Source organism: Pleurodeles waltl, chromosome 1_1, assembly GCF_031143425.1.
Source record: "Pleurodeles waltl isolate 20211129_DDA chromosome 1_1, aPleWal1.hap1.20221129, whole genome shotgun sequence".
NCBI lineage: Eukaryota > Metazoa > Chordata > Amphibia > Caudata > Salamandridae > Pleurodeles > Pleurodeles waltl.
The window spans coordinates 547,641,636-547,785,814 of record NC_090436.1 but is presented as its reverse complement, the minus strand read 5'-3'; the positions used below and the strand labels follow the sequence as shown (position 1 = coordinate 547,785,814).

At 45.0% G+C, this 144,179-nt stretch overlaps 1 protein-coding gene across 1 annotated transcript; it reads right to left on the bottom strand.

Moving 5' to 3' along the window:
• Nucleotides 1–62,530: 62,530 nt before the first annotated feature.
• RGMB (repulsive guidance molecule BMP co-receptor b) lies at nt 62,531–121,870 on the bottom strand. The gene is made up of 3 exons (XM_069225963.1): nt 121,195–121,870; nt 107,983–108,488; nt 62,531–64,666 (listed from the first exon to the last, which is right to left on the bottom strand). Exons 1-3 carry the CDS (start codon nt 121,298–121,300, stop codon nt 63,998–64,000), a joined length of 1,281 nt encoding a protein of 426 aa, XP_069082064.1. The 5' UTR covers nt 121,301–121,870; the 3' UTR covers nt 62,531–63,997.
• Nucleotides 121,871–144,179: the final 22,309 nt, after the last annotated feature.

Genomic DNA, 144,179 nt, shown 5'->3' with positions numbered 1-144,179 from the left:
CATTCTGGCTTTCCTGCTGGGCCGGCGGGTGACCGCCAAAAGATCGCCCGCCGGCCCAGTGGGAAAGGCCCTGCAACAATGAAGCCGGCTCCGAATGGAGCCGGCAGAGTTGCAGGGGTGCGACGGGTGCAGTTGCACCCGTCGCGATTTTCACTGTCTGCAGTGCAGACAGTGAAAATCCTTGTGGGGCCCTGTTAGGGGGCCCCTGCACTGCCCATGCCAGTTGCCAGTGGCATGGGCAGTGCAGGGGCCCCCAGGGGCCCCACGACACCCATTCCTGCCATCCTGTTTCTGGCGGCGAAAACTGCCAGAAACAGGCTGGCGGGAAGGGGGGTCTGAATCCCCATGGTGGCGCTGCAAGCAGCGCCGCCATGGAGGATTCCCCCAGCCGGGGGAAATCCGGCGGAAAAACCGCCGGACCCGGCTGGGCGACCGCGGCTTCAAAGCCGCGGTCGGAATACTGAATGAAGCACCGCCAGCCTGTTGGCGGTGCTTCAGCCGGCCTCCACCCTGGCGGTCATAGACCGCCAGGGTCGGAATGAGGCCCTTTATCTGGTACACCTCTTGTAGTGCTTTGCTGTGCTGTTCAATATTTGATGGGTAGGCAGCGTTGCCATTTCATTAGTCACGGACATTATATCATCTGTACTGTAATTGGAATGCATGTGCAAATTGAGGGAGAGTGTTAGATTATCATATGTACATGCATCACACAATGATGACACTGATGGTTGCCAATATGGATGTAGCAGAGATCCGCGATTTCCAGAAGCGGGCAGTGAGGTACAGACACATACTGGATGTCGAGTCTGGGTACCGAAGGATAGCAAGACGCTATTAGAGAGAGAGAGAGAGCCACAGGAGAATGGCGGGCTTTCAGCCAACGGGGACCGGCATTGGCCACAACGGTTGGAGCCACTACCACAACTGCAGCAAGTAGCACAGCGGCCACCATCACATCACTCCCACCTGCTGCACTGTCAACCTTGAGACCACCAACCACCACACCTGCTACACCGTCAACGTCAGCACCACCGACCACCACACCTGCAGAAGCAACAACCTCCACAACACAGACCACCACATCTGCTGCATTGGACATGGCTGCCACTTCCGAGCTCCAGAGGGATATGAGAAAAGTTTTGAGAAAGATTGACAGTATACAGAGGGACGTGGACAAAAACACCCGGAGGCTCAAAGCTATGAAGAAGACACTGAGGAGGGCAAACCTCTGAACTCCTGGCTCCCCTCACCACTAATTCAGTCCCCTCCATCCTCATTCCGCATCCAGTTAGTTAGTGGGTTTACGGGGTTTAGTTATAGGTTAGAGTAGCGTAGTAGTTTAGATAGGATAATTAGGTTGGGGGTCATATTATTACATGTTTGTTTGTGGGTGGGTGGGGGTTGGTGTTGGGGCTTTTGTGTATTTTAATTTAAAAAAAAATATATATATATATATATATATATATATTTGTTTAGTATTAGTTAGTAAATGTTTAGGGTAGTATATGTTGTCCTACATGTGTCTCATCATATAAGGAGGGTGGGGGGCAAATGTTTAGAGTGTGTTGTTAAATGTGGTAAGTAAGCTTAGCACAGGGTAGTTAGGGCCAGTTGTGGGTAATGTCTAGTTAGGATAGATCAGGTTAGTATAGGTGTGTTACATAGTTTTAAGTTCTGTTTTGTACAGTTATTAAATATTTAGGTACTCCCTTACTGCATGTGTCATATGCTTGGGGTGCAGGGTATTTGCATGAGTGTACAGTGCAAATTATCAGTTGGCCTGTGTATTCCGTCGTGCATCTACATCCCTCTCGTGACATGTTAATTCCCACTTCCAACTGAGCTGTCACATTGGCAGCTACAACAAATCTAAATCTCAATGCTTCTGCCATCCATTGTGCGCACCACTCAACTTGACTATGGTTCCCATGTATTAGACAGGTAGGTGTGGTTTTAAAGCTGTCATTGTTTGGGTCCTATGACGGAATGTTGGGTACTGTGGGACGTCTGCTGCAGCCTGAAGTTCATGTCAGCACTGTTAAACTGAGTAGTGTCAATTTCAGATAAGGTCAAGTATACAAATTTCACACCTATGTGTTTTACTTGTACTCCCAGCTGAAGTTATTGGCCAACCACTCTTACACAGCCATTCCTGCTGTATGTTGTGGGTGAGGCATGTATGTTTTAAAGTAAATGTCACATACACAATGACTTTCTTGTAGGGGATGTGGCCAGCATTGACGTTCATCTTGTAGATACCTTGGCCCTGAATTATACTATTATTGCACTGCATTTGCCTCATTTTGTGACGCAAAAGCAGTGCAAACTTACAATATACAATGATATTTTGTCATTTTGCACTATTTGTGCTTCAAAAATGACACAAATGCAGCTCTGAAAAATTTAAAATCAGAGCCCTTGTGCGTAAATATTTACCCACATTATTTCTGCACTCTGGTATAGACACTCTGTTACCATAGACATGTTACATACATCAGAAATCTCTAGCAAAGTAAATGTGTCACATTTCACAGAGACAAATTGGGTGTGTAGGTGTTGTTTATTTTAATGTGCTGTAGTGCAATATTTACATAGTCCAGGTCTGTGACCCCATTAATTTAAAGCATTCTATTGTGACGTAACACAAGTGCAAGGTTGAGGGACATGTCATTGGACATGCCGATATGAAGTGTCATTCAGTGCAGAGGAACATGCATTGCCAATTGAGTAGTGAGAGACAATTGCAGTCCACAGTGTTAAGGTTAATAGTGTGTTGGTGAAGATTGCATGTCACCAACTGTAGCAACACTGGCATGTTGTCAGGCACAGGACAAAGGAAAATCAGTGCCCATGTGGCTTGGGTTGGTGCTAACGGGTACTCCTATGGGTGAAGATGATCTGTTCCACATCTTTTTCCTCTGATGTAGTGTCATCTCCTCTGCCCCTGATGGTGGTGCTGGTGGGTTTGAGGGGGCAACACACACTTCAGTGGTTGGAGAAGTGGACTCCAAATTCCGGGCAGCTGCCATCTGTGGAACTGCATATGGCATAACTGCAGCAGGAGGAGCTGCTGATTAATGAGTATGGCAGCAGCATCCCTGTGGTAGGCAACAAAGTCTGCCCTGAGGGAGACCAGTTCCTGGCGCATGGAGACCAGCTTGTTGTCATGCATGCAGCTGCAAGATTGGGAGGGCAGGTGTTGTGGCAACTCCCTCACAGCAGTGGTGAGGTCCCTCACACACTGTTGGACTCCTTGCAGTAGGGATTGTGTGACTTGTATGGCTGCTGACTGTTGTGCGGATGACATCATGCACATGCGCATCCCCTCAAGGCTGGCTGCCATAGTTTGCATCCCCACCGCACCTCCTTGGCCAGCTCCTACTGTACTCGTACTATGTCCTCTCAAAGGTGGTCCCTGTGTCACCGGAGTCCTCAGCTGTGTTTGAGCTATCAGGTCGTACTATTGGGGTAGTGGGTGGGTCCTATGGGATGGCTGCTACATGTATGCTCCTCCTTGCGACTGGAGGTGGTGTCTGGAGGGTTCCCAGGACATCTTGGAGGGTTTCCTGGCTGATGGTTGTCAGCTGGTCATCCAGGTCATCAGGGTAGTCCAGGACAGACAGATCCAAAGGAGAGCCATCGTCCTCTGCAATGAGATATTGTACAACTAGTGTGTGTGTGTGTGTTGTGCCAGTTGTAATGTCACTTCACTGACTTCCTATTGGTGGTACATTGTTATCTTGGTTCCTATGCATTGTTCCTGTCATTAATGTTTGCAGTCTCTCAGCACTATGCCCTACCTGCATGTCACATTGGGGAATTGTCTGCATCAAATCTTCTAGGTTGGGTTCTGTCCAAATTGTGGCTTGCCCCCTTCTTGTCCTCATCAACCCTCCCTCTGCTTCCATTAGCATGGTGAGGCCTTGCAATGATTGTTGGTGTGCTGATGCCACATGCACCACACATAACAATATGGCCCTGTCCCAGTCTATTATTTTTCACATACACCTATGCGGTGCTGAGACCTAGCACCATACCATGTGTTGCATTTCCATGAAACGATACAGGTGTCACCATTGGTAGTTTCTCATGTTGATGTTGATGTTTGCGTATGTGTGCTACATTGCATTGCACTGATGGGTCTGGCAGAGTTCTATTTCCTATTATGATTGTGCGGGTGTGTTTGCCTACCTACACACATATGTCCTCCCCCACAATGCTGTTGTCTTAGCAATATGACACCTGCGATGTTGCATGGTGGCATTGCAGCTATTGTGACACAGGCACAGGGGTAAACCCTGAAATGGGCAGCATAGGTGTGAGATTACTGCTGTGTATATCATAATGTATGTGACAGTGCCTGATGGTTATTCAGTCTATGGACATGAGCAGTTGACAGGAGTTGCACTTGGATAGGGATTGATGGGGATTGATCACGTAGTCATACTGAACCCTCATTTTGAGTGTGTTTGTGCCATGGGCACCAAACTGCCTTTTCCTAATTGATCAGCACACAAAGCACAGATAGTAGTGGCAAGTGTTGTCAATGATAAATGCTGCTTGAGCCAATGGCCTGAGACTGAGCATTGTCCTCTAGTTTACATTCTGGCAATACCAGCTGCCCCTTTGACAGCAGACCAGTTTTACGTTCTACCCTACCCTCCTGGTCTGCACTCAGCATTTCCAGCAGCGTTGACATGGTAAAGGTTGTTGGTGTTGTGTTGTGCTATGCCCCTAGATGCCCATGCACAGTCCATGCACCTGGCATGGGCAGTGCAGGGAGTCCCGTGCCCCTTTGCCCTTTCCCCTGCCTGATTTTCAGGGCTGACATGCATTGTGTAGTGGGTATATGACTCCCCTTTCTTGCACTTGACATTTAGGCATTTTTCTCCCCCATTCAATTTACCCTGCATATGTGTTGTTTCCTGGTAGTCTGTGCTGTCCTGCGATACCAGTGACGATTTCCTCCGGGATGACGGCTGCAACCATCTCCTTCATCTCGTCCAGGTCCTCTTGCAGTGCTTGACTCCCACCTCCAGTCTGCAGTGCTGCCTTGCCATTTTCTCTTTTGTTCTGCGCTTACAGTCATGCCAGCGTTTCTTGCACTCAGTGACAGTTCTCCTGACATCTACCACACTGTTAATCTGTTCACAATCCACAATCTGTTGCCAAATTGCCTCTCTCCTCCCAATTGCAATTTAGAGGTGATGAAAAGTTGATGCTGCTGCTCCGTCACCTCTCTCACCAGAATTTCATGCTCCTCTTGCGCTGAAGCAACACTTCCTCTTCTTGTCCCTCCTTTGGGTCTTGTCTGTGTCCTCCTGGCTGGTTCCTGGTTGTGTGTGGTCTCCCTGGGGTCTCTCCTGGCTTCTGGGATCCATTTTGGGGCTCCTTAGCACTGTTTGCTCCATTTGCTTCTCTTTTTGACGCTATTGTGTTGAAAAATGGTGCATATCAGTTTTGCAATGTTTTTCCATTTTGGAAACCGGATTAGTAATTTTTCCGGTGTTAATGTCATTTTGCCTTACAACAAGGCGAAATAGTTAACTTCAGGAAAAAGGACTCTAACCTGTTCTTAGCACCACCCAGCATCAAAGTATAAATTTGACGCACGGGTGGCGTTAATAAATTATGCTAGCCAGCGCTAACATTTTTGACGCAAAACCGCTTTAGCACAGTTTTGCGTCAAAAAGTATAAATCTGGCCCCTAGTCTGCAAGTTGAAAACCTGTTTATTTTGGGGGAAAATATATCAAGAAAAAATAAAGAACATATCAGTTGTTTGGTCTGTCTCAGAGGTTAACTCAGATCCCACCAACAGCTATTGTGCAATTTATGGACAGCCAAACCAAGCTAGATAGATTTGTTCTCAGTTTAGCTGATTACCCTTTGAAGTATATTTGCAGGTCCTTTCAGTGAAGCCTATCCCTCTCTTTAGAGGAATGTTGCATATTTTTCCCCTTCACCATCAGCTTCAAATCTTTAAAGGATAGGTCAGAAAAATAAGATGCAGGCCTGTTAAAAGGTGGACAAGGCATCACTGTATCAAAATGGTGTGCTAAATTGAGTAGGAGCTCAATCCTTGGGAGGCTACTGAAATTTGTTTGGTAGCCTGCTGATGTCACAGTTATTATTGCAACTGATGGACATTATGAAATGCAAAAAATATAACCTAAATAATACTGAATTATTGTGGATGGCTCGTGGGGGTATAGCAACGTTTGAGATGTTTTATTTCCATGTAACTTGCACTCTCCTCCTTTCAAAGATGGGCAGGACAATTGACAGGTGTGGGGATGCCTCATTCACACTAGGGGCCTCATATAGAAGGAAATGGCACAGTGTGGTGCCACAAGCAATACTGCTGCGCCGAGCTGCATCATTTCCAAAATGCAGGGATGCACCGTATGAATAAGAATATGGTGCATCCCTGTGTTTTCCCCTGCACTAAATCAGCTGCCTAGTGCCAACGCAGCCACCCTTGTGCCATGGCTCAAAGATGCTTGTGTTGCAGTTGTTTATGTGCATGAACAGGCACCATCCTGATCCTGCACATAAACAATCATTAATGGCGATGTGCTCCTTCTACGTGTGCTGCAGAATGCAGCACACATAGAAAAAGCCAAAAACGAGGAGAAATAAAATAATTTCTCCCCATTGTGCTATTCTAACACCACCTGGGTGGTGTTAGTTTTTGGTGCTGCCTCATGTTTATGATTTCTTGTAAATCTTGGACAGCATCAAAAAGCAATAGGTGTTGTGAGGGTACGCCCACAGCAATACCCATTGCATGCCCTTTGCGTCAGAAAACTGTCGGACGGCCCATATTTACATAGTGGCTTAACGTCACCTTGTAGCTATTGAGCAGGGCACAGTGCCAAGAAAGCTTTGATGAAAGTGACACAAGGGCCTCATCAATAAGGCCGTAGATTTCAAATTTCCCTGTTTCACACCAACAGGAGGCACTATCAAATTTCTGAACAACATCACACCACATCCACAACAGACAGCACAGAGCACCTTACAGTACCAAGTCTAACTTTGACCCTTTTTTAGAATCCAAAAAGTCAACTCAGCAGAACGTGGATGAAGGAGGGCAGTGAGGAATCTGGGATTAGATACAGAATCCACCAGAAAGTAAGTAACTTGTTCTTCTGTGAATACTTCAAACTGAAGATTCCTCACCATCTGATCAGCTATCAAAGCAGCACCTCCCCAAAGGCGGGGGTGGGTCTGAGGAGAAGACTTTACCTCAGAAGGCCAAGCAGAACTGAGTGGGTGACAGGACCCTCTCTGCCAATTTCAGAATTAACATTAGATGGGTTTGATCCTGTTCAAGCTCTTGGGGGAGAGATCAAGTACTAACATTAGAAAAGAAACAGTACACTCACTAGCTATCCAGAATGTTGCTGCAACATTCAGAAATGTTGTACTTGCAGCAAAATGTAGCCAAAAAAGGAACCATGAACATAACAGTACGTGGACCTCAACACTACGGGGCAGATCTACCAACATTTTGTGCTGGGTTTGCGTCAAGAAAGTGACGCAAACCAGTACAAAATGTGTTTTCCAATTATTAACTTTCCAATGCAAAACTTGTTTTGCGCTGGAAAATGATGAAAAGTAATGCAAAGTAGCACAAGCTACTGCGGGGGCGTGGCCAAGATGGCGACCGGAGCGGCAGCATAATTCATAGCTCAGCTCCCAGCCAATTAATCATCTTGCATCTAAGGGTCCTCCGGCTCCCCGGTGGATCTCCGCATGACCTGCTGCCAAAGGGGAGCCCCGGAGAGACCTGGCTCTCGCTACGGACAGGGGGTACTGAAGATTGCGGTGACGCCTCTGGCGAGGCGGACGGAGTGCAGAGGCCATCAAGTCTACGGCGGAGATGAGCGATGTCCCCGGTGAGTGTGTCTGGTACACTGCTGGGACGTGGGCGCCGTCCTGCTCAGGCGCGTTGAACATCGGCGATCGGTAGCTGTGGACCCCATCGCAGAAGGCAGCTGATGAGCAGCGGCGGCTCGTGTTTGCGTGAGCGGGAGCTCTGGGGCTGTGGTGAGGCGCCTCAGCGGCACCTCTCGAGTCGCGGCTGGGGAGACCTGCGTGGCCTGCGCAGCTCCTGCTGTATGTACAAATACTGTGGCGCAACGCACGACGAGGACCCGACCACCGATCTTATGCCTGTGGGTCCACTGCTGCCATCTGATGCCTAGCGGCACGCCCTGGTGGTCGGGCACCTAGTGCCGGTGCCCTGACACCGCATCTTGCTGGCCTTTTTGGGTGACCTGCTCAGGACTACCATACTGGCCCATTACAGTGCTGATGATGGGAGAATACCCTGACTGCATCCCGCAATTTATGGCGCATCAATTGTGAACTGATCGGAGACACCTCTCCAGCACTTACTTGGGGGTGAAGACATTCCCGCCAGGGTCATTTCATTGAATTTCTTGTCTGTGCCGAGTCTGCTGGGCGCGGGCCATCCCGGATCCTCAACATGCTGCCAGTCGTGGGTACTGCACAATCCAAAGCGGTAGTGCTTGCGCTGCATGCGGGTGGTGACTTCCAGGTGTTCCACGGTCACCCAACGTGACATCTGCCACCTCCTCCTGGCTACTTACCACTGGTGCCGGCCTAGTTGATGTGTGACTGGGCGGGTGACCCTCCCGGGGGCCTCTCCAAGGCTCAAGCGGCCGGATGGGCAAACCAAAGTCTACTAAGAAACCCGCGGTGACCATGAACGTGGCCGATACACCAGCCAGGGGACTGGATACCACCTCGAAGGCACTACGTCAAATGGAAGTCACCCTACCTAACCACACTTCACAATTCGAAAGGGTGCTGCAGGCCATATTGGGCACCAAAACCACTTTGGAGACAAAGATTGATGCCGTAACACTGGATGTTAATTTTCTATGGACCGACCACTGGGCGTTGGCTGAGAGAGTTACAGATACGGAGAGAGATGTAGCTGCGCTAACCCCCACTGTGAAGGCCCTCCAGGAGAAGATGCTACATTTGACTACAGAGGTGGACGAGCTGCGGCACAGGGCGAAAGACGCAGAGGGGAGATCACAACGGAATAACATACGACTGGTGGGATTTCCAGAGAGAGCTGAGGGCCCCAACGCTGAATTGTTTATTGAAAAATGGCTTACAGACACAGTTCGCCAGAATAGAGTGCTGAAATTCTTCTCAGTGGAACAAGCGCATAGGGTCCTGGGCAGACACCCCACCGCCGGGGGGACATCCTCGCCATTGATAGCCCGTCTACTCAACTACCGCAACAGACACCTAGTACTGCAGTTGTTTCGTAAAGAGGGCCCACAGAAGTTTGGGAACGCATCAGTAACAGCCTACCCGGACTTCACTGCCAAAGTTCAAAAGAAGCGTAGCTCCTTCTACTCAGCGAAACAACGCCTTTGTGAACATAGCATAAAACACAACCTTCTCTTCCCCGCGAAACTGCGTATCCAGGATGGCCCTTAAGCACACAACTTTGCCTCCCGGAGGACGCATGGACCTGGCTCCACGCTAAAGGTCTCGCCCAATCTGCACAGTTGGGGACACAGGGGAGAAATGGTCGTCTCCCAAGGGGAAACATAAGCGCCGGACTCGCGTGGGGGCTAAACCCACCCTGGCACAGACGGTGAAGGAGTGTTCTCGCCTGCTGTGTGAGACCACACAGTTTGTGTCTAACCCCTTCTCTGCATTGTGTGACCTTGCTGACACTGAAGCTGATCAAGAAGACCGTTGCGAGTCTGGAGAATCAACCCGGGGCCCGCTGCTCACTCCACGCTCTGCAGATGATCTATGACCCAAACTCTCCACATCGATAGGAACCCTGCTGTGGCGGTGTCTTATGCTTTTGATTCACGGCTGGACATTTACTGTTCATCTTACATGGGGCTTTCCCTTCATATCCCCATGGGTTCGAGTTGTTCTTGCCAATCATCATATCTAGTGGGTGAGGCCTGGGCCCGCTTGTGATTCTGGGTCAGAACCCTTGGGCTTCTCCAATGTCTTATATTACTGTACAGTAACGGTTATACAGACACAAACACATATTCTACGCTATAACGTGGTTACATGGAACATAAGGGGCATGGCTACTCCACGAAGGCAACAGTGCATACATGCATATCTGAGACGCCACCTGGTGCATATCGCTATGCTGCAGGAAACGCACTTGTCGGAAGCCACTCTAGAGAAAACATGTGGAAGGGTGAAATATTTGGCACTATCTCCAAATATCTCTTCATCCTTCGCCCGGGGCGTGGCAATTGGATCGCCCCTGGGGTACCCTACGTGGTCGCCCACACGCAAATAGACCCTGATGGTCAGTATGTGATACCCTGATGTTATGTTATGTTATGTTATACTTATTTGTATAGCACCTAACTGCCCGAAGGCCTCGTAGCGCTTGTATTACCATAGCGGAAGTGAGCTATTTTTGTTCGTAGAGGAGTTTAGATTTTAAATAGCCAGGTCTTCAAGTCCTTCCTAAAGGAAGTCTCTTGAGAGTTAGATCTTATATTGATAGGCAGGTTGTTCCAGAGCAAAGCACCTTGATATGCCAGTGATCTTCCTCCCCATCTTGCTTTCTTCACCGATGGTACTATGATCAAGTTGGCTGATGAGGATCTGAGTGGCCTAGCTGGAATATAGACCTGTGCCAGTGTTTTAAGCATTTCAGGAACACCATTGTCTCTTGTAGCGCTTTATACACCCAACTCCAATAAAAAAAGTTTTCTGAACGCAATGACAGCCTGGCTATTCCGGGATCCTACTGGGGAGAGCATCTGGGGGGCGATTTCAACTGTGTCCTAGATGTCAACTCCGATCGGTCCTTCCCCCCTCTGCCGCCTGCCCCGAGCAGACAGATCTCGCATGAGTTTGAGGCCTGGAAAGTGAAGAATGGCTTGTGCGATGTTTGGCGCTTGGGGCATCCGACGGATTGTGAATACTTCTTTTACTCCCCTGTTCATCACCTACACACCAGGATAGATTTGATCCTTGCTCCACCCACAGTGGTGCATAGGGTCCATGCCTCTGATTATCTGGCACGCACCACATCAGATCACTGCCCACTGCGTGTGGTTTTGGACTGAGGCCAACCGAGCACACGGATACCTACGTGGCGCTTACAGGTGGAGAGCATTGACTGATCCCCCCTTCCGGGAGGAGCTTGCTCAATGTTTATCTACTTACTTCTTGTATAATAACAACACAACATTACACCGGGCAACAGAGTGGGATGCACATAAAGTAGTAATACGGGCCATTGTATGGCTGCTTCCATAGGGGTCCGACGTGTCCTGGTTAGGGAGCTGACAGAACTGGAATCTAGGCTGCGTGCTGCGGAAATTGCAGTGGCTAGTGGCGAAATGCCAGCGGGTGAGGTTAGTCCCTTGCTCAGTCCCTTGTGGGCCAGCCATATAGAAGCTGATGCTAGACTAGACAAGCATGATTATGGGCATTACATTGCCCGACAGTATGCAGAGGGGGATAGGGCGACCTGCCTGGTGGTCTGGATAGGGGCGATCAGCTGGACTCAGAAGCGATAGTAAACACCCAAGTGGCGATTAACAAAGCTTTTTATACCTACTATCAGAAATTATACACGCCTCCCTCCTCCTTCGCTGGGGCATGTGGATGGCTTCTTGAGCTCTACCCCCCTGAGACGCTTGCAGCCTGAGCAGGCCGATGGACTAGACGGCCCCATTAGTCTGGAGGAGTTATGCCTTGCATTGTCCCAAATGGCCTGAAACAAGGCCCCTTGCCTCCCGGCGGAGTACTTCTCAGTACGACTCAACTTTTGCCACCCAGGCTCCAGGTGTTTCATGAAGCGCACAACCGGATGCAACTACTGGGATCGATGAGCGAGGCCTTCATAGTGGTGCTCCCGAAGTCTGGTCATGATCCTCTTGATGTTCGATCATACTGCCCTCTCTCACTGTTGAACACAGATTGTAAAGTGCTGGGGAAAATATTAGCCAATAGGCTCCTTCCGTATACAGTACTCCTCAACTGATTCATGAGGATCAGTCGGGTTTTATACCGGGCAGAAACACTTTCCTGAACATCAGGAGACTGCTCCGCATACTACACAACAATAACACAGGGCCCTACCATAGTGGTGTGGCCATGTCATTAGATATAGAGAAGGCGTTCGACATGCTGAGTTGGGACTTCTTTTTTAAATTGCTTGGCGCAATGGGCTTTGGCGAGGGATACATAGCATGGATTAGGACATTATATTCTGGGCCATCGGCCCGAGTCAAGATGGGGCAAGTTATCTCAGACTCCTTCACCATTTACAGAGGTACCAGGCAGGGGTGCCCGCTGTCTCCCTTACTGTTTGCCATAGCTATGGAACCATTGGCTGTTAGACTTCGGATGCATGCACGACAGTGGGGCATACCGGAGCTACACACACACCACATTATCTCCTTGTATGCAGATGATGCCTTAGTTTACTTGCGTGACCACGCGGTGTCTATGCGGAATGTGTTGGAAACACTAGGGCCCATATTTATACTTTTTGACGCTAAACTGCGCTAACGCAGTTTAGCGTCAAAAAATTTAGCGCCATCTAACGTCATTCCGAAGCGCCATGCGGGCACCGTATTTATGGAATGGCGTTAGCCGGCGCAAGCAGACCGGCGCTGCCTGGTGTGCGTGGAAAAAAAACACGTAGACCAGGCAGCGCCGGCGTAGGGGGAAAATGGCGCTAGGGCGTCTTCAAATGGCGCAAGTCGGGTTGACGCTAAAAAATCGTCTTAACCCGATTTGCGCCATTTTTTCGACGCCCAGACGCCATTTAAATGACTCCTGTCTTAGTAAAGACAGGAGTCATGCCCCCTTGCCCAATGGCCATGCCCAGGGGACTTATGTCCCCTGGGCATGGTCATTGGGCATAGTGGCATGTAGGGGGGCACAAATAAGGCCCCCCTATGCTACCCAAAAAAAATTGAAAAATATAAAAAATTATACTTACGTGAACTTACCTGAATGTCCCTGGGGTGGGTCCCTCCATCCTTGGGTGTCCTCCTGGGGTGGGCAGGGGTGGCAGGGGGGGTCCCTGGGGGCAGGGGAGGGCACCTGTGGGCTCATTTTGAGCCCACAGGCCCCTTAACGCCTACCCTGACCCAGGCGTTAAAAAGTGGCGCAAATGCGGGGTTTTTTGACCCGCCACCTCCCGGGCGTGATTTTTGCCCGGGAGTATAAATACGACGCATTTGCGTCGCCGTCATTTTTTTAGACGGGAACGCCTTCCTTGCATCTCATTAACGCAAGGAAGGCGTTCACGCTAAAAAATGACGCTCTTTGCCCATACTTTGGCGCTAGACGCGTCTAACGCCAAAGTATAAATATGGCGTTAGTTTTGCGCCGAATTTGCGTCGAAAAAAACGACGCTAATTCGGCGCAAACGGAGTATAAATACGGGCCTAGATACCTATGCAGACATCTCTGGCTTGCGTGTAAACTGGTCTAAATCCTGTATTTTTCTCCTGACTCTTGTCCCACCGGAGCTCCAATCGAAACTACCAGAATATCACTTGCTGTGGTGTCACACCACCTCTAAGTTCCTGGGCATACAGGTATATCACTCAATGGAAGACCTCAGAGAAGGTAATATAGACAGAGTACTTCACTCCATACGGGCTCTTTGCCATTCTGAGGGGCACTCCCTTTGTTGCCCATGGGCAGAGTGGCATTGCCAAAATGCTCATCCTACCTTGACTCCTATACTACTTCGCAGCGTTCCCAGTTGTCCTACCTCACTCATTATTTAAATCCCTACAGGGTATAATGACAGATTTTTTATGGGGAAAAGACAGACGCTGCATGGCCTTTCCCATGACACAATACCCACAGGTTGAGGGGGGCTTGGGTATGCCCAATTTCGAAATGAATTCTGCAGCCGCCCAGCTGCAATGGCTAGTTGCTTGGTTCGGCGAATGCCACACAGCAGAGAAAAGCGTTAATGGACACGCTTGCACTGTTGCCAATGCTGGCTTGGTTATCGGATAGGTCCTGCCCCACGCCATTTGGTAGCGTCATATTGGACGCTACCAAGACATGCTGGCTGCGATATGTTCACGGAAGGAGCTCCAACGCACCATACTCCCCTCTGTTTCCTCTGACACATCTACCCAAAGCCCAGACCCTGCTGATACACCACAACATGGCACACAACGTGGAGGGAAGTGGGCCTCGATAACGTTGGTGATTTTTACTCAGATACTACACTACTGACATTTGGCGAACTGATGGAGAACATGAGGATACATGCTGGCGCCTTTTTGTCATATTGCACAATACGCCACCTACTGCGTATCACATGGAGTGCGGGTGATGTTGAACCCCCGACGTCACAGATCATCACGCTGATCCTCTCTATGGGTGGCAGAAAGGGAGCGGTATCACGGTTATACTCCATATTATTGTTGGGGGCTTACCCGGGTATGGAGCACGTGAGATCAAACTGGGACGTGGCACTCCCTGCACCTCTATCGCAGACGGCCTGGACAGCGGTGCTCTCCTCTGTCAAGAACGTTTCTCAGAACCTTAGACTCCGCTATTTAATTATTTACACCACTCCTGCTTATCCTCCTCCCGCATAAAACGCATGTTTCCCGCATCGGACCCAGTGTGCCCCCGCTGAGTGAAGCCATCAGCGGATTTCTATCACATGGTGTGGGAGTGCCCACCGTTGTCCATAGCTTGGCAACACATTACTTATACAGTATCTGACATTACTGACCATGCCTTAAAGGTGGCATCGGAGTCCTGCTTGCTGGGACTGCATTGCCGCGCCAGAGGGGACAAACAACTACATAGATTCATAGATCTGACCTTCATAGTTTTTAAATGTTTAATAGCAACCCACTGGAAGGCACCACATACCCCCAGCTATACCAGTTGGTTGCACGATTTGCTGCAGTGGTCCCATTTGGAGGCCCAAACTCTACGCCACTTACAGTATAGAGGGTTAGCACAGGGAGACTTTGAAATCTGGGATGCCTTCATTGTACGCATAGAGGCTAAGGACGTCACATGCCCACCTTAAACACCCCGCAAACAGCGCTACACTAGTTGGGCACATGTTCCCCCTGCTTTTGGGACTTCGGAGCCCTGTTGACGTAATTCTCTAGACTCCATCAGGGCGACTCGCTCTGCAGCTACAGAGTACATCAGAGGGCAGTGTGTTGGTGCTGGGGGGCCCCCTCCCGCCCCAGCCACTCATGACATAGTTTATACTGCTCTTATAATATTATTGCTCAGCGCCTCTCAGCAAACATAATAGGCCGCTATCGCACGCTCAGGCACTCTGGGATGACCTCCCCCCTTGGGTTCAGTGACTAGCGCTCCACCCCTGCATAATGCATTGTATTGCTAATTCTCGTTATGTGGCACAGCTAGCTGTTGTTGTTTCAGTTGTATTTCTGTTTGATATAAATTATGTCTCTGTGACTGTGTATCTGATTGCTATCTCAGGCGGGCTTTGCCCTGAGTGTCTTTATCAAAGTAATAAAGAGATTTTTTTTTTTAAAGTAGCACAAGCTGCTGCTTTGCATTACTTTGCTCCACGGGGCGTTACATGGGTGTACCCATGCAACCACACACCCTTTTTGATGCAAACTTTAATCTACCAAAATGTGAGACAGGGTTTTGCGTAAAAAATTAATGCCTTTTAAAACCAGGTGTTAAAAGGAGAAATGTTGTAATTCCTCCTTTCTTTTCCTACTTTGCATGTGTGCTGCAATGTGCAGCACACATACAAAGCAGGAAAAAGTTTAGAAGTTGTCTAAACATAGTATTTTGTAATGGAAGGGTACTAAGGTGCAAAGGTTTGTATGTGGCTGAAATCAGCGCTGGCGCTAGGGAAAGGGGAAGAGAGAGCCATATCTCTGCAGATATGGCGCAATCATGCTCCCTCCTTATCGCGCAACATACTGTAGAGCAGAATTTTGTGTCTGCTGCGTTGCCAGGAAGGATGGTAAATCTGCCCCTGGGTGTCCTACGTGTCTTAAGATTCCAGGGAGTCACCATGACAGCACGCTCAGGCACCTTTTAAGTGATTGGCTCACATCTCTTTATTACAACAATATCAGGAAGCAAGGTTGCTGCAGGCACCAGGGAGAAAAAGAGCAATGTTAGCTGGCACTGCGGGCTGGTCAGAGTAAAAAAAAAGACTCAAACCAGGCAGCGCCGGTGTAGGGAAAAATAGGGGTTGTGCGTCGAAAAATGGTGCAAGTCAGGTTTGGGTAAAAAATCATGGCTCAAACCAGACTTGTGCCATTTTTTGACGCACAACCTCCATTGAAATGACTCCTGTCTTAGCAAAGACAGGAGTCATGCTCCCTTGCCCAATGGCCATGCCCAGGGGACTTCTGTCCCCTGGGCATGGCCAATGGGCACAGTTGCATGTAGGGGGGCCCAAGTTAGGCCCCCCATGCCACTTAAAAAAAATAAAAAAATTATACTTACCTCTACTTACCTGGGATGGGCCCCCCATCCATGGGTGTCCTCCAGGGATGGGCGAGGGTGGCAGGGGGTGTCCCTGGGGACAGAGAAGGGCACCTCCGGACTGCTTCCATGGTCAGAGACCATGGAAGTGAGCCCACAGGTCCCTTAAGGCCTGCCCTGACCCAGGCGTTAAAAAACGGCGCACATCAGGCTGTGTTGCCGTCTTTTAAGGCCCCCCCCCTCCTGTGTGTCATAATGATGCAGGAGTATAAATAAGGCGCACAGGCCTTAAAGGCATTTTTTGGACGGAAACGCCTACCTTGCATGTCATTAACGCAAGGCGGTTTACCGCATCCAAATAATGACGCACACAGAGGATTTTTGACGTCCGCGGGGTCGGGCATCATAGTATAAATATGGTGCATGGTTTGCGCTGAATGTGCATCAAAAATTTGTATGCACATTCGGCACAAACGGAGTATAAATATGCCCCTTAATGACTTATTCACGTTTGTGTGCATCACAAGATAAACAAGTAAAATACATTATTCTCCAAAGGTATGGAGATCTTGAAACTCTTTGCTAATGGCATATTTTTACATGACAACATAGGGGGTCATTCTAACCCTGGCGGTAAAAACCGCCAGGGCGAATGACCGCGGTAGCACCGCCAACAGGCTGGCGGTGCACCGCTGGGCATTCTGACCGCGGCGGTTCAGCCGCGGCCAGAAACAGAAAGTCGGCGGTGTACCGCTGACTTTCCGCTGCCCTTGAGAATCCTCCATGGCGGCGGAGCGCGCTCCGCCGCCATGGGGATTCTGACACCCCCTACCGCCATCCTGTTCCTGGCGGGTCTCCCGCCAGGAACAGGATGGCGGTAGGGGGTGCCGCGGGGCCCCTGGGGGCCCCTGCAGTGCCCATGCCAATGGCATGGGCACTGCAGGGGCCCCCGTAAGAGGGCCCCAAAAAGAATTTCAGTGTCTGCCTAGCAGACACTGAAATTCGCGACGGGTGCTACTGCACCCGTCGCACTCCAGCAACTCCGCCGGCTCCATTCGGAGCCGGCTTCATCGTTGCTGGGTCTTTCCCGCTGTGCTGGCGGGCAGCCTTTTGGCGGTCACCCGCCAGCACAGCGGGAAAGCCAGAATGGCCGCCGCAGTCTTGTGACCGCGGTGCGGTCATTTGGCGGTAACCGCATGGCGGGCGGCGACCACCGCCCGCCGCGGTTAGAATCACCGCCATAGTCTCTTTATTGACTTTCATCTCATCTCCAATATTACACCCTGATGATGACCTTGATGTAATTTGCATGTCCCAACTGAAGGAGCTTGAAACTCGTTAAGCTATTAAGTGAAACAAAGTTCCTATAAGAATTTAGCAGAAAGGCCACACAAGCTATTGACTCTGAGAATGTTCAGTAAAGCAGAACATACGCCCCTGGTACCCCATTCACTGCATTTATATAACCAACCAAAGTAAAGCACTTCATTATTCATATTTATGGGTGATTTACTTTTGCAGGACACTGAGGCCCGGATTTAAGTGGGCCTAGCGCCTCCTCTAGCCACATTAGCATAATGTGTTATGACGCTAATGTGGCCCAATGAGGCCAAATTCGCCATGCCATATTTATAAAGTAGTGCAATGCATGCATTGTGCCACTTTGTAACCCCTTGCACCACATTATGCCTGTGCCAGGCATAATGTGTGCAAGGGGGGCGTACCCTCATTAGAGGGACCACAAAATGGTGCAGTGGGATCTAGGCAATTCCACTGTGCCATTTTTAGCGGCTATTTTTCATGCCTGAACAGAGCAGGCTTTAAAAGGGGGCATACCATTGTTTTCAATGGGCACCTATGTACTCTGCAGGATTAGCACCACATTTTTGGTGCTAATCCAGCACAGTACTTCAATAGCATCAAAAATGCTGCCGCTATTACCCCTGCCCTGCGCCATTGTGAGCCATATATTAAATATGGCACAAACATGGTGGCCGTAGGGGGGGCTAGGGAGTGCAAGAAAAGTGGCAGTGCATTGGATGCAGAGCCACTTTTCTTAAATTGGGGCCTGAGTTTTCATGTTTCTACAGTCAGTTAAATAATAGCTTTTTGAGTTGTCATTTATATTTGTTGTTTATTATGCCTTTCAATGTGTTTTAATGCCTTCCATTGTGTTCACCTGATGACTTTCTTTGTTATGTCTTTTAAATATGTTTGTTGAATGGAGTTCTTATAATAATTAATTTGTAAACAACACTAAAAGAAATATTATGCACATTGACTGAATTCCTTGTGCATGGTAATTACTTATAGTTTAGTCTATGGCTAGTGGGGGTGCTGTTTCTTTTTAAAACTAAGGCAATAATGCATGGTGAAGTCATAGGTGGATGCCTATGTGGACAGCCGGCAGATGCCCAACACAGAAAAATCCCTAATCACTGGCATGATGGCAGCATTGGCTATGGTAGAGAGACCCTCAGGAGGCTCCTTCGTTGCCAAGGCCTAACATTATGTTAAGCACTGGACGATTCATGTGGTCAAGGTCTGCTTCTGGACTGCCCTTCCTTTCTTAACAGAGAAACTAATAAAATGTGGTCATTCACCTGGTGATTCTCAATGCTCTTGATGTAAAAGCTATGTGATGCTTTCAGGTCCATCTGGTGAAACCTTTCCTATTCTTTAGCGGGGTGTGGCAGAAAGATAAAAGCAGGGAGACTAACGTACTGTCTCATGTGAAAGAGTGACATCACTTTCAGCAGAAATGAAGCATTAGTCTGTAGCACCAACCTCTCAGGGAAAAGGGTGGTGTACAGTGGATGCACTAAAGAGCACCAGTAGGTCAATGATAGCATGCATAAGTAATTGCTATAAGGAATACCATTTTAATGGTCAGCACTCTAAATGAACAATTGTGCAAGGGCTCGAAGGGCATGCACATGAAGAATGTAAGAATCAAGTTAAGATCCCAATTACGAATAATGAAGGATCAAGAATAACGTGTGTAAGCACATTTAAGAAAAAACATCTCAACAGGTGACTTCAAAATGCAGAAAGGCTGAAGGTGATTGATAGACAACCTTTAACTGTGCTACAACAAAAACTTGCCAGGACAGTGACATAAATATTCAATAACTTTTGTGAAATGAATTATCTTGACAGTGTCCACATCAGGCAATAAACTTTGCCCAGTAACCTACATAAATGAATTTGGTAGATGGGCACCAAGCTACAAGGATCACATCCACTACTTCTGGAGGCAGACAAATGCTTAGGCAGTCTATGTACCACACACTCCTGTTGGGGTTGGCTTGTGAAGGCATACATGAGACCAGAGCCCCACTGCAGCTGAAATGCATCTTCCAGGGAGCCTTCAGGCAGAGATTCCAGCATACAGTAAGCGAGGTGCTGCACATTCATAGCAATAGGGGACAGATTTAATCAAGGCACACCCCACCTCCAAGGTACCATTTGGGGTCCACCAGGCAGAATCTGCTAAGTTCATCTGCCCTGACACAGACAGCCCACTAAATGGTTATCCCTGAATTAGAGTCCCTGAAAGGTTGAGCCATCGGCAGAATATCAGCACCTCCTGACCCGCACCTGACCCCATATTGGCCTGCTTGTTGTAGTACCACATGGGAGTTCTGTTGAAAGCGGGACTTGGACACCTTCCCCTTAATAGATGGGAGAAGGGTTTTTCTGGTGATTGATAATATACTTCTATTCCACACAGGACCAAAGGACCATGACTTCCACCTTACCCAGGTGACTATCCTGCAGCAAGTCCAGTTTCTTCTACAATTCACCACTGAAGGCCACAGGCTATACCTTTTAAAACACAGACGTAGTTCAAGAGCCAACCTGAGTTCAAGGCCCATTGCAGGTGGAGGTTTAACGCCAGCCTCAGAACTGTCTATCTTGGAACCTAACAGCAAGTGAAGCATCAGGATGATAACCTGAACGTCCCAGACTCAATATGGAGGTGGTAAGGCCATAAAAGCCACTGTTTATACAGGAGTGCCCTTTGAAGGGAACTTTCTGTGTCAGTTGTAATTTGAATTTCAGCCTACTGATGGAGAACCCTAAGGATGACAGCAAGGTGGTAACTGTCTAAGTGATCTAAGATCCGACATCAAAAGCCAGTTCTCGTGGTATGCAAATCCGTGTTCTCCTGACCTGTGAAGATGGGCTTCGATGACCACCATCACCTTTGTAAACATTTAAGGGACTGAGGAGATGCCAAAGGGCAGGATAGTACATTGAAAGAGGACCCACTGAAAAAAGCATCTGTGGGACTGCAGGATGGGCACATGAAAGTATGCATCCTGCAAATGCAAAGACACCGGCTAGTCCCCAGGATCCAGGGCAGCAACAACTTGGTCACGGACAACACCTTAAACTGGTTCTTCCAAAGGAAGGTGGTCAGAAATAGAAGATCTAATATCAGCCGGAGCCCTACTCTGCCTAGGGAATGCTCTTTATAGCCTCTCTTACAGGCAGTGGTTAAACTTTCTGGTCAATAATGGAGGTAAGACCTCCCAGCATCTGAACAAAGACAGGTGGAGGAGGAGGAGCAGATGAAAAGAGTAGACTGTAACCATACTGAACAATATGAAATATCCACTAGAGTGAGGTGACTGCACACCAGATAGGAAGGTAAAAACAAATTCTGTCCCCTACTGACTGTGCATGACCATGGGAAAGTGAATCAAAGAGTTAGGAAGAGAATTGCTGTTCTTGGTGGTGACCATGGCCTTTGACCATGGCCTTTGCCACAGCGTATCCTCTGGGGATACAAAAAGGTTGTGTAGGCTGGGAGGGAAGCCTTTGGTGATAGAAGAGACTCCAAGAATATCTTCTGAAATTCTGATATTGTGTGTTGAATTGACATGGTGTGGATAGCAAGGCTAAGGAGTGGGCCAAGGATGATTGTCTGATTTGCTCCAGCACATTGCAATCTCACATTGTGCCAATGGCATGTCCAAAAGGGAATCCTACATGTCTCCAGAAACACATATGGTGCAAATCCAGACAGAACACCTAATAGCCACATTGGAGCCCCTGGTGCAACCTATATAATTTGTGGTGTCTAGACCAGCTCTCATTATTGAATAGTTTGAGCAAAAGCATTTCCTTAGGAACAGCAGGCAAGATCTCACTGGCAATATCCTTGCTATAACACCCCAGCATTCAAGGACCCGGACCTGAAAGCTAGACTAGCAGACGAGAAGTACCTCTTCCAAAACAGATCAATACTCTTTGATTCATGCAGTGGGAATGCATTGGGGTTGACCTTGCTGGTGGAAGCCTGTATCACTAAGTTCTCAGGAGTCTTGTGCGGGGTCTCCATGGGCAGGCCTATGGCGCCTAGGCACCGGGAGACACACTGGAAGCAATTAGCACAGCTTGAAACAGGTCATCATCATTACCACTGTCAAAGCTTTGTTAAAGGGCAGGAAGAAAGTAGCAGGCCCAGGCTGCAAGAGCTGTTTCAATAGATTTGCCTTGGCCTCTACTGTCAGTAACTGAAGTTCCAACACTTATATACCACTGCAAAAGAGGCACTCTCCTCTGTAAGGGGCCAGGTGTGAAGTTGACCTCTGTCCCATGGGAAGTATCCAGGGGCCACTGTTCCATAAATCTAAATATAGGCCAACATCACTTTAATAAGGAAGAAGTAAATTATCTGCCTCATCCTGTTGAATATTCTGGAAGCCCTGGATGGCGTCTGTAATCAAACAGTCTCTAGCCATGAGTAGTACTAGTGTTGCCAGAGTGGAAGTGCCTGCGACTCCACCCAATTCACGGGCATCTCACAACAAGTCACCGGCCGAGCACAGGATACCATCTCTGGATTGGAATTAGGTCTTAAGGTCTGATAAGGAGAATGTGTCACTGGAACCAAGGCTAACTCGAATGGACAGGACTGATGTGGCCTTTGGGACAGGTGTAGAGGTAAAAGGCTGGTGCTGTCTGGAGGCCAAGCAGCAGACCACTGGAGTCAGTTGGCATCAGGGCAGGTCCCACTAGCAGAAATCCAAATACAGCCTATATGGTTCCATGAAAACAAACATGCTCTAGAGGGAGCCAGCATCATTCAGAGATGTTACAGCATGACCTCCTTTAAGGCCTCTACATGTAGTGGGTTAGACATACCAGGCAACTCTGGCTGTGCAGCACCACCTAGAAGGTATGCTCAGAGTCAGACGAGGAACACAATCTGGGTCTTTGTGTAATGACCGCTCGCAAAAGGGATGGGATTGAGAAAACTCCCAGTTGGACTTCTTGCACTCCTGGCAGGACCTGTCTTCTGACTTTGGTCTTGACTTATCCAACAGCACTTGGGAGCACAACCAGGACCTGGAATGGTAACAGGAGGGGCCTCGCAATCTTCTCATTTTTTGTGCTCAGCAGCATGGAGCTTCACCTCCTGCTCCCTGATGGCCTTAGGGTGCATCATGGAGCATTTGTGGCAGGAGTTTGTATTGTTCACACAGTTGTCACAGCAAGCAAATGTTGTGTGTATTAATGATCTATATCTTTTTCCAGTAGTCAGTGCATGATTTGAGTCCTGTTGTCTTTTGGGGGGATACATTTCCCTAGCACACTGTTGTGAAGAGAGTGATTTTGGAGTTGGTTAAACATTGAGCTCCCCAGATCCTTGTTGAAGGATGCCTAAGTCCTAGCCCCCACTTACCTGTGACCAGTCCTCCAAACAGTCCAAGAACCTTTTGGATCTGCTTGCTGCCTCGAGGTTCCCGCCTCATTCCTTCGTTTCTCTCTCTCACACACTTTCACATCCCTCTCTCTCTCTCTAATCACCATGTTAGCTTTCTTTTTTTGCACTTTTGCTCTATCACCATTCTTTCAACCCTCTTAAGCTCTTTCGGGTTCAGCCTGTTTTTCACTTTTAGCGCCAGATATGACCTTTTATTTTGCGACTTGCAATTTGCGATCCGTTTGGGAATTGCTAATTGCGAGTCGCAAAACAAAATGTACAAAAGAGTTAAGAACACTGTTTGCGATTGCCTAGGGGTCGCAAATGACCTACCTCATTAAATTTCATGAGGTGGGTCATAATTTGCACCCCCATTGGGAATGGCTGCACTCACAGGGATGGTGGACAGCAGACAACTATGTCTGTGACTACTTTTTAAATTAAAGCATTTGTTTTTAAAACGCAGCCTATTTTCCTTAAAGAAAAACGGGATGCATTTCAAACAAAAAAATGAAAAGTATTTTTTTCATTTTTTCAGATTAGGCAGTGGTCTGTGGGACCACTACCTGCTCTGAATTTTTTTTTACGCTTCCATTCACAAGGGGAAGGGGTCCCTTGGGGGCCCCTTCCTGTATGCGACTCAGTTAACACCAACTTGAAGTTGATGGTAACTGCAAATGTTTTGTGACTGCATTCAAGCTCGCAAAACATTCCTATATGCCAGTGTGATTCGGTATTAGGAATGGACGCCTTAAACACGTCTACTCCTAATACTGAATCGCAAAAGAAAAAAGGGATTTGGTACGCACGTTACTGAGTTACATTTTACTTTGGTACATAGAAAAAAGCATTTTTTCAGTTGCAGAATGGGCCATTGAAAAAATGCTTTGTACATCTGGGCCTTACTCTTTTACTTAAGCTCTTTCCACTTTCACCCCATTTGTGCTCTTTTGCTCTAGCTCTATTCAGCCCATTTTTCTCTTTTACTTAAGGTTTTCCGATTTTACCCTGTTTTTTCTCTTTTGTTTTAGCTCTTTTCAGCCTGTCTGCGCTTTTACTTAAGCTGTCTCCACCTTCACCCCTTCTTTAGGTCGAGCATAGCAGGGTGCATGCGCTGTTTTTCTGATGTGTTGGTATGTATCTAGTTTAGGTATCATGGCTAATTGCACTTTTACCGCTAAGTTTGACAAGTTTGACTGCAAGCGAACTTCTTTTTCCTTGTGTGTCTCTCCTTATCGATGATGCTCATAGCAGCAGTGGCACTGTGAATTGTCTCGCTTATGTGAAACTGTTTTACTTTTGATTTTCAAATTACGTGGCAAGAAAAGTCCGGTTAGGAGTTTATAACGCTAATACCTCTAACTCGAACAAATGCCAGACCCATAGCATTGTAAATGCTTGTTTCTCTTTTGCTCTAGCCCTTTTTGGACCATTTTGCTCTTTTACTTAAGCTCTTTCTGCTTTTACCACATTTTGCTTTTTCTTTTCAAGTGTTTATCTCTCCTCTGTGCGGTCTCCACTCTCCGTGCCTTTTACCCACCTCCCCCACTCCTTACCTGCATATTCTCTCATGTGTCTTCTTCCCTCTCTGCCACATAGCCCTGCCAGCCGCCTGTGCTCTTCCTCCTCCCAGGACCTACTTAGTGGTGACAGCTGCAAGTCTGCAAGCAGCAGGCATGCCGCCAATGTGAAAGGCAAGCTTCTATGTGCGCGTCCATGTCTGGATCGTCCCCGGTGCTACGAACCCTGGTCCAACCTCCTCCAGCGATATAGCGCAGCACTCCTCTGCTCGCTTGACCCAGAACACCTTTCCCCCCTCTGCTGCTGTGCCATGCCACACCCCACAGTAGGAGCTTTCACCTGCATTCACTGACGCTTCCCTTGCACCAACCTATCCACACCGCTCACACAAGCACCACGCACAACAACACTGCCATACAGCACCACTCTCAACAGCAAACCAGTATTAGCAGACTCACTTACATGCATGCTACTCAGCACCTGCTTGCTCAAACACACAACTAAAATCTGGCACCTGCTGAGAGGCAACTCATCGTATCTCCTCTTCTTCATGAAAACCTGGCTCACCCAACATCAACACCAGACATATCCATGGGTATCTCAGCAAAGTACAAGATTGCACAACAGGACCGCCTTCAGAAGCCAGGAGGGGGGCTTGCAATCATCCATAAAGACCCATAAAGTTTTCAACAACCACAGAGAATGCAACTCCGTTAATGGACCATCTGCACTTCAAGCTGCAAATCTTCAAAAATTGACCCTAAGCGGAACCCTCATCTCTCGACCACTGGAACCACCAGCTACCTTCACCAACCTCATCATGGGCTTCATCGCCCATCTCACCATTGATTACAAAGCCTTCATAGTGCTCGGGGATTACAACTTCCATCTGGAAGACAGAACCGACCTCTGTTCCACAGCACTCCTATTAAGTCTAAACAACATTGGACTACCCCAGCTCATCACAGCACCCACACACATCACCGGATGCACGGTGCACCCTATCTTCACTACTTGTGACAGCATCAAGTTCAACTCAACCTCACCCCTCACATGGACCGACCACACTGTCCACTTTCAAATCAACTCACCACAAGCCAGTGCACAAACCAACATCAGCCTACCCAGCCACAGCTGGGACAAAATATTGGAATCAGACTGGCTCTACAATCTTTGTATGAACCAATTATGCCTTACCGACAACAACAACAAGGATATTGACAAATTCAACAACTGGATCAATAACTGCACAGACTCCTTTCTAACTTAACAAACACAAAAAACAACAACAAACAAGCCATTTGTTATACAGAGGACCTTTGAGACACTAAGGGCCTGATTTATGAAAAGTTTGTGTCGCCTTTGCGTAATTTTTTGATGCAAAAGCAGAGCAAACTTACAAAATACAATTATATTTTGTAGGTTTGTGCCGCTTTTGCATCAAAAATTATGCAAAGGCAGCCCAAACTTTTCATAAATCAGGCCCCAAGTGTCAATGCAAACAGCTAGAGAGAACGTGGAGAGCCAGCTACAAAGTCACCAACAGAACCACTTTCAAAGATGCACTGAGAGGATACCACCAGAAATTAAGAGACACCAGGAAAAGAGTGCTAGCAGACCACATCGAAGAGAGCTCAGACAGAAGTAAAGAAATCTTCTTGATCATCAAATATTTCACCACACCTAAGACTTCCATGAATAAAATAACCCCCTCTCGGGAACTATGTGACAACCTATGCAACCTCTTCTGCAGTAAAATCACAAACATCTACAAATTCACACACCAACCAGACCCTAGTGAACTCATTGCCAACCTGCCCATCACTAATCTAGACAATCACCTGACCGAATGGAAGACCCATACCAGTGAAGAAACAGCCACAATCATGCAGATCATCCCCTCTGGGGCCTCAACGAACCCATGTTCCCACCACATCTATAAACTTGGCCCATCACCAGTCAGCACAACCCTCACCCACATCCTGAACTCCCAGGAGCCTAGAAGCATGTGGCAGTCAACGCCTCTTAAAGAAAGCCTCAGCCGACTCAAGTCAATTGGCCTATTACTGCCCTATATCCTTGTTTCCCTACCCAGCAAAAATGATTGAGAAGGCCATCAATAAACAACTCACAGGCCTCCTCAAGCTCCACCACCTACTGGACAACACAGAATTAGGCTGCAAAAAAAGAACCACAGCACAGAAACTGCACTCATCGCAGCCACTGGCGACATCAGGACCATCCTAAACTTAGAAGAAACAGCTGCCCTCATCCTAATAGGCGGAGTCCACCAGGGAACATCCGCCTGCCCTATCCAGTTTAACATATACACCCCCGCTCACCAAAATCATCAGATCTCAAGGCTTCATCACCATCGCCTACGCAGACAGCACCCAACTCATCCTTTCTCTGACAGATAAGACACCCACTACAACAACCAGCTTCACCAACTGCATGTTCTTGGTAGCAGAATGGAAAAGAGTCAACTGCTTACAACTGAACACCGACAAAACAGAAGTACTGGTCTTAAGAAGCAGAAACTCAACATGAGACATCACCTGGTGGCCGACAGAACTAGGACCAACACCCACACCCACTGACCATGTTAGGAATCTGAGATCATCCTGGATGGCAAGCTCAGCATGATGACACAAGTCAATGCAGTGAGTGCTGCCTGCTTTCACGCCCTACGGATGCTGAGAAAAATCTTCAAATGGCTTCCACAGAACACCAGATGAACTGTCACACAAGCACTTACCACAAACAGACCTGACTACGCAGCAATGCACTGTAAACCAGAATGTTCAAGCACTTCCTGAACAGACTTCAGACCATTCAGAACACCACTGCAAGACACACACTCAACCTTCCCTGCAGCACCCACATCTCACCTCAAGGACATTCACTGGCTCTCCATTCACAAACACAGCCAGTTCAAACTCCTCACACACACTTACAAAGCCCTACACAACACTTGGTCTGCATACCTCAGCAACCGTATAAACTTTCACAACCTCCAGAGACCAACACTCAGCCTCACTCTCACACACAGCCCTCGCTTTCACAAAAGTAGGGAAGGAGGTCACTCTTTCTTTTAAATTGCACAAAAAACATGCAACAAACTCTCACAACACACCAAAGCCTCCGTCTCGCTTTTCAAATAATGCTGTGGGGAACACCACACATTTCCACCTGCCCAAGCACCTAGATACCCACATGGGTGATTGGAGCTCTCTACAAATTGACATAACATAACATAACAAGGGCTCGTAATGAAAGGTACTAAGGCCCATATTTATACTTTTTTAGCGCTGCATTTGCGCCGCTTTCTGACACAAAATTGGAGCAAACTTACAAAATACAATTGTATTTTATAAGTTTGTGCCACTTTTGCGTCGAAAAATGACGCAAATGCGGCGCTAAAAAAGTATAAATATGGGCCTCGGTGCCTTATACAGCTTGTAGGAAGCTGGCTCACTATATTGCACTAAAATGAAGTACACTGTGCAAAGAGTCCAGTGGATCACCAATTGGTTTTGCAGAGGCAAAAGTAGATACGACTAATGCTCTATTTTGTGGTTGTGTGGGCATGCTGGTAGGCTTATCAGAGGGTAATGCTAAGCATTTGTTGCACTCAGAGATGAAATAAATGAGACACACACTCAAGAATAAGACCAAGACCAATTCAGAAAAATAACAATTCCTTTTATATATGTTTCAAACCCAAGAACTTCATAATCAGGTAAGTAGACTTTTAAGCATAAATACTTTGCAGTTTCAGAGTTTTCTCAATGTTATCCTATGGAGGAAAACAATGTTCAGCAAACACAGGGTTAACAATTTATGAGGCCAATCTCAGGGAGTTAAGGTTAGTACTGAGCACTGATCAGAACCACTCCAGCAGGTCACTCTGCGCAGCACTAGGGGCGGCTGGGTGCTGGGGTGTAGTGAAGTGTTGGGTGCCCAATGGTTTCCTATGGGACTTTGGTCGTCATGAAGACAGGCTGCAGGCTCTTGCTAGAATGACAGTCAAGGACAACAAACAGGTAGGTAGTAGACTTGGGGTGCTCAGGGACGTAGGTGGTCCTTTTCCCCAGGGCCGACAGATGCAGGGGTGTCCTTAGACGTCGGGAGCACTCTTGGTCAGGGGGTCCTGTGTGTTGAAGCTGCAGGTGTCATCGGGGAGTCCAGCAGGGGCAGAACCCAGGTTGAACTCAAGCTCTAGGGAGCCAGGGGACATTATTGGAACCAGTGACCCACTTCAGATGGGGTCAGGGGAGACAGATGCAGTAGTTGCTGTAGGTGTCGGGTTTTCTCTCATTGCAAGGCTGCAGGAGAGTGGGCCTGCTTGATACTTTGTTGTAGAGGATTTAGCTGCTCACGGGAGTCTGAGTCTTTGTAGAAGGCAGGCAGTCCTCCTGGGTTTCTTGGAGGCTCAGCTGTAGGACGAGTTGTGTTTTGGCACTGTCCGTCAAGATCAGTAGGCAGGGCGGAGGGGCTGGTTCCAAGTCAGCTGCTTCGTCTTTTTTCCTCTTTTGCAGGTGCATTTCTTCTTCTTCCTTTGCTTCGTAGATAGTCAGGATGTGAGTTCTAGGGTTCGGGTGCCACCTAAATCCTCACTTTAGGGGCATTACAGGGAGTGCCAGGTGGTAGCCAATGGGTTGTTCACCTTTAGGGTGACTACACCCTTTCTACAACCACTTCCGCTGGGAAGTGGGCATAACTCTAATCCTAGTGGCCTAATTCCTTCCAAACAAGATGGAGGGATTTAAAAAGTAGTGTCCATCTAGGCTTGTCCACCTTAGGGGTGGGACTGGCATGAAGTAGGCACCCCTCCTAATCTGCCTAATTTTCCCACCTGCACCAAAAGTGAGGTCAGGACAGGGGGGTCGGTCATCTCCACCACCCTGAGAGACCAGGGTTGCATTACAATGGTGACTAGGCCTTTGAAGCTACCCGCCCTGGAATGTCCATTCCACCTGGGTGAGGTGATAACACCCCGGCCAGTGCAGGCTTCTGCCTTCGGGCCTCGATAGAGCTGGCTCTCACCTTGGGGGACCAGAAACACGTCTATGGTGGGTGAACTGGTCAGGACCAGTCAGTCAATCCACTAATAGCTGGTAGGTTTTCAGAGGGCACCTCTAAGGTGCACTCTGGGTGCAATAATTAATCAATCCCTCACTGGCATCAGTGATGGTGTATTAATCTGAGATGTTTGATACCAAACATCCCTATATTCAGAGAAGTCATCATGTAGCTGGGAAACTCATAGTGACCAGTGTCCAGCACATGCATTTAAAATGGCTTCCCTGGTCACTTAATATGTCTGAGTCTGTAAGGCCTGCTAGGGGGTGACTTACATATATTGCATGCAATGTTTAGGGAACATGACACTGCGTTTTTAATTTTGGGAGCACCTTGTCATGCAGCGTGCAATGGCAGTCTGCATAAGGTTGGTGCTGGGTCCCTCAGAGTGTCACAAGTTGTGCTGCAGCTCTGAAGGGCCCTCTTCAGTACCCAGGCCCTAGGTACCAGGGATACCATTTACTAGGGACTTACAGTGGGCTGTAGAGCCAGGTGACTATGGGATCAAGTGGCCAGGTGTCTTGTTTTAGGGAAGGGACATTGGCACTGGGGACCTGGTTAGCAGGACCCAGTGCACTTCAGTCAAAGTTGCATTTAAAAACCAGACAAAAAGTGTATGGGGTTGGGGGGGGGGTGCTGCAACCAGGAACCAGCTCCCTACACAGCTCCACTCCGTCACTTCCCGAGGCAGTGTAATCCCATCAAAGATTCGGATTGTGCCACCTCTTGTGATGCAAGCAATTATAAGAAAAGTTCTGGAACCAGTCTGACTTCTTGGGAAAATTCAAATGTTGAGGAAGCAGAGATTAGAAGTATTCATCAGAACCACAGATCTTAGGGCCAAATCTAATAAAAGTGGCACTGAACCCAGTGCAGCGCCCCCCTAATGCCCTCATGTGTGTGCCATATCTAAGATACGGCGCATCATGGCAGTAGTTAGGGAACTAGCATAAAACTTGTTGATGCTAGTTTGGAGTTTTGGAGAATTAGCGTCAAAACTTTTGACACAAACCTGCAATGCCCATTGAGGCTCATTATGAATAAAGGTGTGCTTCCTTTTAACGCCTGCTCTGAGCAGGAGTTAAAAGTGCTGAATAAAGTGCTGCAAAGAAACCTCTTAGATTTTGTTGCTCCATTTTTTCACCCCCCCCCCCAAACAGGGGAATGCCCCCTTTGCATTCATTATGCATGGCGCATGCATGATGTAGCGCAAAGGGTTATAAAGTGGCACAATGCATGCATTGCTCCACTTTGTAAATCTGGCGCAGCATTTTTGGCCATCTAACACCACCTTAGCATCAAACAATTACGCTAGTGTGTTGTTAGATGGTGAAAGGGGCTCTTAAATCTCATCACAACATCTGATTTGAACAAGGATGGCTGGTCTAACAACGGCCGAAAGGGCTGAGGAATAAGCTTTGACAGTGCCCACTGCAAGGCTGTGCTGGGCTAAATAAATAAATAAAAGGATATCTGATAGCTTTGCCTGTGAGGGATCTATATTCCGGGCATTGCACCAGGTTACAAATTTGCCCTAGCATCGGGGTTAAATGGATATCATAAAATTACAGTTAAAAGTCAAGATGACATCCACCACCCCAAACAGCAAATTGAACGCAGTCAATTGCTGCAGCTCAATCTCCCAGCAAAGAAGTGTAAGTTGCATAGATTTCGGTGGAGGACCTGCCTTGTTGCTGAGACAGCAGGTCCTCCTTAAGTGGTGGTCTGAGCAGAGGACAGATACGTATGTTCAGGAGTTCCAGGTACAACACTCTCCTAGCTCAATCTAGAGCCAGTAAATGACTTCAGCCCGGCTCTCCTAGAGTTTCTTCAAAACCTGGGGCAGGAGAGAAAGTGGCAGGAAGGCATACAAGAGTCCCTTATTCCATTCCAACCAGAATATGTCTCCTGAAATGCTCTTGTGGAAACTTCAACAAGTAAAGTTTTTGACACTGCATTCAATAATAACTAAAAGATATAGCCAGGGTTCCCCCATCCCCACTGGCAGGAGACACCCTGTACGACCTTGGGATATAAGCATCACTAGTGATCTGCTAGACAGTGCCTATTCAGGTCATCACTCTGGGACCCTGCAAGTGGTTGCAACCAGAAATGTGCTCTAGAACGCCAGCCATCTCCAGAGGATCAAAGCATCCTAGCATAGGACCAAAGAACCCACTCTGCCCTGCATGTAGCGGTACCAGTAACTGCTAGATGGTGTGATCTATGAGAACATGCACCAGACTTCCCTTGATAAACAGCAGGAACGCCTTCAGGGATGACGAAGTAGAGCAACAACATCAGCCTTACTCTGAGTCCAAAAGCCTCTCCCTGGCACTTTCAAAGAGAAGCAGGAGTACCTCCTGTAGCAAGATGAACAAATGCTCTTCTGAAATACGTTCTGGCATGGGAGAGATATTGGGCAGGGAGGAAAGAAAAGGTAGGGAATAAACTTTTGAAATAATTTCTAGGAAGTAATGGATTGCCAATTAGAAATTGGGTCTCTAGTTGGCAGAGATATGCACTGAGTCCACATAGGAACCACAATCCTAGTCAGGGTCTTTCAGTTCCACAAAGTAAATAAACCTAGACTCACCCTCTCGCAGCTTGGCAGGGAGCAGACAGGCTTAACATTAGAAGGCAATGTGTGAAGTATTTGTGCAATACTTATTTACAGCAACACAGTAAAAGACACCACAAAAATACTCAACCCTGGCTTAAAAGAAAATAGGTAATCTTTATCTGAATAAAATCAGGCCAAAAAAACTAAAATCTAATTTGTTTCTCAAGTGTTTCGATGAATAGTTGATTCAACACAAAAAAGGTTAGTGCAGGCAAGTGGGCTCCCTTTTAGAGCCTTTACAGTAAAGTTTCTACGCCCATGGGCATGGAGAGGCAGATAATCAGCCTTGCAAGAATCGGAACGGAATCTGAGGTAGGTGTCCCACAGGCAGCCCTCGGGGTAAGCGGTTGTCAGGGGCTTGGCTACGAAGATGGCAGGACCAACTGGGGGCAAGCTGCGGCATGAGAGGGCATCCCTCGGCCTGATCCTCTCAGGTAAGGAACAGCGGGCCTCACACACGGGGCCCGTGTCTTCGGAGACAGTTGCACTGCTGTGCAGCTCCCTATGCTGTGGGCACAGCTAATGCTTGGTGTCTTTGGTGCTGGTGGGCCTCACACATTAGGCCTGCGCCACTGAATTGAATTACACTGGTGAAGGGCTTCCTCAGAAGTAGGCGGGCGGATGCTCGGTGTCTTTGGTGCTGGCGGGCGTCATACACAGGACATTCACCTCTGAATTGAGTTGTGCTGGTGAAAGGCTTCCTCATAAGTAGGTGGCTGGTGTTGTTAGTGCCTGCGGGTCCCCCACTCAGGCTCGCTCTCAGAGGCTGCAGATCTCTTCACAGTGAGCTCTCCATGAAGCAGGCACACGGGCGGGGTGGGAGCCAGCAGTCCTTGGCGCTCCCCTGGCAAAGGGTAACCCGGGCACATTCAGAGCCCCAGTAGGACACGGCAACATTCCTAATGCTGTAGATGGAGGGTAGACCTTGAATGAAGCCCTGCACTGGAGTTCTCCTGACAGTGTCCGGGCATGCTCCTGGACTTGAAGTGCATAGTAGAAATGGGTAGTAGAATCACAAGGTCCTTGATGTCCTGGGAACCTCTGAGAAAAAACGGGAGCAAGCCAACAAGCCCTTGAAGTTCTGGGAGTAGTAGGATGAAGAGCGTAGGATCCATTCTTCCTTACTACAGAGCCAACAGGCAGCAGGCCAGCACAATATAGTCCAGTGCAAAGTGGCAGTCCCTCCTGGCAACATAGCAATCAGCTTGTAGCAGGCCAACATAGCAAAGCAATCGCAAATTAGCAGTCCCTCCTGGCAGTGCAAGTCCTCTTAGATATAAAGTCTCCTCAGGACCCCCGACATCAACTGGTTTTTAGGGGGTTTGGGGCCTAGTATTCCTACTTTGGTACCCAGGTTCTGGAAGGTTGGAGAAACTTCTAGGCCTTCCTTTGTAGTCCCCAGGGTGCCTTTCCTGACCTCCCTGTCTCCAGACAATCCTCTTTGTGTGAGGGGAGGCACAGCCCTATTCAGAAGTGTCAGTTCTTCCTTCCCACCTAACCCAGGAAGACCCATCAGCCTGGTGATGGGCCATCAACATGCAAATGCCACACTGAAGCTCCATTTGGGGGTGACTATCTAGTGGGAATGCACAAAGCCCAGCTGTCAGCTACCCCAGACATGTATTCAGAGACAGCCAGAGGCACAGAATGGATCAAGTAAAAAAAAAATAGCAACTTTCAAAAAATGGCATTTTCAGATTTACAATTTAAAATCCGACTTCGTCATAAGTTGTGATTTTAAATTGTGAGTCCGGGGACACTAATCTCCCGGTACCTATGTTTTCCCAATTGGAAATTACACTTAAAAAGATGTTTAGGGTAATCCTAATGCTAAGCTATTGGAGAGATAGTCCTTGCAATAGTGAAAAACAAATGTATGAGTTTTTCACTATCTGGACATTTTAAGTTTAAAATTGCATGCCCAACTTTTTAAATACACTGCACCCTGACCTTGGGACTAACTAAGGCCTACCTTAGGGGTGACTTACATGTAATAAAAAGGAAGGGTTGGGCCTGGCGAGTGGGTACACTTGCCAGGTAGAAATGGCAGTTTAAAACTGCACACATGGGCTCTGCTGTGGCAGGCCTGATATATGTTTGAAAGGCTACTGTAGTGGATGGTCCTGTGGCGGGCCCACCCACCCACAGCAGCTTATTTTCAGGCCCTGGGCACATATAGTGCATTTTACTAGGGACTTACAAGTAAATGAAATATGCCAGTTGTGGATAAGTCAATATAACCATATTTTAGAGGACAAAGCACTTGCACTTTAGCACTGGTCAGCAGTGGTAAAGTGCACAGATTTGCCAGATCCTGCCTTGCACAGGGTAGGCATGTGCTACTAAGGGCAAACTAGAGCAGTTTGTTGTCTGTTGTAGCAGGAGTGGAGACGGAAGATAGGTACCCCTGCTGGCCTGCACGTTGCATGGTGAATAAGCATTCATGGCCCAAAAAGGAAGGACTGTCTCTGGCCTGCTCACTAGAGTACCTGCTACCTGAAATAAAAAGGACATGTGTACAACTGGTTAATCAGCAAATCTAAAGGCCAATTTGGAGCCAGTATAGGGCTTTAATTGATAAAGTCATTTAAGGCTTTATAGTGACAAAGGTTTATTATTTTATTATAAAAGTATTGTAAGGGTGTTAGCAGCTGAATTCTAGAGTAATTTCTTTTAATGGAAACATTAAAAAGGTTTGCACTACGTATACTCTAATTGCACCTGCATACAAATATATATTTTTAACAAACTTGTTTTTTCTTACATTCTAAGGGGTCAATGTACCAAATAGTCATGGGAAATAAGTGGTTGCAAATGGGGCACCTACTTTTTGCAAATAGAAAAACATCTTTCAAACCAATCTATGACCTGATATGTCGGCTCACAAAATTCCAAATCGTAGTTGGGTGCAATCCAGCCTACCTCATTAATATTCATGAGGCAAGAAGCAAACTGCCCTCCACTATGATTGGATGTCATTACACTGATGGATGGTTGCCTGCTGCAGTCAGCAGATCACAATGTCTGTGATCGCATTTAATTTAAGTAAACGTTTTTTTTTTTATGTAGCCTATTTTTTCTTAACCCCTTTGCAGCCAAGGACGCAACGGTTATGTCCTTGGCTGCGGCGCTGAGGTGCCAAGGACATAACCATTAGGTCCTGTGACTGGCTCTGCGCCCCCACTGCAGGGATGGAAGGTTAATGGCTTCCCCGTCCAACCCCACCCCGTCCTGCCCCCCGTGGCGTCTGATGACGTCAACCCCTGAGCTTCCAGCGCGGATCGGAGGAGAAAGGCCTTTCCTCTCCTTTCATGTCTATCACAGCATTTCTGCTGCCTGATCGGGCAGCAGAAATGCCCTCTAGACACCAGGGATTTTTTTGTTGTTTTTGTAATTGACATGAGGGGAGCAGGGCCGCTCCCCAGGGAGCCAAATTAATTTTTGGCCATTTCCGCCCCCGGGGGCATATCGGTCTAATATAATTAGGACAATCTGCTCCCGGGGGGGGGGGGGCAGAAACCCCCTAGACACCACGGATAATGTTTGGGGTTTATTTCTTTTTTTTATATTTGGGGATGGAACCCTTAGGCAAGGGTCGCTTCCCGGGAGGCAAAATTACTTTTAGGCCATTTCTGCCCCCCTTGGAGGCACAACAGTATATTTTTATTAGGCCAATTTGCCCCCAAGGGGGGCAGAAACCACTAGACTTCAGGGAAATATTTTTGAGGGGAGTGGCCCCTTGGGCAAGGGTCATTTCCCTGGGGAGCAAATTTATTTTAGGCCATTTTGCCCCCCCCCCCGGGGGGCAGAAACCACTGGGCACCAGGGTTTTTATTTTTTTGCACCAATTTCACGCAAGGGGAGCGACCCCTAAGGCAAGTGTCGCTCCCCTGGGGGGGGGGGCAAATTTATTTTAGGTGTAGGCACTGGGGATTGGTGTGTTTTGTATGTGTGTGGTTTGTTTGGGGGGCAGCCCCTTGAGCTAGGGTCGCGCCTCATGGGGGCACATTACTGTTGGCCATATCTGTCCTCCTGGGGGCAGATCGGCCTATTTTTGGAAGGGGGGGGGGCAGACATCCCCTAGACACCAGGGATAATTGTTTCGGTTTATTTATATTTTTTATATCTGGGGAGCGACCCCCTTAGGCAAGGGTCGCTTCCTGAGAAGCAAAATTACTTTTAGGCCATTTCTGCCCCCTTGGAGGCAGAAAACCCTATTTTTATTAGGCCAATTTGCCACCAAGGTGGGCAGAAACCAATAGACTTCAGGGAAATATTTTTGGGGGAGTGGCCCCTTGGGCAAGGGCCGCTCCCCAGCGGGGGGGGGTGGGGAGGGGAAATAGTTTTAGGCCTTTTCTGCTCCCCCTTGGGGCAGATCGGCCTATATATTAGGCCAATCTGCCCCCCAGGGGGGCAGAAACCCCTAGACACCAGGGATATATATTTTTGTATGTTTACTTTTGTTTTTTTATAAATGGGGAGCAACCCCATAGGCAAGGGCCGCTCCTATGGGGGGGAAATTGTATTTAGGCCATTCCTGCCCCCCTTGGGGTCAGATCAGCCTATTTTTGTTAGGCGAATCAGCCCCCAAGGGGGGCAGAAACCACTAGACACCAGGGATTTTTATTTTTTTGCGTCAATTTTATGCAAGGGGAGTCACCCCTTAGGCAAGGGTCATTCCCCTGAGGAGCAAATTTATTTTAGGCCATTTTGCTTCCCCCCCCCTTGGGGGCAGAAACCACTAGGCACCAGGGTTTTTTTTTGGCACCAATTTCACGCAAGGGGAGCGACCCCTTAAGCAAGTGTCGCTCCCCTGGGGGGGGGGGTGAATTTATTTTAGGTGTAGGCACCAGGGATTGGTGTGTTTTGTATGTGTGTGGTTTGTTTGGGGGGGCAGCCCCTTGGGCAAGGGTTGCTCCCCATGGGGGCACATTACTGTTGGCCATATCTGTCCTCCTGGGGCCAGATCAGCCTATTTTTGGAAGGCCCATCTGCTCCCAAGGGGGGCAGAAAGCCCACCAGGGAAGAGTTTGTTTCCAAAATAAGAGGGTGGGGGTAAATGGGGCCAAAGTTGTTCTGCCCACTAGTGGGCAGATGGGACAATTATCCCCACTCCACCACACCCTGGGGGGGGCAGAAAGTCTACTAGATGCCAGGAAAAAAAAAATGTGGGGTGGTGGCTACCAAGCAGTATGGGCCTGGTTATGCCCCCACCCCAACTGAAGGGGGGTAACAGTCCTTCAGCTCTCCTCCCGCACACTAAAACATCTTATCCCAATGGCAAGCAAGAGGACATTTGATTGTTTTGGGGTTTGGTTTTACATTTGGGCCATGAGAGCTTGGCTAACTCTCAAAATCATCCCACTTGAAATGGTGAGGGCTGCACTTTTTGGAGTTTGGGACGCTGCCATGTAGAAAAATCCACAAGACTTAGACACATCTGAAAACTAAACATCTGGGTGATTCTAGGGTGGTGTGCTTCACATACACCCTGCACCATTTTCTTACCCACAATGCCCTGCAAACCTCCACCTTTGCTGGAAATCACACATTTTCGCACATTTGTGTGATGGAACCTTCCGGAATGTGAAGGAATCCACAAAATTCCTACCACCCAGCATTGTCTCATCTATACCGATAAAAAGTCTGCTGTACTTGTAAGCCTAAAAAACTTTTTTTTCAAACTGCCATTTTGGACCCGCTTTGGTCCCCCCTCAATTTTGCCATGTTTTTGTCTCTTCCCTCTCAAAGGCACTTGGCCCACCTACACAAGTGAGGTATCATTTTTACCGGGAGACGGAGGGGAACGTTGGGTGGTAGAAAATGTGTCCCGGTGCGGTGATCCCACACAGAAATGTGGGAAAATTTTGATTTTTTAGCTAAATTTGAGGTCTGCTGAGAATTCTAGGTAAGAAAACATTGGGGGATCCACGCAAGTCACACCTCCATGGACTCCCTCGGGTGTCTAGTTTTCAGAAATGTCTGGGTTTGGTAGGTTTCCCTAGATGGCTGCTGAGTCCAGCACCAAATACGCAGGTGCCCCCTGCAAAAACAGGTAGTTTTGTATTTGATAATTTTGATGTGTCCAGATAGAGTTTTGGGACCTTTCCTTTCGTGGTCACTATGCCTACCTACACAAGTGAGGTACCATTTGTATCGGGAGACTTGGGGGAACACAGGGTGGAAGAAAATTTGTGGTTCCTCTCAGATTCCAGAACTTTCTGTCACCGAAATGTGAGGAAAAAGTGTTTTTTTGGCCAAATTTTGAGGTTTGCAGAGGATTCTGTGTAACAGAACCTGGTGAGAGCCCCACAAGTCACCTCATTTTGGATTCCCCTAGATGTCTAGTTTTACAAAATGCACAGGTTTGGTACGTTTCCCTAGGTGTGGGCTGAGCTAGAGGCTAAAATCCACAGCTAGGCACTTTGCAAAAAACAGGTCTGTTTTCTTTGGGAAAATGTGATGTGTCCACGTTGTGTTTTGGGGCATTTCCTGTTGCCGGCGCTAGGCCTACCCACACAAGTGAGGTAACATTTTTATCAGGAGACTTGGGGGAAGGTTGGGTGGAAGGAAATTTGTGGCTCCTCTCAGATTCCAGAACTGTCACCGAAATGTGAGGAAAAGGTGTTTTTTGGGCCAAATTTTGAGGTTTGCAAGGGATTCTGGGTAACAGAACCTGGTGAGAGTCCCACAAGTCACCCCATCGTGGATTCCCCTGAGTGTCTAGTTTTAAAAAATGCGCAAGTTTGGTAGGTTTCCATAGGTGCCGGCTGAGGTAGAGGCCAAAATCCACAGCTAGGCACTTTGCAAGAAACAGGTCTGTTTTCTTTGGGGAAAATGTGATGCGTCCACGTTGTGTTCTAGGGCATTTCCTGTTGCGGGCGCTAGGCCTACCCACACAAGTGAGGTAACATTTTTATCAGGAGACTTGGGGGAAGGTTGGGTGGAAGGAAATTTGTGGCTCCTCTCAGATTCCAGAACTGTCACCGAAATGTAAGGAAAAGGTGTTTTTTTTGGCCAAATTTTGAGGTTTGCAAAGGATTCTGAGTAACAGAACCTGGTGAGAGCCCCACAAGTCACCCCATCTTGGATTCCCCGAAGTGTCTAGTTTCCAAAAATGCACAGGTTCTGGTAGGTTTCCCTAGGTGCAGGCTGAGCTAGAGGCCAAAATCTACAGCTAGGCACTTTGCAAAAAACAGGTCTGTTTTCTTTGGGGAAAATGTGATGTGTCCATGTTGCGTTCCTGTCGCGAGCATTAGGCCTACCCACACAAGTGAGATGCCTTTTTTAATCGGGAGACTTGTGGGATCACAGAATAGCAAAACAAGTGTTATTGCCACTTGTCTTTCTCTACATTTTGTCCTTCCTAATGTAAGACAGTGTGTAAAAAAGACGTCTATTTGAGAAATGCCCTGTAATTCACCTGCTAGTATGGGCATCCCAGAATTCAGAGATGTGCAAATAACCACTGCTTCTCAACACCTTATCTTGTGCCCATTTGAGAAATACAAAGGTTTTCTTGATACCCATTTTTCACTCTCTATATTTCAGCAAATGAATTGCTGAATACCAGGTATAGAATGAAAACCCATTGCAAGGTGCAGCTCATTTATTGGCTCGGGGTACCTAGGGTTCTTGATGAACCTATATCCCCGCAACCATAAAAGCCCAGGAGACGTAACAGTATATTGCTTTCCAAAATCTGACATCGTAGGAAAAAGTTAGAGTAAAACGTGGAGAAAAATTGCTGTTTTTTTACCTCAATTTCAATATTTTTTTGTTTCAGCTGTTATTTTCTGTAGGAAACCCTTAGGATCTACACAAATTACCCATTGCTGAGTTCAGAATGTTGTCTATGTTTCAGACATGTTTAGCTTTTTGTGGTCCAGCACTAGTTTCACACCTATTTGTGTCACTAACTGGAAGGAGGCTGAAAGCACAAACAATAGTAAAAATGGGGATGCCCCAGTAAAATGCCAAAATTGTGTTGAAAAATTGTGTTTTCTGATTCAAGCCTGCCTGTTCCTGAAAGCTGGGAAGATGGTGATTTTAGCACTGCATACCCTTTGTTGATGCCATTTTCAGGGGAAAAACACAAGCCTTTTTCTGCAGCTCTTTTTTCCCATTTTTTTGAAAAAACTGAACTTTTTGCTGTATTTTGGCTAATTCCTTGGTCTCCTTCAGGGGAACCCAGAGAGTCTGGGTATCTCTAGAATCCCTAGGATATTGGAAAACTAAAAAAGGACGCAAATCTGGCATGGGTAGGTCATGTGGACAAAAAGTTATGAGGGCCTAAGCGCCTGAGGGGAAAAAGGCCTGGCAGCGAAGAGGTTAAAGAAATAGTGTTGCAGGTAAACAAAATACAACATTTTTAAGCTTATTTGAGAGTTGCAGGGGCTCTTTCAACCACTGTCTCCTCCCCCAGCAAACCGTTTTTTTACATTTACAAATGTGTTACCACTGCAACTCAGCAGTCTGTATCTTTCAACGGTTTGACTGATTTTTAGTTGCAAAACATTGACATATGGCATAATGAACCGTTATTTAGAAAGTACACCCTAAAGGCACCTCTTCTGAGATGGGAAAGGTCCTAGTTCTGTATCATAGTAATCCTCATTGAAGTCATTAACGCTGAATATTTCCCCGTTGCCAGCGTTGACCCCGAAACACCTTTTCACATAATGTTATTATTGAATAAACATTGTAGATTGTCATAAATTCATGTTAATTTCTTGAAGAACTTCAATTTTCTTTCTGAATGCTGAAAATGTAGAACAATTTACTTCTTGAGGTTATATCATCCATCATGAAACATTGAAGGCATGAAGGTAAAAATGCAGTCTGACATGCTCACATTGAAAAAAGTGAAAAATAGAGTCTATTCTTTTAAGGACCTGGTGCACAATACCTTGTATCAGCAAGGTATTTTATGAATAAAATGTAAAGTGCCTGCAGCTGAATATATTTAATAGCAGCCGGGGAGGAAGCTGGGTCGTTCATTACTTCAATGAAGATTCCTACAGTGCAGAAAACTAGGACCACAGTTATGGAACCTTTCCTTCTGCATCATAGGATCTTCATTGATAATGAGACACTGAATAGAGTAGCAAGCTAAAGAGAACTCCTCGTAGCTTTTACTTGTAAGAAATAGCAGCAATATGTTGCAGTGAAGGTTATACGTTTATAATAACTAAAGAATGAAAAGGTTTACTTAAAAAGGTTTTTAATTGTTTCTTGACCAACTCTTGCTTCTGATTGTGTATCTATGTCAAGACACTAGTACCTAATGAACATATGTACTGACTTCCTTGTAGCTGCCTTGCAGATTTCCGAAATTGGGACGTCTAAGCCAGGCTGCATTACCTCTTGTTGAATAAGCTCATTTGGCAAGTTGGTAGCGGTAGTATAAAGAAGTACATTCAACTATCAATCTTGTGATTGTTTGCTTTGAAGTAGCTAAACCTTGCCTTAATGACTGTACTTAACAAATAGGTGATGTATGTTTGTAATATCTCTTGATTTATCTAAATAAAAACAGAGAACCCTTTTTATACCTAGAGAATGGAAAGATCTTTCTGCTGAGGCGGATGGTTTAGGGAAGAAAGAAGGGAGCAAACCTGGTTGATTGATATGAAAATCAGAAACCACTTTTGGTATAAAAAAATAAAAATCCTTAAATCAAACCTATTAGTATGAAACACAGTAAGATGTTCTATTGCTGAACGAGCTTACAATTCACTAACCCTGCATGCTGATAGAATTGTTATTAAAAAAGCAGTTTTCCATAACTGTTGCTGTATAGAGGATTTGTGAGTTGTTTCTAAGGGTGGACCCATTAATTCTGAAGTAACTAGAGGGCTCATTTAAAAGCCTCTTGCGTCGCCGTAGTGACATTTTTTCTGAAGCTACGCCGTAGTGACATTTTTTCTGAAGCTACGGCGGTGCAGAACAGTCTCTCCCTCCCTTCGCTGTATTTACAAACTGGCGCAATGGGACAATTGCGCCAGTTTGCAAACCCCTGCACTACATTATACGTGCGCCAAGTATAATGTGTGCAAGGGAGGCGTTCCATCGAAAGGAGGCCCTTAGAAGTGGTGCAGTGAAATCTACAAGATTTCACTGTGTCATTCTACCGTCATTTTTTTTAATGCCTGATCAGGGCAGGGGTTAAAGTGAAGCTGTGCTTTGTTCTATGGGCCTCCCCGTGCTTTGCTTTACTAGCGTTGAATATTTTGATGCTAGTCCAGCAAAGCGCCACAACAGCATCAGAAATTCTGATGCAGCTATGCTAACAAGCACCATGCCAACTGCACAGGTGAGGGGCATCTGCAGGGCACAGTGTATTGCATGAGTGGGGGCCCCTTTCATTGTAAGCACTCACCCACATTCATAATGCCACAGACGGACAAGTTGCTTACCTTCAGTAATACCTTGTCTGGTTGAGACAATATCTAGTTGCAGATTCCTTACCTTGGAATTTACCCCAGGTGTCAGCCTGGATCTGCAGATTGTTCTTGATCAGTACCCCTGTGTGCCATTAGGATGCATTGATCAGCTCAGTGTCTGTCGACTGTGCCAGATACAATGTCACAGGTCCTATATTGGCACCACCATGGCGTGCTGACCTCTGTTTCTTGTCACAGCTTTCCAAACCAGAAGAGCAGAGCCATGAACACTGACCACTGGTATGTCAAAATTAGGCCCTCAAAGGTGAGGCCCTGACCCTAGAAATCAGTTTGCAGAGCAAGGAGGATGGGTGGGTCGGCAAGGAATCTGCAACTAGAATATGTCTATACCAGATATTTTGTTACCAAAGGTAAGTAACTTGCCCATCTGATAGAGACATCTAGTTGCAGATTCCTTACCTTAGAATAGATACCCAAGCAATACCATCCCCGGAGAAGGGTCTGCGAACTAAGATCATACTAGAAAGTCCTGCAGGACTGAAAGGGCAAAGTACCGGTCCCTGCAGACTACACTGTTTGGTCAGTGCGTAGCAAATCTTAATGTAGAGGATGACCCATCTGGGGATAGTCAACTTCTGCACTGCCCGACCTTTCTTCGCACCCACATAATCGATAAAATTGATCATCCACCTGAAACTCTTTTGTACGATCAAGGTAGAACGTCCTCACTCTTTTTGGGTCCAGGTGGTGGCGTCTCTCCTCTTCCTTAGAAGGATGTGGGGGTGCCTAAAAAGTAGGCAAGGTGATGGATTGGCCTACATGAAAGGGTGTGACCGCTTTTGGCAAAAAGGAATCCCTAGTTTTAAGCACCACTTTGTCAGGATAGATGGAAAGGTAGGGCACCTTAGATGACAATACCTGTAGCTGACTCACCCTGCGGGAGAGGGCAATTGTGGAGGGACTCGAAAGGAGCAAACATTAGAAATGTCAATGTTCAAATCCCCTTGGGACAAAATTAATGGGGAAGGTGGAAACCTGTATGAACTCTAACGAACCTATTTACAATAGGAGAGTTAAACAAAGAAGTTTGATAAGGCAATCTCAACAAAGAGGAAATTGCACACAAGTAACCTTTAAGAATACCCATAGCATAGTCCTGCTGGGCCAAAGAAAGTATAAACAACAGAACCACAGAGGGAGGGGGGGAGGGGTCAATGGACTTTTCTGTGCACCATGCCAAAAATGTCTTCTAATGACTGGCGTACACCATTTTTGTGGAGGGATGCCTGGCTACCAAGATAACGTTACAGACTTTGGGCAGAAGATCAAAAGCCGTCAACTGCCACCGCTCAATCTCCACGCAAGAAGGCAGAGAGTAAACAGGTTTGAGTGCAGAACCCTCTCATGCTGCTGCAAGCGGATCCCCCCAAAGGGACAGATTGATCGAAGGATCGATGGCCATGCTCAATAGCTTGGGATACCAAACTCAACATGCCCAGTATGGAGCAACAAGGATTACTGGGCACCGGTTGTTTTTGATCTTCTTGAGAACTCGAGGCAGCAGTGGTATGGTCAGGAAAGGACAGGAGGCCCGAGTTCCACTTGAGACGGAAAGCATCTCCGAGCGATTGCCGCTTTGGAAACTCCAACATGCAATACTGCTGACATTGTGAGGTCTCTGTGGAGGCCATACTCCACATCAACTTGTTGGAACTCTGGGTGATCCGGCTGGCATTGAAAGCATTTCTTCCCTCTCAAGGTAAAGATAGTGCAGGTGTTCACAGACAGCACCTCTGCCATGTGGTACTGCAACAAGCAGGGCAAGGTGGGTTCATGGACTCTGTCAGGAGGTCCTGGGCCTCTGGTGTGGCTAGAACAGCAGGGCACATCCCTGGTGTTTCAACATCTGTTGGGCTCTCTGAATGTCAGAGTGGACAAACTCAGTCAACAATGCTCAGTCAATCACAAATAGTGTCTCCATCCAGAGGTGGCAAAAGGTCTCTAAGCAGAGGGGAGAGCCTAGGTTAGATCTGTTCGCCTCCACAGAGAAGTGCAGATCAGTCACGGACATCGCCCGAAGACTGGATCCACAGGGCTTGAACCCGGTCTTCCTTGATGACATCCTTGTTGCACCAGGAGTTACACAACTCAAAAAAACTTTGCCAAAAAGTCAAGAAAAATAGCAGTAAACCAAAAAATAAAAATAAAAAATAAAAAATCGCAGAGGGGTAGATCTATTTGGATCAGCACTGGCTGGCGCAGAAAGAAGAAAACGGATATCAGCACGCCGGATGGCGCCTCTATAGGACCTGTTACGTCATATCTCGTGGACAATGCCAACGAAAGATGCAGAGTCTAAGGGAGTGCAGGGGTACTGCTCAAGAAAAATCTCTGGATCCCACTGACACCTGGGGGAAATTATAAGGTAAAGAATCTGCAACTTGATTCTCTATCAGGTATGATGTGCATGCCCTGTGCAGCACAACCTGCCAAGGATGAGTAGTGTGACTTCAACCCAAGGCCTATCAGAAGACAGCATAAAGCAGGGGTCAAGAAAAAGAACCCTGAGCTCTATCCTGCTTTCTGACAAGGTGAGTAGTATGACGACAGGAGGCTTTTGGTTTGTCGAGGAATACTCACGTACTTCAAAGGAGCTGTGCAGAATCACACTCAGCAGTTAAATTCACTAATCGATACGTGAGGAATTCTTTGCAGAGTACACCTGCACACTAATTGGGACAGGCCTCTGAGAAGTTTTTATGTTAGTCTCCACAGTGAAACACTCCCCCAGGCTGAAACCTGGCATAAATTGTTGATGATTTACTCCAAGCGCGTCGGACAATTTCAGTAGCAGATACCCAGCACTAACATTCTCCTACAGCCTTTCAGGAAAATGTTGAGGCAATATACTTATGTACAATATTCTAGTTGCAGATTTCTTACCTTTGAATTTGCCCAGGAATCAGACTGGATCTGTTTTTTTTTTCTTCGAGCAGTACTGCTGCACGTCGTTAGGTGTCGTTGGTCAACTCTGTGGGTGTTGTGGTCACCATGATAATAGTATATAGGCATTACCCCGGTGCGCTGATGTCCATTTCCTTTCACGACTTTCCACGCCAGTTGCGCGGAGCCATGAAGAACACAGAGTGGTGTGTCGAAACTAGGGCCCTTAGATGGAAGTACCTGTCCCTAGAAATCAGCTTGCAGTGCAGGGAGGATGGGCGGGTCTGTAAGGAATCTGCAACTAGAATACGTCTATATCAGATATATTGTTACCGAAGGTACGTAACTTGTACATCTGATAGACTCCTAGTTGCAAATTCCTTACTTTTGAATAGAAACCCGAGCAATCCCATCCGCGGTTGTGGGCTACGAACTAAGATCACACCAAAAAGTCCTGCAGGACCGAACGGCCAAAATAGCTGTCCCTGCAGACCTGACTGTCCAGGCAGTAACGATTGGTGAACATATGTAAGGATGCCCATGTTGCGACCTGACATATCCAGGACTGGAACTCCGCGTGCAAATGCGGTGGTAGCAGCAGTTGCTCTGGTTGAATGAGTGCGCAAACCTTCAGGGGGTTGCTTTTTCACCAAAGTATACCACATCTTGATGCAGAGGACTACCCATTGTGAGATGGTCCTCTTCTGCACCGTCTTCCCTTTCTTCGCCCCCCCATATCCCACAAAAAGTTGATTGCCCACCCGGAGTTCTTTGGTACGATATAGATAGAATGCCAATGCTCTTTTTGGATCCAGACGGTGGAGTCTCTTCTTCTCATGAGAGGGATGTGAGGGAGCGTAAAAAGTAGGCAAGGTGATAGATTTTCAAGTAGGCCAAGGGGTTACCACTTTGGGAAGAAAGGAAGCCCTGGTACGAAGCACCACTTTGTCAGGATGCACTGCTAGGAATGGTGGCTTCGAAGAAAGAGCCTGAAGCTCACACACTCTTTGGACAGAGGTCATGGCAATCAAGAAAGCTGTATTAGGGTTTAGAGCCATAAAGGACAGTTGTGGAGCAGCTCGAAAAGGGGCGCATGTGAGGTATGTGAGGACCAAGTTCAAATCCCACTGGAGCATGATGATAGGGATGGGAGAAAACATATGAGTGAGGCCTTTAAGAAACCTCCCAATAACGGGAGATTTGAAAAGAGAAGGTTGGTCTGGTAGCCGTAAGAAGGCAGAGATGGCAGACAAATATCCCTTGAGGGTGTCCAGAGTAAAGCCCTGCTGGGCAAGAGAGAGAATAAAGAGGAGAACCTCAGAGAAGTGCAGAGAGGGGATTAACAGATTTGTTGATACACCATGCCACAAATTTCTTCCAACGACAGGCGTATACCATTTTGGTGGAGGGACACCTGGCTGCCAAGATGACATTACAGACTTTGGGTGGAAGGTCAAAAGCCGTCAACTGTCGCTGCTCAATCTCCACGTAAGGAGGCAGAGACTGGACAGGTTTAGGTGGATAACTGTCCCCTGCTGCTGCGACAGAAGATCCTCCCAAGGGACAGTCTGATCGGAGGATAGATAGCAATGCGCAAGAGCCTGGGATACCAGACTCTTCGTGCCCAGTCCTGACCCACCAAGATTACTTGGGCCTGGTCTTGCCTGGTCTTCTTCAGAACTCTGGGCAGAAGTGAAATTGACAGGAAGGCGTACAGGAGGCCTGAGTTCCACTTGTGGTGAAAAACGTCGCCGAACGAGTGCTGCCTTCAAAACTCCAATGTGCAAAACAGCTGACATTGCGCGTTCTCGGCGGAGGCGAACAGATCTAACCAAGGCTCTCCCCACTGCTGAAAGACATCTTGCTCCACCTCTGGATGGAGATGCCATTCGTGATCGACTATGCATCGACGTCTGAGTTAGTCTGCTCTGACATTCAGAGAGCCCGCCAGATGTTGAACTACAAGGGAAATGCCCTGGCGTTCTAGCCATGTCCAGAAGCAAAGAGCCTCTTGACAAAGGGTCCACGACCCACGCCGCCCTGCTTGTTGCAATACTAAATGGCGGTGGTGTTGTCGGTGAACACCTGCATTACTTTCCTTTTGAGAAAGGGAAGAAATGCTTTCAATGCAAGCCGGATTGCCCACAGCTCCAAAAGGTTGATGTGGAGCCTGGACTCTGCCGGAGACCAGAGGCGTCTGAACTCTGCTTCTCCCATGTGGCCGCCCCATCCCAGGAGTGATGCATCTGTCACTACTGTGAGATCTGTTTGGGGAAGGGAGAGGGATCTGCCATTGAGCTAATCTGGATTTGACGACCACCAATGCAGGTCTTTCGCAGTTCCCGCCAAGATCTGAACCATGTCGGAGGGATTCCCCTGATCATGTTGAACCAGCCAGCAGGATGCAGGAGGCCATGAGGCCCAGCAGCCTTAGAGTCATTCTCACCAAAATCCTGGATAGAGGTTGAAACATCGATATCGTAGGCAAGCTATCCTGGTCTCGCTTTTCAGGAGGTTAAGCCCAAAACTGTACTGTGTCCAGAACAGCTCTGATGAAAGAAAGCGTCTGAGAGGGAGTCAGGTGTGACTTTGGCACTTTGATAGTGAGCCCCAGCGAATGCAGGAGGTTCACCGTAGTCTGGAGGTGGGGGACAACTTTCTGGGACGTGTCCTCCTTCAACAGCCAGTTGTCAAGGTAGGGGAAGACTGTGACCCCTAATCTGCGCAGATGAGCTGCAACCACTACCATCACTTTTGTGGACACCCGAAGGGGCACTGGTAAGGCCAAAGGGGAGCATGGTGAACTGAAAGTGCTTGTGACCTACTACGAATCGTAGGTAATGTCTGTGGGCCGGCAGGAGGGGAATATGGAAATAGGTGTCCTGCAAGTCCAACGCTCATCAAGTCTCCAGGGTCTAGGGCAGAAAGGACCTGAGCCAGGGTTAAAATCTTGAATGTCTTCTTCTTGAGGAAGAGATTGGGGGACCGGAGGTCTAGGATAGGGCGAAGACCTTCGTCCTTTTGGGCACCAGAAAAGTGGGAAAAGCAACCACGACCTACATCTGGCGCAGGGACCCGCTCTATGGCTCCCTTTGCCAAGAGAGCATTGACTTCCTTGCAGAGCAGTGCCAAATGATCCTCCGACAGGTGATCGAATGATGGTGGCGTGGCTGGAGGAGAAGTCTTGAAGGGCAGGGAGAAGCCTCTTCGGGCGATCTGTAAAACCCTTCTGTCCGTGTAATGGATTCCCAGTGGGGCAGATGATGCCGAATTCTGCCGCCAACTGGTCCTGGATGTCCTAATGGACTAGGAAGGTTTTGAGGCAGGCGAGGGGGTGGACTGGGTGGTCCACTGACTCCCTGATCCACGAGCTAGGTGGGTCCCAGGACCGTGCAGGGGCTGTACAGCATGCGCAGGTCAGTAGCACGTTGGAAGTGAACACCGTTAGGCGCCCCTTCCATTGCCACGAAAGGAGCGAGAGGCGGACTGAGGGGGGTGAGAAGCGGCTGCGAGGCCAAGGAACCGATCTGTATTCCGGGAATCCTTAAAGCGCTTGAGCGCTGAGTCCGCCTTGTCTCCAAAGAGACGAGTGCATCAAAAGCCATGTCCATCAAAGATTGATGGATATCCCCAGAAAAGCCAGAAGTCCTCAACCAGGCGTGGTGTCTCAGTGCCACCGTTGATGCAACCAATTTGCCTAGTGAGTCAGTCGTATCCAGTCCACAACAGATCATGAACTTGGCTGTACCTCTCCCATCTGTCATGGCTTGGGAGAGAACGTTCCTGGCTTCTTACGGAACTTGAGGCCGCACGTGTACGACCTTATCCCAGGGAGTATGGGAATAGTGGCCCAAAAGGCATGTCATGTTCACAGACCGCAGCACTAGACTGGCAGAAGAAAACTTCATCTTCCCTAAATTGTCCAGTCTTTTTGATTTCTTGTCCGGGGGAGCGGTAGGGAATGCGCCAGAGGATGAAGAAGCCTGGATGACAAGGCTCTCAGGCGTATGGTGTTGGGTAAGGAAATTTGGGTCATTTGGCGCAGGCCGATAGTGGCAAGCAATCGTCCTATTCACAGGAGCCCCTGTGCTGGGTTGAGTAGGACATCCGTAAGTGCTTTGTTGAAGGGAAGAAGGGGTTCAGAGTTGGAGGCCCCAGGCTGAAGCATTTCAGTCAGGAGGTTAGGCCTGACCACCACAGAAGGAAGCTTGAGGTTAAAAATCTCAGCTGCTCTTCTCACCACCATAGAATAAGACGCTCCCTCCTCCGTAGCCATGGTATGGGGAGAGAACATGCCAGTGTCAGGGGAGGTGTCCAACACACTGGCATCACCGAAATCCTGTACCCAGTTCAGGCTCAAGCTGGTCTTCTAAAGGGTCCAGCGACCCCTCTACACTATCCCCATATCCATACCCATATTAATAGAGTTAAGGATCAACCCTTGGCACAGCAGAGCCCATGGAAAACAAAATTGGCATCGAGAGACGTTGTTCTGGTCATCGGGAATGAGTATAGGGTCGACATTGATTGCAGGCCCAATCGGCGCCGGGAGCGTCGACGTCTGACCAGATGCCAGGGAAGGTTGCATTGGCATGAACTGCGTCAGAACGGATCTGGAAGCGGATCCTGAGGTGCCCTCTGGAGTTGGGAGCAAAGTCGCCGACTCTGAACCCGAGGAGGCCCTCACCAACTTCCCTGGGCCTGAATGCGCCAATGGTAGGTCGGCTGTCCAAATATGAGGTGCCTGGCCTCATAGAACTCCTTAAGTTGGGCAGGGGTAGCCCCGGCTCCCGGAATTTAAGGGAGGCGTGCAGCGAACCCAGACTGAGACTCTGAGGTCAGAGGCCTAGAGTGTTGATGCTCTTCCCGCATCGCGTGAGTGACGGGACGAAGTCGAGGAACATTTTGCCTTCTTTAACTTCTTCTTATCCAAATGTACAGATGACTTGGACGAAGAAGAATGGTGGTAACTTCGCGCCCAGTCTCCTGACCTTCCTCTCAAACGGGATCGGGACCAACTCAGAGTCGAGTGTCGGGCCGCCATGAGCTTCAGGGACCGCTCCCTCAAAGGTTTCGGGTTCATGGCCCGACATTCAGAGCACAACTTCAGGTCGTGGTCGCGCTCCAAACACCAGAGGCACACAAGGTGCGGACCAGTCACCGACATCATGCGTTGACAGGAGTCACAGGGCTTAAATCCGGTCTTACGGGACATCCCTCGATGCACCAAAAACGTGTCAAAAACGAGTTCGACAAAATGTTGCAGTTAGTAAAAAATGACTGGGGTAGCTCTTCTCCGGATCTGCGCAGAGGCTGGTGCGGAAAGAAAAGAACTGACGTCGACGCACCGGGGTGGAGCCTATATATGACAGTGACCTCATCACAACGCCAACAATGCCCACGGGGTCGACCGACTGCACCTAACAGTGCACAGGGGTACTGCTCAAAGAAAAAAAATCTCTGGATCCAGTCTGATGCCTGGGGAAATTCAAAGGTAAGGAATCTGCAACTAGAAGTCTCTATCAGCTAATGAAAGCTTCTTTTTTTTCCTTAAACATTCTGTTTTTGGTTTCATGCAAAAGCCAAAGCAAGGTGTTTCGAAATAAGTTCCTTCGGTAGAAATGTTTAAAATCGGTGCACTGTTTGTAACAGAATGAATGTCTTTTCATTGAAACATAAATGTCGGCTCACACTGGATTGTGTAAGCAAATACAATGAACATTGATGAGCTAGTGCACGTGAGAGCATTACCAAAGCTTAAGAAAAGTCCACAGTGATAAGCCATTGACAGAAAGGGTAAGAGGTCAGTGAACATAAAGAAGGGCAGCAGGAAGGGAGATTGTACAGCTGAAGGACGGCATGTGAGAGTACTGTAGACTGCAGCATTGTGTGCTACGAGGAGAGGGAAAGTAAAAGTTACATTTCAGATAGTCAGATTTTCAGAGAAGTGACAGAGAAAAAGCAGTTAGCAGAACAATGCAGAGAGAGAGAGAGACTGCATACGAATGGATAGTAGAGGAGTGACCGCAGCGAGTAATGGTAACAAGTGATAATAAGAGACATATTACAAAGGGTAAGGTTAGGAAAGCAGAGAATGACGCAAATAAGTGAGAGTGAAACCAAAAGCAGAGGGGGGGAGAGCAAAGCAGAGGACAGACAATAGCTAAAGATAACGATTTTACAAAAAAAGAATAACATAGTTAAAACTAAGAAACAGATAAAAGATGTAGCGGAGGAGAGACAACTACTCAGACATAGGCCAGAAAACGTATTGTAGAGACTGATTTTAGTAGAGGATGGATGGAGACAAACAGCATTAGGATGGTAGCAAAAATACAGACTACGGAGAGATGGAAGGTAGAAAAACAAAATTTAAGCTTTTTAGCCTCAGTGCTTAATTTGGTCACTAAAAACGTGCCGGTGCCCAAAGCTTTCCTCTGAAACACGACTGCTGCAATTAAATATGCGCGCACAGAATACTGAGGCAGGGTAATCCTTAAACCAAATCGGGCCTCAGATCCATTTACAGCCACTCCTTGCCCCTTAAGCTCACTCTTGCAGGTTACAGCTTTCTCCCTTTGACGCTTTTTCGTTTTTCTCTTCCTCCGTCTTTCCCATGTTTCTTTTGTTAGCAGTAAATGATTGAGGCAGAAAAATAAGTGCTGGTGCTCCCACCGGCTCAAATTAAGCACTGCTGAAGACTGAATCATGTCCAAAAAAAAAATTTACAAAAAGAGTTTCGAACATTGACATATCAAAAACAGAACAATACAGGAACAAAAAAAGATTTGCCCCGTGTTCACTGGGAGCATTTTGCAAAAGGGTACACACGTGCTTTGCAGGGGCATTAAATACCCTGGTTTGCACTTAACACAAACCACATTTTTTGCTTTAATCATCCTGCGCATTTTAGAATTCTAATACAGTTAATGCTTGTGTTAAAATGAATCCACCAAAGACGGAGGGCTTTGTACCAAGGCGATATCACTTCCATTTGTTTTTTTGCAAAGACGACAAATACCGGCCAATACACGTTGTCTACACAAAGCCTCATACGTCTCTACATTTGCCAGGTTGTGTGAAATAACTTGGGTATGTGTAGATTTTCTTACTGAGTTTTGCAGTGGGAGGGCAACTAATGTAGGCCACCCTTAACAATGTGCGCAGTTTTGTCACGACACTGGCCCCCTCCGACACACTTGGCCTCTCCATTAAATATTGTAGACATTTCTAGTGACGTTTCGACTATCAATAGCCAAGTCACATCCATCCATGACATGTCGCAAGTATTTTGCACATACTTTAGGCTATTGGAAGCATAATGGTGCTTCTGGTACAATGGTACCGATCCTTGGCCTGCTGTGGCCTTTCTTCACATACTTTTTGGCCACTCTCCCATAACGGTGGCGTAAATATGTGTCATGTAATGAATATTCCCGGTATTTGATGATGAAAAGGGAGGCTCAAAGGCAAAACTCATCCATGTAAGTACTTAATGAAAATGTTCTATTGGGGGAATTGAACCTATTTATGCAAAATGAAAATATGCATTTAAAACGCAATGTCTGCCTTCTCAGAAACTAGCAGCTGATGTTCCAGATGTTAAGACTTCGTTTGTGAAAGATATTTTGAAGCTGGCGTTTCCCGAATGACTTAGGGCGGCTCTGAAAGCTTAGTGCGGACTTTAATCACTTGGTACCAGGTTGAAACTATGCTTAGATGCTATTCAAATATTTCTGCAGATGTATCTTATCATCTGCATTGATATCGCTTTCTGCAATATCACGACTGCTCTGCGATGCAATCACAGTTGGTATAACCTGTCTGATCCTCTGATGCATGTGTAATGGACAAGATTACTGTAAAATGCATAGAATATGCCTACTGCAGGTGTCTTTTGCATGCAGTTGTAAGATTTGTATTATGTCTGATTTGTACACCTGTCCTTTCTAACAGAATTGCAGTAATAATATGACTGAGAAAACCAGGCAGGATAGAACCATTAAGTGAAGAAGGATGCTATGCACATTTTGAAAAAAAGATGGACCATGTGATATCGTAGAACCAGATTTAGTTAACAATAATACACGTTGCACTTTAGCAAATTGCATCTACATTGCTGAAGACCAATATTTGAAAACCATTTTTCAGCATTTTCTTGGAGAGGGTGAGCCTTAACACCCCTGTTGAGTGTAAGGCTAATCACAAAATATCGGTCAAATTAATTCTCTTATTTATGCCCCATCACTTTTAAAGTTCACAAGACAACTCTGGTGGTACCTCCACTGTCTTGACCCGTCATGTGGTACTAGAATCATTTTTAGGGTTGATTTTCATACCTTTTGAATCATTAATGGAAGTAATGGTATTGGTGGAAAGGTGTAAACAAATCCAATTGATTAAAAGAGCATTCCTTGTCCCCTAACTTTGGTTCTGGTGCCCTGGATGCAAAATCTTAGAATTATTTGGAACAAAGCAAAAAAAATACCAACGTTCGAGTATCCCATTCTACAAACATATTGTCTACTACCTCATCGTTGAACACCTATTTATGATTCTCTTCATGACGATGGAGAAAGGCCATCTCTACATTTTGTATTCCTGGGATACGAGATGCTATGAGTGACAATCTTCCTGCTAGTTCCCAATGCCACATTGTTTGAGCTTGCACCAACATTTGTCTTATTTGTTGATGTAATCATCAATGTGATATTGTGCATTTGAATCATTTCTTTGAAACAGAGTATGGTAGGATGGCTGAGTGCTATAAGTACTGGCTTCAGTTCTAAAAGATTTATAAGTAAACACACCATGGAAATCTGGGACACCATCACCATGCATGACTTGTCGCCTTCATCACTGAAACATGGCTAACACCCTCCTCAAACCCCGATATTGCCACGGCCACCCCTAATGGCTACAAGATGATACACTGAGACCGGTCCAACAAACATGGTGGGTGATTGCCATCATCCTCAAGGAAACCATCCAATGCACCATCACAGAGGACGACCCAATGCCCCTCATGGAGCACCACAACTTCCGACTCCAGACCGATGCTAACACCATGATGTGAGGCACCCTCACATACATGTGCACAGGACCACAACCAGTCTTCTGCAACACCATCGCCAACCTCATTGAGCCCCCTCACCTTCGGCTCACTCTACTACGCCCTACTCAGCAATAATAATTTCTACCTTAACGACAACCCCCTCTCCCCTCAACAACACCAACCCCACTTCCCTCAGAGAACGTCAGCAACATCGGCCTCACCCAGCTGGTCACCAAACCCATGCACAAAGCCAGACACACACTGGACACCATCTTCACGTCTAGAGACAGATTCAATTTCATCAATGCGATACAACTCACCTGGACCAACCACATCATTGTTCACTTTACCATCTCCAATTCCCAGCACAGCAAGAAGCACACTCCACCAAAACTGGGGCAAGGTGACTGAGACCCTATGGGCACAGGCCCTAGGCACCGCACAACCTAAGTTCACAGCAGACCTCAACCTCAACCTGGCCGTCCAAAACGTCCCCACCTGGATCACCAAATCCACTGACAGAGTTGTTCTGCTGAAACCAGCTAAAACCAACACCTCCAAGCCAGCAAGATGCTACACTCTGGAGCTCAGAAACTCCAAACACGACTGCCACTGAAACAATGGTGTGTGACCACTGACCCCTCCGACAGCTGCCTACATGGAAGCCCTCAACAACTACCACCAAAACATCAAGGCAGGAAAAGAGCAGCTATTGCTGCCTGCATCGACACCGGAGCCAAACACAGAAAAGAACTCTTCAGAATCAAGGAATTCCCTAAGCCGATAGCCACAGAGACTACCATTCACCCATCCTAGGAACTCTGCAACACCCTCAGACTACTTCCACAGCAAGAACAGGACCATATGCAACAATTTCAAATCCAACTCCAACCTAGACAACATCTCTGAAGCAGCTAACACCAGCCACACAATAACCTCCTGGTCCCCGATTACCACACAGACTGTGAGAAAGTAGCCTCTTTCTAGCCTTGTTACCCCCACTTTTGGCCTGTTTGTGAGTGTATGTCAGGATGTTTGTCACTGTTTTCACTGTCTCACTGGGATCCTGATGGCTAGGCCCCAGTGCTCATAGTGAAAACACTATGTTTTCAGTATGTTTGTTATGTGTCACTGGGACCCTGCTAGTCAGGACCCCAGTGCTCATAAGGTTGTGGCCTATATGTATGTGTCACTGGGACCCTGTCACACAGGGCCCCAGTGCTCATAGGTGTGCATGTATGTGTTCCCTGTGTGGTGCCTAACTGTCTCACTGAGGCTCTGCTAACCAGAACCTCAGTGGTTATGCTCTCTCATTACTTTTAAATTGTCACTAACAGGCTAGTGACCAATTTTACCAATTCACATTGACTTACTGGAACACCCTTATAATTCCCTAGTATATGGTACTGAGGTACCCAGGGTATTGGGGTTCCAGGAGATCCCTATGGGCTGCAGCATTTCTTTTGCCACCCATAGGGAGCTCTGACAATTCTTACACAGGCCTGCCACTGCAGCCTGAGTGAAATAACGTCCACGTTATTTCACAGCCATTTTACACTGCACTTAAGTAACTTATAAGTCACCTATATGTCTAACCTTTACCTGGTAAAGGTTAGGTGCAAAGTTACTTAGTGTGAGGGCACCCTGGCACTAGCCAAGGTGCCCCCACATTGTTCAGAGCCAATTCCCTGAACTTTGTGAGTGCGGGGACACCATTACACGCGTGCACTACATATAGGTCACTACCTATATGTAGCTTCACAATGGTAACTCCGAATATGGCCATGTAACATGTCTAAGATCATGGAATTGCCCCCTCTATGCCATCCTGGCATTGTTGGTACAATTCCATGATCCCAGTGGTCTGTAGCACAGACCCTGGTACTGCCAAACTGCCCTTCCTGGGGTTTCACTGCAGCTGCTGCCAAACCCTCAGACAGGCATCTGCCCTCCTGGGGTCCAGCCAGGCCTGGCCCAGGATGGCAGAACAAAGAACTTCCTCTGAGAGAGGGTGTGACACCCTCTCCCTTTGGAAAATGGTGTGAAGGCAGGGGAGGAGAAGCCTCCCCCAGCCTCTGGAAATGCTTTCTTGGGCACAGATGTGCCCAATTCTGCATAAGCCAGTCTACACCGGTTCAGGGACCCCTTAGCCCCTGCTCTGGCGCGAAACTGGACAAAGGAAAGGGGAGTGACCACTCCCCTGACCTGCACCTCCCCTGGGAGGTGTCCAGAGCTCCTCCAGTGTGCTCCAGACCTCTGCCATCTTGGAAACAGAGGTGCTGCTGGCACACTGGACTGCTCTGAGTGGCCAGTGCCACCAGGTGACGTCAGAGACTCCTGCTGATAGGCTCCTTCAGGTGTTAGTAGCCTATCCTCTCTCCTAAGTAGCCAAACCCTCTTTTCTGGCTATTTAGGGTCTCTGTCTCTGGGGAAACGGCAGATAACGAATGCAAGAGCTCATCCGGGTTCCTCTGCATCTCCCTCTTCACCTTCTGATAAGGAATCGACTGCTGACCGCGCTGGAAGCCTGCAAACCTGCAACATAGTAGCAAAGACGACTACTGCAACTCTGTAACGCTGATCCTGCCGCCTTCTCGACTGTTTTCCTGCTTGTGCATGCTGTGGGGGTAGCCTGCCTCCTCTCTGCACCAGAAGCTCCGAAGAAATCTCCCGTGGGTCGACGGAATCTTCCCCCTGCAACCGCAGGCACCAAAAAGCTGCATTACCGGTCCCTTGGGTCTCCTCTCAGCACGACGAGCGAGGTCCCTCGAATCCAGCAACTCTGTCCAAGTGACCCCCACAGTCCAGTGACTCTTCAGTCCAAGTTTGGTGGAGGTAAGTCCTTGGCTCACTTCGCTGGGCTGCATTGCTGGGAACCGCGACTTTGCAGCTACTCCGGCCCCTGTGCACTTCCGGCGGAAATCCTTTGTGCACAGCCGAGCCTGGGTCCACGGCACTCTAACCTGCATTGCACGACTTTCTAAGTTGGTCTCCGGCGACGTGGGACTCCTTTGTGCAACTTCGGCGAGCACCGTTTCACACATCCTCGTAGTGCCTGTTTCTGGCACTTCTCCGGGTGCTACCGGCTTCAGGGAGGGCTCCTTGTCTTGCTCGACGTCCCCTCTCTCTGCTGGTCCAATTTGCGACCTCCTGGTCCCTCCTGGGCCTCAGCAGTGTCCAAAAACGCTAACCGCACGATTTGCAGCTAGCAAGGCTTGTTGGCGTCCTTCCGGCGGGAAAACACTTCTGCACGACTCTCCAAGGCGAGAGGGATCCGTCCACCAAAGGGGAAGTCTCTAGCCCTTTTCGTTCCTGCAGAAACCTCGGCTTCTTCTGTCCAGTAGAAGCTTCTTTGCACCCGCAGCTGGCATTTCCTGGGCATCTGCCCATCTCCGACTTGCTTGTGACTTTTGGACTTGGTCCCCTTGTTCCACAGGTACCCTAGATTGGAAATCCACAGTTGTTGCATTGCTGGTTTGTGTCTTTCCTGCATTATTCCTCTAACACGACTACTTTGTCCTTAGGGGAACTTTAGTGCACTTTGCACTCACTTTTCAGGGTCTTGGGGAGGGTTATTTTTCTAACTCTCACTATTTTCTAATAGTCCCAGCGACCCTCTACAAGGTCACATAGGTTTGGGGTCCATTCGTGGTTCGCATTCCACTTTTGGAGTATATGGTTTGTGTTGCCCCTATCCCTATGTTTCCCCATTGCATCCTATTGTAACTATACATTGTTTGCACTGTTTTCTAAGACTATACTGCATATTTTTGCTATTGTGTATATATATCTTGTGTATATTTCCTATCCTCTCACTGAGGGTACACTCTAAGATACTTTGGCATATTGTCATAAAAATAAAGTGCCTTTATTTTTAGTATAACTGTGTATTGTGTTTTCTTATGATATTGTGCATATGACACTAGGTGGTACTGTAGTAGCTTCACACGTCTCCTAGTTCAGCCTAAGCTGCTCTGCTAAGCTACCATTATCTATCAGCCTAAGCTGCTAGACACCCTCTACACTAATAAGGGATAACTGGGCCTGGTGCAAGGTGCAAGTACCCCTTGGTACTCACTACAAGCCAGTCCAGCCTCCTACACAGACGACTACAGCCATCATGTCATCCATCCACTCCGAGGCACATACTGTCTCCTGCCCCATCAGCAGTTCGCCTCAGAGCCAACACTACTAGCACAGAACTAACCTGCACCCTCAACACCTCCATCTCCATCTCCATCTCCATCGCACCTTCCTGGATGAATGGAAGCATGCAGAGGAATCCTCTGCGGATTACAGAGACCTCAAAAACTACAGACCGATCTCCCTGCTTCCCTTCCAGCCCAAATTGCTCAAAAAAGCCATCAACCAACAGCTCACTAACTACCAACTACCTCGAATGAAACCACCTACCTGGCACCTCACAATCAGGATTCTGGGTCAACCACAGCATGGAGACTGCACTGATCCCTGCCATGGACAACATCAAGACCCTCCTCGACCCAGGAGAGTCGGCAGCTCTGATCCTTCTGGACCTCACCGCAACGTTCGATACAGTCTTACATCCCACTCTCCTAAACAAACTCCACAACATTTGCATTCAACAAAACACCCTTAAATGGGTCACCTCTTTCCTCTCAGGCTGCACACAAAGCATCCGCCTTCCTCTTTTCACTTCTACACCCAAGAACATCCCATGCAGCGCAACCCAGGGACCTTATCTCAGCCCAACCCTGTTCAACATCTACATGACCTCCCCCTTGCAGACATAGTCAGATCCTACGGATTCAATATAGCCTCCTACACCTATGGCACTCAACTAATACTCTCACTCATCGAAGAACCCACACAACGCCAAAGCCAACTTCCACAACACCATGACCAACGCAGCAACATGGATGAAAAACAGCGGACTTAAACTAAACACTGACAAAATGGACGGACGTCCTGGTCTTCGGGAAGAACACCTCCATATAGGACCACAGCTGGCAGCCAGCAGAACTCAGACCAAGGCCCTCTCCATCAGACCAAGCACAAAACCTCGACCTCATCCAAGACTGCCAACTATCCATGAATCGAAAAGTAAACTCAATCGCCTCTTCCTGCTTCTACATCCTCTGTGTTCGCAGCTGAACCTTCAAATTGATCCCTATCAACACTAGGAAGACAGTCATGCACACCCTGGTCACCAGACGCCTTGACTATGGCAACACTACACCAGTGTCCTCCTAGCTAATTAAGACTCCAGACTCTATATAACACCACAGCAAACTCATCCTCAACCTCCCCAAGCACTCAAGCATCACCCCACACCTCAGGAACCTTCAATGGCTCCCCATCCAGAAGAGAGGCCAATTTAAAATCCTCCCACCCACATACAAGGATCTCCACAACCTAGGGCCGTCCTACATCAACCATCAACTGAGCTTTTATGTTCCAGCAAGACAACTCTGCTCCGCTGTGCTATGCTAAACCTCACGCACACACACATCTACATCCATTGCAGCCGCAGTGGAGGCCAATCCTGCATCAGACCTTGTCATGTTTTGCCCTTTCAGTGTTCTGACTTCTGTTTTTTCTTTTCACAAATGTTACAGCCTTTAACCTGATGAGATGAAGGCAGGAATACCACAGACTCTGTGAGCATGAGATTCAGTCTTCGTTCGGCCACATGAAGAGCAGTTGGTAAGTAAAGATGGCATTCTGACAGAAAACTGTCCGTCAGTAAAAAACTGGTTTACACAACAGGAGATGTGATAAGATGTAGAGTAAAACTAGTTTAAAAACCTTCCTGACTAGAAAAAATGTTTTTTGGGAGTTGTGAAACCCTCAGAGGTGTTCTGGGATCTTACCTGAAGAAGCTGGAAAAAAGAATGGCTTTCACAGGCAACTGCCAGTACAAGGCATTGTGGGTAGGGGTTCCTCCCAGATCCTTGAAGGAACAGACTATTTTTCACCTTTCTCAATATAAACCTATTAGACTGCATTTTTACCTTAATGAATTCAATGTTGAAAGGTAGAGGTTTCATAACAGATGATGTAACCTCAAGGCAATACGTTAATCATGTTTCTACAACTTTTCCAGCATTCAGAAAGAAAATGTAATCTGACAGGTTAATACTGAAATTCTGTTAGATATTAACATAGATTTATGACAATCTACAAGGTCAATTTCATTAAGAATGTTGTGTGAAAAAGTTCTGGGGTCTGCACAGGCAGCAGGGAATTATTGTGTGTTTATGACTATCAATGAAGATCCTACGATGCAGAATGTTTTGTTATGTCCTTCTAAATCCATTTTGCAATTTGGTAACCTGCTAGGGGACTGCAAAATTGAGTTGGTACATTAAAAAGAAACCCATTTAGAGGTTGGAAATGCTGTGATTTTGCAAACTGAAGGCTTTGTGATTGCAAAAATGGCTTTGTACATCAGTTCCAAAATCTTTCTGCATATTTTGCGTCAGTCAATCTTACTCTCTAATACAACGTTATTATTGTTGAATTTGTTTCTAAAGCACACAATTACCTAGAAAACGCATCCTGTTGCTAAAACAAGGGTTCCACAACACTCCTTGCCAGCAGTTACAATAACTTGTATATTTACAGTGCTTTTGGTTGAAGGCTAGGATTTCATAGAACTATACATACACGTCAGTATTCCCCGGTGCACTAACCTGGATTTAGCTGTCTGACAGTTAACGAATTCCCTGTGGGGGCAGTAACCAAACTGAGCTTTCATTAGATAAAATAATGCATTTCCCACGGACTACTTTAACTCGAGTGTGCGTTATATTTATTTACACGAAGGTGAAACGACAACAAAGTAGCTGAGTCTAGTTTGCACTCAGGGTCACAGTTTCCATTCGCGTTTTAAGCACTTCAGCCATTAGAGGACCTGAGAAATAATTAGTATGAGGTGGTGTCTTTGGGGCTCCATGTTCACAGCAGCCCAGCACACAATATCTAAAGAACTGTATGTGTCCTATAAGCTTCAGCAGCCCAAGCTATGACCCAACCGGGGATGAGTGGGGTGGTGTCCGGCGCGAAAGCACCTTTAGCCCAATGAAACAATGGACGTTTCACACTTGGATCGTGGGAGAAAGAGAGGCAGTGTAACCTACTGAGGACGCTGATGCACCAGATCCTCAGCAGAGCGTGCGTCATTCACCACACTCTGCTCAGTGCAGCACTTTGGGGCAAACCACAGAGCTCTATGCTGCAAGACGGGGTGGAGGCGTTATTGACCAGCCAGTAAACTGCCTTTGTTCTCTAAAGGATTACTCGATGCCGGAACTGGACACAACCAAGCCTGGCATTACTGCTGAATGGCAAGACAGGAAATATTCAATATTTAAAAATAATAAAAAAGGTGGTTGGGGGAGGGGGTAGTGGAACCCTTGCTTGTCTCGGATGGAACTGCAAAATACAAAATAAAAAAAATAAAAAAAATAAAAACACGAAAATAACAAGCGTGTTTTCGCCAAAGCTCAGTCTAGAAATAGTGTGTGTTCAGTAGGAAAACAGGTTTCAACTGGTTAGGATAACCAAAAAGCTTATTAAAGAGCAGCGTATATGCCGCAAAAAAATTGCTATTAGTTAAATACAGGCCTAGAATCGCTGTGTGTATGCGTTACGTTTCCAGACGTTCACCATCACCTCAAAATCCAGTAGGTGTCACTAAAGTCACATTTCAAACGTACATCAAGTATGAACCTTTATTATTCACCATAATAACTTATAGGTATATTCACACTACAGCCATTATATCACAAGCGGGTCACTATTGCTATAACATCGAACTTTACGTCTTTGCAAAGACAGATACCGAGCGGTTTCGGAGCATAAAACACAAATTTTAAGCTATGCAGCCTTTATATTGCGTCGGAAATCAGTTCAAGTATCCTAAGAAATAATTTTCTTCTTTAAAATAACCATGTGTTTAGCATTCTCCTGGCCATTGTCGACTGACGTGCAAGTAACGTTTTCTCAAGAAATCCCAGAACAGAAACAAGAACGATGACTAAAACAAATGATCAGAATGTGTACAAAATAAACATCTGAAAATACAGACTAACATTTACTCCTCTTAACCTTGTATAGTCTCATTTATTTGGGATGCCACAAATTGCTGCAGTTTGAACACCATATGGCATTTGCACTAGTCAAGAAATTGACCTAAAATATAGTAGCACAATCGATAGCGGCTGCTTAATCTTAAAACCAATGTCGACTAGCTCACTCAAAGTGATCCTGGGGGACGTGGAGGGGGACAGTTATCTTAATGACTCCATAAAATAAATCTGCTGCACACATTCACAACTTGCATAAAGTCTTATCAGACAGACAAAAAAATCCCTCTAAACAAAAATGTCCAAATACCTCCGCTATAGAGGACAATGTCAATACAAAAGGATTCAAGTGGCAGTTCTTGACCAGACATCTTCCTTTTGAGTTTTTTTTTCCCTATGGTCAATATACTCATTGTTAAAAAGAAAGATGTAAAGCTACCAAATCTCTAAAGTTTTATTTAGATTTCAAAATGTATTAGTAAAATGGGAATGCACGAGCACAATACATCAATAAGGGTGGAAAGAATCCCTTGAACGGCAGAACGCAGACTGCTGAAAGGATAGTGCGGATAACTAAGCATAGCTCACATCAGTTGGGCAGCTGAACTGGACTTCAAAATGGCACAAGGAAAAAGCTCTTAAAGAGAAACGAAATTTCACATTTTTGTCAAAAAGAACACATACATTCTCACCGAATACTGAGTCTGTCATTTTAAAGACAGAAGTAGGCGTGAATTTATTTGGAGCTCATCATGTACAGAATGCTGCCACCCAAAAGAACACCCACGGGGAGCACTGTGGGACAATGGTGTCTGCTTCATATGTACATTTATACACATTACCCAGATACACGCAAATATTTTAAGTATATAAAAAATAAAGTGCTTCTAAAATGTCCTAATGCAGAGACATTGCAAAACATTCACACACTGCAAAACATTGTTACAATTAAAGAATACTACATCCAACATACACAAAAAACAATGACAATATGTACACTCCCCATCATATACACAGTATATACATATATGCTCTTATTTTTACTCAATATATTATGACAATATATATAAATTTTGTTTATAGACACAAATCTTGAACCCTACGAAAAGGCAAGAATTATGCACATAAGTCCGAGACTGATCACTGGCAATGCATGGCTGCTGCCAGTGCTGTCAATACCATTGTTTGGGAAAATATGCCACAGCTCTCGTTTTGGATGGAGTACCTTCAGGTCTTCCAATGCACTCCGAGCAGCTGCAGTGAAATTAGCATCCCCAGTGGTAAGTAGATCAAAAACACAGCTGTGAAAATAGATGTCCTTCACTCTCATAGTCTCCAAACACATGGTTGTGGCAGTTTCCAGTGTATAAACAGACTGTGTCTGAACAGAGGCAGTGTGAAGCAGAAGAGGTCCCTTGATAGGCAAAGGCAGGTTTCCCCGATCATCAATGCGTTCGCTGGAGGGGCAACCATTCATGCAAAGCTGAAGGTCTTGGCTTTCTTCATAGGCCATAGCTAGTTCTTCAGGCATACTGATTGCCATTGTTAAGTAGCGTCCAAGCTGGCGTACAAACACTGTGGTTCCTATGTACTTGGCATGTATCTCTATATGCTTGCCACTGAGTTTCTCTACAATGCGCAAGCTCTTCGAGTCCCCATCACGTCCATTTGTGGTGCCATCCACAAAGGCTGCAGGCAAGTCATCTGTCACAGCCAAGTACACTTTCTGATCTGTACAGTCTTGGTACGATTTGAAGATAATGGTTATCTGGAAGCGAACAAATAACAAAATGAATTAGTAAAACTTGCTAACATTTCTCACTTCTTATTTGGAAAGAGTTGCAGCTAGGAGTACAACATCAACTATAAAATCTATGGAGTCAAACCATGTGTGAGAAAAGGACAACACTTTAATAACAGATTTTAATCATTCAAACCCCAATCCTGAACGTCATTTTCTTACACTAAATCTGACGAGCACATTTAAAATTACCATCAACGCTTGACATTTGTACTAGTCCCGATCAAGAAAATGTATGATGGCCACGATAACAGCCATGCGTTAAACAATATGAAAATGAATACGTTTTCAGTTTTTCCTATTTCGCACAATCTCAGAGCAGTTTGTGTGCGAGAGAGAAGCTGGGGGTGGCTTGGAGGGAGGGGGAAGGGCAGAGGGTGTGTAAAAACTATACAAAGAAACACCTGAGCCAAAACAGATTGTAAGGAGGTTCTCATTCCCAATTGCTAGTTCCTGCCTTGTTCAATAAATCTTTGTTTCGATACATGCTAAAACCATTAAAAAAAACACACAAGCACTGGTTAAGCTACTAGGCTTGGCTTTGGATGCCACTGTTGGCTTTACCAATGCTTGTTTTTTTCCCCCACAGCTTTTGTGAAACCTTATTGTTGGGGGGACTAATTAATATTTAGCCTTTCCAAATCTCACAAAGCACACAATAACATGGTAATCCCTGGCACTGAAGGGACTACTCTGATATGGACGTGCTCCTTGCTCAAGAGCAGAATGCAGTCCCTCACAGTGAAGATAGCAAATGGTTAAGGTGGGCTTACCAACTTCACCAATGTTGTAGCGGGCAAGGGAAAACTGTAAATGACAACAAACTAATGGGTATTTAGGGCTGGCTGAAAGACCCTGTAAGAATATTATAGAATTTCCTAATATCAAAAGGTCTTGGCTAATGCCAGACCTAAAAAATGGCCATGCCCCCTAACAGTTCTGCCCTTTTAGAGGACAGTGTGGTGAACTGGATATTTGTCCTTCAAACGGTAGGCTATCTGATGAAAACCTGTTCCCTTTAAGCCTGGAAGGGAGTTGGTAGTTGGTGTGGTGGTGGGGGGTGGTGGTGGTGGGGGGGGGGGGGGGGGGGGGGAGGGAGTGGAGGAAATCACTGTATGGTGCCCTCCCCCCTGTCCCCTCTCGGACCATAGTCTGGGATTTCAAATGTATTCACGTTATTACGATGCAGTAAGCACCTGGAAAATATTTCAGGATAGTCGTCACAAATGATTTACAACAGAATGCACACATACCAGGGTTATATGGCTACTGAATATATTTTAGACTTCAAAGCAGTACTTGTTGCAAGTACAGCTAACCAGTAGCCACAAGTTCTGGATGGACTACTGCCACCAGATAGCCCTTCATACTGTATAAAGAAACAGCTAGAAATTGGTGTAATGGGAATTGGAAATGCATTCTTTAACTCCTGGAGTCAGTAGTGCTTGCACCTTAGAGGAAGTTAGGAATGGTGTACCAAGACCGCCATTAAAGCATACAGTGTTTTTTAACAATAACCCAAGAACAGCCAGCTTAATGCTTTAATATACCATGCAGACTACTTACAACTACAAGCCAAGAGTTCAGTCACTCAGGACAAGTGCCAGCAAGTGTCTTGTACACTGTGCAAAGTGTCTGAAAAAGATCGATTTATTCACTGGTCACCTGTGAAGACCAACTGGGATTTAACAGAAGCTTGCTGGTGTAAATCTGGTAATAGCCATGGCAACTGCATTTTGCACAATCTGAAAACAGATATATTAAATACAATCAAACAACATCCAGATATTCAATATTGGATGTGTAACTGCCTTTATCAATAATCTTTTCCCTTTAACCAAGAGAAAAGGAATAATGTTCCTTAAGCTCTTCAAATGAAGTTCAATGTATCAGAGATCTTGTTGGTATGAGGGCATAACTAAAGAATTAAAAAAAAAAAAACCACAAACACACACACACACACTTCAATTCCCACAACTAAATACTAAACACAAAATTACAAATGTACACAAAAGAGATTACCTCAATTAGTTATCTTTTTAAAAAGATCTTTGTGTTCAACAATTTATAGGCCCTTCGTATAGAGTACACCCTTTCCTCTTACCTTTGCCAAGGAGTTCACAAAGTAACAGACTGAGTATTTAGGAAAAGCAATCCAAGGTTGACTTTTCTGGATTGTGTGGCCATGCCAGTTGGGGTGTCAAAGTGTACTCCCTAATTTAGTGGTAAAGGGAACACTAACTAATATGGGGGGGGGGGGGGGGGGGGGGGGGGCTTTGCTTGGATTAAAGACACTTCGTTGAGGGGAGAGCTAACCATTCCAATTAATGTATTAAAGGGATACTGACAACTCTGTTAGGGCTTGAATTTAGGTAAATCATTAGGAGCCCTCTGGTGTTGCCCATCAGAAGAGGAGTGTATCAATCTCCATTTGGGAGACGTGTAGATTCAAATAATGTGGGGTGCATGAGAAAGTAAAGCCTACGAAGAGAATAAATTGATGGATACCAACACGTTTGGAACACCTTTTTGCAACATTTGCCAAGATAACAAAGCCCTTTGGAGATCATGGTTTTTGCAGAAAAATGTACGATTCCAACAACAGGCACACAAGTATGTGCGAAATAAGTTGTCTCATGACAAACACAGGGATAAATCACAGGTGCAGAGAATACACAACAGCACAACTAAAACCATACCAACAATAAAGTTCTATTAAGAAAATATACTTTTTTTTTTTTTTTTTTACTTAGTAAGGGGAAAGGAGCAAGTAAAATAAATGTCGTTCATCAGTTAATATTAACATCTCTAGTCACCGCATTGATTGCAAAAGTATAATTTATGTATCTTTTTTGTAAAGCCCAAAGCCCCAACAAATGGGTCATACGGACATGTTCCAACTACCCTTGGTCCTTTCTAGCACACTGACTTATGTTAGCAGTAAAGCGATCCACCTATTTCAGTTGCCTCAATAGTCCATCAGAAAAGAATGAGACTGTCCTTTGTTTGCTCACACCTATCATGCACATTCTCCGTTAAAAACCGAATCCTTCGAGTTTCCGCATTAGCATAGGTATACGTGAAAAGCAGTTACAGCAGCAGTCTCTTGTGCCCCCCCAATCCGTATAAATTAAAGAGGGTTGAAAATGAAATGCGTCTCATAAAAAAGGGGGCATTGCAACAGAAAAACGCCCACGATTTGAAATACTTCTTTGCACTAACAAAAACAACGCTCTCCAGTACGTAGAACCACCTTTTTACTCCCAGGTTTTTAAAACAAGAGGTAAAATACTATCACTTCAAAAGACGGTCTATAGCCCCTGGTGTGGATCCTTATAATTTCACCGCAGGTCGAGGGACACTAGAGCCAACTAATTTAACGGCAAGGTCAAGTAAACTTAGAGTGCTTTTGCGGTCCGATGTCCCATCAGGCGTTGACCAAGAAACTTAACAGCAAAATGCTGAATTTAAGTCAGTACGAATTTCTAAATGCAGTGTAACAAAATTAAGGCACTGACACATTACTTCAATATATTAACTGTTAGAAACTTTATTTAAACTTGCAATCTCTGTAACTGTTCTGCATTAATAAGTATCTTTAAAAAGAAAAAAGTCGGGCTCATTCAACAATGGTTTGCTTACCAAACTACAAGCTAACGTTCGCAACTGATATCATGTGTCAGGAATTTTCCAAGTGTTTCTCGGCTGCAATCAGTTATGCAGCTAAATGAAACCAGCTGCAGCCCAATCATGATAATCTTTCTAGGCCGCAATTCTTCGTGCATTCATCACAGGCAACCGAATGTGCAGTGGGAATCATTGGTGTACCTAGTTGCTGCCAAAGGAATGATGGATCAGACCACATGGGAGCTGAACTTTGTGCATTCTCAAGCAGTTGCGTGCAGATATGAGGTGTGAACCATTTTACCTGGACATGGGCGCCACTGCAGTTTTTGAGCCAAGAATATTTAGCAGAACATGGTGGAACTGGAAAGGATAAAGCCTGTTTTATTCATATATATATATATATACTTTTGGAAAAACAACTTTTCATGTCACGTTTAAATTTTTTTTTTCAGTTACTTTTAAAGGAAGGACTGTTTTCATTGTGCTTTCGTTTTAAAAATTTACTCTAGTTTGCAATGGAAGCTGCACAGTGGAGTTTCCTAAAGTATCTTTCAGGAATTAACACTCTCGCAATACAAATAGGGGGTCAGGCAGCAGTGCTTTTAAGCATTATTTGTAACACTAATTGCAACCAGGTCTCGCAAAAAGTCCATTCACAGAAAAAATACATTAAATAATAAGTTTAACATGGATTCAAAGTCGCCATGTGGAAGTACTAAGATAAAAGAAACAAAGAAGTGTTTCCTCAAGATTCTGCAGTGATAGGTGGCCCATTAAGGGGGCAATACATCCGCACACTGCCTTCGGCTTCCTAAACGTGTACGTGTGTGTCCGTGGGACAGCCGGAAAGAGTTACTAATCCATCAGAGCTCTCGATAACCAATTTAATTTCAAGATTATTTTTTGTTTAAAGTAATACAATTAAAACAGTTTTATTTTAACATCAAATTATAAAATGCCATTTAGAGGTTTTCAACAAGTGAGCTGTCAAGTGATGGGGTGCACGACTATGGGTTGTGTGAAATGAACAGATGCACCTGGCGGATAAAGCAAGTGAACACTATGGTATCACAACATTCAGGAATTTCTTCCATTAAATCCTGCATTTCATCTATGCTTTCTGCACCTCTGGTGTCTTCCGGCCGCAAACAGACAGGTGGGCCTTGGGTTGTGAGTTACCGCCAATGGTGTTTCCAAGTTTGTCAGCATTCGCCAGGCCAGCTTCAGGAAAGGTTGGAGATGCCAACGCTGTGATAGCTTAATGTTCCCATGACCAGTCTCCTGCATTTTAGACCGCAGCATCCTCTTGAATAGAAGACTGGAGGTCAGCTCTGAATTGGCAAGTGCTGACTGAATGACAATGCCCCCAAAAGAAGGACGGGGATTGCACCCATAAAGTGTGCAGTTGGAGTTAGATGAAAAAGTCTGATTTAAGTGGATGGAATGTGTTGTAGATACCAACAGCTTTAACATCAACTTCTGCCAAATAAAAATTAAAAGTTATCCCAAAAACGTTGATTCAGATGAACAGGTGGCATGAGATCAAAGAATCATTAACAAAAGTCTAAAGGAATGACTACCATAGTGCAGAGGAACGAGTTACTTACCTTCGGTAACGACTTTTCTGGTGGATACATTAGCTACCTGTGGATTCCTCACCTCACGAATACTCCCATGGAGCCAGCATTCGACGGAAATCTTCTTACTAGTCTCTGCACGTCGACGAGGACGTCACTGTCGCCCACGCGACGCCGTCTGACGTCATACAGGCAATAAGAGGTCCTCGACGACGTGCGGACGTCAGTACCAATCATTTTTTTACGTGCATGAGAACAACCAGGCAATGCAATGAAAGAGCAAGGCAACATCCATTATATTGTAAAAATACACCACATTGTATGAATAACTGTAAATCTTTTTATGTACATATATATATATATATATATATATAAAACTCTTTTTAAAATATATACACACACAGTATATACATAAAGATATATACATATATATATATATAAATATATTATATATACATCTATTGCACCCTCAAAGACCAAGAGGAGCGCACTCAAGGATTACTTGGTAAGACCAGAAAGGCAACGGGGAGGCGGGTGGGACCGTGAGGAATCCACAGGTAGCTAATGTATCCACCAGAAAAGTCGTTACCGAAGGTAAGTAACTCGTTCTTCTGATGGATACAACTACCTGTGGATTCCTCACCTCACGAATAGAGTCCCAAAGCAGTACCACGCCCGGCGGTGGGTGCCTAAATGGTCAAACCAAGAAATCCTGCAGCACTGACCGTGCAAAATGGCCGTCCCTTCTAACCTCAGAATCCAAACAGTAATGTTTTGCAAAAGTGTGAAGGGACGACCAAGTTGCGGCCTTGCAGATGTCGACCACAGGAACACCTCTGGCCAAGGCCGAAGTGGCCGACTTAGCTCTGGTGGAATGAGCTCTAATGCCCTCAGGAGGATCCTTCTTTGCCAAAGAGTAACATATTTTAATACAAAGAACAACCCACCTGGATAGTGTTCTCTTGTGGACTGCCTTTCCTCTCCTCTTGCCCACGTATCCAATAAACAGCTGATCCTCCAGCCTGAAATCCTTTGTTCTATCGATAAAGAAGCTCAACGCTCTCTTTGGGTCCAGACGGTGCAATCTTTCTTCCTCTTTGGAAGGATGAGGCGGAGGATAGAACGTGGACAAAGTAATTGCCTGAGCCAAATGGAAGGGTGAAACAACCTTCGGGAGGAAAGCAGCCTTGGTCCTCAACACCACCTTATCCCCATAAAAAGTTGTATAAGGGGGTTTTACTGATAAGGCCTGCAACTCACTCACTCTCCTTGCTGATGTTATAGCTATCAGGAAGACTGTTTTTAAAACCAAATACCTCAAGGGGCAAGAATGCATAGGTTCAAAAGGGGACCCCATAAGGAAAGTCAGGACTAAGGACAAATCCCATTGCGGCATAACGAATGGCTTTGGAGGATATTGATTTAGAAGACCTTTCAAGAATCTGATAACAATAGGGGATTTAAATAAAGATGGTTGGTCTGGAAGACATAAGAAGGCTGACAAGGCCGATAAATAACCTTTAATGGTAGCCACTGCACAACCTTTCTGCGCCAGAGATAGAGCAAAAGACAAAACGTCCGATAGATGAGCATGCAAAGGATCAATCTGCGCCTCTCCACACCACGCAACAAATTTAGACCACCTATTAGCGTAGATAGATTTAGTGGAGTGTCGCCTGGCCGCTAATATAACATCCACTACCTCAGGCGGGAGAGAGAAGGAACTCAGGTTGCCCCGTTCAATCTCCAGGCATGTAGGTGCAGACTCTGGAGGTTGGGGTGTAGAACCTGCCCCTGCGACTGCGAGAGGAGGTCTGCCCTGAAAGGGAGACGGAGCGGCGGGCACATTGAGAGTTGGAGAAGGTCGGAGTACCACACCCTCCTTGGCCAATCCGGAGCTATTAAGATTACTAGAGCCCGGTCTTGGCGAATCTTCCTCAATACTCGAGGAATCAAGGGTATGGGAGGAAACGCGTAAAGCAACTGGCCGCACCAGGTCATTTGAAACGCGTCCCCCAACGCTTCCTGCATCGGATACTGAAGGCTGCAGAACAACGGACAATGCGCGTTCTCTCGAGTGGCGAACAGATCTACCCGATGAAACCCCCACCTCTGGAAGATTAAACGGACTTGATCTGGATGGAGACGCCACTCGTGGTCTGCCGAGAAGTGGCGACAGACTGTCCGCACGCACGTTCAAAACTCCGGCCAGATGGTTTGCTATCAAGCAAATCCGATGGTCCTTTGCCCAGGACTATAGTCGAAGAGCTTCTCTGCAGAGAAGGTACGACCCCACTCCTCCCTGCTTGTTTATGTACCACATCGTGGTAGTATTGTCCGTTAGGACCTGTACCGACTGACCACGAAGGGAAGGGAGGAAGGCCTTGAGAGCCAGACGTACAGCCCGTAATTCTAACAGATTGATGTGAAAAATCTGTTCCTCTGGAGACCAAAGACCTTTGATCTCCAGATCCCCCAGATGAGCTCCCCACCCTAGAGTGGAAGCATCCGTTATGACTGTGGCCACTGGTGGCGACTGCTGGAACGGCTTTCCTTGCGAAAGATTGTTGCTTACAATCCACCACTTCAAATCCACAGCAGCATCTCTGGAGATCTTGACAGTACCCTCTAGATCCCCTCTGGGTTGAGACCACTGCCTTCGGAGGCACCACTGAAGAGCCCTCATGTGCCAGCGAGCATGCGTGACCAACAGAATGCAGGAGGCAAAAAGACCGAGCAGCCGAAGGACCTTGAGGACTGGAACTACCGCTCCATTTCGAAACATTGGAACCAAATCCTGAATATCTTGAATCCGCTGAGGCGGAGGAAAGGCCCGACCCAATGTTGTATCCAGTACTGCCCCTATGAACAGGAGGCGCTGAGAGGGCTCTAGGTGAGATTTGGGCTCGTTCACCGAAAAACCCAGGTCGAACAACAACTGGGTTGTTGACTGCAGATGACGCAACACAAGCTCCGGGGACTTGGCTTTGATCAACCAGTCGTCCAAGTAAGGGAATACTGCTATCCCCTTCCTTCTGAGCTCTGCCGCAACCACCGACATCACCTTCGTGAAGACTCGAGGTGCTGAAGTAAGACCAAACGGAAGGACCGCAAACTGATAGTGTTGCGATCCCACCACAAACCGGAGATACTTCCTGTGTGACTTGAGTTTCGGGATATGAAAGTAAGCATCCTGCAAGTCGACAGACACCATCCAGTCTTCCATGTTCAACGCCAAAAGCACCTGTGCTAGGGTCAGCATCTTGAACTTTTCCTGCTTGAGGAACCAATTCAAGATCCTCAGGTCCAGAATTGGTCTCAAACGACCATCCTTCTTGGGAATCAGGAAATACCTTGAGTAAACTCCTTGACCCCTTTCCTGCTCCGGGACCAACTCCACCGCGCCCTTTAAAAGGAGGACTTCTACCTCCTGTTCTAGCAACAGGAGGTGTTCTTGTGAACAATACGAAGGGCGGGGCGGGATGAGGGGCGGAAACTCCCGAAAAGGAAGGGTGTAGCCTTTTCCCACAACACTGAGAACCCAATTGTCCGACGTAACAGTCTCCCATTTGGTGAGAAAATGCTGTAATCTTCCCCCTACAGGAGAGGCGTGAGTTGGAAATGGTGGAAGCCTAAGGCTGCTTCCCCTGCTGCACCCCGCCAGAGGATGAGGAAGAGGCAGAGTGCTGCTGAGAGGCTCCTCTGGTGCGGACCCTACCTCTCCCCCTAAAAGATCTATAGGGATGGGAAGAGGCAGGTTGCTGATATCTTCCCCGAAAGGAAGAGGAGGAAGAGCCACGCCCAAATCCACGAAACCTCCTGAAAAATCTGGAAGAGGCCGTGGAAGAAGGAGCTTGGAGCCCTAACGACTTAGCCGTGGCCCTGCTTTCCTTAAAACGTTCCAAGGCCGAATCAGCCTTAGCCCCAAACAGTTTGTCCCCATCAAACGGGAGATCCAACAATGTGGACTGTACATCAGCCGAAAATCCCGAGTTACGGAGCCAGGCCTGTCTCCTTGCCACCACAGTTGTGCCCATTGCTCTGGCTACCGAGTCGGTGGTATCCAGTCCCGTCTGGATAATTTGGGTCGCAGCAGCCTGGGCATTTGAGACAAGATCCAAAAGACCCTGGGGAAGCTCTGTAAACGAAGAGGAGATGTCATCCATCAGAGCATGAATATACCTCCCCAGGATACAGGTTGCATTGGTGGCTTTTAACGCCAGACTGCAGGACGAAAAAATCTTCTTCGACTGCGCCTCTAGCTTCTTTGAATCTCTGTCCCCAGGCACCGTCGGAAAAGAACCAGGCGCTGACTTGGACGAACAGGAGGCCTGCACCACCAAGCTCTCCGGCGTAGGGTGCCTGGACAGAAAACCAGGGTCAGTTGGAGCCGCCCGATACCTCCTGGCCGCGGCTCTGTGAACTGCTGGGGAAGATGCCGGCCTCTTCCACACCTCTAAAACCGGATCCAGCAGAGCGTCATTAAAAGGTAACAGAGGCTCCGCCGCGGCTGAGGCCGGATGTAACACCTCTGTCAAAAGGTTTTGTTTCGCCTCCACCACCGGCAAAGGCAGGTCCAAAAAACTAGCTGCCTTCCGTACCACTGCATGAAAGGAAGCAGCCTCCTCAGTATATTCCCCAGGGGACGAAAGGTCCCACTCAGGGGAAGTGTCCAGCCCACTGGCCGACTCCAGTCCACGCAGCCCATCACCCGAGTCCTCTAGCTCTCCTTCCTCTAGGGCTCGTTGGTACTCCTGCTCTTCTAGTACCCGGAGAGCACGTCTCCTTGAATGCAGTCGTTGCTCAATCCGCGGAGTCGACAATGCCTCCGCCGAAGTCGGAGATCGGCGCCGATCTTCCGAAGCCACCGACGCCGCATCCGGCGCCACAGGTAACTTCGGCGCCGACTGAAGAGCAGTTGAAACGGATGGACCCACCGGAGTCACAGGCCGAAATATCGACGTCGACGGGATGGAAATCTCTGGGGCCAATCCTTCCGAAGCCACCGGAGCGGCCACCGGCGCCGACACTGGCGCCGAGCCCACGTTCCCAAACGGGAGAAAGGGCATAAAGGGTGCCGGCCGAAGAGGCGCAGGATCACCCAAAGAAAAGGCCAAAGGCCCAGCCGGAGCACCCCCTGGAGCCATCTGTTGGAAGATGGCATACATCGCATTCAAGAATGCGGAACTATCGGCTCCAGGGGTGGGAAAAGCCGGATACTGGGGTGCCTGTCTCGGAGGCGACCCCGACGCCGGCCTCGGCGTCTGCGCCGGAGAAAACACTTGAGGCTCCAATACCTCAATCACCGACGCCTGTCCAGGTGAAGTTGGAGACGCCGGAGAAGGCAACGGCGTCGAAGGATGCGGCGGAACCGTGGGGCTGATCTCCCATGTTCTTCGGCGCCGATCCGGAGACCTGGAACGAGCCTCCCTTGAATGACGCCGAGATTCTCTACGGCGCCGGGAGTCTCGATGACGCCGATGTCTTGGAGAAGACTTCTTGTGATGCTTCTCCTTTGACTTGGCCATAAACAGCTTCGCCTCACGTTCTTTAAGAGCCTTTGGATTCATGTGCTGACATGAATCACAAGTCGAGACGTCGTGGTCGGAGCTCAAACACCAAAGGCAATCGGAATGAGGATCCGTCACCGACATCTTGCCTCCACACTCACGACAAGGCTTAAATCCAGACTTTCTCTGCGACATTATTTCCACAGCGAAAGACTACGCAGCAAGATATACACTGTAACCGCAAGAGTAACAGTTGCTCCCTCGAAGATAACCGTTTCGAATGCACGGAAAAAAGGGAACTGACGTCCGCACGTCGTCGAGGACCTCTTATTGCCTGTATGACGTCAGACGGCGTCGCGTGGGCGACAGTGACGTCCTCGTCGACGTGCAGAGACTAGTAAGAAGATTTCCGTCGAATGCTGGCGCCATGGGAGTATTCGTGAGGTGAGGAATCCACAGGTAGTTGTATCCATCAGAAATGCATCCTCTGTGGTCCCAATATAGCATCAGGAGTAGTAGAACCTGCTCGACAAGTATCACAAATACCTGCTGAAAGGTAGAAGTGCACTGGCACACTGTTCTGGCTGAAATTAGCACTAACTAGACCTTTGTCAACTATTTCTTAGAGTGGAGAAAAGATGAGGGGGCAGCACAAACTGGTCGTAGGACAGGTGGTCCTTTCCACAAATGTTTTTTAATTGAGCTATGGAAAGTGCCTAAAAGTTTTACTTTAATATCCAGTAAACCACACAAAGAGAGGAGTTACTTTGGCACCTGCTCCTATAAAGACTTCTCCTACGTTTACTTTACTGTAGGACATCAATTCCCATCAGCTTTTCAAACCAATTCTAATCCAGTTTTTAAAACGTTGCTACTATTAGACTCTCTGGCTTGGGTATTAAACAACAATACTTAATGCCTGCCAAGAACAAAGCATTAGGTCATCAAGATTCCCGTATGTTAGCTTATGCAAATCCCTTTACACATGCAGTTATACAATTCCAACTATGTCTGACAATCGAGGGATCTAGAGGTTAATAACGCGCACACTAAAGAATGAGCTAGGCGAACAATAAGCGTTCCAAAATAATAATTATCTGTAACCATCAGAAATAGGACCAATCTAAGAAGCAAATCAGCAAGATTTCAAACGTGGAGTAATGTGTTCATTTAACTGCCTAATCCCTTGATGCATGTTGTCTCTTAGAACGAGAAAGGAGAACAATGTTCTAATGTAGTTGTGAACGTGTAAAATAAAATCAGAAAACAGTAAACTGCATCTATTAGATCATGCAGAGGTGTACAGAAGTAACAGTAATACCAACAAGGTGTCAATATTCAGATAAAAAAAAGCCACAATTATTTTCCAGTGGGTTCGTTTTAAAATCAACAAGGCATTCAGAATTTGTTCGGAGTACTCTACTGAATCAGAAAACATATGTGCCCTTTTAAGGTTACTCAGCGGAGGAGGCCAAGAAAGCACAAACTTCGAATCATACACATAACAAAACTACAGTTTTAGGGTTCCAATAAGAGAGCCAAAATGATCACATCCCTCTTGAAATGCTAGTAGAAAGAACTCCTCTTGCAAGGTAAGGAAGCCAAAGTCATGCCGATTTGTGGGGCTTTCAGAAGGAAAAATCGATTTCCTTTCATCCACTGAAAAGCAAAGACATGGAGCAGGAGAGCTGCCAATGACCAGCATTACCGGTTTTGCTTACAGAAACAATATTCGGCATGGCTAGTCCAGAAGACTGATTAGCTCGTTTGCAGAGGGAATACATAGGCTATCCACCATGCTTTGGAGAACTTCGGTTTAATGATAAGAGTAAGAAGTAATTCTGCATCCTGAGACCTACTGATTTGGAAGGAGACAAGTTTCCTGCTAAACCCATACAAACTACGCTGCTGGGCGCAAACGAGGCTACTATACATCTTATAAGGATCACAATTCTAAAAAAACATGTATAAATGAGATCAAGTTTAATCAATTAATTTGAGTTTTTCCCAAATAATACAAAGCAACCGGAATCGCCTGCAGACATTTGTTCTAACACAGTGGTTCCCAACCTTTTTACTTCTGTGGACCCCCACTTTCTCATTAATGGAACTTGGGGACCCCCACTGAATCATCATTGGAATCCGGGGACCCCAACTGAGTCATTACTGGAAGCATGAGACCTAATATGTCAATATTAGTTAATATTTTGTAAGCAGTCGCGGAACCCCTGAGAAGGCTTTGCGGACCCCCAAGGGTCCCCGGACCACAGGTTGGGAATCACTGTTCTAACACCTTTCAGACCATGACAGCCATTAGCTGCCAGTCTCTTAAAGTCTATCTGAATATTAGTAGGGTTTGTAATGAGGGAAGGGAGGTGGGCATTCCAGAATAGTGGGCCCCCCATGGAGAATCTATAGACAACTATTCAACTAAACGATTATGCCTGAAATATCTAAGAGGTATTATTTAAACATATAGATCACGTAGAGTTAATGAGAGGTGAGATGATTAAGATTAGGCAAAGATAAAAATGCTGCAGTCACCGTTTGGTCACAGTATCAAATTATGTGCTAATGAAGGAGTATACAATTAACACGAACGTGAGAGTCCGTTCCAGTAATTCAATATACAACTCCCTCACTCCTAAAAAAACATACCAACGCTTGTGCCGATACTTTTTTTTTTTTTTTTTTTTTTTAAGCACTTGTGGCATCTCGAAGAGCCAGTTTGACCTCACACTATATATTATATTATATTAGTGGGCCTACGAATGCAACTGCCCGTGTTTATCAATGCTTCCCCACGGGGAAGAATAGAAAGCAAATATGTATTTTTTTAAAGCACAAGTCTAAAGTGTTCATCTCGAAAAAAAAAAAGTATTTCAACCTAAAATCACTGGACAAAAATAAACGGGCTAAGGTAAAAACCCGGTTTTATAATAAAAGTAGATACCATGTGAACATCTGATACTGTAAATAAACTCAAATACATTACTGCTTTAAAACATAGTTTGGAATAATGACAGGGTTGCGCGGTTTCTCTGGATTAATGGGCAGCTGAATTGCATTTTCAGCAGTTTTGCCTCCTGCCTTGGCAACCCCTCAATAAATGCCCTTCCTAGAGGTCACTCTTGATGAAGCGATTAAAGTTCACTGCTAAAGTCTTCCAGACAGGTTCTGAACATGACTGTTTGATGAAAGATAAGTAGTGATCTCTGCAGTTTTAATCCCACATTATTCTCAAAGAAAAAGTTTACTAGGCAATGTTAATTCAACAAGAAAGGCAGCAGTTGGGTACTTTGAAGTGGGCGTTGTTGGTGTTTCCAGACCCTTGTTAAATAATTAGATGCACTGAGAACATGTGGTGCAGTTGTTACCACTTGGTCACAAATTTGTCTTCCATGCCACATGCGAGATCACACGAGAAAGAGTGAATATGGCAATGGCAGAAACGTTTTTCAAGTCCCAAACATAAACATGACACTACTTTTAGTACCAGACTCCACAAACCACTTTGTGGCAAGGCTTACACTTAAATACGTAAATAAGTACAAGTTACTTACCTTCGGTAATGATAGATCTGGTAGACATATTCTAGTTGCAGATTCCTTACTTTTGAATTTCCCCAGGCATCAGAATGGATCTGGAGATTTTTCTTCGAGCAGTACCTCTGCGCGCCGTCAGGTGGTGTCAGTCGACTCCGTGGGCATCGTGTTCGCCGTGATGTCACAGTCGTATATAGGTGCCACCCTGGCGCGCTGTCAGTTTCTTTTCACGACTTTCCACGCCAGTAGCATGAGGCCATCATCAGGTGAGGAATCCACAGGTAGTTGTATCCATCAGAAATATTCTTACCGAAGGTAAGTAACTTGAACATCTGATAGAGACTTCTAGTTGCAGATTCCTTACCTTTGCATAGATACCCGAGCAATACCATCCCCGGTGGTGGGCTGCGAAACAAGATTACACCAAGAAGTCCAGCAGGACTAAACGTCCAAAGTAGCTGTCCCTTCGGACCAGATTGTCCAGGCATTAGTGTTTGGTAAAAGTGTGCAGAGATGCCCACATCGCTGCCTGACAGATGTCCAGGACTGTAACGCCTTGTGCTAGCGCTGTGGTGGCAGCAGTAGCTTTGGTGGAGTGAGCTCGCAAACCTTCAGGAGGTTGCATTTTAGCCAGAGCATAGCACATTTTAATGCATAAGAGTACCCATCGTGAAATGATCCTCTTTTGGACCGCCTTCCTCTTCTTTGCACCCACATACCCCACAAAGAGTTGACTGTCCACCCGGAAGTCTTTCGTACAATCAAGATGGACACCAACTCTCTTTTTGGGTCCAGACGGTGGAGTCTCTCCTCTTCATGAGAGGGATGTGGGGGCAAGGTAATGGACTGTCCGACATGGAAGGGTGTCACTACCTTAGGTTGAAAAGAAGCCCTCGTGCAAAGCACCACTTTGTCAGGATGTATGGCCAGAAAAGGTGGCTCAGATGACAGAGCCTGGAGCTCACTTACTTTGCGGGCAGAAGTAATGGCAACTAAAGACAGTCTTGATAGTTAAGAGCCGTAAAGGAAAGTTGTGAAGCGGCTCAAACGAGGTACACATAAGGTTTGTTAATACCAGGTTTAGATCACATTGGGGCAAGATAAATGGGATAGGAGAAAAGAGATGCGGGAGGCCTTTAACAAACCTCCCAACTATAGGAAGTTTAAATAAAGAAGGCTGACCTGGTAACTTTAAGAAAGCAAAGATAGCAGAAAGATATCCCTTAAGAGTGCCCAAGGTGGAACCCTGCTGGGCAGGGGAAAGAATAAAGAAAGAGAAGGACTTGAGAAAGAGGAGCAGATAGAGGATTGACAGATTTGTCGATGCACCATGCCACAAATTTCTTCCAACCACAGGCGTATACAGTTTTGGTTGAGTGATGCCTGGCTGCCAAGATAACGTCACAGACTTCAGGTGGCAGGTCAAAAGACGTAAAATGTCGCCGCTCAATCTCCATGCATGAGGCCGCAGAGTTGACGGGTTCTGGTGGAGGACCCTCCCCTGCTGCTGCGATAGAAGATCCTCCCAAAGGGGCAGTCTGATCGGAGGAGCTATGGCCATGCTCAACAGCTTGGGATACCAGACTCTTCGTGCCCATTCCGGAGCCACCAGTATTACTTGGGCCTGGTCTTGCCTGATCTTCGGAACTCTGGGCAGAGGTGGAATGGGTGGAAAGGCGTACAGGAGGCCTGAATTCCACTCGCGACGAAAAGCGTCGCAGAGCGAGTGCCACATTGGAAACCCCAATGCGCCAAACAGCTGACATTGCGCGTTCTCTACAGAGGCAAACAAGTCTAACCAGGGTTCTCCCTACTGCAGGAAGAAACCTTGCGCCACCTCCGGCTGGAGATGCCATTCGTGATCGACCACGCATTGTTGGCCGAGTTCGTCTGCTTTGGCATTCAAGGAGCCTGCCAGGTGTTGCGCCACCAGGGAAATGCCCTGATGTTCCAGCGAAATCCAGAGGCGAAGGTCCTCTTGTCAAAGGGTCCACGACCCCACTCCACCTTTGTTTGTTGCAATACCACTTGCCGGTGGTTTTATCTGTGAACACCTGCACTGCTTTCCCCTTGAGAGAGGGAAGGAATGCTTTCAATGCTGGACAAATCGTTCGGAGCTCAAGAGGATTGATATGGAGCCCGGTTTCTGCCGGATATCAGAGGCCTCGGATCTCTGCCTCTCCCATGTGGCCGCCCCGTCCCAGGAGTTGCGCATGTGTCACGACTGTAAGATCTTGTTGGGGAAAGGAGAGGTATCTGCCCTTACACAATCCCGATTCGTTAACCACAACTGCAGGTCTCAGTTCCTTCCGAGATCTGAGCCTTGTCTGAGAGATTCCCCTGATGCTGCGCCCACTGGAACTTCAGGACCCACTGCAGAGCCTGCATATGCCATCTGGCATTTTGAACCAGCAGGATGCAGGAGGCCATGAGGCACAGCAACCTCAGTCATTCTCACCGAAATCCAGGACAGAGGCTGAAACACCATAGCCCAAATATCCTGGACTCGTTTTTTGGGAGGATATGCCCAAAACGGCACTGTATCCAGAACAGCTCTGATGAAAGGGAGCATCTGAGAAGGAGCCAGGTGTGACTTCGGCAAGTTGATAGTGAACCCCAGCGAATGCAAAAGGTTCACCGGAGTCTGGAGGTGGGAGACGATTGGCTGCTGAATGGCGAACTCTCCCCAGACAATCGTCAAGGTAGGGGAAGTCTGGGACCCCTAACCTGCGCAGATGAACTGCCACCACTATCATCACTTTCGTGAACACCGAGGGGCACTAGTAAGGCTAAAGGGAGGCACGTTAAACTGAAAGTGCTCGTGACCTACCATGAATCGTAGTTAACGTCTGTGGGCCGGCAAGACGGGAATGTGGAAGTATGAGTCTTGCAAGTCCAACGCTACCATCCAGTCTCAGGGATCTAGGGCAGATTGGCTCAAGTCCTATGTCAACATTTTGAACTTCTCCTTTTAGAGGAAGAGACTGAGGGACCGAAGATCTAATACAGGCCGAAGACCTTTGTCCTTTTCCGGCACCAGAAAGTAGCAGGAATAGCAACCACGACCTACTTCTGGCAACAGGACGCTCCTTTGGCCAAAAGAGCTTGAACTTCCTCGTGGAGAAGCACCGTATGATCCTCCAATATCGGATTGTATGAAGGTGGCATGGCTGGAGGAGGTGTCGCGAAGGGGAGGGAGTAGCCCCTTTGGACAATTTGGAGGACCCACCTGTCCGAGCTAATGGCTTGCCATTGGGGCAGGTGATGGCGAATCCTGCCGCCAATTCGCTCCTTGTCTACCCGTAGACTAGGAAGCTTTGGAGGCTGAGGAGGGGGCGGGGTGGACTGGGCAACCCGTTGGCTCCCTGATCACCGGGGGCATGGGATTCCTAATGCCTTCGGACCAGATTGTCCAGGCATTAGTGTTTGGTAAAAGTGTGCAGAGATGCCCACATCGCTGCCTGACAGATGTCCAGGACTGTAACGCCTTGTGCTAGCGCTGTGGTGGCAGCAGTAGCTTTGGTGGAGTGAGCTCGCAAACCTTCAGGAGGTTGCATTTTAGCCAGAGCATAGCACATTTTAATGCATAAGAGTACCCATCGTGAAATGATCCTCTTTTGGACCGCCTTCCTCTTCTTTGCACCCACATACCCCACAAAGAGTTGACTGTCCACCCGGAAGTCTTTCGTACAATCAAGATGGACACCAACTCTCTTTTTGGGTCCAGACGGTGGAGTCTCTCCTCTTCATGAGAGGGATGTGGGGGCAAGGTAATGGACTGTCCGACATGGAAGGGTGTCACTACCTTAGGTTGAAAAGAAGCCCTCGTGCAAAGCACCACTTTGTCAGGATGTATGGCCAGAAAAGGTGGCTCAGATGACAGAGCCTGGAGCTCACTTACTTTGCGGGCAGAAGTAATGGCAACTAAAGACAGTCTTGATAGTTAAGAGCCGTAAAGGAAAGTTGTGAAGCGGCTCAAACGAGGTACACATAAGGTTTGTTAATACCAGGTTTAGATCACATTGGGGCAAGATAAATGGGATAGGAGAAAAGAGATGCGGGAGGCCTTTAACAAACCTCCCAACTATAGGAAGTTTAAATAAAGAAGGCTGACCTGGTAACTTTAAGAAAGCAAAGATAGCAGAAAGATATCCCTTAAGAGTGCCCAAGGTGGAACCCTGCTGGGCAGGGGAAAGAATAAAGAAAGAGAAGGACTTGAGAAAGAGGAGCAGATAGAGGATTGACAGATTTGTCGATGCACCATGCCACAAATTTCTTCCAACCACAGGCGTATACAGTTTTGGTTGAGTGATGCCTGGCTGCCAAGATAACGTCACAGACTTCAGGTGGCAGGTCAAAAGACGTAAAATGTCGCCGCTCAATCTCCATGCATGAGGCCGCAGAGTTGACGGGTTCTGGTGGAGGACCCTCCCCTGCTGCTGCGATAGAAGATCCTCCCAAAGGGGCAGTCTGATCGGAGGAGCTATGGCCATGCTCAACAGCTTGGGATACCAGACTCTTCGTGCCCATTCCGGAGCCACCAGTATTACTTGGGCCTGGTCTTGCCTGATCTTCGGAACTCTGGGCAGAGGTGGAATGGGTGGAAAGGCGTACAGGAGGCCTGAATTCCACTCGCGACGAAAAGCGTCGCAGAGCGAGTGCCACATTGGAAACCCCAATGCGCCAAACAGCTGACATTGCACGTTCTCTACAGAGGCAAACAAGTCTAACCAGGGTTCTCCCTACTGCAGGAAGAAACCTTGCGCCACCTCCGGCTGGAGATGCCATTCGTGATCGACCACGCATTGTTGGCCGAGTTCGTCTGCTTTGGCATTCAAGGAGCCTGCCAGGTGTTGCGCCACCAGGGAAATGCCCTGATGTTCCAGCGAAATCCAGAGGCGAAGGTCCTCTTGTCAAAGGGTCCACGACCCCACTCCACCTTTGTTTGTTGCAATACCACTTGCCGGTGGTTTTATCTGTGAACACCTGCACTGCTTTCCCCTTGAGAGAGGGAAGGAATGCTTTCAATGCTGGACAAATCGTTCGGAGCTCAAGAGGATTGATATGGAGCCCGGTTTCTGCCGGATATCAGAGGCCTCGGATCTCTGCCTCTCCCATGTGGCCGCCCCGTCCCAGGAGTTGCGCATGTGTCACGACTGTAAGATCTTGTTGGGGAAAGGAGAGGTATCTGCCCTTACACAATCCCGATTCGTTAACCACAACTGCAGGTCTCAGTTCCTTCCGAGATCTGAGCCTTGTCTGAGAGATTCCCCTGATGCTGCGCCCACTGGAACTTCAGGACCCACTGCAGAGCCTGCATATGCCATCTGGCATTTTGAACCAGCAGGATGCAGGAGGCCATGAGGCACAGCAACCTCAGTCATTCTCACCGAAATCCAGGACAGAGGCTGAAACACCATAGCCCAAATATCCTGGACTCGTTTTTTGGGAGGATATGCCCAAAACGGCACTGTATCCAGAACAGCTCTGATGAAAGGGAGCATCTGAGAAGGAGCCAGGTGTGACTTCGGCAAGTTGATAGTGAACCCCAGCGAATGCAAAAGGTTCACCGGAGTCTGGAGGTGGGAGACGATTGGCTGCTGAATGGCGAACTCTCCCCAGACAATCGTCAAGGTAGGGGAAGTCTGGGACCCCTAACCTGCGCAGATGAACTGCCACCACTATCATCACTTTCGTGAACACCGAGGGGCACTAGTAAGGCTAAAGGGAGGCACGTTAAACTGAAAGTGCTCGTGACCTACCATGAATCGTAGTTAACGTCTGTGGGCCGGCAAGACGGGAATGTGGAAGTATGAGTCTTGCAAGTCCAACGCTACCATCCAGTCTCAGGGATCTAGGGCAGATTGGCTCAAGTCCTATGTCAACATTTTGAACTTCTCCTTTTAGAGGAAGAGACTGAGGGACCGAAGATCTAATACAGGCCGAAGACCTTTGTCCTTTTCCGGCACCAGAAAGTAGCAGGAATAGCAACCACGACCTACTTCTGGCAACAGGACGCTCCTTTGGCCAAAAGAGCTTGAACTTCCTCGTGGAGAAGCACCGTATGATCCTCCAATATCGGATTGTATGAAGGTGGCATGGCTGGAGGAGGTGTCGCGAAGGGGAGGGAGTAGCCCCTTTGGACAATTTGGAGGACCCACCTGTCCGAGCTAATGGCTTGCCATTGGGGCAGGTGATGGCGAATCCTGCCGCCAATTCGCTCCTTGTCTACCCGTAGACTAGGAAGCTTTGGAGGCTGAGGAGGGGGCGGGGTGGACTGGGCAACCCGTTGGCTCCCTGATCACCGGGGGCATGGGATTCCTAATGCCTTCGGACCAGATTGTCCAGGCATTAGTGTTTGGTAAAAGTGTGCAGAGATGCCCACATCGCTGCCTGACAGATGTCCAGGACTGTAACGCCTTGTGCTAGCGCTGTGGTGGCAGCAGTAGCTTTGGTGGAGTGAGCTCGCAAACCTTCAGGAGGTTGCATTTTAGCCAGAGCATAGCACATTTTAATGCATAAGAGTACCCATCGTGAAATGATCCTCTTTTGGACCGCCTTCCCCTTCTTTGCACCCACATACCCCACAAAGAGTTGACTGTCCACCCGGAAGTCTTTCGTACAATCAAGATGGACACCAACTCTCTTTTTGGGTCCAGACGGTGGAGTCTCTCCTCTTCATGAGAGGGATGTGGGGGCAAGGTAATGGACTGTCCGACATGGAAGGGTGTCACTACCTTAGGTTGAAAAGAAGCCCTCGTGCAAAGCACCACTTTGTCAGGATGTATGGCCAGAAAAGGTGGCTCAGATGACAGAGCCTGGAGCTCACTTACTTTGCGGGCAGAAGTAATGGCAACTAAAGACAGTCTTGATAGTTAAGAGCCGTAAAGGAAAGTTGTGAAGGGATTCCTGGACATCTGTACAGCCCCTGCGGCCACGCAGGGGCTGTACAGCATGCACGTGTTGATGGCTGGGGGGTCAGGACACGGTTTGGTGCCCCTTCCGTAGCCACGAAAGGCAGCAAAAAGCAGACTGCTGGGGTCTAGGAGCGGGCGCGAGGCCAAGGGACGGGGCCGTGGCTTGGGAATCCTTGAAGCACTCGAGCACCAAGTCCATATGGTCTCCGACGAGATGTGTGCCATCAAAGGGCATGTCCATCAAGGATTGCTGAACATCCCCTAAGAAGCCAAATGCTCCCAGCCAGGTGTGGCATCCCAATTTCACCGTCGATGCAACCGATCTGCCCAGAGAATCGGTCGTATCCAGTCCACAACAAATCATGAACTTCGCTGCATTTCCCCCTGTCTGTTACAGCTTGGGAAAAGGATAGTCCAGTACTCCTCCAGAACTCTACGCAGCACTTGCGCAAACCATATCCCAGACAGTATGGGATTATCGGCCCAAAAGGCATGCTGTGTTTACGGCCTGCCGCACTCGACTGTTGAAAGAAAACAACTTCTTCCCCAAACTATCCAGTCTTTTTGATTCCCTATCCAGGGTTGCTGCAGGGAATGAACCAGATGAAGAAGAAGCCTGGATGACAAGGCTCTCAGGCGTAGGGTATTGGGTGTGGAATTTCAGGTCTGACGGCGCAGGCCGATGGCGGTGGGTAAGGAATCTGCAACTAGAATGTGTCTCTACCAGATATATTCTTACCGAAGGCAAGTAACTTGTACATCTGATAGAGACTTCTATAAAAGTGCGGTGGGCAATCGTCCTATTTACAGGAAACCCTGTGCTGGGTATGGACCAAGTACCCAAAAGGACGTCTGTCAGTGCTTCATTAAAGGGAAGAAGGGGCTCGGAAGACCCCGGCTGAAGCACGTTGGTTAGGATATTAGGCCTACTGTCCACAGAAGGTAGCTCGAGGTCCGGGACCTCAGCTGCCCTTCTCATCACCATCGAATATGAAGCACCCTCCTCCGTAGACACGGTAGGAGGAGAGAGCATACCAGTGTCGGGGAAGGTGTCTAGAACACTGGCATCACCCAAATCCTGCATCCAGTCCATTTGGGGGTCAAGCTGGTATTCCAAAGGGTCCAGGGTCCCCCTCCATACTCTCTCCGTATCCATACCCAGAAGAATAAGGGTATGTTTCAACCCTGGGCCCAAGAGAGCCCATAGAGAACGGAATCGGCGTCGAGCGACGATGTTTCGGCTCTGGGTCATCGAGCAGGAGGATGGGATCGATGTCGATTGTGGGCCCAACCGCCCTAGGGAGCGTCGATGTCTGACCCGATGTTGGGGAAGATCACCGGCACGACCCGAAAGGGGGGGGATATGCAAATGGATCCAGAGGGGTCCCCTGGCGCCATCGTCGAAGCCAACTACTTTGAAACCGAGGGGGCCCCCACCAACTCACCTGTGCCCGAGGGCACCAAAGGTGGGTCGGACTTCCCAAAAATGAGGTGAATTGCCTCACAAATTTCTTTAAGCTGGGCAGGGGTAGCTCCGGCTCCCGGCAATTTGGGGAGGCGTGGAGCTGACCCAGATGAAAGCTCCGATGACGGAGGCCCATAGTGTCAATGCTTTTACCACGTAGCATCGTCAGGGTGAAGTGGAAGAACGATTGTCCTTCTTCGACTTCTTTTTGTGGCCCAAATGTCCTGATGACCTGGAGGACGAGGAGTGGTGGTGACTCCGCGGCCGGTCTCAAGACCTTCCTCTCAAACGAGACTGAGTGCCACGGGCCGCCATGGGCTTTAAGGACTGCTCCCTCAAAGTACAACTCTGGGTCGTGATCGCGCTCCAGGCACCAAAGACACACGAGGTGTAGATCCGTCACCGACATAGTTTGGTGACAGGAGGCGCAGGGCTTGAATCCGGTCTTGTGGGACATCCCTCGACGCATCCACGAACTTGTCAAAAAACTTTGACAAAATTGTCGACGTAGTCAAAAAATGACTGATGTAGCTCTAGCCGGATCAGGGCGTAGGCTGGCGGGGAAAGAAAAGAACAGACGTCAGCACCCCGGGGTGGCGCCTATATACGACCGAGATGTCATCATGGCGAACACAATGCCAACTGCGACTGTGGAGTTGACCGACACCACCTGACGACTCGCAGAGGTACTGCTTGAAGAAAACTCTCCGGATACAGTCGGACGCCTAGGGAAATTCAAAGTTAAGGAATCTGCAACTAGAAGTCTCTATCAGATACTGCAAACCATGTATTAGCACACAAGTTTATCTTATTAAAAAAAAAATCTTGTTTGGCACTAAAAAAAAAAAAAAAAGAAAAAAAAAAAAAAACACGTTCAGGCTCTAAACCGTGCCAACAAGGGGCAGCAAGCATGTGAAGAGATTTTGGGACAGGAGTGGAGGACTGTGCTTGAACTGTGATCGCAGAGCTTGTGCAGTATATGAAAAGATGTCTAAACAAAGATCTTGCATGTTTTTACAATATTCTAGGGGTGGGCGAAGAATTTTGCTCCGCCAGCTGAGTTTTCAAAGTTCTGAAAAATCTTTGCGAAGTGATGCGGAACAGTTTTCTCTCGCTCACCACTGTTAAGTTGGCGAGCGCAACCGAGATCCCTAAATGGAAAGGGTTGTGGTAGACGGCAACCGATCCACGATGAAAAAGCTGCAGCTCGCATTGAGGAAGCTGCAGCTCGAGCAGAAAATATACCCGGGTGGCAGAAAAAAGTTAGCGCCCTCTGGGACTCCGCGTTATGCTGTTCACGCTGATTTTACAGCGCAAGTGAAACTCCCAACACTGAAAATCACTGTGAACAGTGCAACTTACTTGAACTCTGCCGCTCGTGGAACTTCGCGTAGCGCGGCAGAGCATTTTCAGCACTTCGCTGAGTTTCGCGTAGCAGAACTCCGTTAACTCCACTCAGGCCTACAATATGCTCACTTTCAAATACGAGCCAATATGATTACAACAGAGAATGCTGACAAATGACAAACGCATCATTTTATGACCAACCGTTGATATTATCATGCAGAAATGCTCCGGACACCAAATCTCTGCTTAATAAAACAAAAAAAACAACAACAAAAAATTACTCTTTTCAGCTCAAATAAGGTGGCAAACGGACTCCAAACTAGTTTTCTCCTGAAAGCCATCATACTTGGAACTGAAGGAAGGGAAGACCATCTTCCATATTGTGAAACTTAAAGGTTATTCATCCCGAGCACACGTGCATACACACACACACACACACACACACACACACACACAAACAAAACACACTGCAATTATGTTAACATTTGTTATGCAAACACTGAATAGCCTGAAGGAAATCCCTGGCTACTTCTCTATACCAAAAAAACAAAATAAGTGACAACGGTTGATCATCCTACCAGTCAAATGTCAGGACCCTGAGTCAATAAACTGAAGCAAGGATGCACTCTTACATCTGTTTTCACCTTCTGTTAAAAACCTGGATTGTCAGTTTAACAGACTGGGCTGGAATTCCCCTTTGCGCTCGCAAATCTGGAAGCATGTTTTTTTGGTGCAAAAATATGGTGAAATGGTACTGGAACGCTTTTCAGTAGGCTGAGAACACGACAGCATCCTTTTTATTGCTCACAAACCACATCAAGCAGATGCCCTTTAAGTAAGCCTTAAGACACTGCTCACAATTGCCACTGGGTTGGCTGAAATTTCCCCTTTAGTGCCAAGCAAAGAACATATGCAAGACTAGTAATGCACACAATTATATTAGCTGAAAGAAAAGGGATCTAACAGCAGATTTCTTCTCTACAGAGAAGCAAACTATTTTAGAAAGAAGAATATCAAGAAACTTCAGAACCCCGGATCTTTTATTCAAAGATATGTTAAGTACATTTTAGGGAGGAATAAGTCGATAACAGTGTTGTAACTTTATGTTCCATCCTTCTTTTTGAAAAAAAGAAAACTGATTAGAAACCCACACACTGAGCATAATATCATGGTCTCCAATTGAGGGTCTTCTAAATGTTACAATAAAATTGTTACATAGTTTTGAATCACTGTATGCCATAATAAAAATGACCGAAAAAAATAAAGTGAGGCTTTCCTTTCATATTCATGCCCAAGATATCACTTTAGAGCAGGTGAAGATCCTGCGATGGATAAGGAGCATCAATTAAGGTATCACTCAGTAGATTCATCTTTTCTACGGTAATAAATGCTGGTCACATACTTGCACAAGTCAGAGCAACTTGGTGAAAGCATGAACATGTACCCCAATCTTAAGGCGATTTCGTCAGATAATCAGGTGGCTAGATAATAAGTGGCATACTCAATCAAGTACCAAATGGATAATCAGTAATAATAATCAAACAAGTGGGTGCTCAAAAAGGGGGAGGGGAAGCCATTTAGATACACCTCAACAGGAACAAAGTCCAATATAGAACACAACACCACCAGCACTCCAGGAGAGTAAAGCAGTCCAAAGTCTTGCTGTAATGTTTTATTCACAAGATTCTTAATCCTGTGTAGTCAGCTCACAACTTCTTCACAATTCTAGCCGCATCTTATGTTTTGGACTTTGCTGCAGAAGATATTACATAATGGATTCCCAGATATGAATAGATGGACTGGATTTTGGAATGACTCCGAAATTAGACATATAACACAAGTGTATTTTCAAGAAGAAATGTGGTAGTTCAAATTAAATCAAAACTAGAATACACTGTCGTCAAACAGACTAGAAGAAACTGGATCGTTTTTAGTCTGCTATTCAAAAAGTATAAGTATGACCTTCACTAAAAGCAGTGCAACTGCAAGTGTACACACACAAATATATAATTACACAGTGACTGTCACCACTGTGTAGTTCTAGTTAAGTCAGAGTTTCCATTAGAAGATCATTTACTGTTTCCCTGATAACTTTATGACCATCTGATGCATCTGTATTAAACATTACCAAAATAAAGGTTATCCACCTTGGATTATTCATGGTAAGTTTTTTTCACTGATCCGTAAAGTGGGGACCCAGAGAAAGAAGGTGGAGGGCATCCAAAACTTGTTTTTCTATTTTCATTTCCATGGCGAAATGTCTGTTGTCCATACAGATAAAACTCTAAATGGAATTAGTCCAAATTTGGAAAAAGTTATAACTTTACTCAGAAAGCGTGCTTTTTGTGATCTGGTGTAAATCTCAAACCTGACCCCCCAACCCCCATCACTTGTGGTGGGAACAGAGTTCCTCAGGTGATGTTTGTGCATTATCGGAGAGGTGCAGCTTGCGTGCCAGTACCACAGGAGTTGAGAAGTACTCACAAAAATAATAATACAAATCATTTCAACCAAATGTAGGATTGGTGCCCGTGGGCTGATGGCTATGCGCAGCAGGGGTTTAATTGCCCAACGGCCTTTGGCGGGGAGTAGGCCTGAAGCTTATCCCAGGTTGTAGGGAGGAGGGCATGGGGAGGGAGGGATTTTGCTGCCTGCATGGGGTTGAGGCAAGGCTTGTCCAGCGCGGCCGAAGGTAGTACACAGCAGGGAGTTGGCTGCCCCTGCAGGGTTGGCACTAGAATGTGTTCTCTGGCCAGGCCCAGTGGACAAACCATCGCTGTTAGGCTGAATACAATCAAAACCCCCAAAGCGGGTGCCTAGCTTTTTAACTGCCACAGGCCAGTGAGATTATAGTTAGTTATGGTGGTAAGGCCATACTTAATGTTGAAAAAAAAAAAAAAAAAAAAAAAAAGGTGAAAAGAAACATTATTATTAGGTATAGTAATAAGATCTTCCCGTAAATTGAATTGACCCCAGATATCCTGCCCCATTCCACCCCCCAACCCCCAAAAGAAACAGGTTAAAGTGACTGTATAGTTAAGTGTTGAAAAGAGACCCCACCCCCAAAAAACTAAGGTAAAAAATAAAATAAAAAATAAAAAGGTCACCAGTTATAGTTTACTGAGCTTACTATAACTTGTGCTCCTGCCATGCACTGCTTATGACCTTAAATATTACAGTACGTATTGTTGGACTTGACCCTCTCTGTAGGGTCATCCCAAACTTTCAGGCATCACCCTTCTGTTTTCTGAACCTATTTGTATTGGCTTTTAGGATTCTGTCCACTTTACCACTGCTAACCAGTGCTAAAATGCTTGTGCGCATTCCCTAAAACATGATAACATAGGCTTTCACCAAACTGGCACATTTAATTCATTTAGGAGTCCCTAGTAAAGTTGCACTACATGTACCCAGGGCCTGTAAATTAACTGGTAGCAGTGGGCATGAAGCACTGATAGTGCCACCAACTAAAGTAGCCCCTTAAAACAGTTAAAGGTAATACTTGTGTCCATTTGTTAATGTTCACACTTGTAATTATGGTTCATTAATGCTAAGACTAATATTAGGGTGAGCGCTCTAAGGAAATGTTGAAATCTTCGACTGCACTGCTGACAGTGTCGCAGTATAAAAATGTATACACACGTTTGCTGAGTTTAACAATATGAGGCTACGTATAATGCTCCTAGAATGCTCTCTGATTAGATGCAAATATTTTCAGAAGCTTAAAAGCAAGACTGAGGAGTCTCTGCTTTCAAATTACATTTTCACAAAAAAAGCAACCAGGGAAAAAAAGCTTTTTCTAAATAAACTACTGTGAAATTTTAAGTACCATTTCTTTACAGCATCATCTAATAAAATGTGCTTATTGATGCTAGTATTCCCCAAAAATATTCATAAATGGAAAAATCAGTACAACCAGTTTCAAAAAGATTATGGAAAACATGAAAACAATCAATCATTGGCAAAGCCAATAAGTCCGATATTGGTGGTCAGCCTTTTGGTTTTATCAATGTATGTCATGTTTTGACATGTTTTTTGTAAAACTTTATTGATGTGGGAGCTGCCAGGCCCTCACCATAACAACAAATATTGTCAAAATACAATATTTTTTGGTCTAAAAAAAGCACACATTCCCCCAGTCGTCTCTAGCACTGAACAAAACTAGTTTGTGTGCCAATATGCTCTTTGTGAAATAGCAGAATGCTGTCAATCACAGTGAACTTAAGCCCATCTTTATGGTGTTTGTGGCACAGGGCAGTGCAGCAAATCACCTTGCTGGCTGCTTTGGGTCACAGGGAAAGGGAATTGCACTATATTTATCCAATACGGCACATTCCTGTCTTTTTCCCCTTGCTATGGTGCCCGTTTGGCAGCCTAACGCCAACCCAGGCACCCTTGTCCCATGGTGCAAAGGTGCCCGCGCTGTGTGCAGGAAGCACATCCTGCATAAAAACAATCTAGAGAGGCGGTTTCCTCTTTCTATGTTTGCTGCAGACTGCGCCACACATAGAAAGAGGGAAAAAAGGAGAAATAAACACATTTCTCCATGTTATGCCTTTTCTGGGGAGGTGTATCATTTCAGCACAGACACAGGTTTGCAAGTTTTTGTAAATTTGGGAATGCGTCAAAATCCATGGATGCTGCGTGGGAACACCCATGCAACACCCATGGAAATGCCTCCTTGGCGCTGAGTAATGTAACAAAGCAAGTTGTGCTGCTTACATTACTCTAGATTTATGAAGCCCAGCAGGGCCATGCAAGGTAGCTTTCCATGGCTTTATAAATCTCATTTAAGGTTTGTGTCGCACTTGCACCATACATTTATGGCCCTCTGTCTTTAGATGGAGAAAAAGAGAGGCAGAATTTTAATAAAAACAAAAAGTCTTTGCTAACTAAAAACCTAAATAGGGGTCCAATTCTTAAAATTACAAAAGTGCACCCATGATATATGCCCTTGCGTTAGTGCAGATTTACAGTTTTCATGAAGTCACAATAATTTACATACATAGGCCAGGAAATTAGACTCCTAGAAAAAATATGTGAAGCAAATATGCATGTGTAGAATTGCTCAGGTGAATATTTGTTGAATACTTACAAGTTAACTTTCCCTCCAACCACTATTTCCCTCCCAACCCCAGCGCCTTGAGAACCTCATGGGTGAGTAGCGCGCTCTACAAATTTGATTGATTGATGGATGAAGTCTTTTTTCTGCCCTTGTCAGGAATAAATTTCCAACCTTTCTCAGTATGGGAATATATTACAGAATAGCTGGTGAAGACCTCTAAAACATGCAAGTTAGTAGGTTTGCAGGGACTCAAAAGTGCATTCCAACCCTGGAACTGTTGCTTAATGCAACCCACAACCCCCTAGTATGTAGATCTGTGGAAGGTGGCAAAATGGGGGAACTGCTAGAATTCAAACTCTACTATAGTACAAGGCCTGGCACAATCAGGGAGGCTATTAGAGCTCTTATATAATGAGATTGCTGCTGTAATTTATCGCCTCACTACATGGCACCAAAGGTACAAGTGTTTTGTTTTTTAGACAGGACAAAAGTCGATTTATGAGGCATCCTGTCCATGTGCAAGTAGATATTTTCTTAAATTTTATACTCCAAACTCACATTTAAACTTGGATGGGGTTTAGGGCTATTGTGGGGTTTTTGGGTTCAGAGATGTGTAATTTTTAGGGTAATGGGGGGGTTTTTAGGTGTGAGGAATAACTTGAGTTCGGTCATAGAAAGGGATTTTTAAGGTTCAAAGATGGGTGGAGCGTTGGATTGGTGAGGGGTTTATGGGTCAACAGATGAGCAGTGTTTAGGGCTGGGGAGTGCTTTAAGTTTCAATTAGGAGTATTGGCTGGGGTGGTGAAGAGTTTAGTGTTCATGATGGGGTGGAGTTTTGATGTAGAAAGGGTTTTCTAGGGTTCATGGACGAGTAGTTTAGGGTGAGTTCTTATGGGTCAAGGACGGCTGGTGTTTAAGGGTGGTGAGACATTTAGGGTTCAGGGATGGGTGGAGTTTGAGAGTGCCGACTGGTTTTAAGCGGGATAGTAATTGTTTGACAGTGTAAAATGTATGATTATGAAATTATGTCCCCTGAAGTAAAGCACTGAAATAAATATCTCCAACAAAGCTGTTTCTGAAAGTAAGACCTGCAATCATTGCAGTTACACTTAAAATAAGCATTTGCAATGCAATGGGTGTCGCGTTTGCTCAAGTTAGTTGAAAACTAGAGGACGTGTGGCGATGCATATGTGCAAAGGCAGCCGTTGCAAATCTCAACTGGAGGGCAGGGGTGTGGATGGAGGCGAGTGAAATTTACCACAAAAAAATGTAATAATATTTTGTTTTGAAACTAGCGCAATCACGCTGTGTAAAACCCAGCGAGATCACGCTGTGTAAGAAATAAAAAGAAAAAGTAGTCCAGAAACCATGATGAAAACATGGAGCCTAGTAGGTTTTCATTTGTTGGCCGGTGCGCTCGAGGCAAGCCCACGAACCAATGAAAGTGACAGGCATGACATGGGCATGGTTAAAAGCCCACAGACAGATTACAACAGAGGCCAGAGTGCTTGCGCGCTCGACTCTAAAAAAAGAAGTATTTAAAAACTAATTTCGACCACAAAAAAAAAAACAATATCAATTGGCTTCAACAAAAAGGTACGGTGAGTGCCATCCATTCTGAAAATGTCCATTAAACAGTTTAGATGAAATACTTTCTCTGTAATGGTATTTCATAAAATCATTTTTCTACAAGAGCACATACAACCCACTGGCACATCACAAAGCTTCTGCCTCAGCACACTCAGAAAGAGTATGACACTAGTCTTTTGTGTCACCGAACAAGCTGCGGCAAGTAAGGGAGGCAAGAAATTCCAAGAATTTAGCACGAGTGGGGGTGGAACGATCTAGAAACTTCTACTTCAAAAGCTGGCTCCAAGGATAAATAGTGGCCCCCTCAGACCCTAATCTTCAGTACACCTCTGGAACTGTGTATGCTACAGGAGGACGACTGATGTGCCGCTCTGCTGCCAGTAGTACTGCTACTCTGCTGTCCTGCTGGCTGAGAAGGAAGACTGCACCCTTCATGGCAGGCTGAAGTGACTCCAAAGGTCAACTGACTGACCTGTCTGAGTTACAGGGAAATAAAGCTGACCTGCTGGCCTCTGCTTGGAGTGGGTTAGTCATCTCCAAAAGGTGCCCCTCCTGCCTCGGTGTGGCATCAATTAAGCTCCCTTTCAAACAAAAAGGAGAAATACTAGAGTTTCAGGCCCCTCGTAACGCAAATGGGCGTGTGCGCGCCAAATTATGTCGACTGCAAACCTCCAGTGAACCGTAGGCTTCTTGCTACAACAACTGCCAACGCTGGAGCTGCACTTCGAGCTACAGCTCTGACAGTCAGTGGTGACCGCCAACAAAAATCTCCAACAACAACTGTGCACGACGCATGTCAGGATCTACATGCTACAATCACCAATATTGCTTCTCATGCCCCCTGTTCACTGCAAACGAAACTCTTGGCGTTGGACTTTAGAAGGTAACTCTTTCAGAGGGACTAACCTGGTCCTTGTATCCGTCTCGCTCTGCATCACGATCAACCTGAGCATATGGCTTTCACCTAGTCTTGCACGGCCAGATAACCTGAAACGGGGCTTTGTGCTTTCTGGCACTATAAATGCCTTAAACCTTTAAAATTGCTCATCTCCAGTTCTACGGATTGGATTTTAGCTGTTTTGGTCTCAAATAATTGATTACATTTTACTCCACGTTTCTAAATTGTTGTTGATTTTCTTTTGTTTATTACTGTTTGAGGCGCTGCATAAACACTTTGCACATTGCCTGCTTGTATGCCAAAAGGATTATTCACAGGTTAATTTGGGGTTTCTTGTGACTTTACCATGACAAATTTTGGCTGCTGCTTGAATAAGGTCTCACCTCCATAAACTAGTAACCCACTTTCCTATACTTATGACATTAAATGACATAATTAGTGACATGGTACCTTTAAACATTGGAAAGCAAATACTCTGACAGTTAATATAGATAAACCCAAAGTAGTGGTATTTGGGAGAAAACCACCACATTTCATATGTTTTTATGCTATAATGAAATGAATGGTGCTTAAATAACCACGGTTTCACTTTATGACTTTAAACTGAATGAGCATTTGGATTCTCATGGAATAGGAGCGTTGCTTTCATCAGGCACATTAGCCAAATTTAACTATGAATATAGGGGATACTATTCGACTCCTCTACTTAAGGTTTGGGGACAAGATACTACCTTTGTGTCTCTACAGCTCAGTAATTCTGTATTTAAATCCATAAGTTTCTTGGAAGTAAACAGACAGCAACACGTTGAAACAAATTTTAAACATATCTCCACGGACAATGGCACGATCAATAAGTTGCAAACTAAACATCACCTCTTGAGCAGAAATTGCAGGGATACATGTTAGGTTTTCTTAAAAGGTAGCTATAAATGAGAACTTGAATAAAATCTCAACCTTATTCTGGAAGGAAGTTCAATCAAGGGAAAACAATTGAGCAAAACAATTTACTCCAATAAATAAACACTTAAGCTGTCACATGCTGCTGGCCAAAAGAGATATTTAGGATCCTTTCTCAGTCAAAATGAATCTGATAATATTAGTTTATATGTTTCCTGTATAAAGGCTTTGGACGATCTGCCAAATAAATCAGTTATCAAACATTACCATCTTTAGAACATGAAAATGTTTTACCCTATACCAATTATCTGTTAAAATTCTGATTGGGAGGAGTGTCCTGCACCAAATTATCACAATGTCCAAGTGATGAGCTACAGGCCCAAGGAGCCCTCAACGGTGTCTTACAGCAGTCACACCATCTTTCACCGACCCAATGACTCAGTTCCTGGTGTCGGAAGCACTCCGACACAAAAACAAAGGAAAATCAAATGCTACCAATATGCAGCTGATGCCTAAAGATTAGCGCATTTTCCCCCAAGCAATGGAGTTTGGCAGCCATCTTGGGACCTGCAGCGCCGCTGAAGAACTGAGAAAGAGGCCGACCTAAAATAGACTCCGCAACAGGTGGCAGTGTCATTAGCAAGGATCTTGACAGCTGTAGACCCCGGTCAGGCAGCATGCAAGGAAAAGCTACCTTAGGGCGGCTGCCCCAGACCTGAAGAGCAGTTTTATAAGCAGGGTGTTTTCTATATTCTGTGCACAGTTCAGACTGCTTTCCTACTACTACTTTGCCAAAAACTTGCATAATAGGAATACCAGGAGTCAGAACCTTTAGTAGTGGGACTCTCCTATGCTAAAAGCTACGAGACATGCAACAGATACCATGGTTGTTTTGGTAGAGGGCACTTAATATTAACTCAGTTCACATAGACTCACCAGCATGGTATTCGGTGATGGCAGAGATTCAGTGATGGCAGGCCCATGGACCTCCTTTTTCACACGTTGTTTTCTTTTTTCCATGTGATCTGCTCACAGTCCTAAGAACCAGCCTAAGACTATACTGTACAGGAGTCCGAAGCCTAAAGGGTAGAAGCATACTACTGATTTTTAGGGCACTCTTGGACTACTGCCTCTTAGGGTCTCACCGCATTGATCAACAGAAGATGCAATGGCTCCAAAAAAAAGAAAACGCCTAGGAGAACTACTATTTAGTCTCTGGCATACCTTAAGTCAAAAAAGAGATGTAAGCCCTGGGAGACCTTGTGGCCACAAATAAAAACGACAGATGCCACAAACTAGAAAACGCAAGACTAACACTAAAATGGAGGAGAACATTAAGTCAGTCCTGGAGAAATGTTCCGACCTAGCGAATAAGGCATGTCACGACAATGTACACTCTTAAAATGTACAGGAGAAGGGAGGAGACGACGTGGCCCAGTTCTGCAAGTCTGTTCTGTTTAATTCTCAAAGAAAACCAGATTTTTGCGAATCCCATTATCCACATGCATAGAGCTGGGGCACCAAAGAATGAGTGAGGGTCTTGGGCAAAAGATAAAACAGCTAAGCTGGACTTGTCTTAATCCAAATACAGAATAATGAGGGAAGCAAGAAAAACCGATCTGCTCCAAGTTCAGGAACAATTCATCATTATATACCAAGATCTCTCACAAGCGACTCTAAATAAATGAAGAACTCTAGCACAAGTGACAGCGGAACTGCGTAGGAGGCAAATCAGGTGCAAATGTTTTGTTCTATTTGCTCTGTGATTCTAGCTGGACTAAAAATCATATACAATATGAACATCAGAGGAAGCATAAGAAGTTCTGCGACCATAGTGAGAACACCCCCATTCTACAACAAAGGAAGAAGAGAAACAAACATAGAAACCAAAAGACAAATGGGAGAAACCCAAGCTAGCATGAAAAACACACAAATGTAGTAGGGATCCATAGCCCCGGGGCTGGGGGTGACAGTTACATTAAGGTGCAAAGAAATGATTTAAAGATGAGTTTGGCATCAGGATGTCGGGGCTCCTCACTTTTGTGGGGCCTCTGCATTCTCCAGAACAGAAGAGGGCTGCACTGCTCTTGGGGGAAGAGGTGGTGGCGGGGTGGGTGCAAAATAAACTTCTTATAGGAATTGGCCGATGGAATTCGGTGTGTCGTATGGCCCAGGAGTAATTATTCTTTAGATCGATCTATAAGTTTTACTGTAAACTGCCATGTTAATTTAGAAATGAGCAACCAGGAATCCATTATGGCGGGGAGCAAAGCAGAATGAGACATCACTGTGTAAGGCATTATTCTAAACAATATCCTACTTTGGCTTGCTGTGGGGAAGAAGGAGGATGGAGTGCTGCTGAAGGGAGGCAGGAGATGGGTTGACATATGGGTGTTGGGCCAGTGTACAAAGACTGCTGACATACTCTTGATTGAGGTCATTTTAAGGTTCCTAATGAGAAGGGAGAATAAAGGTCCTTACTGTGTTCAAGTTTGTATATATGACTACATATTGTCAGGAGGAGGTTTAAAACATATTGATGGAATATTCGGTGCCTGAACTCCCCAGTCAAACCACATAAAATATGAAGGGATATTAGAGAGGTGCTCACACGTGGTTTGCTTTGAAGAAACACTTTCACTCTGAAGAACAAAAAAGCTAGTCATACTTATTTAGGGGCAGAGGGATGCGAAAGAGAAGAAAGTCTTTGTGTAACCCAATCATTGTTTTTACCCCGAACCAAGAGCAGGACTAACAGCTACTCTAACTTTTTGCAAAAGTGAAGGCTTGGGGCCTGGACAACTTATTAAAAGCCACCAACCCATAATATTACACCACATGCATACCCAACATTAGGCCAGAAAATACGTGACTGGGTGCTTATGGATCTTTGGAGGACCAAACATCTGGACAGGAATAAATTGATCTTCTTGCATTTACACAGATCATACTCTAGGACTGCCAAATAGAGTACACACAAAATATTATATAGGACGTTTTCTATCCCCCCGCATGGCATAATGGCGCTCAGACAATGCTATAACATTATGGGGATGGGAAACGTCTGTGGAACTTCAATAGAAACAGTTGGGTAATCTGATAAATCTTTGCTTAGAAAGTGACTAATCACTCAAGAACTCAAAGATACACTATTTTCATGACACTTGGTAAGTCTCCCCAAATGTCTTCTGAGACTCATTTAAAGCAGTCGCCAGAGGTCGGTGAAAAGTAGAGAAAGCAAAGCAACGTCAGTCTAGAAAGAAGACTAGCGACGTATTAGAAGAGGAACTAAAACAGGCCACAGAGCACCATAACGTTATGGGCTCTCTCAAAGCTTTGCAAAGGATTACACTGAAAGGCAGATTAATCTAGCCAGAGAGAAAGCACTGTTGTGCTAAAAACAATTATTCTATGAGCGAGCTAACAAGACTGACTCCCTTCTAGCAAGGAGTTGAAGGATACAGGAAGTATCCTGAAAAATCCACACGCTAGTTGGACCGGGGGTGAACACAGTTGTAGAAATGTAGATAAACTAAGGGAATTTCATGACTTCTACTTAGAGTTGTGCCAAGTAGATCTGGTTGGAACAGAGGTGGCTGAATGCTTTAAAACGACAGCACATCTTCCCACGTTGTCTAAGGTGAACAGAGATAGCCTGAAGGAAAATCAGACAAACCCGCAAAAAAAGCGCGAGTCCTGCTGACCCATTGCCCTTTTGAACATGGGTGCATACATTTACACAAAAGGATTTACCTAATAGACGCATGGTTCATATTCCCTACCTCATTGACTGTGACCAATCAGGCTTTATTCCCCAAAGGCAAGCAGCGGATAACATATGGCAAATACACCACCTAATTGAAAACGCAAACTTTAGAAAGTGACCCTTAAGCATTCGGTCACTTGATTCTGAAAAAAAAAAAAGCATTTGACAGAGTCAATTTCTTTTTTCTTATCTGTGTATTGAAGCGATGAGCCAGAGGCCAAAAGATAAAATGGACATCAGCTAGTTACAAGAATCCCAAAGCGTGAGTATTCGACAATCTCAATAGATCAAAAGAAACAAACTAGAGTAACGAGAGAGGCAGCACAACTATGAGACAAAGAGATATTGGGTCCATATGGATGCAGCAGCAGTGGGTCAAAGCCCGCGGGTTATTTATTGGCTGTCCAAACGTTAGGACTCCAGTGTACTGCTACTCCGATATTAAAACCAGCAATGGAGATATGGCAACTTCCCATCCAGGTATACCCTGCTCCTGGGGTATTTCATGAGCTCATGCAGGGACTGGTGCATAAAGAATTAGAAAACTGGTCAGAAGAGGGTCCTGCATCTTAATGGGACCTATTTGAGTAGGTGTTTATCGAACACCTTTATCAACACAAGTTGGTCCACAAAATAAGTGAGAGTGACTGCACATGTTATTTTCAATAACAACATTGGGCCCTACACCTGGAAGCAGCTACTAAACACCAACAGGGTGGAAGAAGTTCTTCAAAAACTACACTGGCTGCAAAGGTCTTGTAAGTAACATCCACTCTAAATTGACAGACAACCTCAGACTTATATTGGTCATACATAAGGAAATATCACCTTCTGCTGGGTAAACAAAATCCTTTGTCCTAATGGCAAAAGTTATGGTTAGATATTACTTTAATGCGCAGGAGTGTTCGAAGGTGTTATTTTTAAGTGGCAGCGACTATAAAAGGGGAACACAAGGCCCAACATAAGAATTATTAGACTTCAGATCTGTGGTTCCAAACATGGCACCACAAAGCCACAGGGGAGTTGGAGAATCCACGGATCTGATAAAATATTGGCAGATTTTTGGTTTGTGGGAAAATAAATAAAGAGTTGTGAACTCAGTCCCAGTGGGCATGACCAAATTCCTGGCTACAATGTGCTGCAGGTTTGTCACTATGAGTATTGCCCTCATAGGAGGTAGAGGCATTTATGGTAGCACTATTTATCATAAATGGTCAAGTTCAGTGGATATTGAAATCCCGAGCCACCTGCTTCCTCCTGCTTGGCAGAACCTTTGTGAATTCAGTGGCAATTATTTGGGTAACAAATGAGCAGGAGGGGGCATAAAACTCAGTGTCTTGGCTGCCAGAGTGGTTTAACCATGTTAAACCAAGCGATGGTCATTATGCAGCTCATTTCTTGACAAATTCAAGACAAGTGGCAGTAATGTTAACAGCAATGTCGGTCTAACGCAAAGCTCTGCTTTGACATCAATGTCTTCTTCTACCTTCTATGTGTGCATTCTACGTACAGGTGGCCTCTAAAATGAGTTGGGCAGAGAAAGGAGGAAGAAAAACTGCAATGTGAGAGATCTGTGCTTTCATCCGTGGCAGATTACTATGTTGCCTTCCTGGCAATTTGGGAGTGTCAAGCTGCTAGTGGCAGCAATACAAAGAGCTGATTAGCTTGGGGTGCGCTATACAAATAGCAGGGTAACTTAAGGCCATTCATAATGTACTGCCAGGCGGAACATGTGACTGCACTTCTGGCTTTGGCACGGGTAGTGCCGAGGTAACCAGTACCAGACAAAAGACTTCACAGAAGAGAGGGATGTGTCGGTAGTGTTTTTCGGCGCTGTAGGCAGATCGCAGAATCCATACATTTTGAAATCAGTGGTCTGACAATGTGTCAAGAATTGAGCACCAATGAAAAGTGCATTAACATTCTAGTGAAATAAGCAGTGGTAACAAAATTGCTCTGCAATAAACATGGAAAAAAAACAACAACAACAACAGACACACACACACACACACCTTACAAGAGACAAATGTAGAAGTAACATAGCAATCCAGGGGGCTGGCCTCATCGGTGGTAGTGGCTGTGCCACGTGGAGCTTGGCTGAGATACAGTTCAATCTAAAGTTCTTCACTGCAGAAAAGAAAACGAAAGAGCTCAAAGGAGGCTGCAAACCAATACACCAAGAGTCACTGTGGCTGGTACTGGGATGAAAGTGACAGTACCGGTCACTCCTTAGGGCTGTTGGAAGTCCGACTACCAGGGGTGGACTGTTATCTCTCTGCTCTACGTAAGAACTACATTTCCTGGGTCTCGTTGTCCTGAAGTGGGACAAACCCATGAAAAGACTGCAATCCAAGCTGGTAGGTATTCATGGTGATTGTTGGCAAATCGGGCAGACCATCAGTTTGGATAGTCTATAAGTTAGCCCATTACCTTATTGAATAAACCAGCAAATAATTTACTACAACAGAAACGGGTGTAGTTTCAGTTATTCCAGTTATTTCCTTTATTTTGCAAAGCATATCTGTTCACTTTTTTTTTTTTTTAACTTTTATTTATAATACAAAATCTGTCTCCAGATGAAGGATAGATGTAATACATTTCAGGGTTGACATCCAAGTCGTTGTTTAGAACATAGTTCTCATTACAGTTAGCTCTGACCCTCTCCATGCATCCAGTTGTCCCAGGCAGAGGGTAGAATGTACAGTGCTCTCCCCGTCCCCTCATCTTGACGACAGGCCATGCTCATTGACGCTCCACCCCTAAGTCCCCTTTTGCTTCCTCTCATTCCCCTTACAAGGACCCCACATTCAGAATAAATTACAAGAGACTGCCCTTCCCTGTTGCTCAGGGAAGACTCCTTCAGCTTTCCCTGTCTCTTTACTAATCAAATACATTTGATATGAACCACAATAATTCTTTGGTCGGAGTCGTGGCGGAGCCCATTCATTATATATTTCCATTTGCGTATTACAGAAGTCCATATCCCGTTGCCAATCTCCTAATGTGGGTAATGGACCCCAGTCCCGCCTCATCGCTACACGGTGTTTTGCCAATAGCAAGCCCATAGAAGTCAACCTCCTCACCTCCATATTTACCTCTCTATCATATCCGAAAAGTGCCAACACTGGTGTGGCTACAGGCTCCATGTTGGTTATCTGTTCCAATACTGTAAATACTTTGGACCAAAATTCATGAATGCCAAGGCAGTTTCATGCCATGTGCAGGAAATCTGCTTCCTCAGCCTCGCAGGCCGTACCTCCGTAATCTCATGGGGGTATAATATACTCAATTAAGATATTTAAAGAGAATCAACTTGTTCCTCCCATTCAAGGACATGGTTCTCGTCCTGGAGCAGCAGTATTTGCCATTGGTCTTCAGACAACGTGGTACCTATATCACTCTGCCATTCTAGTCTAGCCTTTAGTAACCTGGGTTTATGTGCCTCCTGTGTGAAGGCATATAATCTAGACAATAATTTTGTCTCTGCTGGTGCTTGGATCAACCAGGTGAGACATCGGAGATTCCTGTAGATCCTCCCCGACTATCTCCCGGAAAAGGCATGTTGAGCTCTATAGTATTGGTACGCCATGAGTGGGGTCTTTGATGTTATGTGTGTAGTGTGTTCTTCCCAGGGTATAATGCTGCCGTGCCTAAAGAAGTCTCCTACCTCGTGTATGCATATCTTATTAAGTGTTGCAATTACACCCTTATCTTAATTCAGTGGGAACCACATACACCACTCCACCTTTGCCTGTGGGAAGTACATTAAAGGAAGTGCCTGTTGTGACATTTTTGTGCCAAGCATGTGTCGTGGTGTTCAGTGGGTCAAGCACCCCATACCATCTCTTAGGAGGAGTAATTAATTGCAGCGGATACAGTTGTGAGATGTCATGCTCAATATAAGTGTAAGGTGCATCATTTGGACCATGTATCCAACTATGCACTATCGTCCATGCGCGGCTTCATAGTAACTTTCGACGTCTGGCACCCCTAGCCCTCCAAGTTCATATGGGAGTGCAAGCATATCCCAGCTTACCCTGGGTTGCTTGCCGGCCCAGGCCGACCCGACCAGACCAGTAAGGATCTCAGAGTCCTAAATGTCACCTCGGTATCGCTATCTTAGCATTTATAGCTCCAAAATTGTACTTGCATATATTCCCCTGATCAACTGTATTAGTAGTATTCCAGTGTATTCTAGTCAAATATATAGCTCTCACTTTAGTTCTGTGGAGTACTTAGAATTTATATTCACTGCTACATCAGCTATTACCTATTTTCGTAATATGTTTTCCTTACAAACGTGTACTTAGCTAGCTGACTCTAGTTCCTTTTGTCCGCTGTCCAAACCTGGTCTTACTGCCATGTGCTGGGGTGCACAGTGCGTCCGTCCATGAATGAGCACCTCTCTAGGGGGCGGTAGTCTGCACTTTGTTGATCTACTGCCCCCTCTCTTTGTTTGAGACATTGTCCCAGATACTTGTGGTCCATGAAAAGCATGGATTTATCATCTACCATGATCCTAAAATCCACCTTTTTTCGGTAGAAACAGTATCCACGCCTCCTGCACCTGCTGTGTGAAGTCCATGTATAGAGAGACATCAGACCCCTCATACCCCAATGTCTTATGCTCCTGCACCTTCCAGAGGGCTGCGTCACGGTCTCTATAGATTAATAGTCTAACTATCACCGGTCGAGGCAGTGCTCCTGGTGGGGGCCTGGGTGCCAATGAGTGATGGGCATGCTCCACTACGAAAAGGTCAGAGAGGTCTCTCGACCGAATAGTGTAGTTAGGAGTTTTTCAATAAATTGTTCCATGTTATCGATATTCGGTGATTCTGCTATGCCTGCCACCCATATGCGTTACTTCTGCTGGAGCGGGCTTCTAAATCCTCCACCTTTTCACACAACGCAGTTACTGTCTTGTCCGTTTTTGACTGTGTTTGGGATATCTCGTTATAATCATCTTCTACTGCTGAGATTCTCCGTTCTCCCTCATCCATCCGCTTGTCTAAACGTTCAGACTTTCTGTCCATCCTGTAGGACAGCTAGTCAATTTTGCTGTCAATCGTGGCTAGGCTGGTTTACATGACCGCTAAGATGTGGTTCAGCTCTGGTTCAGCTTTTAACTCCTGGTCTTCCAGAACCATGTCTGCATCATCTCTGCGCCCACCCCGGCTCTTGGGAGTCTTGCGTGCTTCGAATTGCAGCTTCGCCTGCACTTTATCCGTCTTGCCCATCTTGTACACAATGAAAACACAGTGTTCTCTCGATTTGGTATGGGCACAGGCCTCCAGGTTTCCACAACTCCAGTCGGGAAACCAGGTCAGCCCATGCAGGAACCAGTGTCTGCTGGCGCTGCCCCACTGTTTCCGGGCAATTCTAGGTCAGGAGGGGCTGCGGGCCAGCTCAAGCTCCCGCCCTCTCCCCAGACATGCCCCCCTATACTTCCACCATCCCATTACAGGGGCATATTTTATGCTCCTGGGGGATTCACATATGTTATGGGGCTAAAGCATTTTGCAGGCTCGCACTGCGTTACCGGGAGCTGTATTCGCTTGCGGCCAGCTTGCTGCTTGGCAAGCTCCACCCCCACATATCTGTTGACTTGGCAGTGTGATAGCATTAAGCAGCAGACACAGAACATTGTGAGGTCGTTGGGAAAGTTCTCGAAGTTTCAGGGCTTAAAGATACAGCAAGAACCTGCATCCGACAGGGTGAAATTTAAGAATATTGCAGGTCCAGAATCAGGATACTAAACTCGCCCCAAATCATATTTTATTGCATTTCACCTGCCTAAAAGCACAGGAAAAGAAAAACTGCATTGCTCCATAAAGCAGTTTCCATCGGCATTAGAATTCCAATAAAGCCCGTATTGAAGGCCCTTGTCTTCTGTTGGGTGGTGATAAGCTATAGGAACCCAAGACTTGTCACAAAAGGCAGATCAACTTCTAGTCACAACATGCACAATGTGCTATACGAAATACAACAGAATCATGAATCATTGAATTAAGAGTTACCACAAACAGACTCTGCAAAATAGGTAAACAGCTACCAAACTGTATGGTAACAGTGGAAAGGACACCACATAGATGTCTAAGTAGACGTCTGATTTGCTTTAAGCCTAAAATGCTGTTCTTAATAGACTACAAAGAAGAGACAGCCAAACTGTGGAATTACAGACTAGACAACTTTTTTTCCATATACTTGGGAGACTGTCAAGAGAAACAAGGACATCAGCTGAAATCTGATGTGCTGGAACTTTAACAAACGTGTAACTTCCTGAGTTCATAGAGCTGCAACCCCGGGCTCAGACAGATGTGCCTCAGTTTGCACACTACACCTTGCAAAGCCTTCTTTCGAAGCATAAATGCAGCATTCAGTCCTCACAGAAGGGCTCTAATAAAAACCTTTACCTGGCAGAGAAGCAAGTTTAGTTACATAAGACTCCTAGGAACATTCTCTGGAATATGGGTGGGGGGGTATGGGGGGTGAATCGCTATGCCTGCAAGCCACATACAAAATACTTGCATATTACAGCGCTTATTCTGTAAAGTGTAACAATAGTTAAAAGTAGTAGTATCTCATGCAATGAGCTCACTAAAAAGACCGCCTCTTTTTTAGGATTTTTCTATGGTAACTTTAGAAAATATCCAACTAAGCCGATGTAAAAAGCTTCAAGACGCCAGATCACATGAGAAGCCCATTTGCAAGCTTGGGGGGGGGGGGGGGGGGTGGAAGAGGCGAAAGAGTTGAGCAGTCATGTCAATTTAGATACATGCTTCACATTCAAGCAACCATTAGACATCATCACTCAAGCTATCACACAAACATTAAAGTCACAACAGAAAAAGTATAAATCATTATTTCAGTCAACAGATAACGGCTGCTGAAATAAACTTCATGAACAATTTGAATTATCTGAGAGAAATAGGCTGGTTTAGTGCAGGATCAAGAAAGTGCTCACAACGAGCTCATTGCAGTTAATCAGCGCCAAGAATCTATTTTGATAGTTTCAAAAATGACTCAAAGTCAAACCTCACTGCCCCTCCCCCAAACAAAAAAAGAATACACACAATTACCTTATTAGTAGCAGTAGCACTCGATCCTGGAACAACAGGGACATTTGTCACTTGCACGGACAAGTAATTATTGTCTATCAGAGGCCAGGCGCCTTCTACTTTACAAGTCTGAAAGTGATCCTTAAATGTCCTCAGGTGAGGGTCCCCGAACAAACCACAGAAGACATATGTAGGCTTGGTGTTTTGCCCTACCAAGTGCTCTCTGGTTCCAGAGCGTGTATGGTAGTTACATGGGTCGTGGGCCACCTCTGGGTGAGTGGAGGATGTTGGGCCATCCTTAGAGCAATTTCTCTGGCTCATGAGATCATTAATCCCCAGCACAGCAGAATGATAGACTAAGTTTCCCCGACACGTTTTAGAATTTTTCTCAGTGCACCCAGCGTATGCCCGCAGAGCCTTGCAGAACTCCAACTCAACTCCATCGGTATTCAGATGGGAGGTCAACGCAACAAAATCAGCGCTACACTTGTGGATCCGGCACTGTGACTGTAGAGGCTGGCCATCACCTAAAAAGGCAGAGTAGGAAAAAAAAAAAAGAAAGGTACACATTTAACATAGCACTATTTCTACTGCTGTGCAAGGTAGTACACAGGCATGGGAATTCTGATACAATTAATAAAGAGTCGTCACTCTTACTGATTTTGCAATACATTAAAATTAACAGTATAGAAAGCAAATAATTCACACAACACATTTTTCGGAGCTTTGCTTCTCTTCTTCGTACCATATATCATTGAGCATACTCAATGAGTGATCCAGAGAGAATCAAAAGCTAGCTCTGCTGTACAACACTGCTTTGCAATAAGAAACAAAAAGGCAGTGCTGCTTGTGTGTCCCGTGAAAGTTATATTTGTGACAAGCTGCTCCATCCCATGTTTTTCAGGCACATCACTTAGCCAATGAAGAGTTTTGATCTCAGTAGTCCTCGTTATCGAAACGTCCCGCTATTTTAAACATCAAGACTATGATCCAATTAAAACAATGTACGGTTGACTAAGTAGCCATGGCCTGTCAAGGCGAGTAATTTGGCAAGCAGGGGTTAAATAGGGTAAACAGAAAAAATACAGTATGTGGGGATAGAATGTTACCAATCTGAGCTAATGAGGTTGCTTATACTATACAAGGCAGGAGAAAGACTAAGAAGCACATGTGACTATTTAAATACATATGTTACAAAGACTACAGTACCCCCATAGGAGATCACGTTACTAGCAAAAACATAACTCCACAATCACAAGCAGCATAGGTATTAAATCAATTAGAAAACTTACTTTATTCTTATATATACACAAGGAATAAAATCCAAATTACATTAAAATCACATCAACGGAAGTCCCTATCAAAATCACCCCAAAATAGAAGGACAGAAAAAAGTGCAAAGATCAAGTGCTCATGATGAGAAAAGGAAATAGGAGATCATAAATCTCACATACATCTATATACCATACACTAAAAAGCAGCCCGTTGGTAAATCTTCTTCTGCATTGAACCAATATTAAATTCAAAAAGGCATTGAATTTGGTCATTGTTTAGAGTGTTGATGAAGGACTGAAATGGGATTCAAGCTAATGTAAGTAACAATAAATCCAGCCAATGGTAAGCAACAGGTGGTCTCTAAGCTTTTGGTATGGTCCACAAGAGGCCTTTGCCAACAGACTACTAAAAGCTGTGTAGTAGGCGAAGGCAAGACCTAAAAATAAAGCATCAGCAGCAAGTAAAACTTACTTAGCTCACCTGATTTTGAAAGTATCTAACTGATGAACTAAAGGATGCTTTCCATGATTGTATGGATTCTACTGCCCACTTAAGTTACCTCCAGAGACTAGTAAACAGAAGTTGAACTTGTAACTTATTGTTATGCATCATCATGCATGAAAAATCAAACTACAGAATAGGGTGACAAAATGGCATCTGAACAAGCCAAATTAAAGGAATTAGATTAATTGGTCTATACCGATTTTAGTACAAAGGATTACAACTCAATAACACTCCATCCAACATAGTAACAGCAAGGGCAAAGACTTGCCACATACTGGTAGTCAGTTGGCGCTATTATGTCATATTGGCATGCCCACTCCATTGCACCTTCACAGGGCAGTACCCAGTACTGAACAGTCAAGCTTTTACACCACAGTCAACTATGAACACTGAAACTGCCAAAGGCAAGACATTGCAATTATCCTATGCATTCCACAGTACAGCAAATTCTTTGACTTTTCCAGTCAAACATGCTACATACATAAACTACTCATATACTCACACAAGGTGTTCTTCGGCATGTCCTGGGTAATCAGCATTTCAATGTGGTACAATGTTCTTTATTAACACTACCAGCCATAAGGACAACCTACACATTATTCCACCATTAACCCCTCAAACATCTCAGAAACTAACCCCTTGCACACACCTAGAAAACGTGTCCTACAAACTTTCACACAGAGCAAAGAGCCATGGAGTACTGAGTTGCCTACATAAAAAAGCCATTTTACTCTTTTCACATGTGCAAAGGTATCTATATTTTCTTTTTCTTCTCTGGTTACATGAACTGTGATATTTCATAGTATGAGGAAGCACCCTGAGAGGTGTTAACAGTACAGCTTTGGTTGAGCAAAGGTCAGGGTTAGGAAGGAAAACTGAGGCATTTCTTATCAGGAAAAGTCTGCTGCATTTATAGTAGTCGAGGAGTGTCTCGATAGTCTCAGGGAATTCAGGGTTGTGTTGTAGTCTAGAAACAAAAATTGTATTGTATTGTGGTCCGATCGATCAGACCGCACTGCTTGTGCCATCTTCATTTACACACAGTCACTGGTGTGCCTCGGAAGATATAGCAGCCTACATGACAACTAATTCTTGGCTTGCACTCAGTCAACTATTCAATCCTCCCTTGATGCAGTAACAGGCTCTCTCTACCCAAAGTATCACCCCTTGCTTTCCAATATCCATTTATGACAAAAACAAACAAGTAGGATTTTATCCTAATTTCAGGCTCACTGTCATACCATTATCGAATCATCCCCAGCAAATCATTTGTTTGTGCACATATTAATATAAACACTGCTTCACACAAAATCCTAAAGCACCTACACTTAAGAAGGTTAAGATCTCCCTAACTAAATTTCAGGTGATCTGAACCAAATGACCAAGATCCTCTCCTTGATACTAACTAACTCAAGTCTGGGTTCACTAATTGCGATGCACTTTAATTGTCAATGTTCCCTGCACTTGGTTACAGCCTCAATGACTCTTACAAGATAAAGATATGGCCTCAATTTCGCAAACTGAGAAGCCTTAACAGCTTAATAATATACAAAGATTCCCTCAATAATCTAACAGTCAGAGATGTTGCCAAATCAGAAGACTATCTGAACATCATTTCAACCACAACCCTACTCTCAGCACAACTCTGTCCCTACACCATTACAACTCTATCCAGAATCACTGTGGGGACTTTAAAAATATTTACAAAAAACACCAACCTTTTGACTCTCACTCTCCATACAGTCCATCCATATTCCATCCTATTATACTCCAATCCATCCACCACACTACTTTATCTGGCTACTTCACCAATTAAATCAGAAAAAGACTGGGCCTTTGGGGCTTCCTCTCTTCACGTTTCTGGGAGAGATTCACCAAGGAATGAAGATTTTCATCCACAGCTGGTCAAAAAAAAAAAAAAAAAAAAAAAAAAAAAACTAACACACAAAGACATCCTATCTTTTCATCTCAATTACTTTTATTTTTAAACCACTGTTATTCGGAGGACTAATCCACCGAGATCCTACTCAACTACAGTCCTGTTTTAGCCAATTCCACCTCTGAAAAGGTGCTGGTATGAATTTTATTACCTCACTGAACCAACTCTTTGAAACCCAACACAGATGTTTACCCAATAAGCTAGCAACTTTTTGGCTAGTTTTTGCTGACATGGCACTGGAATGCTCTGTATCTAATCTATCAAGAGCTCAAATTTCCTAGAATTCGTTTCTCAAAGATCACACTCTTACCAACACTCCCTGTCGGAATGTTCAATCCTAGACCCTTTCCCATTTTCTCTCTACACCACATGTCTCAATGACATCCCATTGACCACATACCATAATCTTTGATGATTGAGGTGCTCTGACTCACAGCCAAGTAGCAATGGTTGGCTCTGTGCCCTTTCAGTGTTCACCACCTCAAAAATCATGGGAATTACCTTTGCCACCTTCTTTACTCCAATGACCCGTCCTCCTCTATGGACTTACACAGATACCACAAAAGTGACTCACTAGAAAATACATACCACATCACATCCAGGGCCACAGCCATCACATCTCAACTAAGAAGCAAAGGAAAACAATTACATCCACACCTTCTATTCTAAACTAGTATCCAATGATTTGTAGTCATGACTGATCTGAAGTAGTTAAATTCCTTACTGTTCAATCTCAATCTCAATTTTTAAACATTTCCCTTGAGATCAACATTCAACGGCCCTAAAAACCTGCAGATATCCCTCCAGACATTTTGCATTTCTGGGGAGGGGGGGGTCATCAAAATCAGGTCACAGTGCAACATACTTAACCACAGTATTCAAAGAAATGCACCACATTGCTTAACTTCTCAGACACTCACACAGCATGTCACAACTTGAACAACATGCTCAGGCAAACACGACCTGAACCATATTCTACTCATCCAGAATCCCCCTCAATGTTAACGTCATTTTTATTGCTCCAACACCTAATAAGAAAGGCACACCAGGGATGTGGAATTCCTATCGCCCGACGCCCGGGACATCTTGTTTGGGGTCAAGGGCAACAAGATTTTATGTTTACTTTGTCCTTGGGACAAGTAGACCCAAATGTGTTTCCAAAAGATAATGCTGTTCGAACTTGTATTTATGGTTCATTATTTGAAAACCTTCATTATTAGGGTGAGTGCTGTAAATAAATGTTTTAATGTCACACTTCACTACTGACGTTGGTTCAAGTACAAAAAAAAAAAACGTGTATACACATGTTTGAAAAGTTTAGGCTATGAGGCTAAGTATAATGATCCCAGAATGCTCTCTGATTATATGCAAATGAAGTGTCATTTAGTAAAATGTTTTGATGCATGCTAGTATTTCCCAAAAATATTTCTAATGGAAAATCAGTGTAACCATTTTCAACACGATTATGGGAAGCATGAAAATAAACAAACACTGACAAAGCCAACTGATCTGACATATTTTTATAAGTCTTTTAGTTTCATCAAAGCGTGTCTTGTTTTGACATGGCTTTTCTAACACTTTATTGTTGTGGGAGCTACCAGGTCCTCAACATTGTAACAAACACTGGCAAAAAAACCCCAAAACGTTTTTGAACTCTAAAAGCACATGTTGCCACCAGTGGCATAACGAAGGCCCCGCAGCCGCCCTCCAGGGGGCCCCTTCAGCACAGCACCTGCCCTGAGTGAGTCTGGAGAGGGGGCTCCTCCATGTTCTTTGCAAAGGGGCACCCTCCAGTTTCATTACGTCACTGATTGCCACTGTAGTTCCTGACACTGAACAAAACTACTTTGTGTGCCAATATGCTCCTTGTGGAAGAGAAGAATGCGATCACTCACAGTAAAGCCAGCTGAAAGAGAGAGAAATAGAAGTTTAATAAAAACAAAATGTCTTTGTTAACACCAGACCTAATTAGGGACCAAGACCCACATGTAGGTAGCTTTTTGCATGTCGCAAACAGCGACTTTCGCTGTTTGCAACGTGCAAAAAGCACATTGCGATGCACAAACCCAGTTTTGCGATTCGGTAACCTGGTTACCGAATCGCAAAACGGGTTTGTGACTCGCAATTAGGAAGGGGTGTTCCCTTCCTAATTGCGACTCGCAGTGCAATGTAGGATTGTTTTGCGAATGCGGGCGCAAACCAATCTCAGTTTGCACCCATTTCAAATGGGTGCTCACACTTTCACAAAAGGGAAGGGGTCCCTCTGGGACCCCTTCCCCATTGTGAATGTCACTGTAAACATTTTTACAGAGCAGGCAGTGGTCCTGCGGACCACTGCCTGCTCTGAAAAAATGAAACAAAAACGTTTCATTTTTCGTTTTTGTAATGCATCTCGTTTTCCTTTAAGGAAAACGGGCTGCATTACAAAAAAAAACTGCTTTATTGAAAAGCAGTCACAGACATGGTGGTCTGCTGTCTCCAGCAGGCCACCATCCCTGTGAGGCCACCATTCGCAAGGGGGTCGCAAATTGCGACCCACCTCATGATTATTCATGAGGTGAGCATTTGCGAAGTCCTTGCGAATCACAGATGGTGTCAGGGACACCATCCTACATTCAGATTTGTGACCCGCAAATTGCGAGTCGCAAATCCGAACCTACCTACATGTGGCCCCAAATTCTTAAAGAAAGTCACAAAAGTGCACCCATGGTATATGTCGTACCCCAATAAAATATTTGTGAACTGTATTTTAGCATGGGTAAATACGCATGTGTAGATTTGCTCATGTGAAAATCTATTGAGCATTTGCAAATTCATTTTCCCTCCAGCCACTTTCTTCCCAACCCTGGAAGAAGTTCTAATTCTGCCATTGTCAGGAGTAAATGTCCAACCTTTCTTATTATGGGAAAATATTAGAGAGAAGCTGGTGAAAATCTTTAAAACATGCAGGTTAGTAGGTTTGCAGACTCAAAGGCATTCCAGCCCTGGAACTATTGCTTACTGCTTCCTCCAGCCCCAGTATGCAGATCTGCAGAAAGGTGGAAAAATAAGGAAATTGCTACAGTAGGGATTGAAACTGCTAGTATTCAAGCCCTACTATGGTAGTAGCCCTGGCATAATCAGAGAGGCTATTATCAGAGCTCTTACATAATGAGATTGCTGCTATAATTTGGCGCCACACTACATGGCACCAAAGGGACAAGTAGATCTTTTTACACGACAAGTAGATTTGAGAAGCAACCTGTCCCGTGGACAAGTAGATATTTTAATAAATTCCACACCCCTGCACACACTGGTCAACAATGAACTAGCCATCTTCTTTCTAGAGTTTACCTATCCCCTTTAACACCATCTCCTAAAGCTCTAATGTTCAGACAATTTTCTTTCTAGCCCCTCGTCCTGTTGTGTCCCTTGTGACTATTGGCAAGTGTTCACTTTCCTGTGCCATTAGCAACTGCTGTGTGCAAAACGGTGTCATTTTGTACACTGCATAATATGTTTTATGTACCAACTTCACAACCATGTCTAGCACAGCACTGGCTTTGCCAACAATGGTGACTCCTAACAAAATGTTCAGCTAAAGTGAGTGTTATCATGCACTGCGTTTATCACATCGCACCTGGGCGAATTCTGTGCTGATATGCCAGGAAGTGTGCTCCTTTCGTCAATTTCCAATTTTCTTCAACTCTCATTCGCACTACCATGTATGATCACAATCTATACGTAACCACAGCCCTGACAATGCCATATTCAAACAGTGAGCACTTCCGATTTGGTAGTAAATACTCCCGGACAACGAAGTCACTACCTAATACAAACAGGACTATCTATCTATCTATATATCTATATATCTATATATCTATATATCTATATATATTTATTAACAGAGAGCCAGATTCAAGTAGGGCTACACAGTTTGATATAAACCAGATCCTGGCACTCGACCAGGTGCAAGTAATTGTTTGTCATGAATTAGAAGGAGTTTGGAAGAGGCTAGTGATTTAATTTACTCTAGGAGCTCCCACATTCATCTGTACCACCCTCTTTCTGCACTACCATTGGCTTCCAGTGGTCAACAACAGGTCTTTTAACATGTTATTCATTGTCTATTGTTCTATCAATCGACTTGCTTAGCTTTTCATGATCAGAAAGATCAAAATTCTCTCCTGCAGTGTCAGCATTCCAGTGACCTGGAGCTACAAAAAGGTCCCCTTGCTTCTGTTAACAGACTTCCTGTGCTTGCTCAAGACACACTGAAACTCTCTTCCACCGTCCTTTTGGAAAGTACATAACCTTTTCTCCTTGAAGACCTGGCTTCTTGTATACTATCTACCAATCAAATCTCTGCCAATGTGGATTCTCACATAATGTGCTTTCAGCACTAAGGATTCCCATGAAGCCTAAGTGAGCTTTACATATAACAGCCAATGTAATACACATCAGCAAGGTGCAAACATGTGCATAGGCACAATTTAGGTGCTGAAGAAAAGATATGTTTGTATGTGGGAGTGGGCATGCCTTCATGAAAACCGAGGTTCGGGTGTTCTCATAGTAAATTCAGTTTATCAACAAACAGCGTGGTAATCACTAGCTTCTGGCAGTCCAATGTTTGACGATTGTTGGAATTCCAGAAGCTGAACGTGTGTCAGTCTCTACAGCCTGTATCTGAGTGCAGTGTCAGTGTTTATGGACATGCTGACAAGCAGTCCGCAGAGCTAAAGAGTTACAGGCAGTGTACTGTTGTATTGGTATTATGGATGCTCATTATCAACATACTCAAGGGTGTGATTCATATCTCGTCATTGTCAACTGAAATGTATTGAATCAAAACACCCAGGTATGTGAACCTGGACTGCTTTTTGTCATGTCTGGGTCATGCATATCCCTTACTGTGACCTGCCTGCTGGTCTTCTGTCGTGGATGACAATATGGGGGCAACCAGCAGTATTTAGTGCTGGTGGCAACCAGTAAACGTACTACAGCTGTAAGGTCCCACTAGCTGTATTCCAGGGCATCACATTCACAGGCAGGCGATGTAAGACGACCTGTTGTTTCTGTGCAGTTTTAATAGCATCCTGCTTTAAACTCAGAATTCTGTATGACAACTACTGCCTCTAAAGATGTGTGTATATATATATATATATATATATATATATATATATATATATATATATATATATTAGCCTGAACTATTCACAAGATCTAACCGTGAAAGGGTGTATCTTTCCTGGTGACACTGCCAAAGCTGTCAAGGTTCTTGCACACTCATTTTTAAATGTCACATCAGTACTTTTTCAGATCAAAGATGCAAAACCTGAAAGCTACGACCAAATTAATTCCTTTCTGTATGAGGGGCCACAGTTATCTTGAGGGTTGGGTCTGGAAAACCAGCTTGCCAATTAGGCGAGGTACGTCCTTAAGCACTTCACCCTTAGAGAAAATATTGTATGCGGGTGCTACTAATCTATGTAATAGCACAACACATGGTGCAAGTTACTTGGCTCTGTGTCTATGCTCTATTTCTCTAATAGCATCGTTTCCACAGACATTTGCAAAGCACTTGCACATTTTCTGTAACTCTTTCAATGCCATGTCTAAAGTGTCCATAAATAACATTCCGTAAATAGCATCAGGTTTAAGGTCCTAACTCGTGATGGCAGTCACCAATTTTTGTGGCTACACCACTATTCTCAAATGTGGCACTATCTGAAAATGCGAGGTTTCACATGCCAAACTGCAAAGCATTCCAACTAAACACTTTCCTACTTGACAGCTACATTTTTCAGCCCTGTGCCTAAAAATATTTTAATAACTAATTCTTCCTGGTCATGTCTGGTTATTTAAGATACACTGATTTAGTGCTGAGGGGGCGAGCTGATGGACACTTCTGCAGAGCTACAAATATAGTGGAAAACTATTCACATCTGGATGCAATTTGGAATCAACTTAGGCTAACGTTTCCCCCTCCCCCAGACACACGGAAAGAAAAGACTGAAACCTACTTGCCTTCTTAAATAAGACACTATGTATACATATACTGCCATGTGCAGACTTTCATAGTATGCACAGTTAAGGCGAAACAAGCCGACGTTGCCGCACACCTTGAAAAAACATTACCGAGAAAACACAGGTGGTGGATTTATATTCCAATTCCCGTGTATAAAAACCAAGCTCGGGTTTCAAACTATGTCATGAACTGGTGGAAAGCAAATACAACAGTCTACGGGCAGGAATGCCTACCAGAAATAACACCCCTCCCCCAGCTCATTCGAGCCTTCTCTGTTAAAACTTGGCAGAACGTCAATCTGTCTTCTCCTTAAACCTAGCGGCTAGCTACGAGCTTCTTAAGACAACGGTGTTATTATATGGCACTTTACGAGGCAGGGAGTTTTCACATGCCAGTGGTGGCCGGGGTGGGGGGTACAAAACGAAGCCATGAAACATGCAGAGAAATAACACTAAAACACTTGTGATGGAACAAACCTTCATAGACACCAATGATGGAAACAAAATACATGCCCACGGCTTCAGAATAGCAAAACATAATGGGATGGATATGTGTATATATATATATATATATATATATATATATATATATATATATATATATATATATATATATTTCCCATTTCTATGCTCCAAAATATATTTCATTGCATCATGCTTGCAGAAAATGGTTTGTGCATATCGGTTTAGGAAACAAAAAAAAATCTTCACGGCACAATTGCGAAATGTAAGCTACTAGTTACGCTAACCTATCAAAAGGGACATAATGACAAATGACAACCTTAAGTAACATGCAATAATCACTACATTAATTGAATGAACTCAGTAGTCAACAAGAACATACTGGTCAGAGTACACCTGACTGGCAAAGATGCTGAAATAGGTTGATTGAAATGGTGGCATGGAAGATGCCACTACTTTAAAGCACGGAAATGAGGTGGCTTTATCGCTGCTTGGAACCCAAGCAGGACCACAGTCGAGCCTTGATAGACAAACTTGCACAAACCGAGGTATTTTCTCCAGCATACTATAAGGAATAGAGCAGAGCACTTGGTACATGATACAGCTCTTTAAACTAAATCCCAAAGACCTGGATGTATGACGATTTGGAATATATGACTTGGTTTCCTGAAGATAACATGGCTTCAATTCGGAATGGTTGATTGTAGTTGCATTTTCTGTAGATGATGTCTTTCATTAAGCTAGTTCTCTGGATTCAAAGAACCGTTTGCGCTGCAGCACGGTCTGAAAATACTGTAAAGCTCACTGCATCCGTGGAACAAGCGATCAGTACTACCAAGAATGTAGAAGGAAAGCACTGTATAGTCGATACACAAGTCTCAAATTAGCAACAAAAAATATATTATGCAAATTAAAAATAAAAGTGTAGCCTAGCTCAAATTAAACCCTTATTACTCCCAAAGGGCCAACATTAAAATAACATTTCTACTACCTAAATAACTGCATCTACTACTTTGCCTTTCAAACAAGGATTTACAAGTACATTTACGTACAGTTATCCTTTACTGACAATCGTCGATACAAGACAGATGCGCCAGAAATGTGAGGGGCATGCATTAAAGATGCTTCTAGCAGGATTTTCAATAAGATAGACAAGGAGCTAAAATAAGAAAACGAACACTATGCACATTCAGTATCGTTGTAAGAGCGCCTCCGTTACAATTTTTCTCCATGCACTGCTGCCAAGTTTTATTGGTATGTGAAGGAGGACCTTCAGCCTACAGTCCAGGGTCACTGTGGGTCACTCCAGGAAGGAAATTTTACAGCACGGACCAAGAAATAATCAGGCTTAGTGAATGTTTAATGATGAGGCACACTCTTTCCTGTCACGGGTCAATAATGAAAATCCCCGACCAGGATCCCATGAAAGAACAGAGACAACAAACCAACCATAGAGCAGAGGAATACCTTGAAAGAGACGAGCAAGTAGCAGTTTATTCAATTCAGCAGGCCCTTGTCAGTGCATCCTCGCCACATGCAGCATCGCCAGTGAATCCCCTTCCGGTGACGACAGGTATAAAGTGTAGGAAAAGGGACCCTAAAATCGTTAAGACTATTGAGTACTGGAATGGGGGAGAGGATTTGGGTTCACAAAGGCAACAGGAGTTAGTTTTTGCAATAACGGTTAGGGCTAGCGTGTGGGGCGGGGGCTTTGAGTCCTTGCAACTAAAGAACAAGGGGTGTAATAAATGCTATAGTAAATATCATTGCAAGAAATTGTCCTATATCGAACATGTATTTTTGTAATAGCCAAGCCAAAGTGACAGACAGCACACAAAACTGAGCCCTCCTAAGCTTTTAGTACACTCATGATAAGTGCACGCTAGCAACACTCACCATGGTCATATTTGATTCACCTCTAAACAGCTACTATTTCTTTCGGGCTGTGATTCGATCGTACTCAGCCCTGTACCACTTTCTTGGTCCAACTATATTCTTGCTCAGCATCCGAATGAAAATAAGTCAGGCAGACAAGAAATTGTTTTCAGTCTGTAGAACACTTTCAAAAACCCGTACTCTCTCTAAACGCAAGCTGCAGCTTATTTGCATGCAGTAGGTCAGCAATATTTTTTTTAAAGGCGATTTCGTTGGGGTCGACCTTCGTTTTCCAGAGGTATTCCCTCTGAACCCTCACGTCGAACACAGACCAAACATATATATCACAGCGAGAAACGCGCTGAGCGTTCTGTAAAAGAATTGACAACCACAAGTCCAAGTTTGTACGGGTTGAGTGCTTCAAATACGTGTTGTAATGCGGTGTCAGGAACTCACTAGTCTAGTTTTAACCTTATAACCCAGACACTTTATGTCTCGCACATCGAAGAAGTCTCGCTCTTTGTCAGTCAGACTCACGTGACTTTAGGCAGCCACGCTCACACCTTGAATCCACATGTTTTCCAACACGAGTTCCAAGTAGAAAGCCCTTAAATTCCAAACATGATGACTGATGTGTGATATATATATATATATATATATATATATCTCAGGAGCTGGAATTCCCGTCAAAACACTTTTTAGCCATGCGATCGACCCAAACTGGTGCTCCCGTAACACAAGGGCTGACAGTGCTGCGCCTAGAGTCCTTTTACCAGTGGAGGATCCGGATCCACGCTCTGGAGGATCACAGCGCAGTGAAGGGGATCTGCAAGCATGCCCTGGTGTCACACCTGAATCGTCAAGTAAATCAACAGTACACCCCCACAGTCGAAGGCGCATACACCGCTCCCCCAAAAAAAAACACCACAGGGATGCAGCTGCAAGAGGCGCGGGCCACTTTCAAAGCGCCTCTCTGAGCGAGACACCCCTGCCACAAACCCTGGTGCTGATATCCGACCTCTCTAGGCCACTCCAACTCTGCATCAACACACCACTTACACTTCACCCGTCGGTGAGAAAAACACTACCGCCCCAGACCGTAAAAGCTCACCGGTCGTCCCTCGACGCCTCGTCAGGGCCAGTAAGCGCTATATAAATACAATTACACATACCTGCCGCAAGCCAGCAGAGCCAAAGGAACAGCAGCAGCGGCGGCGGGCGGAGTGGGCTGGGGCGTCGGTCAGCGCCGGGGGGGCAGGGGGCGGCCGCTCTCCCCATGCCCGTCCATTCAGGGCTCGTCGGGCCAGGAGTTTGACAGCAACGGGAGGACGTGGGCCTCCGTCCTCGGTCCCGATCACGCGGTACGGTGACCGGAGTCCGAATGCAGAGCGCGCGCAAGAGCCAGGCAGCTTAAGCGACTGCAACAGAAACTGCAGCTCGCGCTCTCTGCCCCAACCGCCATCGATCAATCTCAGGCTCGCACTCTAGCTCCGCCCCTCGGCCGTGAACAAAATGATCCCGCCTCCAGCTCGCCACTGGTTGGCTGAGCGCGATGTAGTTCTTCCTAGAAGGGGAATGGCTATCAGTCCCCGTGTAGAACAACTAGCAGCCACTTCGGAGACGCGAAAGGTAATTTCGAAGACCAATTGCAAGTCGCCGTAAGCCACTGTCCGCGGCAGCCATTGGTTCCCGGAGTGGAAGCCCGAAGCGGAACCTGACACCTCTGCTCTCGTCCCTACTTTACGGGGGCCTGAGAGGCAACCCCCCCTCATCCAGCGTGGCCTACTGCCAAGGCATAGCCCGAGGGAGGTCTAGCCGTGGCGAAGGCTGCGCAGCTTGGTTGTTGACAGAGGCACATGCTTCCCCCTCGTGAAGCGCACAGGAGCAGCCAGCGCTCCGCCCAAGTCCCAGATCCACTGATGTTAATGTCCCCAGTCCTTCCAGACAGATGTCTTCACGCTGCGCCAGAGGTGTCCTGTGACACCCATGTCTCCCTTTACAATGTGATGGACGCGTGGTCTGGTCATACCTGTTGGAGGTTGGGGGAGGGTGCAAAATTAGCATGTTTTTGGGAAGCGAAAGAGCACCGTTATTAAATTCCCTCCAGCATGCGAGTAGAAAAAAGGAGGCCACTTTGATGGGCTGGGTTCTATTTTAAAAAAACATGACAAGCACGAATCTTTGTGCAAAATAGTGCGGCTCGGACCAATTTCCAATTAGCGCTACCAGAACAGGAGGATATGCCAGCTTGTGATGCCTGTACATCCAAAATGAAAAAAGTACGATCACTGCAATTACCATGATGGGCACCAATGAATAAAGAAGAGTGTTGAATAAAGGTGGCTTTGGTGCAACAGGATTTGATAGGGGTTGCGTTACTTCCATTTCGGGCACATAGAGGAACATTTTATTACACGTGTAAAAAGCAGAACGCTTTATCCTGGGAGCAAGAGCAATTTCCTAATTGGTATTTGCAGACAATCACAATTAGGTAATCGTTATTCCTAAAACCCGTACATAAGGACCATAGTTCGACTATACTCCGACTCCTCTATTTAATTCTAAGCCTCTTTACATGCTTTCCCATGGATTTCTGTAACTCATGCCCGACCAAACACAGACTTGGTTGTTGACAAAGCTTTGCTCTCTGCTTCTGTAGATGTGTGCAACAAATCCTTATAATTAATTTCAACAAAGAAACCTAACATGTATACATTTTAATTTGTATTTTTATTTAGCACCACTCACAACTTTTAAAATTGCATCTGCAGAATAATTTAGTAATTTGACTTAATTGTACAAAGTGCAAAGATTAAGGCAAATGCTCTGCTCTTAAATGTAGGATAGATGAAATCTCGGAGAGCATCCCTCGGTAAGCCAAACATGTAAGTAATTCTATGATGCTGTATAACTCAGAATGGAAGAACTGAGTTACCAAGATTTTTTGCTATGTTGATATATTTCCCAACCTATTGTGCAATTTGTTTATTGCTCCATGTAGACCCACAACAGTTTGGCCAGAGTATGAGCATAGTGAAGGATTTGAATCTGTTGTGCTCCATTCCTGGTAGGAAATTATCTGCCTGTGGAAAGTGCATTGCATTGCTGATATCGGCTATGTAAAGACTAAACAGTAAAGGAGCCAGAATACATCATTATTTATGCCCTCTGTTTGAGGATATATGATCTGACACCCTAAGGGCGTTTCCACCTTTTACTCTTACCCAGATATCAGAGTACACTGAACTAATAGCTGTTAGCAAAGAAGGGGGGAATACCCGGTTTCGTTATCTTGGCCCATATGATTTGACAGTCAAGCCAATCAAATGCAACAGTAAAAACAATACAACCAGGAAACACTGTTACTTCGTGGAAGAGCAGAACTATGAGCCATAAAATTCAGGGGCAGGTTATCATCCATCGTATTGCAATTAGATTTAAACCCGGTTTAAAAAAATTAAATTAATCACCTTTGTTCTGCCCACTGTTCTTACTCTCCTAAAACGCTCCTGGCACAGGCCTTAGTCTCCCCATCTGAAAGTGTGATTAAGCAATAACAGAATCAGATCTTCTTATGTAAATGATGTAGAATGGACTCACTCCGAGAATCTGGCACTTGTGCCTGTTGAAATGCTTGCATTATACTACTGGAATAACCAGTGAACCCAGTAATCAAGATTTAAATAAAGAACCCAGAATCTCACACAGGCCTGGAGTGCTATTACATCTAATTGAATTACGTGCCAACTCTGTGCTTTAGAGAGAGTGGGCTCATTAGTATAGCAATTGTAATAATGGTAATCAGTTATATCAGCTATGTAATATAAGTTAGTTATGTGTTTTATCCAACCTAGTAGACATACTCCATTTCTGTGAGTCTTATTATCATCTAGATTGTTTACAAATTGTCAAAATATGGCTTGATCTCGTTGCCTTGAAAGTTTATGTACTAGAGATTACTGTGGATCAAGATAATGCTTTTTCTCCTTCCACAACAATTTGTGAATGTTTCTGCTCCACACATAGAAAATAACTTTATTGTTTTTACTGTCTCTTTTATGCATTTTTTGAGCTACTGTAATCACAGTTCTAAGTGCTTTTAGTGTAGATGTAATCAAAGCCTTCCTTGTGTAACCCTTGGTCTTTGTTTTCTTTTACTAGTCAGAGTATCAATTAATTAATTAATGACCAATCAACAGAGTGACAGGGAATGATTCAGGTCAAGTAAACTGTCAAATAGGTCAGTGTCTCCTATGAGATCATGACACTCTTCTAATTTAATTACGCATACAGGTGTCTGTTGAAACGGCTTCACTCTACCCATTTGTTCCATATTTCCTACCACTTTACTGCACTCCTCAAAATTCAGAAACAAACATATAATCTAATGGATGGACAACCATATGAGTGGTGTGGTGTGTCTGCTTAAGTAATTTTAAACGCGAAATTGCTTGATAAAGAATGAAGATTGAAGCATGGAAAACAATGATTATCTCCAGGCTTTCTTGAGCATTCAGATCTATCAATTTGACACTTGGGACTATGCTGGGCGGTGTGATTACATTTACCCAGCAGATTAAGATTGAGATCACCAATTACTATAACTTCCTGACCAGAGTATTGTTAGACAAAAACCTCAATTGTTTTGCAGAAAGTCATACTTTTCCCTCTGCGGTTAATTAAACATTAATTAAAATACAATAAATGATTTATTGTAGAAATGACAGTGAGCTATAATCACTGCCTGTGACAATATGCAGGGCTGATCCATCAAAATAATGTTGGTCCCTATCAAAATGGAAACATATACAAAGAGACTGCCTGATGATCTACCAAACGTATTTGATTTAACTGCATGGATAAATATTAAATGGATAAATGTATCCCTTGATTGGCACAGGTGTGATCTTCCATGTTTCCCGTTGGCATAACATATCCCAATTTGAGATAAAAATCAAAGTGCATCTGTTTCCAGCATCTTTTTAGTCTTGCAACATTCCATGAAATTAAAGAACAATTGGTATTAGTAAATTGTTTCTGTATGGTTCGAACTCAGGCTGGGCTGGGCAGGGAGTGCTGGTTTGGAATTGCCCCTAATGTGAATGACAGCCAGCTCCTATCCTCTTGGTTGCCCAATGCAATTAATGAAAAGGTGCTGCAAAGTCTACTATGATATTTGTGAAGTTGAATGCAAAGAAGCTTGAATACAGTGGCACAGTGAGCAAGCACCCACGTCTGGGCATACCCTGGCCACTTAGAGCGCTATGCCACCAGATTCAAGCTAGCCTGGCTGATGAGGAGTGATACCCCGAAACGGTCTCAGGATGGTCGTTTCTAGTCCATGGAGGACCTTGCATGGCAGTTTGGGCTGGACTGTTTCCATGGGGAACAGGGTCAAGACTGATTTGCATATGGTTGGATCCAAACTGGAATGCAATGACGAGCAAAAAAACTGATGAATTAAACCCAGATCTCTAACTGGGGGTGAGTGTTTGATTTGTTATGCACTCCGTCCAACTCCTGCTCTTTTTGTATTTGTCGCCCTAAGTGGGAGGGGTATGCCCAGATGTGGATCCTGTGCTCGTTATGTCACCAGATTCAAGCTAGCCTGGCTGATGAGGGGTAATACCCCGAAACCGGTCCGAGGATCCTTGTTTCTTGTCCAGGGAGGAATTGGTCTGACAGTCCGGGTTGGACTGTTCCAGTGGGGAATAGGGTCAACATTGATTTGGATATCACTGGGTCCAAACTGGAGTGGCATGGTCAGCAAAACAAACTGATGGAACAAGTCCAGATCTGTGACTGGGGGTGAATGTTTGATTTGTTCCACATTTAGTTCATCTCTTATTTTTTGCTATGGTTATTACTACTACATTATCTAATCTATACCAGGTTAATGGCTTGATACGTCATTGTTAAGAAAGATTAAAGCATACTGTATTAGAAACAATACAATAATCAAATGGACTGCACTTCCCATGTCAAAATAATTCACCATTCTTGAAATCTAGGGGCAACAATACCAACTCATCAAACCATGACAAGTCCTTTCCCTGTATCTGCTGTCAATGTGCGATATCAGCAAGCAGTCAACCATGATCCACAGGAGCAGATCATCAAGGGCAAACTTCCACAGAACTACAAATCCTGCTGCAGCATACAAACAGCTTTTAGACACAGGCATCAATTTACCAAAATGCTAGGGGTAGCGGAAGTGACATCACACATAATTTAACCTTTACTTTGACACACATGCATGCTTACACAGATATACACATTCACACACTCTCTTTCACATAAACACACTCTCACCCACAAGCATGCATACAACACACATTTAAAAGCCTTTTTTAATTACCTCAGCTACTAGATAAGTACCATATTCCATCTAATTGTACTCCATTTTTATTATACAAATAATGAATATATAATAAAAAATTGACAGACAACCAGGGAAGTGGAGCCTCAACTGACATCCATTAGGACAAGCTGACCCTGTGTTCCAGGGACTGCATTTTGCCATCTCTGAGGCCAGGGGTCGCAAAGGAAGTGCCAGGGTCACAAGAGGCAAGCTAGGAGTTTCAATTGAAACCCCTAACTGACTTCCATGCTTTCAGATAGACAACAAAACCCTCTTCCAACCTAATCCTGCTTGACCTCTCTGCAATCATCAACACAATGCACAAGCAATCACTGAGCCCCACTGCAAAGATGCAGGGTTTTTCTGACACAGTCCTTGAAATGAGTACTTCCTCATAATCACCAGGAGTTCATGCAGATAGGAACTACACCATCACAGGAACTCACATCTGATGTAAAGAATGCCAGGGATCTACCGTCCCTCTCATTACCTTCAGTCTCTACATGAAACCTCTTCTATCACTGCCTTCTAACAACATCAAGATCCATCAACAGGCTGAAGATAATGTCTACTCAACCAATGAAATTTAGTGATGCAAAACCTATCTCCGCTTAATCCAGAATTGGATGTCAAGTAGCTATCTCAAGCTCAGCCTAACTGATATGGAGTGTCTCCTTATTTCCAACAGCTCCAAACAACCACAGATTTAAGCCTGGCTATCCAACATGAACATAGATGGCTTCACCCATCAGCTGACACACCATTCCTAGGATTAACCGCCGACACAAACCTCACCTTAAAAACATTGCCAGGAAAATCAGGACAATGTATCAGCTCTACCTCCTGCAAAAAGTGAAACCCTTCTTCCAGATACCTATTTCAGAACAACAGTGCAAGACCTAGTCTTCTCACGCCTAGATGAAACCATTGTTTTCCTCAAGATCCTTCATGGCTCCACTGTATCACACTTCAAAGATGCCCCGCATGCCACAGCTTGTCCTGTCCATGGCTTCAAGAAATTCAGCCACATTACCGCAACGTTTAAGGATCTACATTGCCCCCTCTCTCGTAGGCTCACACCCATGCTTAACAGCAACTGCATCACCTAAAAGTAATTCAGATGATAACCTGATATATCTGGCCAAGGAACTAATCACCTCAGACATACAACGTGTTAACCTGAATCAATGATATGATCAGAAAAGTAAAAAAGAAAAACGATGGCAGGCCCTCTTCATCAACTCCCACAGGATTTGGAGTAGCATTTCCTCCAGAATCATAACTTCTCCATTTGTCCTGCAATTCGGAAAGAAGCTAAAGGCTCACGTCTTCAATGAATACTATCACCCACAATAGTATCACACCTGTTACCGTCCTCTCAGCAACAACCATAAGTGTTGGCCTTTGTACAGTGCTCTAGTGCTAGTATTAGCTAGCTTCCTAGCTAATTTTGTGCTATACAAATGCCCACACACATACCCATAAACACACTCATTAACCTGGTAGCTCTCAAATGTTCATAAACCCATAATCCTGGATAAGCCCTGGAGATAGGCAGGTCCCAAAAGTCTCTGCGAGAAGTCACATTCCAGATGATTGACATGATAAGTAGAGACCTTTCAAACTCATTATAAAACATACCTAAGAAATGATGCTATGTGTGACTGTCTCATTACTAGGAGGGAAAAAGGCATGCATTCCCATCAGAGCCTTACTTTGAAGAACGTAGTGGAGTACATTTTTTATCGTAACTTTCGTTGCCCCACTCTGTTGATCTGGAAGGGTAATTGAACAGTCCTTGGCTGTTGTTTCTATGAGACAAGGTCGTAAGAGATGCCGCATTCAGTGTTATAAAGGGATAAAGAACATATGAAACAAGAAATTTGTCTTCGAGAAAGATTCAGTAGTTAGAAGACCGAGTGCACCACTTTCAAGTTCTTGAATGGTGCCACCAGGGCCAATAAAATGTAACCGTTGAGATTCTTGGCTTATTGGTAATCTTCATTTTACTTTGTCCCTCTCTTTCTGGTAGCCTTAACCTTCAAAGATGGCTTACTTAGATACATAGAGGCGTTTGAGAAATGGCTGTTGCCAAGGAAAGATGATGCCCTAATGTATGTATGCTTGTGTGTCGCACGGCAGGGATTAACCACCACATATCTGGACTTTGTCTTCGAAGCACATGAGAAGGGCTTCAGAGAACTCTTAAGATTACAGCCCCCCCCCCCACCCCCACAACCTCCGCTCCCCCACACGCCAAGGGGTAGGAGGACACTCTCTCTAGAGAGCATCCAGATGTCAGAATACATCCTGGAGTCCTTGCTTTTCAGCTCTGAGGAGTTGGTTGTGAAATTGTGATAATCTTATTATGAACTTGATTTGATCCGATTGTCTCGGGAATCTAACTATATTCATTGATATTTAAAAAAGGAATAACAACTCAGATCAATAAAATGACGCATACAATCAACGTGCTTTGGCTAAACTGAGAAATGCAGATGTGTGGCGGAAATACACGGTTTCTTCTGAATAAATCTGCATTTCTTAAATAGCTGTTTATATTCAGAACTCTACCTAGCTCGCCAGTTCTCCCACAGAACCCCGTCTGCATTCGAGTTAAATATAATCGCGCGTTTTTCAATGTGTCAAATAGCACTCTCCCCATGAAAAAAAACAAAACTTTCGTGTTTTTGGGATTGATGCTAACATAGGCACGATGCGCGCTCAAGCATCTGTACATCCGAGAACACGCCCGCCACATTAAAAACAAAACAACAACAAAAACTGTTGTGGCGACGCACGTATCATCATTGGCAATCGTAAGGGGCGAGGCGTGGTTAAAAGTACATTTGCCAAGTGGATTGAGCAATTTCCCTTATCAGCAGGTGTGAAGTGGCTGCATGTCTCTGACACTTCAGCTTCCACTTTCTCCTTACAAGAGAGTCACCATACACAGCTTGGCATAACACCAACCGTTCTAAATGGTGGCAATTCCGCAAAAAAGGCGAATATAAACCACACAACGTGCATCAATCAGTATATGTACAGTTTAGTCTCAGAGCCAACTCCAGGTTATAATTTTTAAACATATTTACCCTTTTTTAACGTTAGAGGGCACTGTAATGTTTCACATTTTAATCGAGGGTTCACTGGATTATTGTGCTTGTAAGAAAGTGCCGTGGCTGAATTGATAGGACTGAAAACGGGACTGTTCATAATTTATGCGCTTTCTCAGCGAAAGGTAACATTTAGACTTTGGCTGCATCTTTGAAAAACGTAAAATGGTGCACTTACTGGAATACGTTTTTGCTCTATGGTTCGCCTCCATGTTGTATTATCTCATCGTGTCTGTCTCCCTTGGAACAGAATATCGTGTCAACACCGCACAAGACGGCTGTGACCCGCACGCACACTGCACTGCTGTGCTTCATGGCTTTCTTGCATCCTTTCTCACACTCTAGGTCTGACTTGTCTACATGTTCATAGCGTTCATTCTTTATTTAAAGTTTTTTAAGGATTCGGTTTTAGTGTGAGGGATCTATATATGCACTGTCGGAACTTTCACAACATAACAGTATTACAGACTGGAAAGACACGGACACTTTTATAAATCGCTAGGGCATGTTTAGTTTGCCTCTTTCTTTCAGGGCCTTCTTGCTATCCTTTAAAGGCCACATTGGCCGCATCCCCTAATTATCGAATACACAAATTATTTACATATTTTAAAAATTATATATTAAATAACTAATAAACATGTAATCATTAAAAAACAAATATTTTTGGTAAACTTTGTTACCCAAAGGCTGCTTTGGCGGCATCCCTAATTAACGAATACACACATTAATGACACATCTTAAAAAGTATCTATTAAATATCTAATAAACATTTTATAATCAATTAAAAAACAAAAAAGTCCGACCCTGTTCCCCAACAAACCCAACAACCCGTCAAAAAATTATTGACATAAAATAAAAACATTAAAATACATTACCAAACTAAAAAACACGCTCAAAGTAATGCGACATACTTAAGATTTAATAATAACTGATAAAACAAAAACTAATAAAAGTCTACGAAATAATTAAAAATTATATTATGTACAATTATATTTTCAAAAAACGATACAAAGCCTTATAAAAACTATGGGCCTGATTTAGATCCTGGCTGAGAGGTTACTCCGTCACAACGGTGACAGATATCTCATCCGCCGAAATATAAATTCATTATTTTCTATGGGATTTATATTTTGTCGGACGGGATATCCGTCACATTGTGATGGAGTCATCCGTCCTCGAGGTTCTAATTCAGGGCCTATATTTTGAATTTATATATTGTATTCCACAACGTTTTTGACATCAAAGTATTTCTGACACAATATTTGTGCCTCACAATATTTTGAAACAATATTTTGGCGAAGTGCCCATTTAGCAACCATCATAGTCAATGGAGGTAAGCTATAATGCTATGTTAACTAAATGAAGACCACAACCTTTCTAAATAGGGGTTACTGAGAATTAGGAAAATAGCAATTTGTAATCCTAACTCCAGCAGCAATTTTCTCAAATGACGATGACCCCTTTGGGGTTACATTATGTACTGGCGTCACTAAATACTGATAACCCAGGAGTTGGTATTGGTGGTGATAAATAAGCTTAAGCACATGTTTTCCCCACCCACCTTTTTGGTGCTGCTTCACCCAGATGTAGTAGCACCAAAATCCATGTCTCAGAGCATACCAGGCTTTTCTTACCCTTAAATTAAGGCAGGGTTGACCTGCTAAAATGTTTACTTGAAGCTCTAACTGAATTATAATTATAATGTGTGCCTATGTTTATAATAATAATAAATTTTTTTAAAATCCCATTAATATGGTGGTATTTCTTGAGAAGTAATTTTAAGTTTGGTTTATCAATCCTTGGTACCTTAGTTTATGTTCTTGCATTTCAAACCATTCATTGCTTTAGTATATGAGCAGTGACTGTGAGGCATCCTCCTTTGGATTGTCTTCTTCACACGCTCAGCTTAGTCCTCAATGTAACTTATTTGATTATTATTTGGGGTGAGTAAGTAAAGTAAAGTTTATTTATGTTCGATTAATTAAATTCATTACACACGCCACTGCCACATCACAGACCACCTGGAAAACCTGCACTGGCTCCCAGTCAGCAAGAGAATCACTTTCAAACTCCTCACTCAAGCTCACAATGCACTGCACAACACCGGACCAGAATACCTCAACAGAAAACTCTCCTTCTACACCCCGACCTGTCATCTCTGCTCCGCCATCCTCGCCCTGGCAACCGTCCCACGCGTCTGCAGAACTACAACCGGTGGTAGGTCATTCTCACACCTCGTCACCAAAACGTGGAACACTCTTCCCACCTACCTGCGCCAGACCAAAGACCTCCTTACCTTCAGGAAACTTCTCAAGACCTGGCTGTTCGAGCAATAGCAGCCCCACCCCCCCCCATCCCTCCCCTCCTCAACACCTTGAGACCCTCACGGGTGAGTAGTGCACGATACAATTACGACCCAATTATCTTACAGGACTTTCAAAGTGCCTAATATAATTAATAACTCCTAAAGAAGAATCCTTTATTGCCCATAAATCTCCTTTAAGTCCGTTATGAGATAATCCCCTAGGTACATAGAGTTAAATTGCACACTCCCCTTATTAATTAAGACCCTCACTGGCATCCATGATGACACGAAGGTACCAGTACACAAAGATTAGTTAATCCCTAAAGTGCTAGGTGCTTTTCTATTATGAGAGTTAAGTGGAATTTGATGAGTCTAAGCAAGTTCCCTCTCATGTAATTGTCTCAATCCACTTCTGGTGGTGGTGGGGGGCGGGGTATTTGCTCTAGTATATCTGTATTTGCTGCATTGCACTGTTCTTCAGCCACCGCTTTTATAAGTTTTAAGAAACACCTTGATAGTTGACATGATTCCCCTTTTAGGCAGCAGAGGACCACATCCCTGCAGGATCTAATATTTAAAGCTCCGAACATCAAGCATAGCCAGTGCATTCTCAGAGTTTTTAATCTGTCACAAATAATTAGGTCAGGGTGAACCCTCAAAGTCACTAAGTTAACCTGAGCTCAACCCCCTGGTAGCTATGACACAGAACAGACAGGCTTAATTTAGGGCAATGTGTAAAGTATTTATACAGTACCAAAACAGTAATGAAATCAAAATGCAAAATAATAAAAATACAATATGAAATTAGAAAGAAAAGTAACATTTAACAAATAAAATGGCAATATTCCAATAAGGGGGGCATATATATGATTTTATATAAGTTTTAAGTAGGAATAGTGCCAAGATGCATAAAATGGCAATGATAGCCAGTGGTCGTGTTTGACTCGATCGAGCACAGGTTGGATAGACCAACCAGGTTCTTCCTGGTCAAAGATTTTACCTTCTGACCTTAGTCCTTTAAGTCCTAAACCTCCATAGGAGTACCATTCTAAAGAGCCCATAGGATGTCCAGGAAAGCACTTAGAGCCGGGTCCATCCCAGGTCCTGCTGCCTTTGATCAGCTAAGTAGTTCCATAAAAAAGCCTCTTCTAGTTTGCTCTATCCCTGTATATTTAACAGGAGGTCAGCCTTATGACCCTCTGAGTCCACTTCTTTGTCCTGGGTACAAGAGAGTGCACATCCAGTCTTTCAAGGCTGTTTTCAGGGCACAGACATCAGGTTCAGTCCTTTTCTGATTTTCCTCAGGTCCAGGAGTGCTCCGAAGTAGGTGCTTGGAGATGCCACCTTCATGCATTGCGCAACCTAGTGGGTAGGAATGACCATGGGCACTCCCTAACCAATAGGGTAAACATTCACAGGGACAGACCTATCCACTTTGCGAATTTTCAGGATGGCAAAAGTCTTTGGCCACACTAAATGGGCCCTGAGGGTCCTCATACATCAAACACTACAAACCAACTTGGGCGGTCACTGTACCCACTATAAGCTCAGAGGCAAGATTTGCTTAGAACAAAAGTATGGTTTTCTAGCAAGAAGACATAATTGTTTTGCCATTTTGTTTCCTTTCAGGTACACCCCACTGTTATATGTAAAACCAGGCAGACCTGTCGAGCAAGACTTGACATTCAAGCAAAATAACATTTGATAGTATGATGTCAAAAAGGATGTTCAGAAGAGGCATCTCTGCCCATTCAGGTCAGCCTGTGGTTTACTCATGGAAAGCACTTTGCATCTTTTTCACACCTACTCAAATGCCAACTAATATCTGGAAGGAACAGTAGTGCACATGAACATTTAGCCTTCAGGAACTACAGGCAGGGAAAGATAACTTTCTTAAACTTACTTTTCCTTAATATTTATTAAAAATTCGAGTTCACTTTGAATTGGATTTTCAATAATTAGTAAAAATAGTTGTGTAATTAATTTTCTAGCTAGTCCCATTCTTGAGATGCAGTATTATGATTGTTAATGTGTCCTCTGGATTTCTACATAGGACAGCTAGGCCTGCCACAGTGAAAAATAACTTTTGGGTGCTAGACACAGTAAGGACATATTAACATTACATTTCTATATGTCCTGCTTTTAACTACCATTCAGCCTACCTTTTGGATGACAAGGCCTTCAAAAGAGTGACTTATAAATATTTAAAAGGTAGGTTTGGACCTGTCAAAAAGGTTTAATTTGACAGGTTGAATTGCATTTTTTACACTGCTATAGTCAGACTGCACTGGTAGGCCTAAAGCGATGTTTTGCACTGTCGCTGTAGTGGATGGTACAATAGGGGCTACAGTCCACTACTGATATTTAACTTACAAACCCTGGGCGCACTTTGTACCAATTAGTAGGGACTTGTAGATTAGATAAATATACCAATTAGGAATATGGCATTTCTACCATGTTTGAAGGAGGAACACAAGCTACTGGTTAGCAGGAGGAATGTGAACTCAGTTCTAAAATCAGGAAAAATAAAAGGTCTAGCAAAAAGCAAAAATCTGAGGTTATCATGCAGAAAAGGTGAATTTCATACACTCAGCATCCTCTTTCTCAGCTTTCTTCAGATTGCGGGGACTCTTTGGCCCCATTCCCTCTCTGCCTTCCGTGTCTCTGTTATAGTGGCAGATTTATCACAAGAAGGTACTCATTCTTCTAGTGGTGCTGGTTTACTTTGGAATGGTGTTGGTACTTTTGGCTGCAGTTCTTTCCTGCTGGGAGTTGGCAGAAATGAAGCACCTGGATTCTTCTCTATAAAGCCACCATCACTGCTGCTATCCAGGTGATGTAAGACTCTTGCTCCGTTTGCATTATCTGAACTGCTATGAGCAGAAAGCCTCATCCACAGTGGGGCCACTTCACACCAGGAATGATGCTGGGATCCACCAGGCAACATTCAGTGCACGCCAGTAGCACTACATTATAGCTGTGCAAGCAAGCTGAGAGCCTATCCTCCAGAACATTCCAGATATTTGGGGCAGTCCAGTTTTCCAACTTAACTCCACTCCCACTGGGTTATTCTTCTTGGGGTTTTGAGCACACAACCAATGCGTAGAATGGGATGAATCCACCCCCTCATCACCCCGACTCAAACAAGGCAATGACCAGGTTCTGCTCTGAGCGCTGGGTTAGTGTGGGTCGTTTTTTTGTTACAGTCACTGTGGTACTACAGGACACTTATTAAGTCCTTAAAACATATATTTCCAAAATAGAACCATCATTTTCAAAAACATCAAATGCAACATATTACAAACACAGTTGTTCATGTCAAGATATACATTTCATAACAACTTGGCTTAAGTACTGCATTGCTATTCTGTCCCGTGAGACACAGGCAAAATCACTCGTATACCAATTATTGGGAAGTGAACTTGGACAGCCACCTAACAGGCCAGGAGTCCTGGACCTGCCCCTTTAGTCCCAGGCAGCATGCCTGGTACATAAGTTGTGCAGTGAGACAGTGGGATAAACTCTGTAACCCACAGTATCTCAAATATTCGTCACCATAACTGAAGAAAAGCACACCAAATGAAAATACACAATGAAATCCCCAGTGTTAGTAAGTACTGACTAGAAAATACTTCTCTGCAGTAATAGGTAAAGAGTTTCTTCTCCGTTTACTATGACCAAAAACAGCCGACTGTTAGATAAATATTTATTCTAACTTTACTGTACATCTCCATACTCCGGTATTTTAAACTACCCCCTCTGGAAAATATTTAAAAAAATAAAGTTGAGTGGAAGGAAATTTAAAGAATATGTAAATGACAGCAGGGGCGTCATGTCCGAGCTGAATTATCAGCAGAAAAGGTTAGGGTCAAAGCGCCCTGACGTTAAATTCATACCTGCTGTCTTGATCCAGACTGGCTGTTATGTTACCTCAGTGTCACCTCACCCCTGCTGCTGGAGCCGGAAGTGACCTTCAGCAGGAGCTCCATCACCCTGCTCCAATGGCTTCTGGAGATAGACGCCTCTCTCTATTTTGCTGCCTAATTGCTCTGCCCACTAACCAGGGCAAGCTTTTTTGGATCGCATTACAGGTCCCGTTGCTCACACTGTTGATGCTGACTTGCGAATACCTACATGAGGAGGTGAGGAACGTCTGCACTCACCTGCTAGTCATGAGGCAGATAGCAACCACAGCCCAATTGTGCTATAAAAGGCTTACCATTTCTGCTGCAAGTGGGGCAGCAGTCATGAAGGACCACTGGCACATGCGGGTTTGCAAGCATGCCCCTCTGGCCTTAGTAATAACACACACAAAATGCATGGCAAGGGGCTGGCGGTAAAAAGGATTACTGTAAATATTGTGTTATTTTGCATAAAGTATGTAATTACATAAGAACATTGCACCAACAAACTGAAAACTACAAGAACGGAAAAGACAAAAAAAGGACAAAGGCGAGCCAACGAGCCAAAAATATCTGTTAGTGGTTGCTTTTAAAACACAAAGTAGTCCAAAGTTTCGCACTGTTTCTGTGACTGGTATGTATGTTATGTCTCTGGGTAGTGTGCACTAATGTTTTAAAGTGCACACAACTGATTCCTTGCAGTGCTTTCCTGTGTTTGTTGAGTCTAAAGAAGGTAAAATCAAAATCTTCCAAAAGCCGTATGGAAAAAGAAATCAGCTGCAGCAGAAGAATAAAAAAAATGAAATGAGAGTGACGAGGAAGCCAACTCATGGTAAGTAATGTATGGGCTCTAAGCCCTTTTTACATTTTTAAAAAACACAATAGATCTCACAAGCGACAGCGCACGAGCTTAGTCGAGATATAAACAATGACATGGTATACAACAGGGGAGAGATCTATGGCAGAAGACCACATAAATCTAAACATAAAATGTAAACCTCTGATGAAACAACTGATAGTTCTACTTAAAGTAGTATGAATGAGGATAGGAATATTCCGAATATTCTTCAACAGAGTCCTCATGAAGAAACAATTACGACTTGTGGGAGAGATTCTTTCTTAGAGCTAGTCAGAAATGAAGACAAATTAAGGGGAACGACAAAAGAACAAGATATGGGATGGAAACTGAAAGACCAACAAGACAGACAAGAACATTAGTTATTAACCTGTCTAAATTAGCAAGCATTGGCAAAGCCAGTAGGCCTCACCTTTGTAACATAATGGCGTTCCCAAGTCTTTTTGGCGATGCTGTGTAAAGGCTAAAAGAAGATAAAAAAAAAAGTCAATGGTAAAAGCTACAATGATGCTTCCATAGTGGCTGTGTCCTTTTGTATGTGTGCGCTTGGTGATGATGGGTGTGCTTCATGCCTGCAAAATGATGCGGGTGCTATTTTTTAAATTTATCGAACTGACATACATCAGCCCTTTTAAAAAAATTCAAAAGAAGTAATGCATTTTTTTTAAAGGAGAGAGGCTAGCAGCAAGGTGCTGCTTGGTCCTCTCACTGCCCTCCAAAAATAAAATTTGAATATTTTAAAAAAGATGGTGGGTGTGGGGGGGCAATAGAACAGAAGGGAGGGGAAGCAATGGGCTGTGATTGGGACTGGGAAACAGCACACGAGGGAGAACAGCATGGACTAGGGCAGAAACTTGCACATAAGCGAGAAAGCAACATGGAGTTCAGGGGAGAAGCACATGAAACGCGGAATGAACACTGAGGGCATTATGGTCGGACTGCCGCCAAAGCGCCCCCTGACCGTGACATTACAACAGTGGCAAAAGCACCACAGTTGGACCGCAAGCACCATTACTTTTCGGCTGCCAGATGGCCTGGCGGTGCCGCTGCCCTGGGGATTACGACCCCTCTCTCACTGGAATTTACATGGCAGTTTCACCACCATGTCAATGCTGGTGGAGACAGGGTGCCAGGGGCCCCTGAACTGCCCATGCACTTGGCCCCCTTGGCCAGCCCTCTCGCGCAAATATGATTTGTGCGACGGATGCTGGTGCTCCCACGCACAACAGCATTTCCACCGGCCTTATTATGAGCCGGCGTCAATGTTGTTGGGCGCTTCTCACTGGCCCAGTGGGAAACTAATAATAGGGCCAGAGGGAAGAAGACCGCACTGGCAGTCTCCTGACCTGCGGGAGTTCCTGCTAAACTCCCAATGAGGGCCTGAGACTGGGGACGATAATTGGTGGGGGAATGGAAGGGCGTACACAAGTGATAAAGCTGTAAAACACATGCACTCTTGTGAAGTGATAAAGAAAAAAGAAAAAAGTAGTTCCCTAAAAGCGAGCAGTGGAAAGATTTAAGCCAGCCAATCAGAGAGATGGTAAAGAGACTATTCTCAATGGGAGGGACAAACATAAGATGGACAAGCTTGGACAAGGAATGTCATTGAATAAAAAGTAATCAAATGAGAGTGACAATAAAGCCAATCAAAGGTAAGCAATATGCGGACTGTAAACCCCTGTTAATTTTTATCAAGCCCACAATAGTTCTTTTGCAGCCAAGCAGTTTGTGCTCTCTTATAGGCTCGAAATAAAAATGACTAAGCCTCAAGAAAATGTACTGTAGAAAAGATTATTGTTTGTTCCTAAGCAAAATACTAATCTGTGTGAAACTAAAATACAGCTATACAAATTGGTCCATGATGTACGGTGGAAAGCATTTTTATGCAACAACCTAACAAGATCAGACAAAGACGTGAAGTTTCATCCAAAGAGTAGACAAGAAGCTCCTATAATAAATTAATCTATTGTGATTTATCTGGAAAAAGTCATGCAAGATTTGCAAAAGATTTGGTATATTCCAAAAAAGCACTCCACAAGACAAAGATTTGAGATACTGTGGGGTAGAGAGTTTATTCCCCTGTCTCACTGCACAACTTATGTACCAGACATGCTGCCTGAGGGTAGGGGAACAGGTCCAGGACCCCCTTCCTGTTAGGTGGCTGTCCATGTTCACCTTCCAATAGTTAGCATACATGTGAGTGTAAAAGTATAGAATAGAAAGCCATTTTAAATCTCACTAAGAACGCGGTGTCAGATTTGGTTCTTAGCATCCCAAACCCTCCACCAATCAAGGTGGATGGAGAAGACCTAACCATAACCGGAGTTCACCTAACTAGGCTCTACTATCAGATTTGATGGAGGAGCAGGCAGTGACATCAGGAGCAGAGTGAACAAGTCCAGGAATGTCTGCAGGATGCTGAACAATATGCGGAGGTTATCTCAGTACAGCACCAACACCTGGTGTAGGTTTTACTAGAGCTACACTCTATCCACACCCTTGTATACATCAGAATCGTGATAGATTATGAAAAGCATCATCACCAAACTGCCAGCTTCCCATACCAATAACCTGAGAAGAATCTTGCACATTTTATGAATTTGAATGATCACCAACTGGAACTGCTCACCAGATGCAAGCAAGTGAGCATGGACAACATCATTATGAAAGAAAGATGGATAGGACACACCATCAGAAGAGAACAAGACAGCATCAAATGAACAGCTTTCCACTGGACCCCAGACACAAATGAAAGAGAGGCAGGCCAAAGAACAACTGGAATACCCTAAACCACAGCTGGGACACTGTAGAGAAACTTGCCAAAGACAGCTGGCGTCGAAGTCTTTCGTTTCTGCCCTACATCCCAGTTGGCATAACTGTCAGTAAGTAAGTAAGAAGAAAAATGAGATTGTGGTAGAGAAAGCAGACAAAAGGGTGCAATAGTACTTAGTCTGAGTGGTATGTGACATCCAAATGCGTCATCACCGTATGTATTGGTGCAACCTGAACAATACAAGCTGCTCAACAGACTACTGCCCAGACAGAAAAGATCAGCAACATCAATCAAGAAACGCTTAATTAAAAAAGTCCAGCTTGTATTAAATCCATTATGACCAGTATATGAAAGGAGAATCATCTTGATATGGAACGAAAAGCTTCTTTATTAAGTTCCAATCCTAAAAAACAATACAGCCAACATGTTTCATTCAAATGAACTTCTTCACGGCTGTAACAACTTATATATAAATACATACTTACAAACACATTTTAAGAACACTATATTACAATTTTCAAAAACAAAAATTAATGACAATGTTCAATTCATCATACAACGTTCCAACAAATACATTTACATCATAATGTTGTGTGATTATAAAAGACAGAAATCGTAAATATGACAATCTGATAAATCCCTTCATGTAAAAACATCCTGAAATTAATCAATGCCAATTCGAATAAAGAAAAAGAATAAACAGGGAAGAACAAAGAAAAAACACAACATCCAGTATGTGCATTAAAGTCCCCAATTCAAACAAAAAATAATGCATCAAATGTACTTGATGAACATTTGCACTTAAAGTCACTGTGAATAAAAAATAATAATGGCACATACCATAAATCTTGTAGCTTCGTTTTGGTGAATTGGTTTCATTCAAGCACTCGTTTATTAAGAATTCACAATACGCCAATATCATCCTCAATACTCTAATCACAGCAGTATTATTAGATGTCAATACCTAAACAGGGATCAAGGACCACAATGGTTAAGCTGTCAATAGGGATCAAGGACCACAATGGTTAAACTGTCAATAACCTAATTCCATCTCATCAAAATTGATAACTTATTCAAAAGCAATACAACCGAATTGTTACATACATGCTATGCATAATACAGACCTAAATAGAAAAAGTTGTATGAGGCATAATGAAAAATGAAATATGACTGTTCCAGTGCAAAGTATATCAGAAATCCACCTATTGTTAAGATATAATCTCAGTGTCATATTGGTGACAATTCCCCATCTAAATACAGTAGGAATTCAAATGGTAGTCTTTAGCCACACATTGGCTGTTTATAATTTCCAAAGACATTATACTCAGACGCAGGTATAAACTACATCAAATTTCCACAGATCAGCTACAGCTAGGGTTGCCACCTGACCGGTTTTCTACCAGCACCATCAGTATTTTAATGTCTCGGATGGTGCAAAAATAAGCAATATCACCAAAAGCTGGTATTTTTAGCCATTATCGGTACATAGTTCAAACAGCAATTATAAATGGACTTCACTTTTAAATGTGTTGCATTAATGATCAAAGATTAGTAATTACAGTAAACAAATACAAGAAGGTCAATACAAATGCATACAGTTTTGTTCAAAGCCGTATTTATATCACATCCTGGCCTTTGCAAACTCTTAAAACAACAAGAAATTACCAGTGTTTTAATCTTGGAAAAGTGGCAAACCTGGCTTCAGCTGATACCGTCTAGTGTGAATTCTAGGCTTTCACACAGACACCACTTGTGTCAGGTACCTGTGATGAAAATAATGTTTATTGGTATCACTTCTTGTTTGAGAGGGAGCATGCCAATAATTGTTTCACAACCATTCCATCAATAGTCTATCAACTTGCAGTGCATCTTTCTAAATCCAGTATCTGTGCAATACTCCTACATATCCACCAATTATTTGCTAGTGCTCCAGCAGATGACAGAATTATATGACCTGGGAAAGATTAAGAAGGTATATATAAAGGGTCTTCAGAAGCACAGGCGCCACTCCACAGGATCCCTCATTCGCACATGGACCTCATTGAAGTAGGCTTCCACTGATGTTGTGTTCCTCAGAGGTGTTAAAAGTCAAGTATGACCTACATACTTAACTCCCCTGAAATACATCTTCACAAAAGCAAACTTAAATTAACATTATATTTGTATGGGCACATAATAAAATTATAAATTGCATAAATACAGTGATTGAAACCTACGAACTGGCTCTTTTTGGTGCAAGGCCTGACATCTGTTTTGGTATGCAGCTGTTGCATAGTACCAATGAGTCATGGATGGCACCAGGAAATCTTGCACAGACCCTGGTGATATAAAGATCTGAAATGCAAACAACCTGCACATTGATGAAGTGGAAATGCTTCCATTTGCGGCACACTGGCCCGCGGTTATGAGGTGGCACCAATGCAGCAATGGCACGTACCATATTTGTTAAGCATCCCAATTCATACGTTTTGGCCTTGACATTGTTTGGTGTAGCATTTTTCAATGGACATTGGATGTAGTCATTCATGTGTTTGGAACTTGGATGTAGCCCTTCATGTGTCTAAGCATAATATCCAGGACCTTATTGAGGACAGCAGAAAACGTTGGCAGACACATGACATTTCAGTCACTAGCTGTAGAATAGAACTAGCTAGTAGCACAGAAATGTAACACTGACGTAATCTCAACAATAGGTAGGATGGCATTCTGAATTCTGATATACAGCAAATGTTCTGATTGGAATTGTTGTGCCAAAGCCTCTATGGTCTTTCCTTCATGGTCACTAGACCTGGACGTGGTTAGTACACATGTTCATTACGTTGATATATCTTTCTCCTTCATGCCTGGGGTGAATGATGGACATGTCTGCAAAATATGTTTACAATGTATCAATGATATAGGTTCACACACATTTGAAGGACACATTAAAATAAAATAATTTTGTCACATGTGTAAATGCTGACACATTTAACATGAAAATAATGTGAATAATTTTGAAGATGTTAGTTACATAGCCTTTAATAAAATATGCAACCTACATAAATATATTTAAATCCTTTTTTGATAAATATTTTTTATTGTATAAAGATTAACATTTGAAGAATACAATACATATTTTTTTAAAGAAAAATGAATATAGTGACACGTTCCATTTCACCTTTTGTTTTTATTTTTTGAGAAATCCATCAAAACTGACAGAAATTTCATGGCTGATGGTGTAAATCTATTGAGTGTAATGGGGACAGAAGCAGCATCACGGATGATGAATGCTTCCATCAACAACGTACTACCAGTCTATCATATTGTCAGGGATACCCTGTGCTGACAATGATGGTTTTTGGTAATATACCAAACATGCTTGACATGCATGACTGACATAGCCATCATGGATCATGCAGTAGTAATTCAAGGCACACCTATCCATTCTAGGAGCTGCAGTCCTGAATTATTTAAAATTGTTCATGATTGACAAAATCGGTCATCCACAGTGTAAGCATACTTTGATGGAAAATCTGTGACACTGTCATACACGTTTAAGCCCAAACAGTCACTTGCCTCTTAACCCTTGTGTAGCACACCTCATCCACTGTTGTTGCTCACTGAATTCTGCAGGGGCTCCACCATGGCTGAAGGAGCAGGTGACTAGGCCCCTAACTTAATTCCAGAGGACATGGACATCCTTGAGTAAAATGCCTTGACCGACTACAGCCAGCTATATGGTCCAGAAAAGAGCCAGGTGAGCTGCATATATATTTTGATTAAATATAAATGTAAACTGTAATAAATAATACTGTGAGTGATAGGACACTCTGACCATAAGTTATGTAAATGGCACATACACTTTATAATGTAATGTCCTTCTTAAAATTAAAATAAAGTTTTGTCAACAATATTTAATCATAATAATGTCTGTTAGGTCAAATTCAGATAATATCGGCATCATTTATTATATAAAATTTGTGATGTTTACCATTACATTTTTATTAATAGCATTTTTCGTATCTCCCTTCGTGTAGTTCAGCCCCTATGAAAATAAGATGATCTGGTGTGTCATTGCAAGAAGAGAGCCCCAATTGGGGGATCTTCAGGCACTGCAGTATCCACTGCTGCAAACATTGGAAGGACCTTCCAAGGTAGACCTGCGTCATCATGTTAAATTAACTGGGAATGATCTTCCAGTAGTAAAAGCAGATTGGCAGTCGCTGAACCTAATGATGCGACTCATTCTGGCAGTGGCCTCCCCCAACTTGGATGGGGGAAGAAGCAGCAGCTACAAGGGGATACATTTCATCACCTGAACAAATATTTTATGCGACTTTAACCCTTCTTTACAGTTTGCCCCCAAGAATAGTATCTCACATATTTGACAGATAAATGGCCATCCCTAATAGAGCCTTGGAATATAATAGCCTTTTAATTCAGCAGATGGAATAACCATCATATAAGTCTCTGAATAACTCAGATACCAACAATGTAAATCAAGCCCTATGTGTCTCTCTAATGGTTTCTGTGTTAATACTAACAATACTTAACTAAGTTTGTGTCTGCAGCTTTGAATGTTAGCATGCCTGGTCATTAATATGTGTACTAACATATGTATTTGTAGTTTACTAACAAGTATGAATAAAACTGAAAAAACATATTTTGCTATATTTTTGAGAATGTAATTCTTAATTGCAAACATGAAGGCTTTCTCATCTGGTGTATTACAAGTGACAGGCAACAATGCACTTGTAACATGGCAGATGGGCTAGCTGTCACATTACTGATTGAGTGTCCCCTCCACCAAACAAGAAACCAGGTCCTTCATCAAGTGGTTCATGAGGTGCACACTCCTGTGGTGC

Bases quoted from the DNA above. Each gene is read 5' to 3' on its own strand.
- RGMB (XM_069225963.1), bottom strand. From the start codon at position 121,300: ATGGGGAGAGCGGCCGCCCCCTGCCCCCCCGGCGCTGACCGACGCCCC. The intron at 108,489-121,194 runs GTATGTGTAATT...CTGCCTTTTTAG, and splicing joins GCTCTGCTGGCTTGCGGCAG to GTGATGGCCAGCCTCTACAG. The intron at 64,667-107,982 runs GTAATTGTGTGT...GTTCGCTTCCAG, and splicing joins GTGCTACTGCTACTAATAAG to ATAACCATTATCTTCAAATC.